Genomic DNA, 144,179 nt, shown 5'->3' on the forward strand with positions numbered 1-144,179 from the left:
ATGTCCACGTCCGATATCAATTCCAACTTGATTCTGGTCTGGAGCACCATAGCAGACCACGCCAAACCAGGAAGACTGTAGATTTATGCTGAATCTAATTTATAAATATCTATTGCTGTTTTTCTGAATACCTGAAAAACATCAGCAAGTATTGTTATGTCTAATTTGAGATATGCATCGTGATAATCCCCGAGAGTATTGCATCTTAATTCCTTCCATATTAATTTCGCATGTTCGTATTCTTCATTCGTAATTTAGTTTGTTTTTTCAGTTGACTGAAGAATTCTTTTTGAGGTGGGAGAGGATCATTGTCAAATTTAGATTCATAGGTTACATATTCGTAAGGTTAATGCCTTTACGTTTAATCAGTTCTACGTGTATGTGTATAGAAATATAAGTATCTATTTTTTTGCGTATCGTATCCAAGATGCTTAATTAAAAAGTGGAAGTCGTAATTGGATCCATTGTGAAAAAATATTGGTACGAATTTAGGCTTCTGGATCTTGAGGTTGCAGGTGTTACAGATTCCACTAATGTAGTTTCCGGTGAAATGATTATGGTGAAATATTTTCCGATTCTCATCCGTGAAATGTTGATCACACACCAGACACGTTTCAATGTTATTTTAATATTGAAGTTCATCGCTGGATAATGGAAGCATTGATTTCGATTGGCATAAGAAACTGCCAATTTTCTCAACCTCCTCCACCATCTTTTGTAAAAAAGAGTTCAATAGCATTCGGTCCGCGATATATATATGGTTTATCTATCCTATCCTGCCAAACAACAACATATCCAATACTATTTGGATCATGAAGCTGGTACGGTGTTGTGGAAGAAAATTCGGGATCCAGATCGCAATAAGACAATGTTTTGAGTAAAGCCTCAAAGTCTGCAATGATAATGGCCGATTTTAAATTCTTCGAATTAATTTGCTTTGGGCATTAACATGCGAGCCGGTCTGTTGACTCCACAGTAGACTTTATGTTCAGCAAGTTTTTGTTTGGCAATTTCTTGATTTTGGAAATGTTGGTAATTACGTTGGTCACGATCCTCGAATACGATTAAACACCTTGGACAAACTTCCATGTGTGCACGAAAATTGGTTGTTTGGCTTTTGACTAAGCGGGAGAGTGAACGAATTAGCGTGTAATGATGAACATTATAGTCAGCAATAAGAAGCAGATTGATTTCCACGGCTTTGTCATCAACAATATTAGTTATCCTAACGGGATGCACAAAATGCTTAACTGAAGTATACGAATATACATTTATAGCTAATCGTTTTCCTTCTCCATTTCGTACCCTGTTTTCAAACTTTGTTACGTCAGAAATAGCAACAGGGTATTTGATGCCTGTCATAGCATATTCAATCTCGTCTACATATTGTGTGTAATGACTAACCTGTTGCGGATTATTTGAACAATGAACCGGGTGAAGCGCCGCTAAAATGCACCACATAAAACACTTATTGTCAGTTTTATGAATATTCAGCATGGCTCTCTTATGCTGAATTTCTACTGGAAGTGGAACGTAGCTGGAAGCAGAAAAAGGTGTAAATTTGTTTACACAAGCGATTAATCTCTGAGGTCTTCCACATAAAAATCAACCCGAACCCTCAGCCTCGAAATCGTCGTGTTTTCTAATCAATTCACTAGTAAGATTAGAATAAAAAAACGTTAAAATTATCAATGTCTGCCAAATAAAGAACTTTGTTTTTCGTTTTGTGAAAAAAAATATTTCTTGTACCATTGGTTTTCTCATATTTACAGATTAGATCAACATATACTTTTATGGAGTTGTTTTCCAGTTTATTTTTCAAAATATTTATGATAGATGTTTTAATTTCACTCAAGAAACTAGAAATATCACAGCCTGGTTTCGAAGTGAAAATAAAATACAGGAGTTGGTTGTTGAATGCAGATCTAATCGGCTTTTGATCATTAGACATCTTAATTTGTTTGGAAGTAGAAGCTTCAGTTTCAGGATTATCAATTTTTCTTTTCAATGTTCCATGTCCGGTTGATGTCTTGCAAATTTTTAGGTGTTTACTTAAATGTGCAATGCTAATTATTTTTTCGCACATTTGATGAAATTGGTAGATAACATTTTTTTAAATATGCTTTTCTAGAGAAAACGCAAATCGAAAAAAATAAGTAAATAACAATAAGACGCACAATCGACTCAAAATTTAATGATATAATTACAATAATTGATAGAATGTAACTTAGAAGAACAATAGTTATATTTATAATAGAATTTTTCAGTTAAGGTATTTATATATAAATTTTCTCAGGAAAATACAAAAAGAAAACGCACAATTAAGTCAAAATTCAATCAATGTGAAAAAACCACTTAAATCACCTTCAATATAAAATAAATATTTGTACTAAGTATAAAAAAAATAATTAATAATTACGATAAAATTTTTAGCTACGTTATTTATATAGAATTTTTCCGAAGACAACAAATATCATCCAATCACATCAAAACTAAATCTGATCAAAATTACTATAAAAAAAACACTTGAAACACTTTTAAACTTGAAATAATAAATAGTATGTAGCTTTAAAATAAGTTAAAAAACTTAGCTTTTATCAAAAAATAAGGAGCACTGCAACAACACCTTCGTACTCTTCAACTACTCTCACAATACTGACTAATCTGTAATGCGAAAACTCTTTAAGTAGCCTAAGCGCAAAACCATGTTGAAAAACAGAAGACAAAACGTCAGATACAAGTTGTCATAATATTACGTAATAACCTGTTTGCATAAATATGATGCAACAAGTTACCTTCTGTGCCATTGTAATGTTGCGTAATGTTATGTAATAATGTGTTGCATAAGCATGATGCAGTAGTTTACCCTTATAAAAATACAATAAAGGGAGATTAATATAGGGGGCATCACAATATTATGTAATGTTACGTAATTTAACTCATAAAAAATTATGACACTCGTACCAAGTGTGAGGTGAAAAATCACAGATTTGCAATAGTATAAAATCAACAAAAACATCGTCAAAATACATTTTCCACTGTGGTTAAATTAATAAAAACAATAGACCTCGACACTCGTACCAAGTGTGAGGTAAAAAATCACAGATTTGCAATAGTATAAAATCGACAAAAACATCATCAAAATAGATTTACCATTGTGCTTAAGTTAATAAAAATAATAGGCCTCGTACCAAGTGTTATTTTGAAGGAATCTGATTATACTACTGCCCATTCCAAACTGTTGCCACAGTGTAAGCAGCTATTTTCTAAAATGTCATAAACACCACTGGTCATGTTGCCACTGACCAAAACTAATGGCCAGAGCCCAAACCAGGAAAAAAACAGCCCCAGACAATGACACTACAGTCACGTTCACTTGGGTGTCCAGTGACTTTTGGCTATATAGTGTATGTTCTATGCATGCCTTGCAATTTTTGGAACTTGTCAATACCGTATATGTTTATGTTATTCCAATTATCTTCTGTAATTTATAATAGGATAATTGGCAAACTTCAATATTCCTTTCAAAATGTGTAGCCATACACATCGGTAATTTTTAGCATTGGTATATAAATGCCAAATTACACTTCAAATCATTAGTTCTCATGGCTTAGAAACTTCAAAGGTTATTTAACACCTTTTTAATGGGCTTTTTCCATATCCTCTAATAGAACTTGCAAAATTCATGGTCCGAGTTCCGATACTGGCGTAAGTTTTCACAAGCTGTACACAAGGATTAAAGGACCTCCCTGATGGCATATTAGTAATGTTGTTGCCTTGTAATCAAGGGGTCCTGGATTCAATACCCAGTGGAGGCACATAGTGGTTTGGATTCAACTTTAAAACTGTAGGTCCAGTCCCAATTAGCCTATTTGGTGAGTATGATATTAATTTTGAAGTTTGGAGAAATTTGCTTCTTTGAGTGAACCAGAAAATAAGATAAATATTCATATACAGAGTGTCCGAAAAGTAATGCAACCCGGTCTATACGACCGTATAATGGAATAGCGAAACGGAATGAGAAGAAACGCTTTCTGCCAAGAGTGCCCTGTATATTGGGAAAATTTAGAGAGACAAACATATGTAAGAACATGCTTGTTTTAATAACAATTAAGCAAAGTGTTGCCAAAGGCGGATTTTTTCTTCTTTTGCAAATCGTGTGTATTGATGCACAGAACTCACTGAGGTAAATTATTGCAGCATTTCACAATACCAACGAACAATTTGGATGAACGTCTATTGAATTTGACAGAAAAAGAACTGTGACGAAGTTTCAAAAACATTGCACAAGCGAATAAATGGGCTGTTCCAAAAATCGATGTTTTCACAATATTACGAGGGACACTGGCAACTCTATTGCTGTCACGTGTCACTAACAGACGTGCTTCACCTCAGGCTATCACACTAAGGCACTTTTAACGACAAAGGAGAAAGTTGGTTATTCTCGAAACTTATGGCGACATTAACTAAAAATTCTGAATTATTAAGCATAAAAGAAATACTAACAGAATTCTCACAAATAAATGGCCAGGTGTAGAAAATTATTGAGGATTTGGAAATTTTTGAAGACACACCTTAGGGTGTGTAAGAAAAAATAATGGAAAACATTCGTGGGGGTACACTGGAATGTAAGATCACTGAAAGCAAGAAAGCAAAAGCTGGTGAAATTAATAGATGAATATAGACCTGAAATTTTATGTTTATCGGAAATCTCTGTGAACCCATTAAACATAAATTATTTTAAAGTAAATCATTATCACATAATTTATGAAAAGATTAAAGATGATAGTAAAGGAGTTGCAATTATGATTCATGAAAGCATTCCATTTGAACCTATATCTTTTGATTATACATTGTCTGTATACGACACATACAAAATTGAAGTCGTAGGAATTAAAATTGCTTTTATGAATCAAAAAGTTAGTATTATATCTATATATATATTCCTACAGGTGCAGAGTCACAGAAATTAACGACAAATACATTATCGGAAATGTTTAATGCATAGAAAAGCCTTATATTATAGCAGGGGATTTCAATTGCCCACACACAATATGGGGAGATCAGGATGAAGACAAGTTGGGGAAAGTGTTAGTAGAATGTATGGATTTGTACAACTTTAATGTAATTAATGATGGGTCTGCTATGTATATAGGAAGATTAGGTACTCGGCCAACAGCTATAGATTTAACGTTAATGTCAGATGATATATGTGGTCAATTTCAGTGGGAAACAGACAGTGATCAAAGAACCAGTGACCATTATCCATGTTTCTTTTATACTGATACTAGTTCAGTGAGATCTTTCACTATTCCTCTCAGAAAATGGAAAGTTAACGAAGCTGATTGGAATAAATATTCTAAATTATTTACAATCTTATTTAAAAATTCAGATTTAAATAATACTGATAAGAGTACATATGATTATTTTGTAGATTCTGTTAGTATTGTTATGGACAGATCATGTACAAGGGCAAGAGAGGAAGTTGTAAAAAAGTATCCAATAGTACACTGGTGGAATAAAGATTGCCAAAATTTTAAAATACAGAGAATTGAAGCTACTAAAGTTTATAAAACAATACCAAATCAGGGAACTTGGATTAATTATAAGAAAGCAATAGCGCAGGCCAAGAAAAGTTATATCAGTGCAAAAAGACAATCGTGGGCAAAGTATTGTGAAGACATAAATAACAAAGAGAGTGTCAGTACCATGTGGGCTAAATTTAAATCAATCCGCAAACCACATACCCCTCGATTAATACCACTCAAAGAAACCTGGAAAGTAGAATTTTTATGAAGGTAACATGTAATAATAAACACGAACCTGCAGATGCCCCTGATGAAATTTTCTCTTTCAATCCTAAAGATAGACATTCACAAGGATTATACACCAATATCATGATCGATGAAATAAGAGACATAATAATTAGAGCCAAGGACACAACTCCAGGAAAAGATGGAATAACATACTCAATGATTCAAAATTTATAGGAATGTGGTATAATATATCTTTGTAACATCTACAATTATATAATGAAATCAGGAAATGTTCCGCAATCGTGGTACACTCAAATGATTTTACCAATATTGAAACCTGGCAAAAGTCCACATAAAGGAGAATCTTATAGACCAATAGCTTTGTCTTCAGTAATTCAATTTTTGAAAAATTGAAATAATAGAGGGACAGGGATTATTTTCAAGGCTTCAAGTTGGATTTAGGAAGGGTATGGGGTGTACAGATGCCTTGGCAATGTTATCATCAAAAATTTATAATACAATGAAAAGGAAAAGTAGTCTTATTGCTGCTTTCTTAGATATTAAAGGGGCATATGATAATGTAAATATAAATAAATTATTAAACATTCTACAAAATCTCAAAATACCTTATATGCATCTAAAAATAATTTGGAATTTATTAAAAAATCATTGTTTATATTTTTACTTTCACAATAAAGTTGAGGGTCCTAGATGGATAACAAGGGGACTTCCACAGGGAAGCCATTTAAGTCCTTTACTTTTTAATATATATTTAATGGATGTTCAAAGAATATGTCCTGAGCCATTTGGATTTATACAATATGCAGATGATTTATGTATATATGAGAGTGTCAAGCAAGTAGATAAAGGAGTCACCAACATGGAAACGAAAATAATAGAGATAAAGAAATTTCTTGAGAATAGGTCTATGAGTATATCGTCAGAAAAATCAAAGTTGATTATATTTAGTAAAAAGGAGCTCCGAAAAATGTGAATCAATACACAAAAAAGCTACACATTCCCATAGAAGATTCAGTAAAATATTTAGGAACATGGAAATCTCATGTGAAAATGTTAGTGAAAAAGGCAGAAGTAATTTACAATGTTTTTCGTTCTATGGCTACAACAAAATGGGGAAGTTATCCTAGTACCATGATGAATTTTTATAAAAACTATTACAAACCAAGAATAGAATACAGGATTATAGTCTTTAGTACAGTTTCGGAACGTGTATTTCGACCTTTGGAAGTAATGCAGAGGAAAGTTCTACGAAAGTGTCTAGGACTGATGAAGAGTACTCCCAATGTTGCTGTATACATGGAAGCATGCGAATGGAACTTAAGTTATAGGAAAAGAGAAATGTCTATTAAATATCTGTTAAAAACAATGCCAGAAGATAATTATCCGTTTAACGACATTCTATTCGACTTGGCTGAATTATATGATACAGGAAAATTAATAACTGCGAAGATATAGGATGGGTGAAATTATATAATGAGTACTATGAGGATCATCAAAAATTATTGAAAGTAAGGAGTAAACCCATTTATACTCTAGATTTTCCCGTTTGTGAATATAGAGATATTTATTTTCCTGAACAATATACAAAATATGATTACATGGAAAGATGGAAAGATTATTACTTTATATATACAGACGGTTCAAAAAGTAGTCAAAATGTAGGATGTGCTGTTTATGATGTACAAAAGAAGGAATCAATTATGATACATTTACCGGAAGATTTTTCCATTTTTACAGCTGAAGCTTATGCAATTTACCAACCACTAATTTATACATATAAATTGCAAGAAAAAAATATATTAATATTAACGGATTCCAAAAGTGTATTATATTCAATTCAGTCCAATTATGATTTATTATTTAAATGCTCCCCATACATTATAAACTGTGTAAAAACTTTACAAAATTTAAGGAGCAGGGGAAAAATAATTAATTTAACCTGGGTTAAAGCACATTGTCAAAATTTAGGAAATGATATGGCAGATTTGTATGCAAGACAAGCTAGGGTAATTCAACCTGTTCTGGAGCTGAAAACCTGGTACACAGACCTTCTACCGAGGGTGAAGAAAAAGTTGAAGGAAAACTGGACGGAATGGTGCAAAGGTGAATTTCAATATGAGGGCAGCTTTTATCAGAGAATTGCTAATTTCAATAGAATGAGGCCTTGGTTTACAAAAGTTCAAGGTTCACGGAATGTGATAGTATTACTAAATCGTATTAGGTCAGGATATACAACTACTAAAAGTAATTTACAAAATATCCAGATTGTACAAAACCCAAACTGTACATGTGGCAACAAGGAAGATATACACCATATCATATTTGAGTGTAATAGATACACACAAGAAAGAGAGACATTCTATAAAACTCTTATAAACTGTGAAATTCCTTTTCCTCAGTGTTTGGAATCTTTGATTTATGAACCTAACCTTACAGTTGGATATATATTGTTATCTTTTTTTTAGGAAATGTGGCTTAACTATTTAGTAGAAAAGAAATGTTGATAGTATCTTTTAATAATAATGTACTAAAAAATGTAAGTTTATGTACAGTACATATATAGATATGGGAAAAACTGCTTAGAGGTAATCCCAAGTAAAATGTAAATAAAAAAATAAATTGCTAACATAAAACGTGCAAAACTGCTCAGGCTCACTGCCATTGTTAATGTTCTGAATCAACATTATTCTCAATAGTTTATCTGCTTGACTAACCTTGTATTAATTCCAAACTGATTCTGAAGGTATAAAAGGTGGTGTTTCATTTCAACCCAATTGCCGCGATCACCCACAGGTAGGAAGAAAAACTAATAACGATAACTAAAAATCAATAACAAGTCAATCAAATGAAACTATCTCCCCATTTTTGTATGAAGATATATAGAATTGGTAGTTCAACTATAAAATTTTGCCTCCCCAAAAATTCCCATAAAGTAGGCATGTCATGAATTCCCCCTGTGGGTACCCCTGCTCCAAAGTATGTGTTAACACACAAAATTAGAAATCAAACCATGTAAAATAATAATAATAATAAATGCTTATGTGCCATGATTTGTTCGCATTTAAATAATCGGAAATCAAGCTTATATAATCTCTATTGTAAACTGATAATGCAATTGTATATTATACAATGTACCTTCTGAACTGGTAGCTGGAAATCAGCAAATCACAGATGGGTTCAATTTTGTTCAGCTGTCGTTTACATTAAAACCCTTAGTACGCTGCGCGGTCTGACGAAAGTACGCCCAGTGTCGCCGAGGCTTTGAGCGCAAAATTTGAATTCGTATACATAATGGAGAAAAATCGTAATAACTCTGGCACTATGGGACCAATCTACTTCGGATAACTTTTGTTTTGCAGGTAATACATCGGTGCATGCAACCATGTAAAATTTGGATGCCCCAATCACGGAGGGGTTACGGGCGGGAGCTGCATCCCCCGAATTTCAATGAAAAAAACATACAAATTAGTAGTTTGCCCCCTCTTCTCCAACTATTTCGGGAAGAAAACCGGAACTTTTGCTTTTGTTCAAGGAATGGACCTTCCGCAACAGAATGAAACTTGATTCATGTTTGTGGGTGCAATACAATTTGAATAATGAGGCAAAACGTAAAACTCTTGTTTTTTTCCTCAAAACAGCGAATTTGCATATTATTCATAAAATTGTTATAACTCTGACACTATGAGACTAATCTACTTCGAATAACTTTTGTTTTACAGGTAGAACATCAGTGCATGTAACGAAGTAAAATTTGGATGCCCCAACCGCGGGAGGCTTACGGGCGTGGGCTGCATCCCCCGAATTTCAATGAAAAAAACATAAAAAATAAGTTTGCCCCCTCTTCTCCAACTACTTTGGGGACAAAACCGGAACTTTTGCTTCTTTCTTCAAAGAATGGACCTTCCGCAACAGAATGAAACTTGATTCATGTTTGTGGGTGCAATACAATTTGAATAATAAGGCAAAACGTAAAACTCTTGTTGTTTTTTCCTCAAAACAGCGAATTTGCATATTATTCATAAAATTGTTATAACTCTGACACTATGAGACTAATCTACTTCGGATAACTTTTGTTTTGCAGGTAGAACATCAGTGCATGTAACCAAGTGAAATTTGGATGCCCCAACCGCGGGGGGCTTACGGGCGGGGGCTACATCCCCCGAATTTCAATGAAAAAACATAAAAATGAGGAGTTTGGCCCCTCTTCTCCAGCTACTTTGGGAACCGAATAGGCCTACTGCACAGTAAAGGTTGAAATCTCCTGCCCGCCTGCTGGAATTCCGTATGTTTACAAGAACTGACCTCAATCATGGCAGCTTGATCCCACAAAATGCAACAGTTTTAAATGTAGGTGAAACACACCTATGTCACGAGGGGAAGGTTGTTGACCGAAATGGCCTTGAGTTTCAGGGGGTGATGGTAGAACGAAGAGAATAAACATGGTGATGGAAAACTTGATATCATGTTTATACGTTCTGCTCTAGTTACTATATTTATGCATATTTGTGGTTAAGTCTATTCTAGGTCATTATTGAACAACTTCAAACATTAAAAAAAAGGAAAATGTCTTTAGCCCACATTGCGTGAAGAGATGATGAATCGAGTAGGTGTCCATAATAAGGCAGGCATTGAATAGGAAGCATGTGGTTTAGGTATTTCAATATGCAGTCTACCACTTTAACAAGTATAATAATGATAATAATAATAGACCAATTATTGAATAGGCTGGAGCCCCATGCTCCCATTAGTTTGTGCCACTGTCTAGACAATGACAAATTTGATCCATGTTGGCATGAATTTTTTAACATGTTTTAAACAATTTAGATTAATGCATTGTTGGTGTATAATAATAATGCTTGCAAGTTAACTGTTTCCATAGATATACAAATTAACTATACAAAAGAAATAAAATGCCTGGCTCTTTAAACTTGTTACAAGCTATTTTAACCACGACAAATCTAGTAATTCCATCACATTCATTTAAAATAGCACTGTCCAAACACTTTATGTAGATTTTTAATTCTATGTCAATAACTAATTGTAGTCAACAAAAGAAAGGTAAGATACAGTACATATTTACATTATTTATAATATATAAATATTTGTAAATATATACCTACTGTGAGCTTATCCAAAGTTTAACAATTTTCGAGTTGCACTGGCTACAGATTATGATCAATGGAATAATTTTTTATTTAAAATTATGGATAAGTTAGTACGCAAATACATGAAATGACCAAAATCCATGCATAATATACTTTATCAGAACTATGAGCAATGTTCTTGAACAAATCATGAATTAATGTAAATAAGAATACCCTTTTCAAAACTTAAGTTTGTTATGAAAGTTGGGATTCACTTGATTACAAGCTCGCTCGTACACTTTTTTTCATGAAAGATATTGCTTTACACCTCATCTCTTATTTTTTTGTTTTAATGAAAATGTAAAGAGGGTATAAGTATAAGGTAAGATACTGTACAAAATATTGGTACTGTTTTACTGTGCAAAACATTAGTACTGATTTTATTCTGTAATGTTTATAATGCATTTTTAAAAAAAAAGTTTTTCTAATATTACTTTCAAAGGTCTAAATGGACTAGATGAAGATTTATCAATATAATTGCATGAAGCATTCATTTGAAACACTTTATTATAAGTTTACTTGTGCGTCTCTTGTATACATTATTTTAATAACTTTTCATTTTAGTTCCAGTCATTCTGTCACATTCATTTAAAATAGCACTGTCCAAACACTTTATGTAGCTTTTTAATTCTATGTCAATAACTAATTTTTGTACCGCAATGAATCTGAAATAAATTTGGGTTAGCTTATATAGTATTGGGATATCATCCCTGTTCGATGGAAGAATAAAATAAACCATTTGAATGTCTCCTTTGTTTTGGTGTATCGATGTTTGGGATTGGTATACCGATTAAATTTTTAGTTAGCTTACACGTATGTTTAGTTAGCTTATGTTTTGTTAACATCAAATCTGTGATGTAATTACAGTAAACATTATCTACATGTTTATACATAAAAACTCGATAGTAAGTACAAGGGAAAATAACACAATCGGTATTTATAATATTTAGATCTGCAAACAGTACTGCAAAGCAGTACTAGCCCAGTCAATAAAGGTTTCATGTCGGAATAATTCCGTAAAAGCTGAATTTTGCTCAGTTGTTAGAACACTACTAAAGTTCAAATCACCACCCTCGAGACCTTTTGTAAACAAAACCACGTGCATGCAGAAAACATTGCAAACTCATAGAAGTAAAATAATCCACACGAAAATCCAGCGTTGTTACAGGATTCATTAAGTAACGTAAAACAACAGCCAATTTGTAGTATGGGATACACTGCCGCAAATGACGTCTCACTTTAAACCCAATGCTCTTTCTTTTGTATTTATTGCTTCACCTTTATGGTTAACTCTTTGAACCACTATTCATTTCCCATAAATTTGGCTTCTTTCTTGCATGCGAATTGAACATGTTTTACTTGCATTTTTTTAGAGAAAATGATATAACATGTTATTCTAAGATTTGAAATAGATAGGAGTGTATTTGAAATTTCTTTGTAAATTTTATGTAAATTGTATCTTATGTAAATAAAATATATAATGGACATAAACAGCCATATGCAATGCTGTAAGTCCAATAAATATATTGATGATGATGATGATGAAAACAAGACAAAGAAAGTTCGTAAATTTATTGAGCTTGGAAACTTTGACAAGCATCCTAATAACGATTTTTGTTCCACCAAATATAGTGCACTTTGTAAAATAACTTTGTGACATGGAAAGGCAAGATAAGGGTGAACATTTTGTAGGAATATGCATTGTAACTTTCAATGAGCTTAGAGATTTGTGTACATAATGATATTTTATAACATTGGTTATTTTCTAAAAATAATCTTGTGAACAGCAAGGAAGTAGTGCCACTTTCAACATGGCGAGTTCTATGTGTGCGGGAAGGTCTCCATGTTCTCCGAGCTTGTTTTCAAAGCACCAGCAAGGACAGCCTTTGAAAAGGGGCGAGAAACAGATTTTACTCAATATTTATGTAACATTCTGTCAGTAGTATCCTGAGAAACCAGTAAAAGAAGTGGTTAACTTGGTATCCCAGTGCACTGGTGTGTCAGTGTTTGCAGTTTTAAGGGTTATGAAAGAGAGAAAAATGACCAGGAAAGTTGTGTCTCCCAAAAAAAAACACAAAGTTGTGTCTCGTGTTAATAAGTATGACGATTTCGAAATAAGTGCAATAAGGCGCAAAGTGCATTCCTTCTTTTTAAACCAAGAACTGCCTACTTTGAAAAAGGTATTAACTGAAGTTAATAATGATGAAGATCTTCCAAGTTTCAATGTGTCTACGTTAAACCGCCTCTTGCAGGATGTTGGGTTTGTTTTTGGAAAGAGAAACCGACAAGCAGCACTCGTTGATAGGGATGATATTGGTTTGGTGGCGAAAAACCTCCGATCAATTTGGGAACTACTGTCAGCAAGGGGTGACGTGATAGCACTATAACCTCAAAGAAGCAAGCTTTATTCTAAGGACTATCAACTGGACTTAAACAACCATCAGGAAAAGGCAAAATACTCATTATCACTCACATTGGAAGTGAAAATGACTGTTGAAGGTGCGGAACTTTTTTTGTGTCCAAGACGACTGGCAATTACCATGAAGACATGAACAGTGATGTTTTTAAAGAGTGGTTTTCGTTTGTCCTTCCTAAACTTAATGCGGACAGTGTTATTGTGCTTGACAATGCTCCCCATCATAGTGTGAAATGTGAAAAATTACCGACCACTGCTTGGAGGAAAGATGATATTTTAGAATGGCTATGTCTTACTTTCAGCTGATTCATTAAAGTTGGAACTTTTGGATCAAGTTTCCCACTTGAAGCCAAGCTACAGTTACATGATTGATGAAATGGTAAGGAGAGCAGGGCACACTGTGTTGCGCTTGCACCCTTACCACTGTAACCTCAATCCCATTGAACTGATATGGGCTCAAGGCAAAGGGTACGTTGCCAGGAACAACAAAACATTCAAGCTTGAAGAATTGAAGAGACTGACTGAGAGTGGCATTGCCCAAATTTCAGCTATCAACTGGGCAGATGCCATTCGACACGTTATTGAAAAAGGAGAGAGAAAACTGTGGGATGTGGACAATTTAACTGAGAACTTGAATTTTGAAAGATTTGTTATCCGAGTCAGCGACTGGGAAAGTGAATACAAAGACAGCAGTGATGAATTTAAAAAAAACAAAACAATTTCGCCCTGTCTCAACAGTTTGGGTATTGTCGTGACTTATGAAATTTAAAGTGAAGAGGAATTAGAATCAACGTTTCATTTTTCTTGGCTTGCCTTTGATTTGAGTTTGATTGAAAACGTGGAGATCTTTTCATTTTGCCACCAGAATACAGTACTCTGCACGTCAACAATATTGAGAAATGTTTTGGTGTAAGTGAAATGCTGAAATAAAGTATAGTTTAAATATGCTTACGATTGTCTTTGCTTTGTCACTGATAACAAAGGAAAATTTAGTGTACTATGTTTTTGTTAGTAAATATACACACGAGAGAAGTTATAAAACAGTGGCAAATAAGATTTGAAATTTTTTAATTCAACAACATTTCTGTTAGACATCCATTTTGGCTCTTATATAAAATGAATAGGTGCGGCGAACTATGAGTGTAACAGCAGATGATTGTGGTAGTCGGCGGTCATGAATCAGCTGACACGGAGTGTTACATCGAATCGGTCAGATGGTTTCTTTACAGAAGGTCTCAGGGTTGGTGATTTACACTTTAGTATGCTTCCCTCCCAGCCCCCCCCCCCCCCAAATATAATTTAGCAGACTCTCCGTTATTCGCCTATATCTCCATAACCAATCATCGTAGGCAGGTAATCTTTTTTCATCTTAATCCTAGTTAGATAGTCTAGAAAAATTATTCTGTTTAATTTTTCGATAATGTCAGTGGTTTTGCTGTAATTTGAAAAATAATTTTGAAATAGTGATTTTTTTCTAGTACTTTCCAAAGTTTTGAACACATTAAATGACAAGAAATTGTTTCGAATAAAAGTTATAGCCTAATTTAAAAGCTTTAAAATGATATATAAGTTTTTATGTCTTTTAATGAAAGATACCCCATAAAATGTCTCAAAATGGAGGATGGTACCCAAAAAGTGTCTTTATCACAGTCCGGTGCCCTTTTGAATGGTGAAAATTGACCTTGAACTCCTCTTCTTGTAGAGGGTCAGAATAATACGCAATGCTTGCAAAGCCCTCCTTGCAGTTTCTTTGAATATGCCAGCCAAGGAAATTCTATTAACCACTTATGTAGAAAAGGTGTTTTCGCTGCTTCGCTGTCTTGCTTAAAATCTTAACCTGGACCGGGTTTCATGGCGATGTTAATAGTTCTTATCTTTCAGTGTCAGACAAAACTTGATCAGAACTTAAGTGTACATAATTGCCAATGTCTTTTTTGGACAGCTAACTACCACTGATTTTCCTTGACAAATGGGATCAAGTTTGGGAAGCTTTTCATAATCACCACTCAGCTGAGTCACCTCCTGTTCATCTTCGAATGCCCGCTTTCCGGAACAAACTACAGTTTTTGCAACTGCTGTCTCTGAAGACATAGATTTCTTTTATCAAAGGTAACTTCATTTTTTTTTTTATGCTTGTCCATGGTGTAACGCGCACTATCAATAACTTGTAAAAAACGAGCAGAAATCGGACACACAAATTTGCACTAACACAACAACACTTGAAATAGTTTAAGAATAAATATGAACTTTCCTCCCTATGACAGGTGTCTGCTTCCCAGCAGGTCGTTGGCCAAAGTCAGTCTATTTCTGTCCTTTAGACCTTGCATTGCAGACTGACAAGGAATTCAACCCCTGAATGCTCCCTGGTTTTCCCTCAGATCTTCTGATAATGCATGTAAAGGCGACAGTTACAAATTGGTATAGTTTCAGTGTTGAAAATTATGAAAGTTTCATACCAAATTCGATATCTCAAAACCATTTTTAAATAATGAGGCAAAATGAAGTGAAATTTAGTGCTTTGTTTATAAATTGCCATAAATTGTAAAAAAAAATGTAATGGAAATTTCCGAGGGGGTTTGACCGACCGGTTCAAGCCCCCTCCCCCTTGCCAATGCCCATGTAGACATTATAACTAATATGAGTACACATCTTCGAGCATAAACCTGTAATAGGCTATCATTTCATTGCATATTACATTATATAATTTCATTGTATTAGTATATTGTAATGATTGACTGACATGACCAATATCACAGCATGAAAATACAAATGTGATTCATGGATGAAATAAATCTAAATCTAAACCCAAAAATAATATCAAACTTTTATTAATTGCTCTTTTCTGGAATATATCTGTAATATTTCAATTGTCTTTTCTAGGATGATAATTCAGGCAGGATTGGAGAACAAAATGAAGTAACTGCAGATGTGTCATCTCTTCAGCCTCATTCTGATGCTTGAAACGGGTATTTTCATGCATTTTACCAAACCATTATCAAGTTCCGTCACTCCTGTAAGTGAACAAGATACTCCTACGCGAACACCATAATGAAGAAGAAATCAGGATTCTCTACACAGGTATATAGAAAAAAGTCAACAGTGATGAAATAGAGGAAATATACTCAAAGGTAGCTGCATTTTTTCATACGTAATGTACAGTCACAGACACTTCTGGGTTGTAACGACCCTATTAAAAAAGCACTGAAGCAAGCCCTCGATGTCTGACCACCAAGCACCTTGTAAGTAGACAACCCAACCAACATTGCAATTCTGCGGCTTGTATACATCTCTCTAAATTGAGCAGTGATGCCAAAGAGAAATACGAGATGAAGATTGTTGTAAATAATGTCTCGTGTTCTCGACATGGAATAACACTCGGTCACATTATGTTTCTTTTTTTAATGTTGTTTGGGAATGAACCTGATGAACTGGGTTTATATTTTCACTCCTTGCATTACACTAAGCTCTATATTTTACAATTATATTAATGCTTTGAACAAAAATAATACCTAGAACAACATCCAACACACATTCACAACACTCTTGTCACACACAGGCACATGAAAACAAGCAAAGCTAAGTTTTAATTTTCCATGTGAATGTCCAAGTAACAGTAAACGGAGAAGCATGATGTGCGAAACATGGGATATTTCAGAGAAAGAGTGTGTCTATTTTTGACATACGTGGTTTCTATCAATAGACAATGAAACAATTATCAGTGAAATTAAGATGCATTTGCTTCTTCAGGTGTTGAGGAAGGAAACAGGTTGACTGGAGAAAAGAAAATGTAATGTTATTGATAGTGTGTTGGTTAGTGTGCAGGACTTTCGTCAGCTTGGTCTGGCTTTGATCCCCACCATGGACAAACTTTTTTTTTTCTAGCAGTGAACAATTACATTATACACCGTGTCCCAAAAGTCCGGTAACACTTTTATTAATTCATTATACAAAAACTACAAGTGATATAGCTTTCGTGTATATGTCATATGAAAGAATATCTCAAATGGTTTTTTTAATGTATGAGTGCACAATGCCTCGATATGGGAACCATGTGTAACACAACATATATCTACACGGTAATCAAATTCTTGCCATACTCTTTGGATCATATCTCTGACACTACATTTTCCTTTCTCCAGTCAGTCTGTCTCCTTCCTCAACACCTGAAGAAGCAAATGCATCTTAATTTCACTGATAATTGTTTCATTGTCTATTGATAGAAACCACGTATGTCAAAAATAGACGCACTCTTTCTCTGAAATATCCCATGTTTCGCACATCATGCTTCTCCGTTTACTGTTATTTGGACATTCACTTGGAAGTTAAAACTTAGTGTTGTCTGCTTGTTTTCACGTGCATGTGTTGACAAGAGTTGTGTGAATGTGTGTTGGATGTTGTTCTAGGTATTATTTTTGTTCAAAGCATAAATATAATTGTAAAATATAGAACTTAGTGTAATGCAAGGAGTGAAAATATAAACCCAGTCCATCAGGTTCATTCCCAAACAACATTAAATAAAGAACATAACGTGGACTGAGTATTATTCCATGTCGAGGACACGAGACATTATTTACGACAATCTTCATCTCATATTTCTCTTTGGCATCACTGCTGAGTTTACAGAGATGTATACCCATGACTGGTATACAAGCCGCAGAATTGCAATGTTGGTTGGGTTGTCTACTTACAAGGTGCTTGGTGGTCAGACATCGAGGGGTTTGCTTCAGTGCTTCTTCAATAGGGTTATTACAACCCAGAAGTGTCCGTGACTGTACCATCTAGCACTATAGATTCGGACCATTCTTAGGGACATGGTAAACATTTTACGGCCTGGAAATATATCACATATACCTAAACGGAAAGCTTTGTCAACAACTTTGCTTGATAAGGTAAATGAAAAATGTGTTAACATGAGCAAAAGTCTAGTGGATGAAGAATCTGTTCTACTTATAAATGGAGAAATACATCCAGCAACAGATAAACAGTTGTGATAATGTTGCAAAATTCTAAAGGGTGTGTCAGTCATTCCTCAATATCTGGAATCTTACAGAAGAAGCAGAAATAGGAGACTAGCTAGCCACAATTATCACACAGTTCATAGCAGAAGCAAAAGTTCTGTATAATACAACAGTTTATGCTGTTGTCTCAGACAATGCTTCAACTATGCCTAAGACGGGAAGAATAGTTCCTATTTGGCATAGTAATTGCAATAGCCACATAGGAAATTTATTGGCCAAGGATATCATAGGTGAGAGCATAACCAATAGGGTCCAGCTGATACTGAAAGAGTTCAAGTAGCCTGATCTGGAATATTCTCTAGTCCAGAATGGGGGATGTAGAATCAAGCTTCCATGTGACACAAGATGGTGTTCGTATTGCGACTCCTTCTCCTATGTATGTTTGGTGAATAACATCCATTTTATGAAGGTGTTAATTGTGAACAGTAAAAGATGTAAAAGGGTCAATGCAGAAGCAAAGCAACTGGTTGTTGATGATGATTTTATTGAGGAACTTAGAGACGACATTATACTTTTGAATCCCATGTGAGCTAATAAATGTTTCACAGAGAACAGAGTAATCCATTCAAGGTTCACCACATTTGTGGTGTACACTCCCGGTACCACAAAATTATCTTCACTGTGAAGACAGACTGGAGCACAGGAAGGACATGGCACTCACAATTTATTCACTAGCAGCATACTGCCTTCATCCTCTATATGCCGATGAGGCAAAGAGCTTACCATATGAAACCTTGCAAAGAGTTCAGACATTTTTGCTGGAAAGCATTGATACTGAAGGCATAAATGGACTCCATGAAATTCGACAAAAAAAGGGGGAGATATTCAAAACTTCCTTTGAGATCAAAGAGGATCCAATTGTGTTTTGGAACATGGCAAAGATACACCACAATAACTTGGCCTCTTTTGCACTGAAATTTGTAAAGATTCCAGCATCCTCAGCTCAAATTGAGAGAATTTTTTTTCAAATTGATCGTATGGGCATTCTTCAACCAGAAACAGTCTTGATTTCAAGCATTCAAAAAGCTACTACATGTGTATTACACATACAAAGATAATTGATTCAAACAAATCAGATGAGTATTATGTAATTTTTATGTGTGACCATAAGGAAAGAGACTATTATTTTCTATCTATGGTTGTGAGATTCAGTTTCGTATATCTGTGTTGCTGGCTTTGGATGGATTCGATAGATTTAAGGGGACAACTACCTTCATTAACAAAGGTTTCAGTGTCCAGTACAAAGATGCCTCAGTAGTATGCCAACCAGAACTAGACAAAAAGTGATGTTAAAACGAACTCTTGACCTCAATAATGCGATTTGTGTATTTTCTTTCAGTTGTGGTTCCCTCTTTTCATGAGAAATAACGAATTAACCTAATCATTAACTCAACAAATAAAAATGCATCTCTAAATTAATTTATGAAAACTGTTATTACACCCAAACCACTATTTTATCGTAAATGTAAATGAAATGTCATCTCACGTAGTGAAAACAATGTGAAAATTGTTCTAATGAGTGATATATGATTGTCAAACACATACATGAATACATATATTAAGTTCGTGAACTATAATTGGGACAATTTAATACTATTTTGAAATGATTAATGGCAATTAAATCAACAAAGTAAACTTTTGCGCAATCTTTCTGCTGATTCGCGTTATTGAAACAATATTTAACCAATGGGGACGTCATCTCATATTTGAAAATGCTGCATTGGTTGAACTTCCTGTGGACAAGACCGTGAGTCACGCCTCCTGCTCCTCCGGATTGAACTTCACTCTGATTGGAGGATCGTATATTTCACAACACTTCCTTGTTTCAGAGCTACCAACATAATTTCGTTAGACATTGGACTTAGAAAAAATCCATGCGACAGATTTTTCTAACATGACTGTACCATCCACTTTATTGATGGTATTATGTATGCATATGTCTATTTGGACATATTCAAGAACAATGTAAAGCAGAGTGCCCAAAAAATGGACATGCCGCCTATCTACAGGTTTCAACAAGGCAATGACAGTAAGCATAAGGCATGAGTCAACATGAATTGGCTAATATGGAATGTGTCCAAATTACTACAAACATAAGCTCAAAGTTCAGATTTAAATCCCATTGAGCATTTATGGGCAATTTTAAAGAGACGAGTCCATAAAGCAGCCATCAAGTCCAAACTGAAAACTGTTGTGCAAGCCGAGTGGAATAAAATATGAAACATCTCGGAAACTGGTTAATTCTATGAAGAACTGGTGTCAAGCAGTAATTCAAGCCAAAGGAAATGCATCAAAGTATTAAAACTGTCACATCAATTTGCTCTGAATATACTTTTTTCTTTTATATTATTAAGTGTACGAATAGAAACGTTGTACAAAAAATGGCATGTTTCTCTTTCAGTTTCATTTAATTTATTATTGTCATTGGTTATACAGAATTTGGGTAAAATTTTATGTTCCTAATGATATTAGTTATTGAATTGTAAAGAAACAATTTCAAAAGAGTGTATTTCCTTTCAGATATTAAAGCATTTTCTTTGAAAATCAGTGTGTACGAATAAGAGTGTTACATACTGTACGTCTAAGTACTGTGTGTCCCTATGCTTCAATATGCATTTCTTTGTGAGCAGCACTTTGTTTACTGTCATCTTTGATGTGGATTACTGCTGCTACTATGTCACATGCTGTAAAGTGAAAAGGGGCTTCATGCCCCTAAATGCTTTCATTATTCAGTTGAGGACTATTTAACATTAAAATGTCTATCAATGCTTCCAACAGCTCTTCATATGCTATCTAGTCCCAAGCTTAAAAAAATGTCCAAGCTTCACATGAAAATCCAGGAGGAATCTATGCGAGACAACTTGAAAGAAAAAAATGCCTGCCCACTGGGAAGTGTGCATGCTTGCATAAGCTACTTGTCATGTCATAATTTCTCCAGTAAATTAATAATTGGTGAAATTCTAACTGTGTTAATTAGTCATTCTTACTTCAGTATTCTGAAATACTTCCCAACAACTTGCCAAAATCAGTGAATATTCAGAACTAGATTGCAAAGTTATCAGAAAAAAATTGCATTTTTAAGGAAAAACACTTTTTTCAGCTTTTTCTCCAAACTGCTTGCAATCAATGAAAGTACATTAGCTTGAAGCAATTTTCTTTTTACACAGCTTTCATTTGTCTCTCTAATGTAAAGTGATACTCTTTTCTGAATTTAGAATACAACTTTTGACACATAAATCATACAAGCAGCATTTTCAAAAAATGTTGACCTTTTTTTTTTCAGGGTTGGTTTTTCTCTGTCATTTTCATAATTCTGTATGCTGCTTAAATGTATTAACAGACTCAAAATTTTCAGCGAAAAACATAGGCTCGACCAGGACTCCATTATGCCATTGCTCTACCACTGAGATACTGTACTCACCTGGCTTTTCCTGATTTTTCACTGTCGCTGCTTTACCTATGTGGAATCGTCACTTGGTGCTAACAACAGATTCTGTTGCACACTGGTAAAACTGAGAAAGGCAGAGACTGAAATAGATTACCTACAAATGGCAAAAAAGGAGATCTAACCTCCTTCAAAAATCTGGAATTTTATTAGAAAAGTTTTTTTTAGAACCCACTTTATGCTGAGATAGCCTAATCAAGACTGGACAAACAAATCTGAAATGGAGTCTCAACCAGTACATGTGCACCAGGAATCAAACACTGCAGATAGATTGAACCACTACATCTGCACCAGGGATCAAACACTGCAGATAGATAGATAGATTAAAATACACTATGCCATTGGGTAGGTCTAGATACACACACATCTCTAGGGCAAAACAAATTTGTAAGTTCTTGGCTGTTACATGCTGTCACACAACTGAACTGCTAGAAAAATAGATGAGGTGCAAATGGCAAAAATTTCAATTTTTTCCCACCAAAGCAGGCTTTTTATCAGAAAAAGAAATCTTTTTAGAAACTCTACTCAGAAATGTTACCAAAATCTGAGTTGAAATCAAGAAATCTGGTAATGTATGTATTACATGTAATATGTGTGTCTATGCACACACACACACTGTATTACACTGGTCAGAAAACAAAGTTGACGCAAATAATCATCTCATAGAATTCTACCTTCCAAAGCATATAAAAATGATCTAGCATAAACTAGAAATAAGAAGTATCTAAACAAAGAAAAAAACAACTTAACATTGTGAAAAATATTTCTTTTGGTTCCTTTCCGAGAGCAGCTTGCAACACTTGTAACAGTAATTATGTTGTAATAAATGTAATAAATAGTTTCACTGAAGAGAAAATTTTCAATAAGTCCTATACGTTAAAAAAGGGCAATGACTTAAATAAAAACATCTATGCCATTTGGGGTAAAACTACATAAGTATATATACCTGTACTCTGTAGTATCACAACCTAAACTTATCAGTGGTAGAACTCCTAGAAGGAGATAGAGCAGATGTGAACTGACAATGTGACAATCGTGGATACAATAATAATTACATATATCAATATTCTAGGGTCAAGGATTCTCAACAACAAAAAATATTATTTAGGTTCAAATACAATTTTATTGCACATAGTAATCATCCAAATACAGTATTAATAATTTTATAGATAAAAGTTTGTGATTCACCTGGTAAATGAACTCGCTCACTTAATTTGCAGTGCTATCAACAGCAAGATTACTGACAGTTTACCCTCACAACACAGCACCAGTAATTTTACCATGTTGGTAAGTCACAAATCAACCAATTCACTATTTCTGAAGTGCAGAATAAACTTGACACACACTGAAAAGAAAAAGAAAATGCGATGTACGCAAAAAGGACAAACTTTTTTCTTACTTCTAGCTCCATCATTTCACACAAGCTTAGAAAGATCTGCATTAGCCCTTAAACGACGGCCTGTCACCTATAGGGGACAAGATGCTTTTGCATGTAGCTTTTGGGACATACTGTGCTTCTTATTTTTGTTCTGCATGAGTCTTGAGGTGTGTGATAAACAACCAGTAAGATTTAATTTCATTTGGGTTATATTTGGGGGGCAGCCCTCCGGAAATCTCATTCCATTTATTTTTTAATTTATTATAGTTATTCATTCAGTTTGGGGATTTGTAATGACACTTTTACCAAGGAACGATCTCACTAAAATAATGCACATTTACATCCCTGCGTCGCAACGTGGGGACCAGCAGATTTTAATATTTCGTAAAAAAAAAACAATTTTTCTTCTTCTTCTCCCTCTTCTACCCGATAACGGAAAATTTTGTTTTTATGTCATAGGCTTATAGCCACATCTGTACTGAACAAAACAAGGTATAATTTGTAACCCCAGTGCTCTTAGTACCAGAGATATAAAATATTATATAAAAGCATGCGGAAATTTAAAATTTCTTCTGAAAATGCCTTGGTCGTTCGTGCGTTTACCGGGAAAACATGCTCGGTCATCTAAGGGCTAAAGACAAATGCATTTTTCTATGTAGTAATGTGGTGAAAAAATCTATTTTTTTAGCCTTCCCGTCCTTTTGTCAGTGTAAACAGTAATATCAGTGTTTACCTGACTTGTCATTTGTTTTTTCCCGGTAGTCCCTTTTTCTATCCTTACTGAAAATTATATAAGTTTGTTTACATTAGAAGGTCATAAGTTGGTTATATGCACAGATAATAGACTTGTTTGAAGCCGAAAAAATACTTTCTCATTTAAACAGCACAAGGAATTTCATTCTTCCGTGTTGTTTACAGTAAATCTATTCTCTACAGTAGACTATGTGAACTACTATAAGCTAATGCAATATTCATGTAGATTACACATAGACAATGCATGTAGACTTAAACTTATATACTGGATCCGCGCTTAGAAGGAACTGTACTGTAAACAAATGCACGTGTATGAATACAGTGTTGCCAACCAATAACTGCAGAATATAGCGAAAAACGAATTCTCACTAGAGACCTGCACAAGACCCGGAAAAAATCCGTCTCCGAGGAGGCGCGCCTACAATAATATGCAACACGCACGTCAAGCGCAGGCGTTCGAAATCGCGCAAGCGAGCTTCACGTCACAGTTGTGCACAGGCATCGATGCCTGCCAGGTTTTTATATTACCCGGGTTTTAAGAAGACCCGTGAGACTTGATGTAGTTCTTGCAGGTAGACGGCGAGCACTACTGTCAGTGTTGCCAACGACCATTATATTTCACTATGCATGGATATATTTGAATTTCTGCCAGCCGCAGGTGCCTTGAGGTTGTATAACCATTGGCGTAGCAAGAGGTGAGCAAAGTGGGCGACCACCCTGGGCTTCGCGCATATAGGGGCCTTGCGTCCTATGAGGTTGATACGAAAAAGGTAATAAATGGAAATGAGAAAGATAGAAAATGCAAATTTTTGTAGGCAATAAAATTAAAACATTTTTTTATCTGGCTTTATATTCTAGTTTAACGTTATAATTTGAATGAACACGTCAAATCAGAGGCGGGCGGGAGCTCTAAGCCTAAGGGGTCCCAAAAAGTCAAAACAATTCTCATTTCTCATGTGAAACATTAACGCAAAAATTGCTTGGACAATTTTATACAATTATTATTTTCTTGAATAGAAACCGCATTGTCTTGGCTTTTCTTCTGTCTCGTGACCTTGCATAGCCTACACGATTTTAATATGTTAATGGTAAAGCACCTCAAACTGCCACGGAGCAAAGTATGGGGCATTTAAATGCTTCCGGTGTTTTAAACTGAGGAAGGGTATGGATAATATTAGCAGTTCTTCCTTCGTTCCTACAACTTCACATGCAGCTATTGCCCTCTGTAATGAGCACGAAGATGATTTATCTTCAGAATATCCTGATAAAGTTATACGTTTCAGGAATGTGCTTAAATCTGAAATCAAGTGCTTTGGCAAAGTTTCTTCTCCTTGATAGCTCTACACTAGCTTTCAGTGTTCTCTGTATCCTGTACTGCCTTCTGTTTCTTTTCCTACTCATCAAGTAACAACCACGAAAAAAGAACTATCTTTCTCAAAATTGAAACTTAGGAAAAACTTCTGGAAGGTAGTGTCGAATGGCATGATTCAGCCCAAATTTAGCGGACTCGGTAATCTCACTCTTGAACGAGAAAGGGCAAGATCTAATGTAAAAGTGTCATTCGCTGCCCAGAAGCCAGCTTTCTGATAAGCAAGGTGGTTTGATTTAAATCAAAATTTAAATTGGGGAATTCTATTTTTAAAAAAATCACTTATTGAAATCACTTTAAATAACATTACAGAATAATGTACACAAGAAATTTGTAGATATCAGAATCACTTTTTGTGAAAGTATATTTATCTCGTATTCATTTAATGGTGTTTATTATGCTCTAAGATAGGAAATAAAGGAAACAAAATATATGTCCTGATGGGGTGAAGCTCATACGAAAATAAATGTAATATGTCATCTGAAAAAAAAACACACTTAAATTTCCCTTGATTTAAAATTCAATAATTTTTATAAGCAAAAATAGCACATTTTTTAAATAGAATAATATACAAAATAACTAAAAAAACTAATCACGTTAAACTGTAAATAAATATGGCAGCTGATATTTGGCTAACTAATATGTTATAATATGTGAAAATTCAGAGGTAGAGCATCGATTTGTATATTAATTCATGTAAGTGTAGCCACAACCAGCCATTCTAAGTAATTACATACATTTCCTGGAAGAATGTGACTGTACTTGAGGGACCCAAATTTGTTTCTTGCGGACGCGTACTTTGCTATTTTGTTACGCCACTGCGTCAAATATTTAATATTACAAGAACATTAAGAAGACGTAACAACAAATTGAGATTCACAATTATTATTATCATCTAAGCCCTAAAATTCAAAGTAAACTGGTACAATTAATGTGCAACGAAGTCAAAATTGCTAATTAAAAAAGTCAAATTAGCTGTATCAATTGATTACACCAAACATTTCACATTTATGGGGCAAATGACTATCGTTTTATGATTTGTTCATGTTGAAACCGATTGCGTCGAAGAGTAGGTAGATACTTCGGGCCCCTAGACAGGATTGTGGTTTAGCACAGCCCCTTCCCCCCCGCTCTATCAAGCACAGACATTTTATGTGCGTCCTTCGATATTTTCTACGTAAGCCATGGTTTGTGACATTTACATCCTACAAATTTTGAAATGAGGAAACAAAGACCGAATCATTAAATAATATATAGGTTATATTTAAAGGTTCTTAGTTTGTATTTCTGATTTTTTAAAATATAATTTAGCATATTTAAGGATATTTCAGATGTCTTACTGCCTAAAGAACATCTTTAAAAAAAACGTACTATTACTACTGCCTTGGTTAATGAAAATTCCAGCAGCGTGTTAATGTAGCTCTGCCAAGTGTAAATTTCTCTGTCGCGTACAATTAAATATAATTTTCGTCAGAAATTAATTATTATTATAGGCTATTATATAAATATAATAATTTGCTGATGTTTCCTTGATGACTGTATATCGATTCACATTGATATTTCAAACTTAAAGAACGGATGGAGCCTTGCATTCTAATCTCGCCCAGGGCCTCGCGATATGTTGCTATGCCACTGTACCTAAGATTTTTGTAACTTCTCAAATTAGTTTCATTATTATGTCAAACCAACTACCACATATTTTCCAAATTAGTTTCGAAGGTCTTCAAATAGGTTTTTGTGTCTTGTTCATTTTATGTCACTTTTCTGGTCTTGAAATCGTAAATCTCCTCTCGGTTTCATTTTTACGTTGTTCGTTTGTTGAAATGTGTACATAGCATTGCCTGCTATTTACACCCGTATGAAGATACAAGCTAACAATAATTATAGTTTGCATCGTATTACTATCAATGCGGTCTGTAGAACTAGATAACTAGCAACATCTTTTTTTGTACTGGGTACAGAGTCTGAAGAAAACCTTGCTAGAAGGTTGAAACGTTACGTTTAGTTTATGTTTTAAAATAAAATAAATTTCTGCGTTGGTCAGCATATTGAGTTTTTCATATCATGGAAACAAGGCTTACTGGTGTTACAACAACATGAGCGAACGACGATTTGTTGAAAGAGATGACAATATTCAAAACCCTTTTATAATGCAAATTCTGATTTCATGTTCCATTTCATGGACCATCGTGCCTTAGTGTTCGGGGGGGGGATCTTGAGCAACTAATTCGGATATTGAATTGGCAAAATTACACCAGAGAGAAAATTTGTTTGATTGATTGATTCATTTATTTGGTCAATTTATGCACAATAAGGCTAATCGGGACTGGACCTATAGTTTAAAGTGGGATCCGAACCACCATGTGCCTCCATCCACCGGGTATCGAACCCGGTACCCCTTGATTACAAGGCGACGACACTACCACTGCGCCATAGTATAATGTAGAACAACCACAACTAACACAAAGTCCAAAATATTTACGATACACTTTTTACGAAACTTGGTTCGTACTCCTTTACAGGTGTCAGCAGTGGCGGCAATTAGGGGAGGGGCCGAGAGAGTGCAGTTGACCCCCCCCCCGACTTTTTGAAACTTTTGCACCATGCTAACCTCATGTATCAAGGGAAATCAAACTGTCCTTGCCCGCCCGCCCCCAACTTTTGCACCTTGGCCCCTTAGTTTTGGAAACCAATCGCCGTCACTGGGTGTGAGTGATATAAATGTTTTCTAGCAAGGAATAAATGTCTGAAATTTCAAATTGATAAAAGTGATGAACATTTTAAGTGCTTATAGAACAGTTTAGAATCTAAAAGTTGGCAACGGTGACTGCGTGACTCATGTATCTGGAGACGGTGCAAAACCAGAATGAGCGTTCGCTGAAGATAAGCGAGCTTCGTCTTGCAAGGCCTTCCAGTTACCCGTGGGCTTTCGATGCTTGATGGGTCAAAACTCAGGTATATAGTTTTACTTGCCCGCCCAACCAGCCAGTCGGGCCTAGTAAGCGATTCTGACCGATATGCAGCCCTCTGATTCTCACAGTGTGTAGGGTTCTACATTATATTGTAGAAATGCTTTTTATGGATAATCACCATAATCTCAATGTGGACATGTCATACCCTATTGGTTGCTAGTATTCATAGAATAAAGAATACAAATTTTCCTCCTCACTTCCCTCACAATAAAAGCCATTTTTTGAATGGCCAGTTCTTTCCGAGTGTAATCTTTGTATATCCGTAGGTTTATTAAATATATATATGTAGTATAAACATATTCACATAACTAGAGTAGCTTTGCATACATTTTTAGAGTTTTCCAGCCTCCCCGATGGCGCAGTGGTAGCGTCATCGCCTTGTAATCAAGGGTTCCCGGGTTCGATACCCGGTTGAGGCACATAGTGGTTCGGATCCCACTTTAAACTGCAGGTCCAGTCCCGATTAGCCTTACTGTGTATAAAGTGGACTTAAAACACCAAATCAAATTAAAAAAAATCATTTTTAGAGTTTTCCAAATTTCACGCAAATTGCACAAAAAATTGCAAGAGAATTTGAAAAAAAAATCCAATATCGTGGATCCGCGATTTTATTTTTTTATGCTATCAAAAAATGAAGTAGACCCTGTCTTGCAATGGACGTAGAGAATAGATGTGCAGAATTTCGTCAATTTACTCAAAAATCGTAAGAGGTTTGACGAATCGAAAATTACCAACGAAATGGAACTTCAGCCACTTTATTTCTTCCATTTTTCAAAATTTTGAAAATCTATCATCATATTTACAAACAGCGACTTAGGGAACGTTCGAATAGGAACATCTGCAACAATACCACAAGGGTTAATACTGCTGTTAAAGAAAATAAATAAACAAACGAAAAATAGGTCACTTCCGTGTCTATTTTTGAATGAAGTCATATAAGTATGATACTACTGAAAGCCATTATTGTCACCAATGCGGGACCAAAAAGTTCAAAACAGCTAATTTTAGCAAAAGAATAGGCGGATTGGCAACACTTCTCGTTGAGTCAGCCATGCGCAACAAAATATAGTCCACTTTCTAACTTGCAAGAATAGAACATTCCTTCAACACAATTGTAATTATTGTACTCTAGAATTATCATTACCAATATTTAGTATGTAAATGAACTCCAGGTTGGCATAAATACACAAGAGGTGACAATTTTTACTCTGGGTTCAACATGCATGCGTAAAGGCTGAGCAGGCGGGAGGGAATTTCAATTTGTGCGAGATGGATGTTCGCGTTGGCTACGTTAAACACTGCAGTGGGAAACCGTTGAAAAGCGGTGAGAAACAAATTGTATTGAATGTGTTCGCAAAGTTTTGCGAGAAATATCCAACTATGGTTATCCAGGACGTGATGAAATTGATATCTGAGTTTACTGGTGTGTCTGTTAAGAGTGTAAAATCTGTGCGCAGCAAGGTTCTAAATAAAGGCATTTTAACAACACCAGGGAAAAAGCGTCAACGTCAAAAGCCTGTGTTATAAGTTCAGTGCGATGAGTTTGCGAGAAGTGCCATCCGTCGTAAGGATAATCACTTCTTGGAGAGGAACGAAGCGCCAACAATAAATAAAGTGTTGGTGAGTGTGAATAGTGATCTGGATCTGCCGAACCTTAAGAAAGCAAGTTTTCACACACTTCTGAAAGAAATCAGCTTCGAGTTTGTGCAACGCAACAGAAAAAAATATTATTGTTGACCGGGAAGACATATTGTTGTGGTGCCGGAACTACCTGAGGAAAATACGCGAATACAGGCGGGAGGGGCGAAAGTTGTATTTCCTTGATGAAACGTGGGTGAATGAAGGTCATACTGTTTCTAAGGTGTGGGTAGATTCTGCCGTAAAATCTAAAAAACAGGCGTTCCTCTCAGGATTAACCACAGGGCTAAGAAACCTGACCGGCAAAGGCAGACACCTTATTGTATTGCATATTGGAGAAAGAAAAGGAACGTTTCTGGGAATCAGATTACATGTGCGACATGGTTGTTGACTGCCTTGTTATCAATCCAGCTGATAGCAGTAGCGGCGGCACCAGCAGTGAAGGGGAGAAATCTATGCAAGGAATCGACTTTCTATCTGACTCTGCTTAGGCAAGTAAAACACTTATATATCTTCAAATTAAATTCTTAAGTACAGAAGTTCAGCTTATCTTGTGAATAGTTATAGTTTTCCTTTTTATTTAATTTCTCGTAGCTTGTAACATTGCTTTCGCGCCAACTTTCTCTCACACGTGGTGGAAGCAGCAGATGCTTTACGATCATCCAATCGCTGAAGCCTGGCGGAGTAATACCTTTGCCCTTGTGTTTACAGTGCAGTCCCTTCTAAGCGCAGAAAAAGTATAGTCTATGGCACATCAGTGGTCATCGCATCAGCACAAAGAGCCAGCCACCGTCATAATGCACAATTTGGCTCACTAGGGTTCATTCAAAATTTCTTAATCATCTGCTATATTCCATATGCTTAGCCCCTTCATAAGACTATCTCTACCCAAATCTTAAAAAAAAACACCAGAAGAGGAGTTGTTTTGTCACAACTGCTGAGGTTATACAGGTTGTAAAGGCAAGTTTTCCGTAACAACCATTTATCCTTTTAGAAGGTTTTCTAAAATTCCGATAAAAGTCAAACAAATGAGACAGATTTCACAAAGAACACATCAACATCATTCGTAAAATCTCATTTCTTCTAAATAAAGCTAGAAGCTATCCGCAAACCCTCATAAATGTATTATGAATGCTTGCATAAGGAAAAATTCCATCAAATCAATTTTTCGGATTGTATTTTCAAAGATAAGTTTTTCCTTTGTAGTGGATTTGTATCACCAATTCTTTCGTGAATTATCAAATTTATTCAAAATTTAGCACTTAAAGCATGCTTTTCTTTTGGTACAAAGGACATTATGGATGAATTCGCTAGTGAGTTTTCAAATGTGTTTTCAAGCTTCCACTGTGAGTAAATCTCTTTTTGCATTGAGGGCATTCATATGGGCGAATTCCTTTGTGAATTCTCAAATGGGTTTTCAAGTTTCCACTATGAGTAAATCTCTTTTTGCAATGAGGGCATTCATATGGACGAATTCCTTTGTGAATTCTCAAATGGGCTTTCAAGCTTCCATCTGTAGTAAATCTCTTTTTGCATAGAGGGCATTCATATGGGCGAATTTCTTCGTGAATTCTCAAATGGGTTTTCAAGTTTCCACTTTCAGTAAATCTCTTTTTGCACTGAGAGCATTCATATGGGCGAATTCCTTCGTGAATTCTCAAATGCGCTTTCAAGTTGAAATTATGAGTAAATCTCTTTTTGCATTGAGGGCATCCATATGGGCGAATTCCTTCGTGAATTCTCAAATGGGCTTTCAAGGTTCCACTTTGAGTAAATCTCTTTTTGCACTGAGAGCATTCATATGGGCGAATTCCTTCGTGAATTCTCAAATGGACTTTCAAGTGTCCACTTTCAGTAAATCTCTTTTTGCATTGAGGGCATTCATATGGGCGAATTCCTTCATGAATTCTCAAATGGGCTTTCAAGTGTCCACTTTCAGTAAATCTCTTTTTGCACTGAGGGCATTCATATGGGCGAATTCCTTCATGAATTCTCAAATGGACATTCAAGTGTCCAGTATGAGTAAATCTCTTCTTGCATTGAGGGCATTCATGTTGACGAATTCCTTTGTGGATTTTTTTTTTTAATTTTAAGTTTTGGATAACTGTTTTCTTGCATTGGTTTCGTTTCAACAAAATTAATTCATTGTGTGTTTTGATATGGCACATTAAATTTACTTTCTCTGTAAATGATATTCCACAATGAGTACAATTGAAAGGATAAATTCTATTCTTGATTTCAGGTTTGATATTAATATTTTCTTTTCGATTGAGGACATTCCTGTACTTACGTTTAATTAAAGCAACTGATTTATTGAATGATTTTCTATTACAACATATTGACATGGTTCCAATGATGTGATGATATTTAATACCTCCACCAACAATTTCACCAGCACACATGATTCCTGATGGTTTCCCACAATTTCTGATGAAAGCAGGTAATATTAAATTTTCTTCTTTGTTCCTGAAACAAAAAGTTTCAATATGCTGAATTACAAGAAATTATCATCTAACATAGGCTACACTCTTAAATTTATGCTTGCAGAAACATGTGAAACAGTATCTACCTACTGGCATATGAACCTACAACCACAGCCACATGTTGTTTACTACTCCATGGCAATTTTCTCTTTTACTGTACCATTCTACAGCAGCTGCACATACTCTGGGTCATTCCCCGACTTTTCTATCATTTATATTCAAACTGAGAAATTATTATAATTCACAAGATAGGGAGGAAATTTTACTGGGATTTTTCATATACGGGGGTTTAAAATAAAGGGACATTGCATGTCAAAGTATTTAAATGCAATGCTTTAACTTTATGATATCTTGTGAGTGAAAAAATCTAAAATTGTCATTTCGTAAAAATTCAAGTATTATCCATAATTAAGTTAAAAGGAAGAAGCTATTTTCCATACAATTAAATAATTTAAACTTTTAAATTTACTGCTGTTTTGTACTGTATCCCACCTGTGACACAAAAAAACAATACAAATTTGAATCTCGATTAATCAAATAACCCAGTACTTAAACGCTAATAGCCTAAATGTGAACCATCAAAAAACAAATTTCATGATTTTTAACCCTGGCAACAAGAAGAACTTTGATAGATAACTTGACGGTCTACTTAGATGAGAATGATATACAGTATGTTAACCAGGTAAAATTTGTAGGATTGATCATCGAAGATAAAACTAAATTGGGCATGTCATACTGAGTATATCTTGGATAAACTCACCAAAAACCTATACCTGTTGAAAATTCTTTCGCAGCATCATATCAAGGAAATCATCATGAATCCATATTATGGTCTTATCTATCCTCACTTAGAGTACTGTATTACCCTTGGGGAGGAGCAGCTCACGTACATACAAAAAGAGTATTTACACTACAGAAAAGGCCTGTTAGACTTATATGCAAAATACCATCCAGATCCACATGTAGAATTGCCTTTTGTGAAAACAAAATTTTGACTTTATATTGATTGTATGTTTATAAATCTATTATTTTCATACTAAATGATGAGATACAAAAATCTAGTAATCTCATAGAGCTTAGTGTTTATAAATACTATCACATAAATTTAAGGAATAATGTATCCAACTTAAAAAAAATCATGCGTACACTATATATTTTTATTATAGGCATACCTGTTTATCAGTTTTTAATATTGTAAAAGTTCAATTTATGTAAATTTGTGTATCACATATGTGCGTTATATAAACATCTGTGATGTTTTTATACTGTAATATCTCTTATACTATATCTTATCTATATTTACATGTATCTGATGATATCCATACCAATGCAAAAAGGGGTCAACGAATAAATAAAAATTATTATTATGACTTCTGTTTTCGATGACGAGCAAACAAGCTAAACCTTGCACACATGTGTGAGATTTTGGCAAGGTAAATTTGCAGCTTGTTCAATGCTCAAATAGCAAAACACATAGCATTCTGCTGGGTGCTAAAAACACATAAACATGCTTCCCGGGACAATTCATTATGAAAGTAAACAATGTAATTGTACAAAACAAAGTGTCCTATTTCCTTACATTATCAGTGGGACTTCTCCTTCCATACAAACATTTACAGCATATACAAGTATTGTGAAAGTGACAACACATAGTTACCATTACTCGTATTGCTGGAAAAAACGATATGAAAAAATAAGTTTGTGTAAGAGGAATAGAATGCATTGTACCTGCATCTGATTTAGCTAATCTGATATTAAAACAGAAACACACTATTGGTAAGAATTTCTGAAAGTTTCAATGTGAGGGAGATCCAGAAAGTGAATTCACATGGCATCCATACGTGGCCAGAGGCACATATATATGCATTTATATACATGATGTGAATCTGTGCACTTCTTTCTTTTCAACTGAAAATAACCTCATGAAATATCAAACTATTTATTTTCGTGTGGTAAGTGCTTGCTGTCTCCTTCATCATTTTGCACAAAAGGCGAAGTAAAATAAAGCAAATCATTCAACCTTACCATACATAAAATATTATTGTTTGGTTCAAGAATAATTAAGACTTCATAAGATGTTATATTCATTTAGTTTCTTCTACAAAAGTTACTTCATGTCTTCTACCATCCTACCAAATTTCATGAAAATATGAAATGGTCAGGTTGAAAAGTTTTTTTTTCTTTTTGGTGATAATTTGGCACAGAATGACCGTATGCATGTACATAAACCTCGTTTCAAAGAATATTGATTAATAAGAACAGCAAATTTCACTAATTTTATTTCATAGCCTTTCATAATATACTTTACCTTAAACTTCAATTTGGAAAAAAATTGCATGATAACCGCTTTGCCTTATAATGATAATGCAAATTTAGTAATCTGAGATGTTGACATACAAAAAATCAACATTATAAACAATACAATAGTTTTTTCTCGATTGTCAGTGGAGGAATCTTTATGAAAACATTTTTAATGGAATATACATATATTTATGAACTTTAGAAAAAAGTTTCAGAGTGGTATGCCACTTTGACTTCGAGACACAACTATTTCTGTTAAGCACTGTAGGCTCCCACCATGGCCTCAGCATTGACTGATCCATGCAAGATTAGGAAATTTAGCCCCCTGTTTCTCAGGAATTATGAGGGCTACAGAAGAAAAATTGTTCATGGGTTCATACCTTGGTAGTATTAACGAATACACCAAGTTTCATTAAAATCTGAATGGTGGGTGTCATTGCCTGGGGTTCTTGTTTTAAGTCTGCTTTATGCACAGAAAGGCTAATCGGAACTAGACCTACAGTTTAAAGTGGGATCTGAAACACTATGTGGCTCTACAGGGTATCAAACCTGGGACACCTTGATTACAAGGCGACGACGCTACCACTCACCCATGGAAGAGGTCCAATCATTACCTGGGGGGGATTTAAAATGGAATCAGTCTGATACAATTTTCATGAAATTTAACACTTAAATGTATGGTGTTTTATTTCATAGCACATACCTCCATATTATATTTACCTGTGTAGGTGAAAATCTGTAGTAGTTTACCCATTTGTTAAAACCAGCATATGATACTTTCCTACAGTTATAATATGAAGTACTGTGAAGAATATTGAATAACGATATATGCCTCAGAGAATATTAGATAATTCCAAACATTCATTTTAATAATATTCACCAGGGGTTTTCAAAGTTTTTGTTGTTGCAGTTCCCCTCAGATGGCAAAATCTGCATTCACCATGCACCTACCATCAGCAATAATAGATAAATGCATGTTATGTGACCATAAAAAAACAACACAAAATCTTAACACCATTAAGCCTTGTTTCCATGATTATGAAAAACTAAATGTGCTGACCAAGGCAGTAATTTATTTTATTAAAAACATAAACAAAACGTAACGTTTCAACCTTCTAGCAAGGTCTTCTTCAGACTCTGTATCAACTACAAAAGTAACAAGATACAAAAACAGGGCATTATATATACAAAACATTACTCCCTCCAGACTATTTAGAAAGTTATTTTGGAACTTTCTAGCAGGTGACTTTCACTTGCCAACTGTACTTTCACCTAAAAGTCAAAACACAATTACTTCCAATTAGAATGTGGTTGGACTTTTAATCTCACGCTCTTTTCCCTTCATTTTTCTTCCTTCTCCTCTCCTCTTTCTCTCTTGTCCTTTCCACTCTCTCTAACATCTTCTTCCATTCTTTGTATAACTTCAGTCCCCCATTCCAGTTCATTGTGTCTTCTTCACCTTTCTTCTCTATTTCCTTGGCTTCCTTCCATTTTCTCACTAGCATTCTCTTCTCCCTTCCTATCTGCTTGGCCTGATCCCACTCTATGTCATGTCCTGTTTCCCTCGTGTGTTTAAATATTGCATTTCTCTCTCTCTTAAGTCGTACATCATCCCTATGTTGTTTCAACCTGTCTTTCAGCCTTTTTTTCGTTTCTCCTATGTACACACTCTGACATTCTTTACATTTCACTTTGTAGATAATCCCTTCCTCTTCCTCTTCTCTGTTTTCCTTTTTCTTGTTTGCATTCCTCTCTATTTCTAAGATGCTTCTCCCTCCCTTCCTGTAAGTTTTAATTCCCGCTTTCCTAAGCACTTTGATTATCTTTTCTGTGGTCTTCCCCATACTCCTTATTCCAAACCTTCTCTCTTTTCTTTTTTTCCTATTCTTCCCGGCCCGTTTTCTTCCTTCTTCTGTTTATGTCCAGTCTATCCTGCTTCTCATAGACATTCTTTTCCAGCTGTTTCCATAGGCTATTTATATTGCCTTCTTTTTCACATTCTTTCATGCATATTTTCTTGATTCTGTCCTCCATATTCTTTATAAAATTTATTTTTGTCACCTCACTTACATCACTTCTTTTGTGGCAGAATACCCCTGCTGCACACTTCTTCTGATGCCAAGCGGTTTCAATTTCTTGTCCTCTCTTCCTTTTCATCAATATATTTAGATAACTTAACTTGTCTTCTTCTTCTATTTCAAGTTCCAATAATATCCCTCTTTCTTCATCTTGTATTTCTTTGGCAAAAATGTCAAGCTGCCTCTTCGTTCCCTTCCATATGCCAAAACAATCGACCACATATCTGCAAACCAGAATTATTTTGTAACCTCCTTTTTCTATCACTTTCTTTTCCCATTCATTCATAACCAATTCAGCCAATGCTGGGCTTAGACTGGAACCTATATTTAGTCCTTCACTCATTAACATTATTTTTTCTCCCATTATACTGTAACCGTTATTCCAAATGGTTTCCAGCGCCTTCACTACCCTTTCACTATCCCATTCTCCTGTAATTTCTTGTCCCATTCTCTTTTTAATAATGTCCAAAACGTGTCCCCTCTTGATGCTCGGGAACATACTTTTCACGTCTAAGCTAAACATTGTCGTCTTCATCTCATTTAACTTAAGTCCGTTCTGTTCATGTGTTAATGTATGCATACAAGTAATGAAAACATAATGATAAATACAGATTATGCAATTTTCTTTAATGTTCATAAGCTGAGAAATAAAAACAGAGTGAAAAAACCAGGATATCAGGCATATTGCAATGTTTAGCTGAGTCAGTGAGTTGTATGAGCTTGCTTGGTGGCACACATTATAACTAATCTGGGTATATATTTGGAAATGACAAGGATCATCTCAGTCTGGATATTTACTCTTGATTTTTATTTGGACTTGATCACAGTCATGGTTGAAAGTCCAGTTTCACGAAGATATAAAGCGGCAGAAGGAAGCATAATGTGTAAGGCCTCATTATTGTTTAACTATGGATACTTATTCTTTGCGGATGGATCCAAAATTAAGACATTGTCGCAGATAGAAACAAACATATACTTCACTATGTTGTCTGAGGAAAGTTCAGTAAGCTGCTCCTCTTCTGCTTTGGAAAACATTGATGGAGGGTCTACATTGAATGAATCTCTCATTCAGTTGTGCAGTGTCGGCTGTGGAAAGTACTTTTTGAAGTGGATGAAGTTGTGTGAAATGCTCCACTTCATTGTAGTCCTGTTCCTTCTACCACCATGCTCAGTGTAGGTAAACAATCACCAATATTTTTATCTTCAATCTTTTTCTTTGAAAGCAGCACTTCCTTTTGAAGGCATGCACAGGATTCTAGCAACCATTCTGACTGTGAGTAATGTACTGTTGCCAGAACTCTCCTCTACTTATATGTTCAGATTTTGTCAGGGTTGTACAAAAGAACATCTTGTTATTAAGTAAATCATGCATAGTTTCTTCTGAAGATCAAGATATTGATATATTGATATATATTTTTATTAGTAATATATAAATTTCAGGAGAAAAGAAATATTTGTCAAAGTTCTCGTGCTTCCCCTGCAACACTTCGGTGGATGAACTGATTCATGCCATTCACCAATTGAAGGCATAGTCCACACAGAATTTTTGGAGCATGGAACCACTGTAAACTGCGATTGGTACGTGAAGACTTTGGAAAAACTCCGTGCACGATTACTGCAAGTTATGCCTCGCAAAGATGCAATTCCTCAATATGACAATGCACACCCACACACAATCCGAACACAGGATGCATTGCAGCATCTATCTCAAATTCCATGAGATTTTACCCCACCAACAGTACAGCCCAGATCTCACACCTTGTGACTTTTTCCTTTTTCTGAGGCTGAAAGAGCACCTGAAGGGACACTGTTACACCTGTGATGCTGAGGTGCATGCAGATGTGCATCGCTGTTGCTGGGAGAAGATGCCTGATTTCTTCGCTGACAGGAGGCATTTGTGTGTGGACAATGATAGTGACTACGTAGAAAAGTAGTGACATCCTTGTAGAGGACATTCCAAACTTTAAGAAGACATATAGTTCAGGTAAGTAGCTTGCATATTATTGATTTCAAAATGGTCCCATACCACTGTGCGTGTGTGTAAACATGTGTAGGTATTCTGTTGATATTAGTTCCATCACAGCCCACCAGGCGGTAGGCATTTGTATACCCAAAGTGGCAAAGGTGAGCAAATTTTCTTTTGAGCAATGTAAGAAGTATCTACAACACAGATTTCCCAATTTAACACTTAGATTTCTACCTCTGGGAAACTGAATATTAATGTGTACTCCACAAAGCCATGGTCATTGGATGACATGAAATATACAATTGATGCTTCCTGAGCTTCCCTTCCTACAGAAACCATATTTGCTGTTTGTTGAACTGTTCTACAGCATTGCAGACAACTTACTGCTGCAAATGAATATCTGTAACTTTAAGATATGTCACTAGAAAAAAAGTTTATACTTGGTGTTATTAGTGTTCCCATTATTATATTTCAAAAGAGTGTAAACACTATTTTGGGACATTCTGTATGTAAGTTTCTACTGGCCTAACTTCCACCTGATCCAACTCACTCACTCACCCATGGTGGGAGATCATCCAAACAGTTAGATATGGGGTGGAGTGTGGTCATCATGTCAAATGCCAGTCTTTGTTGTATGTTTCCATGACCAGATATATACGTATTAGGAGATAGGCCATGGCTTGGAGAAGAGATTAGAGAGGTGGGAGTCTACGAAGGCAGATATTAGTTCAGTGGGTGAAATGTAGTTGGACACAATGGGTCTCCCAGTGTTGTTAGGTTTGTCAATTGTGTGGAGAATACAGAGGTCACAGACACTGGAGAGTAGAGAGGCGGGAGTCTACGAAGGCAGATATTAGTTAAGTGGGTGAAATGTAGTTGGACACAATGGGTCTCCCAGTGTTGCTAGGGTTGTCAATTGTGTGAAGACAGAAGGCACAGACACTGGTGTGTCAGGGATGAGAGTGAAGTTGGAAAGGCCTTCAGGGAGGCCTCTGAAAAAAAAAAAAAAAAAACACAGATTGAGGCCAACGCCTCAATTCATCCTCCTCATCCCACCCATAATACAACCTATGCCTGCATCAAGCCCTAATCAACCATGGCATTGTTGCAATGATCCCATTGAAAGTAAATTATGCCATACTATAATGATTTACACTTTTATTTTTTTCATGTCCCATGGTCCACCATTCGAGAAGTAAGGACTGGCATATGAAGCTACAAGTCTAGTCTACCGATTGCAGGCAGCAGTGCCCAAAAAGGATTCCCAGTGTTCACACAGCAGCACGTTCCATACATCATTGTCAGCGGACTATTGGGCAACATGGAAAGCGACTATAATGGCCAGCGTTGGACAAGTTGGTTTCTATGGAGAGAGGGTGTGACCACAGCAGAGATTTACAGATGATCGGTGGCAGTGTGTGGTGAACATGCGCCTTCATGGAAAACCGTTTACAATTGGGTGGAAGGCTGCAAAACAGGATGCCCGTCAACAGAAAAAGGGACAAGTTCTGGAAGGAAAGTGATTGTCACAACACCAACAAACATGACACAGGTTGAGCAAGTCATTCTTCAGAACAGGTGCATCATCTTTTCTGAAATGGAGGTGACCATGGGCCTGTCCAGAAACACCCTGCAGTCAATCATGCACAATCACCTCAATATGCTGAAAGTGTGCACCAGATGGGTTCCCAAATCCCTGACATTGGTGCAATGGCAGCAGCGTGTGAATGTGAGCAGACCCCCTTGTCCCTTTTTCTGTTGATGTGCGTCCTGTTTTCCAGCCATCCACCCAATTGTAAATGGTTTTCCGTGAAGGCGCATGTTCACCACACACTGTCACCGATCGTCTGTAAATCTCTGCTGTGGTCACACCCTCTGTCCATTGAAACCAACTTGTTCAAAGCTGACCATTATAGTCGCTTTCCATGTTGACCAATAGTCCGCTGACAATGATGTACAGAACGTGCTGCTGTGTGAACACTGGGAATCCTTTTTGGGCACTGCTTCCTGCAATTGGTAGACTAGACTTGTAGCTTCATATGCCAATCCTCACTTCTCGAATGGTGGACCATGGGACCTGAAAAAAATAAAGTTTAAATCATTATAGTATGCCCCTCAAAAAATTGTAGATTATTAAATAGTAGTTATCATATGTAATTAAAAATGATGAAGAGAAAGCTAAAATGCTTACATAGAATTCAGAGCTTGTTCCTGTACGAGTTTGTCTTTGATCAATGACTGGTGCAATTCATGAAGCACATAGTCCTATGAAATGAGACAGTCATATGATTCGAAGACGACGGTCGATATTTGGCGTCAGTTCTCCCTAACATTATTTTCATCTTGAATATCCTATATTATCAGGCTAGTCTTAGATATTGTTAGTCCTACTTCTTACTTGAATGTTTGCCCCCCTGCTTGCCTGTTCCCTTGTATATTTCCACCTAAGATTAAACATGCTGCCCTCCTGACTCCACTGTGGTTGTGCCACTGCATTCAAGCATACTTTGCAGTAAGCTGTAAATTTTAGTCTGTGAACTCTTTCATGACATCCCATTGGCTGACCCAACAGATGTCAGGAGAAATGTCACCAGAGCAGCTGTAGCATCCCAGGGTGACAGTAGTCTAAGTGAAGAACTGAAGTGAAGCATAAGACAGGCCATGAAAAACAATTAAGAGAAATTCAATGTCAACTAGATACCTCGTGGGCAACCAAAAGAGTCCATGTTGAAGTGAAGAGATAGTACAAAATTGCAGTTACCAATTTTGATTAAAACAACCACAAGTTGCTCTCTTCTACGTTTTATGTGCCATTTTGACTTAAATCTGTGAAAGAATTTTGCAACACGCTCTTTGACTAACATTGGAAAAATCTTATTGACAATAGTAAAGAAAATTATAATATAGATATTTTCGATTACCTGGAATTAGTATCTTCATCCTTTACTGGGTAGTTCAAATCCACATCTGTCAGATTTATTATGTTCCTTTCTTCTGTTTTAATAGTTGGGATTTCTTCATCATTATATTTCACATCTTCCTCCATCTTCACATATTCTCTTTTCGCAAATGAAATTTTGCTTTCTTCTCCTACATTAAATATATTTTCTTCCCAATTGAATGCATTTCCCTCTTCCTTGACTTCTGATTTGGAGACAACTGACTTCTCTGCCATATATATATTTCTCATTGAATCAGGTTTTGTATCTGGTGATATCACAGGACCAAAATTATCCAAATCATTCCCACAAATGTCATCAACTTCACGTATGGCATGTTCAAGCACCGAAGTTTTCTCACAGCTTGTATCTTCTGATTTGAAGTGAGCACTGGAATATGGGATTACTGGTAGAGATTTGCTATCTTTAATACATGTTTTTTGTGAAGTGCTAAAATTGGCTTCCCTTTCACACTCCAATGTTGTGCTTTCAGATGATATATTTTCACTGAAATCATCAGACAAGAGAAGATAGACAGTTAAAAGAGTGATTAAATCAATAAAACAAATACAACAAACATTTTCTCAAAATTTCTGAGAAGAGGTTGTAATGAAAGTTGTTACGTACCCAATAGGACCAAATAATGTAAATAAGCCAAGCGTCAGGTCAACCTTGCAGCAGGTTTTAGCATATGTAGATCCAAACGTGCGCGCAGAATATAGTTCCACTGAGACGGGTTCTATTCCGACACAACTGCATACTTGCAAGAAAACCGTTAATTAATTTCTAATATACAGACAAAATAATACATCCATTAGCAGGTATGGACTAAATTGGTTGCAATCACTGTGCAGACGAACTTAGAACCGAAGATTCGCCAACTCGAATCTGTATTGCGTTGAAGAGACACTGAAACTTTAGAGCGAGTCGAGCGAGACTGAATGCGTTGCAGAGCGCGTGGAATCGGTGATACCAGTGTTGCACATCCCACTATTTTAACCCTATGTTTATTGTAGAGCGGCGAGAATGGCTGAATCTCCTGTTCAGCATGCGGTTTTACCCGAATGTTATTTTGGGCTTCATCCGAAGAGAAATGCTCTTCAAAGTCAAGCAAGTTGTTTGAAATGCATAATCCTCCTTGCGGCAACAAGATCAAAGTAAAACAGGGCGTGAGGTGATTTGCCGTCAATGTGCACGAATTGTATCACGGGTGTTGAATGATTTGCGGTTTGAGTTTAGCAAGAGGAAACGATTGCTTGTTGTTTGACGACAAAAGAATCTCCGCGGTATTAAAAGATATCGCCGTGAGAAGAAACATGTTTATTATTTGGACAAGACATCCTTCAACTCGGTGGGGGAAGGGGGAATAAAACATGGAAGGATACCACCGTGCAAAACCACCGCCAGGGCTGAAGAAACCGACGATAAAAGGAGAGGGGAAGGGGGAGCCTTATTGTTTCACCCACTGGCGGCAATGAAATCTTTGTTGAAGGCGCATATTTACTGTTCCGTGCAAAGAAAGGGAACGGTGATTACCAGCAAGAAATGGACAGACCAAGATTTGAATCCTGGTTTAGTGAAGTGATTCATAAATTGAAACCAGAGTAATAGCGCCAGACAATGCACCTGATTGTATATATCACCAATAACAAATCATGCTTTTTTGGTGGTATAACTTGAAGTGCATGTGTCTTACAGTAACGGATGTATTGCGAACGAAACAACCAAGTTTTTCATAAATGTATTTCTTTCTAAACCAAAAACAATAATTTGTCATTAAATTCAAGAGGGGCCTATTGTTGTTTACTTTTATCTCCTTTTATTTTTCGTTTTGCGTGCTCGAAATATACACACATGCTCTCATGTTTAGATGTTATTTCGCTCTTATATTAAGTAATGACACATTTATTAAATAATATATGTGCAGAAAGTACTTTTAAAATGTTATGTTTCAGGAGACAAAGAGAAGCAAAAATACATTCCACTTGACATGCATGCGGGTTTTGATGTGTTGTGCGGTTGGCAATACTGTGGATTTTCTCAGTGTCTGCGATGCAAGCAGCTCAGCGGTTGAGGCAAGACTGGAACGGAAGATTCTGAGCTCAGTTCTCGCGCGGATTGATACATAAAACCTGCTGCAAGGATAGCCTGACGCGCGGCTTAGTTTGCCAAAGCGGAATAGAGATAGATGGCAGAACCAGGCATGCAAACTTGAAAATTAACACAATATACGTGAATAACTATATAAATAAGAACAAAGCAAATTGGAAAGATGAAAAACAATAGAATCTATTATAAGAACATAAAGAATAAATATAAAAGGAATAAATTAATGTATATATTCGATAAATCAAATCAGTGATCATATGTTACTTAATCAGAAAACTAAAACAGTAAAAGCACCGATACAAATTTGTCTCTTTGAACAGATCTTGAATCTGTCTGATTGATTTACCATCCACATAGTGGAAATTTTGTTTACACCAGTGGTGGCAAGTTCCAGTCGACGCCCCACAGAACTTTTGGTTTCGCATTTCAGCCGTGGCACTTACTTGGATGCATGTGTAAGTCATTTTGCACCAAGTATACACATTGTTGCACGTATTTAGTGTTGGCACGTTCCAATCACAACCGTAAGGGAGGAGATTAGTATAGTGTGGCTACTCTAGGACCTTGATAAAATTCAAGTATAATTCCTGGTTTTCAAGGCAAGTTTCCAAAAAATTCAAGCCCACAAGGACATGTTTTCTCTATTTCAACCTTGCATATTACCGCCTCTCAACACCCATACACATGTACCAGAGGCGCAGAAACAAACTTTTGCCGGGGGGTCAAGTACCAAACCAAATATACCAATAATAATAGTAATGACATTATTATGACCATTATTATTATTATTAGTATTAGTAGTAGTGGTGGTAGTGTCAAAGACGTTATCATCCTCGTAAATTACACAAAAAGGAGGTAGAAGTCGGTGTTGAAAGCATTTGTGTTGCAACAAATGATTTTAAACATTAACAAAAAACAAAAAAAAAACGTTCAATTTCACATTCATTAATAATGGAAAACAAGTACACAAACTGTATTTTTGAATGGCAGAACATGCATGATAAATGCATTCCAAATATTATTTTTTTCGTACATATAACATGTACTGTATAACTTTCATGTACAACATATGTTTTACACATATTCAAAATGGAGTGATGTAGAATAAGAAAAAAAAATGCCAACACTAAATTGTGTACGTATTCAAAGTTTCTTTAATATATATATACAGCATACGTCTATTACTTATATTCATTACATAATCAATTCATCCACCTCATAAAAAACCAACTGCAAAAATTATATAAATTGTCTCTCAAATGTGCATGTTGCTTTTCTCATGCATGTCTTATTTCTCTCTCTGGTAATTTACAATGCATTACAGAAAACAATCATATTGCGAGTGAAGCGAACAAAGAAATTTTTAATCCATTTTCTTGCAAACTGAAAACAATATTGATATAATAGGGTGCAAATAATTTCACGAGGTGCCATGGTATTCTCTCTTTACAACTTTTATCATTTAGCTTGTTGGGCAGCCAGGGTCGACTCCTGCCGCTCCCTAGCTATGGCTCTGAACTTGACGAGAAGAAGAAAAGCAGGCATTGCGAGCGAAGTGAGCTAGAAAATTTTATAAAATTTTAATTTTGTTTGCATAAAATTTGGAATCGAAGGTAACAATTGCCCCTCTGTGCCCTCTGCAGGTGCCCTTGGCCATCAATGTTTGACCCCTTGCCCTCCTTAGAATTGATTTCCATTCAAGGTTGGGGGGAATGCCCCTGTGGTTGCACCACTGATATGCATACACAAATATAGTAACAATATGAAGTGTCTGTGTGATTGCAATGTATCCAATTTAATTAATTTAATTAATTAATTTAATTATACAGTATATTTAAAACATTTAATTGGAGGTCCTTAATTTACATTTGCCATTTCACATACTCAGACTCGAAATACATCTACAAGTCACACAATTATTATGGTATATATTCTAACCTGCAAAACATTGTTAGTTGTGTAAGAGTTTCAAACTCAAATCTACCTAATCATCTTCAAGAAATCTTATCTTGCAATAATCTTCCATCTGTCAGATTGCTCTACAAAAGCCAGTAACAAAGTCAGGGTGGCTACAAACAAGCAGAAATGAAATTCCCTGACTTTTCCAGGTTTTCCAGAACAAAATTTACATTTTTCCCTGACAATTACAAACTTAACTAAATCGATTTGTTGCAAATGGAAATAATAAACTCATACTGATCCAGGTATGGATTTGTTAAGTACCAATATTATCTTCTATGAAATTCACTTAATTTCTCTATTCTCTATGATTTGAATTCAAACTGCAAAATAGTGAATTTGGAAAATTATTACAATTCACAACCTAGGGAAGGATTATGGAATTTTATCATACACAGTAAGCTGGATTATGGAATTTTATCATACACAGTAAGTTTAAAATAAAATACTTCATTATTTTTAAAGTTACCACTAAATGAGATTAGAGTGAAGAGTGATTGATTAAGAAATACATATTGTAATTTATCAGTCTCCTTATCCATTCTCGGTATTATATGTTGATATTTCCACTGAGGCTTGGTATTCTCTGCTTGCAAGAACCATGAGTGCAGACTCATTTTTTTATGCATCAAGCTACTTCTCTCATCTCTGTGAAGCAAACAACTTAACTCTTGCATATAAGTGAAACAATTGAATCAAACAAAATAAAGTGTCATATTTCCTTACCTTATCAATGCAATTTCTGCTTCAGTACAGTATATCCAAGTGAAGTACTGTCAAACTGACAACATGCAGTTATACCATTATTGCTGACAAAAAAGGTATGTAGGTATTAGAAATTTAATGCATGGAATTTATAGAATTGCATTGTATAGGTACCTGATTTAGCTAACCAAACATTAAAACAGGAAAACACTGTTAATAACAGCTTCTGAAAGTTCATATACGAGGGGATCCTAAAAAAAGCTCCAATGGTGCCTGTACGCAGCACTAGTGGCCGGAGAGCGACACACACATGTATGCAGGAATAGGTGGCATGTAGCTGTAATCTGGTACAGTCGCAATGCAGCCATTTTAGGACAGTTCTAGGTTAGAGATTGCAGCTCTCAAACAGTCTCCCACCGACTGCGATGTAGCCTAAGTGTAGTAATCAGATTTTTTCACAGAGCCACCTGCAATCATGTGAGGTGTGCAGACCGGATGTCGTAAGTGATAGTATGGTCAAACGATGGAGCAGATATTTCACACAAGGCCAAGCGAATGTGCACAAGCCCATACAGCTGAGTACACGCGGACTCTTTGTATCACTTCAGGTGAGAGATCTTGGACCACTCCCTGTACAACCCTGGCCTTGCATGTACCGACTTTCATCTCTTTGTTCAACTGAAGAGGTTTCTCGCAGGACAAGGATTTGACAGCTACACTGCGGTAGAGATAGTTCTAGTCTTTGCTGTCAAGACACATATGCCATGGGCATACAAAATTTAGTGCCATGCTACGACAAATGACGGAACAAAGGTGGTGATTATGCCGAAAATTAGGTAGGACTCACTGTTACTAATGCAATAAATTACTACTGATATTCTTGTTTCATTTATGCCTATTCGGTAGTGACCTTGATTTGTTATTTTTTTCCAAATTGTGTATTTTTTTATTTTTTACTATTTCGCGTTATTTTTCCCAAAATTCACATTTTCATTTTTGTGAATTTTCTGGCAAATACCTGACATTATACCTTCATGTTTTTAAACTACTGTTTCAAATTGTAATTCACATGGCCTATGGCTCTTCATGACACTTTGATATCTTGAAAGTTATTTTCGGAAAGTTATTTTCCATACCCCCTTTTTAATTTTAATGTAAGGGTTTTAGGTAATGGAATTCTCCCCGTATATAATGACCATAAGTGCTGATGTGCCCAAAATTTTTAAATCAATCAAACTCACATGACAGATACAGATAAATTATGGCACAAAAAATTGGCATTATCTTTTTTGACTTGTTAGTACGTTTCCCAAAATTCGCGTTTTTGTTTTAGAACATTTTTCGTTTTAGAACATTTTTCTGCCAAATATACCAAACTTAATACTTCCATTGTGCTTGTAAACTATTATTTTAAATTGTAAGTCACATGGTCTACATTTCGTGACAGTTTGATATATTAGATCATATTCTTGAAGTAAAAGTAAAGTGCTCCCCTATGCTTAGCAGCAAGCCATGAAGGCATCTAGGGGGTGTGGAGTTAGGGCCCGACACTTTCTTGACCATGGCTGAAGGTGGGGATGATGTGATCAGCACCAAGCTCCTGGCTACCTTTACCCCCAAAGTTTCCTCCAGGTATCCGCTTGATACGATGCTGGGTGAGTGCCGGAGCAGTTTGAACAGGTGGAAAAGATCCCGGTTCTCCCCTGCAGGGGATCGACCCCAGGTCTCTCACATGGTAGTCAGACACCCAAATGACTGAGTTCCATTATTTTCGCTCGATTAATGCCAATGGTGTGCACTTAGTTTGGTAACTCAAACCACATCTCGCGCGACAAATACTAAAGATGCGGCTCCCGTGTGACGGTAGATACGCACTTGATCTCCCGTTAGAACCCTGCCACTTTGCTCTGTGATGCAAATTGTTTTGATAGAAGTTGAAAAAATCGTGGGAAATACATGATTTAATGTGGTTGTCAGAATTATTCCATGTATAACAAGCAAGATAGTTTACTCTTGAATAAAATGTTTGAAAACTTGCACGTTCCATGTACACAAATATGGCACATTTTGTTTCTTTAAGCTTAGAAAAGACAAGAATGTTGGATTTCATGGAATTTTTCATTGTTTTAGGACATTTTTTTTAAAAAAATCGCTAAAACAGCAACAATTTGCATTTTAAAGCCAAATTCGTATTATTTTGATATTTAGAACAGGCAAAAAATGTGTCCAGACATTACTGCACATTCATAAACACAACTTCGCAGCAATTAACATTTTTCACGGTTTTCGCGTTAACAAAAAATCAAGTTCCGTACTAATTGGAAATTACTTTCTGGGCACCCCTCGTATAAATCAGTAGATGGAAAGTGAAAATTTAACAGGGCTGGCAGAGAAAAGTCAATTCTTGAAGAAAGTCATTTGCTTTTATGATTGAATGATTTGAGTAAATATGATATTAAAATATTTACATATTTGTTATTAGTATTTTATTTCATAATATTGGACATTAACTTCACTGAGTGAGAGATTAATTACCATCTCTCACGAGTTTAAACAGACAGGATAGAGAGTGGCGTTAATTTAATTGAAATACTAGTGTTGGAGTAAATTTGAGGTTGGGACCATGCACTTGCCAAATTTTTATAACGTTCACCAATGCAGATTTATGTTTCACTTTTCGTGATAGTATTCAATATATATCCCGTTTTGTTGGATTCTTCTTGATATCTAAGAATAGTGCAATACCATTGTAAAATTATGTTAACTTGTGCGAAAGCAGTAGTACGTCAGGATGATGAAAGAAAACCTTCGTAAGCACTTCTACATTAAAAAAGGCAAAGTGAGACAGAAGAGTAATAAAATTCCAGCAGCATATTTGCAGTCCAAAGCTCTTGTTTGTGCATGCGATTTTTGTTGGATGTTGCAATCAGAAGACATCCAACAAAAATCAATTCCATAAGAGTGGCATGCAATTTCTGTCATATGTTGTAGTGACATACTTTGTCGGGTGGCGATATTTGACAAAAATCGTATGTATCAATGTAACCTATTTGTTTCCATGTTCCTTCAGTTTGTTCAACAAAATGCCTTACTACGATGTCAAACAACTATCGGACGGCACCACCTGCTCCCACCCCCTCCACCTGTTGACAGTTCTGCCCCTTACTACTCCCATACGGATAAGAAAAAATGATAATTCAATGAATTTTCCACGTAATATTTAGAGGTTTAACACATTTTTCTGCCCCTCCAGAACTTTCTCTCTCTCTCTCTCTCTCTCTAGTGCCAGCACTGATTTTTGGCGACGTGGTTGAGTTGTGCATAAAAGGGGCCTAAAACTTCAGGCCAAAACTTAGCAACAAGATTTCTGATTTCCTGTTCCCGTGCAGAGTTCCATGACGATATCTTTAAAAGGATAAAGAAAAAAAAGTCAAGCAAGACAAAATTCCCTGACATTTTTTGACACCTCAAATTCCCTGACTTTTCCTGGTTTTCCAGGTCTGTTGCCACCCTGAAAGTAAACAGATCGAGAGAATTGTGTTTTATTTTTCACACATTATTTTCCTTCCTCAATAAAAATAACTCAACTGTGAAAATCTCGCGTCAGGGCATTTATCAACATGTATAAATTCAATAGGATTTGGATTAATAAAGATTGCAATTTTTCATGTCTACGGAGAAAAATTCAAGCAGAATTCATACAGAATTCCCAGTGAGTAGCCACCCTGTAGTATAATTCTCAAAGTTTAAAGGAAAAAAAGCTGGAAAAAGGATACAGGAATTCCTAAATTGTAGAAAAGCGGAAATAGAAGCAAATCCAGAAGGAAGCACACGAATGAAGTCCAGATCTAAACCCTGCATCGAGAAGGAAGTCCAGATCCAGATCCTTCATTAAGAAGGAAGTCTGGATCCAGAACATCCATTAAGGAAGAAGTCCAGAAGGAAGTCCACATAGAAGAATATACAAATCAAGAAAATAAATAATAAAGAGCATATTGAGATGAACATTGACTGTAAACAAGAATTGTAGAAGAACGTAGCTTATCATGTAAATATTCTGATTCCATGTATCCTTTGTTTAAATAATATATTCGTTTAACCATCTCCATTCAAAGGCATCCTGTCTGGTTTCATTGTCTACAAAGAACCCTACCCTGAAGATATTCTAGCTGAGGTTAAAGATTAAGATTTATGCACCTTGCACCAAATAGAGGTGGCATTAAAAAATTGGTGCTCCTAACGTATATATACACGAATGCACGTAGTAAAGTGTGTTATCATAAAAAAAGAGGTTAGTTAGTATGAAATTAAGAGCCAACATAGAATAATGAATCCCACGATAAATAATTGTTTCGTACCTTTGAATTGAAGATGGCGCCGAAGCCTGATGCACGTGCATTTAGTGCTCCGAAATTTCAACTGTTTTCCGGTTGCTTGGGTGCTGTTGTGCTTGTTTTACTTGTGATGTGGACTCGAAGTATTGCAAGAGAAGAAATGCTGGACAACTGCAAGTGTGTGGAGGACTGGTCGCTTAGTTACAGGCGATTTTCTTTCTCGGCCATCAGCTCGGATCGAAGTCTCGTGTGGACAACTTTGGGAAGCCGCAAGAACAACTCTTCCCGTTCCCGCCAGCCACGTGGCTCGACCCAGCACTGCCTCTTGGTTGCGGCGTTCTCCCTCCTGCTGGCAGGCGACATTCATGTCAACCCTGGTCCCCAGGCGGTTTCCCGTGAACAATGTGGTTTCCGTATATACTACCAAAATGTGCAAAGTCTAACCAAAAAGTTATCGTCTCTGGAAATGTTCTATAGTGAATTTCAAGAATACGACGTGATTGGTTTCAGTGAAGTGTGGTTTAATGAAACGATCGGCGATAGTGAAATACCCCTGAAGGACTTTCAGGTATTCCGCAACGATAGAGGTTCACGTGGAGGCGGAGTAATGTTACTGCTAAACAACAAGTGGCCCTGCATCAGACGTCTGGATCTGGAAACGTCATGCGAATTAATATGGACTCAGGTAAATATAGGCACACAAAAACTTTTAATCGGCTGTTTTTATAGACCCCCAAAATCTGGCACTGCAACCTTGTCAGCATTATTAGATTCTGTGCTGAATGCTATGAAGGAAACTGACATCATTCTTATGGGCGATTTCAACCTTCACATAAAATGGTCATCGTCGAACTCTGGCCTATGCACAGACAATGATGACAGGTGGTTTTTTGATCATTATATCAAAGCGATTGGACTTCATCAGTTTGTAGACTTCCCCACAAGACGCACAGAAACTCTCGACCTGTTGCTGTCTTCCTTCACAAAGGTCAAGGCCAAGCCTGGTGAGCAATTCATCACCTCCGACCACACCCCCGTCCATGCCGAAATCCGAGTCCCTGGAAAAGCCCCCAGGCCCTCCCCCTCCTCCAGACCAGTCTACAACTGGAAAAGAGTCAACTGGGAGCAGCTTTCTCTTGTCACCAGCCTTGTACCGTGGACAATGATGGACCCCCTCCCAGCGGAAGAAGCAGTGGATTTCCTCGTGGACTGTGTGCAAGCCATAATTAAAGATCACGTGCCCCTAAGGAAAACAAAAACATCCCGATTTCCATCGTGGTATAGTGAAGAGACGAAACTTACGCTAAAGAACAAAAAGAATGCGTGGATCCTGTGGAAACAAGTCCCAAACGTTCATACACGGAACACTTTTACTCAATTTAAGAAAGCATAGCAAAACCTTAATGCAAAGAGACTATAATAATTACATTCAAACTGTGACGGAAAGTGCTGCTAAAAACCCCAAAATGTTCTGGACGCTAATTAACTCACGCCGACAACATGACCGTATTCCTGTTCAAGTCTCCTGGAACGGTAAGTCTGCTACAAAGAAGGAGCGCACATCACTTTTTAACTCGTATTTTCACAGCAACTTTACAAATAATACTGCTACCGCACTGCCTGAAGTCAAGCCCATCACTCCTTACACACTCTCTCAAATCTCAACTAACTGCAATGAAGTCCACGAATTATTAAAATCTCTTTCATGTTCTAAAGCTAACGCTCCTAATGATATCCCTGGCATATTTCTACAACGATTAGCCCATATTCTATCCAAACCAATCAGCATAATCTTTAACAAATGTTTTTCCGAGGGTGTATTTCCTCTTGCATGGAAGCAAGCAAATATAGTTCCTATACTCAAACACGGAAACAAAACTCACGTTACTTCTTATCGTCCGATTTCCTTACTTCCTGCACTTGCACTACTAGCCGAAAAAATAATTTCCAATCGTATCCTTGCGCATGCTACTCCGTTCCTCTCTCCCACTCAACACGGTTTTCTTCCTCATGCTTCATGTGACACAAACCTTGCTTGTTTGCTCACCAACGCGGTTAACTGCCTGAGTGCCAAGCAAGACATGGATGTCGTTTACTTAGATTTTTCTAAAGCCTTTGACTCTGTCCCTCATACACAACTCATCCATAAACTTTCAAACAGATTCAACATTCACGGTCCTCTTCTTAAATTACTCTCATCTTACTTGCACAATAGAAAGCAAAAGGTTATCATATCTGGTTGCTCTTCGTCATGGCTCCCTGTAGTTTCCGGTGTGCCTCAAGGAAGTTCTCTAGGGCCCCTGTGTTTCACTCTTTTCATGGACGATATTCATGAATATATTTCTCCAGAATGCTCGATTTTATTGTATGCTGATGACTGTAAGTTATTTAGAAACATCGCTTCAGTTGAAGACACTTGTTCCATGCAAGACAATCTCACACACATTGAACGCTGGTGCCAAGACTGGAATCTAAAAATAAATCTCGAGAAATCTGTTTTTATGAGGTTTACCCTCAAATCCAATTTTACAGCACCATCCTATAGATTATGCAACAAAATCATCCCGTTCGTACAACAGCACAAAGATCTTGGAGTCATTTTCGACAGCAAACTCACTTTCAGCCACCACATAGATTACATAACTTCGAGAGCCATGAAAACCCTTGGGCTAATTTACAGATTTACAGATATCACACATGTTTCTGCCCTCAAAACCTACTTTACATCGTGCGTAGTACCTATTCTTGAATATGGTTCCTGTATTTGGTCTATGGCCTGTGATAGCAATATAAAGAGAACAAACAAAGTGGTAAATTTCTTTATCAGAATTGTCAAACATAGATGTCCAGCCCTTGAAAACTTTTCCAAACATGAAATTCTATCCACTCTTCAAATTCACGATCCGTCCCTTCGCCGTCAAGTTTCAGATCTAACATTTCTTTTCAAAATCATGAATGGACAACTTTTCACTAACGAACTCTTGCCACATCTTCGCATCCGGATCCCACGTACCAACAGCAAATGCAACAACTTCTTTTACACAAAAGCCTCAAGGCTATCCCTAGAACAAAGGTCATTTCTCTATAGGCTACAAACAAGGTACAATACACTAATTGATCCTCCAGGCTTCCATCTATCTAAGCAGGCTCTCAGAAATGTGTGCATCAAGCAGCTGAAGAGAAATTAATATTTGTTATACCCTTGTTATTGTTTTATTATTATTGTTTATTTTTTTATTATTTTTATTGTATTATTCTTGTTATATATGTGTGCGTGCTTCTCATTTGTTAATTTCTATTTTTCTCGCTGTTGATATCCTGATATAAAATGGATCCTCTCTGTATTCAGGATTTCTCAAATAAATAAATAAAAAAATAAATAAATAAGCATATCATCATTCAGGATGCACACAACACACATGTATACAAAGGCTTTTTGCTGAAAAAAATGGAAAATATAGAAATTTTTATTAAACTAACTAACTCTCTAGCCTTCTTAAACCTGAAGGTTCATGGCTGCAGCAACACAGGCCTTCCATCTTTCCCTATCTTGAGCAAGATCTATATACTCTTTTCCATCCCAACCGATTTCCCTTAGATCCATCTCAACGTTGTCCCTCCATCTTCATCTGGGCCTTCCTACAAGTCTCTTACCATCAAGTTTCCCAACAAGAATCCTGTAAATTCCTCTTTCCTCTCCCATTCGTGCCACATGACCTGCCCACCTAAGTCTTCTTGATTTAATTATTCTAATAATATCTGGACATGAATACAAATGATGTACTTCTAAATTATGTAACCTTCTCCACTCACCTGTCTCCTCATCCCTTTTAGGTCCAAAGATTTTCCTAAGGTACTTATTTTCAAATACTCTCAATTTATGTTCCTCTTTCAATGTAAGGGACCAAGTTTCACAACCATATAATATTACAGGCAAAATTACTGTTTTGTATATTTTAACTTTTAGTTTCTTAGATATTAAATGAGAAGACAAAAGTTTATGAAGAGAGAAGTAACATGCATTTCCTGAATTAAGCCTACCTTTTATTTCCTCTATAATATAATTTTCATTTGTTAATATTACTCCTAAGTATTTAAATTTGGAAACTGGTTCAAACGAGTTGTTATCAATAATTAGATTTTGATTATTACTTAACACTTGGTTTCGGCCTGTAAGCCGAACTTCCAACTTCAAACCTATCTCTTTAGCAGTTTTGAAAAATATTTTAGCATTATTCTTAATTGTATTCACATCATCCCCCAGTAAGTCTACATCATCTGCATATGCTAACAACTGAGTCACATCATTTAATTTTAGTCCTTCTTTAGTTTCTTTTACCTTCCTTACAGCATATTCTAAGGCAATGGAGATAATGCATCTACTCGCTTTAACCCATCATGTATTGTAAATTTGTCAGACATATTAATACCCACACGAATTTTACTTTCTGTTTCACTGGTGCATATTTTTATCATATTAACAAGCTTCTTAGGTATTCCAAACTCTACTAATATATTATATAATTTATCTCTTTTGACCGAATCATATGCTTTTTTGAAATCAATGAATAGCTGGTGGAAATTTTGATTATATTCCCACTTTTTTTCAAGTGTCTGTCTGATGTGAAAAATTTGATCTGTAGTTGATCTGTTACGTTTAAATCCACATTGATAATCACCTATAATTTCTTTAGCATATGGGGTTAGTCTTGTTAAAAGAATGTTAGACAATATTTTGTATGTTGTTGAGAGTAGAGAAATTCCACGGTAATTATTGCAGTTCATTTTATCACCTTTTCTAAACACAGGAACAATTATGGATTCTTTCCACTGCTGAGGGATTTCTGGTTTATTCCACATTAAACTACTTAATTTATGAATTTGACATATTAATGAATTTCCACCATATTTAATTAACTCAGCTGGTATTAAATCAATGCCAGTTGCTTTGTTATTCTTTAGGTTCTGGAACTAAACGTTCTGCTGTGTGTACTTCATTCACTTCTGATTTATCTCCTACATGGACATTTAAAAGGTCATTAAAGTAGTTCTTCCATCTATTTAGAGGGTGGCTACAAACAAGCAGAAATGAAATTCCCTGACTTTTCCAGGTTTTTCAGGACAAAATTTACATTTTTCCCTGACAATTACAAACTAAACTAAATCGATGTTTTTGCAAAAGGAAATAATAAACTCATACAGATCCACGTATGTTAAGTGCCAATATTATCTTCTATTAAATTGACTTTATTTCTCTATTCTCTATGATTTGAATTCAAACTGCAAAATAGTGAATTTGGAAAATTATTACAATTTACAAGCTAAGGAAGGATTATGGAGTTTTGTCATACGCAGTAAGTTTAAAATAAAATACTTGATTATTTTTAAAGTTACGACTAAATGAGATAAGAGTGAAGAGTGATTGATTAAGAAATACAATTTGAAATTTATCAGTCTCCTTATACATTGTTGGTATTATATGTTAATATTTCCACTGAGGTTTGGAACCCTCTGCATGCAAAAACTATGAGTGCGGACTCATTTTTCAATGCATAAAGCTACTTCTCTCTTATCTGTAAAGCAAACAACTTAACTCTTGCATATAAGTGAAACAATTGAATCAAACAAAATAAAGTGTCATATTTCCTTACATTATCGATGGGATTTCTGCTTCAGTACAGTATATCCAAGAGAAGTACTGTGAAACTGACAACATGCAGTTATACCATTAATGATGACGAAAAGGGTATGTAGGTGTTAGAAATTTAACCCAAGGAATTTATAGAATTGCATTGTGTAGATACCTGATTTAGCTAACCACGCATTAAAACAGGAACACTCTAATAATAAAAGCTTCTGAAAGTTCATATATGAGGGGCATCCTGAAAAAGCTCCAATGGTGCCTATACGCAGCACTAGTGGTCGGACAGGGACACACACATGCAGGCAGGAAGAAGTGGCATGTAGCTGTGATCTGGTACAGTTGCAAATGCAGCCGGTTTAGGACAGTTCTAGGTTAAAGATTGCAGCTTGCATAAAGTCTCCCACCGACTGCGATGTAGCCTACATTGGATGCTCAGAATTTGGCACAGAGCTACCAGCAATCGTGTGAGTTGTGCAGACCGGATGTCATGAGTGATAGTATGGTCAGACGATGGTGCAGACAATTCACGGAAGGCCAATCGAATGTGCACAACCCCATACAGCTGAGTACACATGGGCCCTTTGCATCACTTCAGGTGAGAGATCTTCGACCACTCCCTGTACAGCCCTGGCCTTGAATGTACTGACTTTCATCATCTCTTTGTTTAACTGAAGAGGTTTCTGGCAGGGCAAGGATTTGACAGCTACACTGCGGTAGAGATAGTTCCAGTCTTTGCTGTCAGACACGTATGCCATGGGCATAAAAAAATTAGTGCCATGCAAGACACATGCCAGAACAACGGTGGTGATTATGCCGAAAATTAGGTTAGGACTCCCTGTTACTAATGCAATAAATTACAACTGATATTCTTGTTTTATTTATGCCTAATCGGTAGGGACCTTGATATTTTGTTATTTTTTTTCAAATTGGTGTATTTTGTTATTTTTTATTATACGGTGTTATTTTTCCCAAAATTCACATTTTCATTTTAGCGCATTTTCTGGCAAATATCTGAAATTATACCTTCATGGTGTTTTTAAACTACTGTTTCAAATTGTAAGCCACATGGCTTACGTCTCTTCACGAGAGTTTGATATCTTGAAAGTTATTTTGGAAAGTTATTTTCCATACCCCTTTTTTAATTTTAAGGTAAGGATTTTAGATAATGGAATTTTCCCCGTATATACTGAAGGGTGCATAATGACCATAAGTGGCGACGCACCCAAAAAATTAAAATCAATCAATCTCACGTGACAGATACCGATATATTATGGCACCAAAAATTGGCATTATCTTTTTTTGAGTTGTTAGTGTTACGATTCCCAAAATTCGCGTTTTTGTTTTAGAACATTTTTCTGCCAAATATAACAAAATTTAATACTTCATTGTGCTTTTACACTATTATTTTAAATTGTAGGTCACATGGTCTACGTATTTTTGTGACAGTTTGATATGTTGGAACAGATTTTTGAGGAAGTAAAAGTAAAGTGCTCCCCTGCACTTTTCCATGAAGGTGTATAGGGGTGTGGAGTTAGGGCCCCACACTTTCTTGATCACGGTTGAAGGTGGGGGTGATGTGATCAGCACCACACTCCTGGCTACTTTTATCCCTCAAAGTTTCCTCAAGGTATCAGCTTCATATGATGCTGGGTGGGTGCCGGAGCAGTTTGAATAGGTGGAAAACAACCCGGTTCTCCCCCGCAGGGGATCGACCCCGGGTCTCTCGCATAGTAGTCAGATGCCCTAACGACTGAGCTCCATTATTACTCGCTCGACAAATGCCGATAGCACGCACTTAGCTTGGTAATTCAAAACATATCCCGTGCAACAAATACGAAGATGTGGCTCCCGTGTGACGGTAGATAAGCACTCGATCTCCTGTTAGAACCCTGCCACTTTGCTCTGTGATGCAAATGGTTTTGATAGAAGTTGAAAAAATCGTGGGAAATACATGATTTAATGTGGCTGTCAGAATTATTCCATGTACGTATAACTCTATAGTTTACTCTCGAGTAAAATGTTGGAAAACTTGCATGTTCTATGTACACAAACATGGGCTAGAAAAGACAAGAATGTTGGATTTCATGGAATTTGTCGTTGTTTTAGGACATTTCTTTTTTAAAAAAATCGCTAAAAACGCCAACAATTCGCATTTTATGTCAAATTCGCATTATTTCGATATTTCGAATGGGCGAAACATGTGTCCAGGCATCACTGCACTTTCCTAAACATAACTTTGCATTTTTCACGGTTTTGGCGTTTGCGAAAAATCAATGTGCCTACTAATTGGAAATTACTTTCTGGCCACCCCTCGTATAAATCAGTAGATGGAAAGTGAAAATTTAGCAGGGCTGGCAGAGAAAAGTCAATTCTTGAAGAAAGTGATTGAATGATTCGAGTAAATATGATATTAAAATATTTATGTATTTATTATTAGTATTTTATTTCATAATATTGGACATTAACTTCACTCAGTGAGATATTAAAGATCATCTCTCACGAGTTTAAACAGACAGGACAGAGAGTGGCGTTAATTTCATTGCAATACTAGTGTTGCAGTAAATTTGAGGTTGGGAGCACACTTGCCAATTTTTATAACGTTCACCAATGCAGATTTATGTTTCACTTTTTCGTGATAGTTATATATATTCCGTTTGGGTGGATTCTTCTTGATATCTAATAATATTGCAATGTCATTGTAAACGTATGTGAACTTGTGCGAAACCAGTAATACATCAGGATGATGAAAGAAAACCTTCGTAAGCACTGCTACATTAAATAAGGTGAAGTGAGCCAGAAGAGTAATAAAATTCCAGCAGCATATTTGCAGTCTAAAGCTCTTCTTGTTTATGCATGCGATTTTTGTTGGATGTTGCAGTCCATGCAATTTCTGTCGCATGTTGTAATGAGATACTTTGTCGGGTGGCGATATTCGACAAAAATCGTATTTGTTTCCATGTTCCTTCAGTTTGCCTAACAAAATAAATGCCTTAGTACGACGTCCGACAACTATCGGTCAGACGGCGCCACCCACTCCCATCCCGTCCATCTGTTGACAAGTCCCCTTACTACTCCCATACGGACAAGAAAAAAAAATGATAATTCAATGCATTTTCCTCATAATATTTAGAGGCTTAACCTTTACTCCACCGATGATACCATATGGTATCATCAGAGTAAGGTCGTACTCGGCCGATGATACCATTTGATATCATGGTGCTGATTGCGAAATGAATGTGCTTTTTGGATCTTCATACTCTTATGTTTGGGTGGAAACTCTGACACAGGTCTGGAGGAAGCCTGGGAAATCCATATTGATGACCAACCTCCCCCCTCTCCGCAACATATCCATGCCACATTTCCAAACAAAGTTTCACATTTTGGCTCATTATTCAACTTGTATGGCACCCAGGAACATGAAACATGTTTCAATCTCTTTGGAAACGTCAACTCTTTGAAGAGAATACTAAGGTTTGTGCCTTCTCCAACAAAATAGCGGGAGAATAGGGAGCAAACTGCAGATTTTTATGTTGTTTTTTTTCCATTGAAATTCGGTGGCAGAACCCTTCCTCGGTTCGGCGTTCTGAATTAAACACGGTTGCATGCTATGATGTTTTAGCTGCAAAACAAAAGTTATCCGAAGTAGATTGCTCCCATAGTGACTGAGTTATAACAATTTTCCTCCAAAAATGCAAATATCCTATTTTTCGTAAAAAAAAAAAAATTAAAGAAAATCACATTTTGACTTATTATTCAACTTGTATGGCACCCAAGAACATGAAAAATTTTCATTCTCTTGAGAAATATCCATTCTTTGAAAAGAATACTAAAATTCTCGCTTTCTCCCCATAATAGCGGGAGAAGAGGGGGGCAAACTCCAGATTTTTATGTTTTTTTCATTGACATTTTGGGGTTGTGCCCCAAGCGACCCTTCCTCGGTCCGGCGTTCTGAATTGTACACGGTTGCATGCTCTGATGTTTTAGCTGAAAAACAAAACTTATCCGAAGTAGATTGCTCCCATAGTGCCCGAGTTATAACAATTTTCCTCCAAAAATGCAAATTACCTATTTTTCGTAATAAAGTTTCATATTTTGGCTTATTATTCAACTTGTATGGCACCCAAGAACATGAAACATGTTTCATTCTCTTGAGAAATGTCCATTCTTTGAAAAGAATACTAAAGTTCACGCCTTCTCCCCAAAATAGCGGAAGAAGAGGGGGGCAAACTCCAGATTTTTGATTTTCCATTGAAATTCGGGGGACGTGCCCCCAAGCCCCCTTCCTCGGTCAGGTGTTCTAAATTGTACACGGTTGCATGCGTTGATATTTTAGCTGCAAAACAAAAGTTATCCGAAGTAGATTGCTCCCATAGTGCCCGAGTTATAACAATTTTCTTCAAAAGAGTGTTCGAAGTCAATGAAGAAGAAATTCCCTGACATTTCCCTGACTTTTTTTGACACCTCAAATTCCCTGACTTTTCCCGGTTTTCCAGGTCTGTCGCCACCCTGATTTAGAATATCGCTTGGGTCAGCTAGAAAATCACCGTCTTTATCTTTTATCAAGTTTACTTTAGGTTGCCACCCCTTTCTAAACTCATTTACACCTTTATATACAGCTAAATATCTGATATTTTTATTTTTGCTGTTTGTTTCAATTTCGTTAATTTTGCTTTTCAAGTAATCTCTTTTTTTACTTCTTGCGTGCGGTTAACTTCTCGTTTTATTCTATTATAATTGTTTAGATTTGTATCATCAGAGTTATTTAACCAGGTAAGTCTAGTCTGATTTCTTATTTCTATTAGATTATGACATTCATTATCAAACCATGGCTTACTTTTTCTCGGTTTATGGTATCCTATACTTTCTTTAGCTGCTGATTCTATTGCATTACGTATGTGCTCCCAATTCTTATTTACGTCTGTTTCATTTATATTTTCATCATCATTTAAATCCTGCAAAACATCAAATCTATTTGACAGTTTAATTTGGTAATCTTTCTTAATTCTTTCATCAGTAAACTTTCCTGTATCAAATTTTATAACTTTTAGATTTTGTTGCTTATGATTTATCACTGAGAGTCTTTGTCTTAATTTAGCAATTACTAAATAATGGTCACTGGCACCGTCAGCACCTCTATGTGTATGAACGTCAATTATACTAGTATGCCTTCTCTTATCAATGAGAATATGATCTATCTGATTATGAGTTTTACCATCTGGAGAAGACCAGGTATATATATGGATATCTTTATGTTTAAAAGTGGTACTTTTCACAATTAAATTATTTGAGGTTGCAAAAGTAATCAATCTTATACCATTATCATTACTTAATTCATGAAGACTTTCTTTACCAATCGTGGGTTTAAATGTCTCTTCTTTGCCAATCTGCGCATTACAGTCACCTAACAGAATTTTCGTATCATACTGAGAAAATTTATCAAAGACCTGTTCTAACTCTGTATAAAAATCATCTTTAGTATTATCATCTTTGTCTTCCGTTGTTGCATGTATGTTTATTAAAATAATTTTACACCACCTACCCTGTAAAACTGCATATGATATCCTATCATTAATAAAATCTACTGATTCAAGAGACGAGATAATTATATTATTTATGATAAAGCCTGTTCCAAAATTATGATTTTCAGTACCACCATAGAAAAAAGTATAACTTTTAGTTTTACAATTCCCTTCTCCTGGCCACCTAACTTCCTGGACAGCTACTACATCTAATTTATACTTAACTATCTCATTAACTGTACACTGAAATGCCTCAGGCCGGTAAAGACTCAGAATATTCCAGGTGCCTAATTTAATATCCCTATTCCTAATGTAGATCTTATCCTTAGTCCAGGGACCTCCCAAAGTAGTCCCCACCCAGAGATCCGAACGGGGGACTATTTTACCTCCGGAATATTTTAACTTGGGAACATCCATGGCCTTATATTGCTGTTTCTTGACATGTCTATTTACAGTGCAGAGTTGTCAGCTCTACGCCTAACCCCCAATATGAATGGAGGAACTACTACACAAGACAAACACAAACACATTAGACAGCACAATTACTACACAATTCTCTTGTTGTTAAGAACAGAAATAAAGTTAATTTATTTATTATTCGAACAGAATAATCAAATTAAAAAATGCAATGGATCGAAACATTGAGTGGACAATACAGGAACAAGGTTATATTCTACCATTTCATACAAAGAACAAATGGTTCCACAGTTTTCAAAATTCTATGGCCTCCCCCATGGCGCAGTGGTAGCGTCATTGCCTTGTAATCAAGGGGTCCCAGGTTCGATACCCGGTGGAGGCACAAGTGGATCGGATTCCACTTTAAACTGTAGGTCCAGTCCTGATTAGCCTTACTGTGCATAAAGTGGACTTAAAAAAGCAACTCAAACTCAAAAGTTTTCAAAATTCTAATAATTACAGTTGGATGTGAGAGGTAAGACAACACACTATATATTAAAAAATCTCCTTAACATTTAAAGCCTTTTCTTGAACGAGACGTGCAACGGTTAATATCAAAATGCATTTCAGATAGTAACTGCATAAAATGCAAAACAAATAATGGAAAATAGTTGTGCTGCTATTCACTTGTTTGGTGGATCGAGTCTCCCCATTTATATAATAATTATTATTATTTGGAATAAAATATATTTTTGTTAGCTTATAATATTGTATAATAACAATTATAACAGTGGTAATAATGCTTGTTATTTTTCTACTATTAATCTTTTATCATTTGGCCGACCCCTCCCCCTGCAAAAATTTCTGGCGACGCCCATGACCACTATGGATTTATCATAGTTCTTTACTGCTTCCATTGGAAAATGCTTTGTCAAAATTTTGAGAGGGTTCCATCAAATTCCCACTCCCTGTGTACGCCAGTGATCCCGAGAGCAAATTATTTTACCCTGGAAATAACTAAGTAGGCCTACAGCACTGGTAACAACATAGCCAGCTCTTTTACAGATGTGACGACAGATCAACAGTGGACACCTTGTTTTTTATTACTATTTTTATTTTCCAAGTTTCCATTTATGTACATCTGTTCAGTATTAATATTTTCAGATGAATATCTGCAAAGCAACATAACAGACATAGTAAAATAATTCATGCACACAAGTTATATTCAAGCTATGTTCACGTATGATTCCTTGGCCAGATACCACACATGCAATGCAATTTGTAATGCATTTAAATGTTGGAAGTATTTTTAAAGTAAGTTCCGTTTTTTGATATTACACAAACACATTGACACGTGTTGTAATAATTTTATTTTTACATGAAAGCCTGGGCCTACATCTACCTTTCAAAATAATTGTCACCTACATTAAGGCACTTATCGTATCAAATGACCAGCTTCTGAATGCCATCTTCATAGAAATCGGCCACCTGATGTGATAACCACTGCTGCACGGCTGTTTTCATGTTATTATCTGTGATAAAGCACTGACCGGCAAGGTGCTTCTTTAAGTGCACGAACAAGTGATAGTCACTGGGTGCTAGGTCAGGGCTATAGGGACGATGATCAATTTGTTCCCAACCAAATGACATGATGTGATCTTGGGTTTGATGCGCCATCACCATAATGGCCATGCGGTCTAAAGTGTCATGTCTTGGGCTCCGGTTATGGGATGCTCATAGGTTCAAGTCCCATGTGGGAGTGTAACAACTGTTCTCCTAAGATTTCAGCATGCATATGGGACCGGTGGCCACCCAGCACCATCATGAAATTGAGGAGTTAGAAATGAGCAGTCTTTAGGAGTTACGGGTTTGATTCCTGGGTGCTCTCAGCGAGTGTTCCTTCATCAATTTTATTATATCATCATTCATCCTTTTCGTGTGCTTTTAAAAAAGTTAAATTCAATTGTGTGATATACAATGTTGCTATGAGCTGTGGAAGAGCCACAATTAATGTTTAATAAAAGTGTTGCAATCTTGGTAATGGTCAGTCCAATGGCGATGAAAAGCATATCCAAATGATAAGCACGGAATAACAATCAAATTTCAATATATTATCTTTTCACATTGTACACTTCTCCAAATGTTACTTGACTGCCCTGAAAAATGTCTAAGTCCAGAAATCGTTAACTTGGCAACATAGCTCTGCAGAACCAGCAGAGAGTAGCCAACTCTACTGCAGATCCCTCTACTAGGCGAGAAACCCTGTGTGAAAGATTTACATTCTTGTTTATAACAAGAACTCGGAAACTATATTCACCCAACATATTAATAGAGAACAAAACGGAAAACTCAAGTATGAGGAATAATTTAAGAGAATACTTGCGATTCGGCATGTTACAATTTTTATCAGAGAAACTTTTGTGAGGTTGGAAACACTGCACTCGCTCGTGGTCCACCATTGGGAAATTGCTGTCAAATTTGAACACAAAAGGGCATAATTATGAATAGTTTATGCAAATAAAATATAACAACACCTTTGCAAATACTGTGCAATGAGCAAAAGTAAGAATTATCTAAATTTCCAGTGAAAATGTGTTCATCGGATAGAAAAGTGGTAGTGTGCGCAGTCATCAATACGTTTCAAGACACTTGCTACAAGCGAAGTTGTAGAGTATTGGTAAAGTAGTTGCATCTCAGATATCTTTTTTTCCAAGAAATTAATAGTCGTGGGTTCAAATCCTGAACCCTCCATATTTTTTTAAAACTTTTCTTGTGTAAGTATGGCATTCAGATACATTGAATATGGAGTTTAATAATTAAGTTGAATAATTTAGTTTCAGAACATTTGCAAAATGTAATTCGGTTTGGAATTTGACAAATGCTTCCAGCAGCTCAATGTATTTGTTCTTTTCATTTTTGCAGTAAGGTATACAATTCAGAGATGAGATTTATTTCAAAGCACAAACTTTCCACTCAATCTAGGCATGCTACACATGAAATGTCAGCAATATGTGAAAAGTCTTACGACCTCTCACACACGTCGGGCACAATACAGCTACACCACAGGTGCCACTAGTACTGAATATGTAATTTAAAACATGACAGTCCACTATTTAGGTCCTTTAGTTTAACAAAATCTTGTATTCGTATTTACTAATAGTTGTGAAACATGTGGGGAATTACTCATACATGTGCAAATTCTGCATTCGTGTGTTCAGAAGTTTGAAGTACTGAGAAATGTTGGAGAAAGAAGAATGACCAAGCACAAGCCTTTTCTATCTCACAAGTGGCAAAAGTGAAATTATGTCCATATATTGAGAGAGAGAGAGAGAGAGAGAGAGAGAGGGAGAGGGAGAAAGACACCTTACTATCCCAGCTGGGTTTTTATTTTACAATTTCATTTTGTGTGATTTGAGAAATACAGATACGAGATGTCAAATTAAAGTATTTATATATATTATTAACTTACGTTTTGCGAGTATCAAGCTAACTCCTGTGACGTTTCGGGACGCAACTGCTCCCTTCCTCAGGCTGGTCACATTTAGGTTATGTATAAATCATAACCACGTCAAACTCTCCATAGGTACAGGATATAGGATTGGTAAAAGTGTGTGGTTAAAAAAACAATAAAAATCTAAAACCCATTACAGGTGCACATCAGACTACCATGCTGTTTCCCCAATTAGAAACGGTCCGCGTGTGCTCCATCGGAGTACTGAGGTCTCACTCTCTCCTCTGTCATTCTTCCCCTTGAATTATCACCTTCTCAAATGCCACGTCCCGGAGAGGGTGACATCAGTCCGGCTTAGGCCAAGGTAAAACATGAGATTCCCAGGGCAACTAAGATTTATTGACAAGTTATTTGAGTGAGAAAAAAAACCCAAAGGAAATAACTTGTTTAACCTACTACAGAAGGTACAATGCACCATATATTCTAAATTTTTCATGCTACATTCAATTTATACACATGATTGTATTTAAAGCTGTCTGTTTGTTTATTTATCACACACACACACACACACACACATATATATATATATATATATATATATATATATATATATATATATATATATATATATATATATATATATACAGTTATATATATAAACTCAGGAATAGGATCAGAAAAGGTGCCAGAAGGGCGGATAGATACTAATGATGAAGGAGACAGTAAACACTTACCACACGAAGAGAAATTATTCTATATTTCGAGATCTGAGTCGCATTTTCAAGCTAGAAGGAAAAAGATCAGCGTTACATGGAGAAGAGGCACAGAATACTGACCATAGTGTCTCTACGATCAGTGTTGCCAGAAACAGTTGATAGATGACGAAAAGTAATTTGGCCAGTGTTTACTGTAAGGTGGGTGGGTAGTTTCGGGGAGGAGAGGAAAGGGTTACTGGTTGTCTAGGTTGAGTCCCTGGGGGTATAGTGGCGTGCATGCCTGCTATATAGGCCCTTTCCCATCGCCTGCAGAAAGATGTGTCAGAGCAGGTGGGAAAAAATGGATGAGGGCTTGGTGCAGGCGTAGGTTGTAGCCCTAACCAACCGTGGCTACCCCTCCACCCTCATCAACAAACAAATCACTAGAGCCAACTCCCACAACTGCACCAAACCACCCAAAACCAACCCTCGAACTCTGATCACCCAATACCACCCCCACATTACGAAAATCAGACATACCCTCTACTCCCTCCTCCCCATCCTGCACAGTGATCCTGATACCAGGGACATCTTTCGGGATAAATCTAGGGTTGTCTTCCATCGACCCTCCAACCTCCAAAACATCTTGGTCCGAAACACTCCCACCCCCTCCACACCACTCCCCCAGCACACAGGTGCAACAAACCCAGATGCAAGACCTGCCTCATACTCATCACCTTCCCCACCCTCCTGATCCCCACAGCAGCAGGTGAGTTCACCCTTCACCCTAAGGGCACCTGCCACTCCTTAACCTAATTTACACCCTCATCTGCCAAATCTGCGGCAACTTCTATGTAGGCGAAACCTCCACCCCCTTGAATCTAAGGATCGATAATCACCGTTCCTCCACCCAAAACTCCGATTTCACAGTTGCCATCCACACCAACAGCCATAACACCACCTTCAATAACTGCTTCCGTGTTGCCATCATCCATCTTTTACTCCCCCCCCCCCCCCCGCTCTGACACATCTTTCTGCAGGCAATGGGAAAGGACCTATATAGCAGGCATGCACACCACTATACACCTCGGACTCACCTAGCCAACCAGTAACCCTTTCCTCTCCTCCCTGAAACTACCCACCGACCTTACAGTAAACACTGGCCAAAGTACTTTTCGTCATCTATCAACTGTTTCTGGCAACACTGATCGTAGAGACGCTACGGTCAGTATTCTGTGCCTCTTCTCCATGTAACGCCGATCTTTTTCCTTCTAGCCTTGAAAATGCGACTCAGATCGCGAAATATAGAATAATTTCTCTTCGTGTGTTAAGTGTTTACTGTCTCCTTCATCATTAGTATGTATGTATATATATATATATATATATATATATATATATATATATATATTTCTTTTTAGGTATATTGTAGGTACTACAAGGCTTCTTCTTCTTTATGAATATGTGAGGCATTTATTCTTCTATTGGCTAAGAGGCTTCTTCTATTAATAAACTCATATGCCTTTCATATATATATATATATATATATATATATATATATATATATATATATATATATATATATATATACACACACACACACACTTATTCTTCTAGTGAATATATTTCTTATTTACAGACTTCTATATACAACTTCCTTCATCTATTCAACTTTCCTCATTGGATTGCTCTCTTTCTCCTCCTTTTTGGCATTTGTCAAGGATATAATAATTTAAATCAATGTTTTGCTGCACCACAGCCTAATACAAGCAGAGAAAAGGGGTTAATCAAGGGGCACCATCTGGCCCACACTCGACCTCGATCCGGGTCTGCAATATATGTGCCACAAAAGAAGTGCTTGGGGGTCGCCACTGAGTTGGCACCGCACCAGGAAAAACAACCAAAATGTCTAGTAGAAAAACTCGTTCCTACTAAGACGATAGAGATACAAAATCGTAATCGTTTTCTGACTTCATTAATCTCTGCATATAATCACATATGCTATACATGTTGATCATTTCTTTCTTTTGCCTTTATCCTTATCCATTATTAATCTAAGTTCATAAGTTTATGTAAACACAATTAGTTTCAGCATTCCTAAACACTTCCAGTCAATTCCCATGCACATTGTTGCTTTAATCTGCGATCCTAATATTTTTTTCTGCGTCCTGCCATCTATGACTCCTTATTTCAATCGTTTGCTGTATGTTCCACTCATGCGGGTACGTAACACAAACTGTAGCTTATATATATATATATATATATATATATATATATATATATATATATATATATATATATATATATATATATATAAGCAGGAAGTACCGAACACACCTAACAATAAGCTCTGAAATCAGATTATGGATATAGGTATTTGTTAAGGCAGTTAGCAACTCTGCTCTCAGTGGAACTCTCGCATTGTCGCGCTGATGGCAGGCTTCTGCGCAGCTGAAGGCTAGAGCTCAAGCTAAACCGAATGACCTGTACTGGCCACACAAAAGATTGTCACACTTGCCTTCCTTTTCTTTAGTTCTAATACTTTGTGAAAATCAACTTTCCTGTTTCCTTTACACTCCTTGTACGATGTGAATAGTTTTTCGAGCAAACTTTATTGTTTTTCTGCAATCAGTCTCCTCAGTTTTGAAACAGGAGATACATTGAAAACAGAACAGACTTCATCAATTTCCTTTAGTTTTTCTTGGGTTGGCAAAAAGGTATCATTTCCATTGTGGCATTTGAGTGAGTCACTTTCTCCAGATATGAAAATTTTACTCCCAACATGTCAGGCATATTGATTTAACTGTATAAGGCTAACTTGACACTTTTTTGGCCTTACCATATGATGCAAATTGATTTTAAGAATTCCCTTACTAAACTTTTTGTTTACATCGTACTTCTGAAGATCAAAACATTCTTTACCATATACAATTTTTTTTCAATGTAATTTGCATATTGTCTCTAAGCCATCCACCTATTAGTCTATGGGCCAGTCAAGATGTTGGTATAATTTGGGGGTACTAATTTTCCTTTATACCACAAGGCAACGATGTTACACTAAGCCATCGGGGAGGCTAACTTTGTATGGTTGTATGTATGATCTCCTGTGTATTGCTCATAGGAATGTAAGTGCTGAGTGCTCCAGTACCGCCTCGGTTTTTACCCTGGGTAAGAAGATTTTAGAGACATGTATGGTGATTTTTTATACATTGTAAGGGGCTTGGCCTCATATAATATGACGGGTGAAAATAGTCTAAGTGCTGACGCATACAAAATTTTAATTTCAATCTCTCAATAACATTCTCCCATGAACATTGGTAACAATTAAACAAAATTAATGGCTAGTTAATACTACCACGAAAACATATTATTATTATTAAGAATAATAATAATAACAATACTAATATCAATTATTATGATTATTATTAAATGTTATTTCATGCAGTGGTCAGAAGTAGCGAGCTACTTGTAGCGTCGCTACTGTAGCTAGCTGCAAAATTTGTAGCTGTAGCTGTAGCGACGCTACATTTTGAAAATTGTAGTTGTAGCGGTAGCGAAGCTACAAAATTCCTGTAGTTGTAGCAAAAATTTCGCTACAGCTACATTTTTTCCTGGCATTTTGAGGTGAATTTTGAATGTGGCAACAGTGTCAGAAAAAATCGACAATAACCCTTAATGTTGCAGGAGGTTCATAAAGACAGTCTATTACATGGAGATACAGATTATCTAGATTGTAGATTATAGATATCTGCGTAATTTATTTAATTAGTATCTGAAGAATTCAGATATCCAGATAACTAAGTGACATATATGAATATATTCCTGCTAACAGCTACGTTTTTTTTTTAGCTGCATCGCTATTTTGGGGAGAAACATGACTCGTTTGCTGCACCACTGGAAAAAAGTGCCTCGTTTGCGTCACCCCCGGAACAAATCCTGTGGATATTCATGGTGTAAGAGACACGAAAATGTCATTAATTGCTGTGTAAGACACAACTTGCAGTGCAAAAACGAGCGATGGAATTTCCACTGCACTGACAAGGGAATAGTGCCAGCAATAAATGGCTCAGTACGTTAACAGCATTGATCATCGTCAGTATATAAGATCTCACCAGCAAGAAATTATTGTTACAAGAATGATAGAGTTTCTGGAATTACAGTTATTTTCGAGATAGTATTTGTTTACAAATTTTAAAATTACAATACGTTTAGAACACTCAGGTTTACACGACAGTTTCCTCAATAATTTTATCATATTGCAAAAAATATGTACAAGTTATTGACTTTCCTGCAGAAACGACAATTTTCTTTAGTTAATATACATAGTTTTCAAATTTATGTATTTCTCCTACTTTTGCGTCACTTTTCTGTAACTTTTGCTAATCATGTCATCATCATCCCTCGCTGTTTCCTGCCTCAGGCTGGGTCGGCATAGAAGTCAAGCCTCTCCATTTTTTTCCTGGTCTTTCACAACTACTCTCTTTCCAAGGTGTTCCAATCTTGTCTCCTAACACTCTCCACTATCTGCTCTTTCCACCGACATCTTAGTCTCCCCCTTGCCTTATTCCCACTCCTTGTGCATTGTAAGCTCTTACTGGTAGTCTTTCTGTATCCATCCTCCTCATGTGTCCGAACCATCTCATCTGTGCCTGATCTATTCTGTCCTGAAGCTTCACTACACCCACTGTCTGTCAAATCTCCTCATTTCGCATTCTATCCCTTCTAGTCTTCCTCACAAGACTCCTAAAAAAATTAATCTCCACTGCCTGAATCTTTTCTTTGTCTCTCTATCATTGTCCAAGTCTCTGCTCCATACGTAATTATTGGCACATAGTATGTGTTACATATTACCTTCTTGCATTTCATAGGTACATCCCTATTCCATATTAATCTTCGAACGCTTTGATATAGTTCACCACCATTCATTTGTCCTCCTTTGTTTACCTCCTCATCTATTCTTCCACTTCACTCAATCATGACAATGAGGATAAATGGTTTATTTAATTATTCTCTTATCTATAGTTGCTTTTTGCCACTTTTGGCTAATTGTGAGAACGAGGAAGAATGATGATGAAATATTTATTCTCAAGAAAAATATGTTGATGTGAACATAAATATTTAATTCTATGAAATTTTATTTGTGTATAATTGTAATAATTATGTAATTTGGGTAACACCCTAATTGCAATATTCATATATCAAATTTGAATTGATATGCCACTTGCATAGGTATGGTATTCTCAAAAACTATAGTAAAAATAAGTAACTGAAGTAACATTGCTATCAAAATTATCAAATGACTGGAATCATTATAATGAATAACAGAATCTATTTACCAGTAGTAGGGGATATTTTTTAATACCCATATCGTTGTTTTTAAGTTTTTTTTAATGCAGAAGTAGCGCAAAAAGTAGCGAAGTAGCAAGTAGCGAACAGGAGTAGTGTAGCGAGCTACTTTTTGGTAAATGTAGCTGTAGCTGTAGCGAAGCTACATTTTGGAAGAGTAGCTGTAGTTGGCCGCGGTGGCTCAGTCGGTAACGCGTCTGACTACCATGCTAAAGGTCCCGGGTTCGATCCCCGGCCGGTTCAAATCCGGGAACTTTTCTAACGATGGAAGCGGCCCCGGCGCCCACCCAGCATCGAATAACATGGGTACCTGGGGAAAACCCTGGGGGGTAAAGGCGGTGAGGGGCATGATCCTGATCACATCACCCCCACTCACGACCGGATCAAGAAAGTGTGGGGCGTTACCCCCACACTCCCTATACGCCTTCATGGCATGGTGCTAAGCACAGGGGAGCACTTTACCTTTTTTTTACCTTTACCTTAGCTGTAGTTGTAGCGAAGCTACTTTTAAAATGAAGCGTTCTGATCACTGATTTCATATATATAACAATAATATACTATTCAATAGTCAATACCAGTTACAATACATGTAATTAAATAGGACTAAAGGGACATGCTGCTAGAAGAATTCGATGCACACACTGCATAATTCATTTCTTTTATATGAATTCTAAGGTGAGAACCAACAAGTGTAATATGTCAAATTAAAGATAAGCGTTTACGCTACAATTTCTGTTTGGAACATTTTCTTCTCAGATGTCTAGATTATTAATAAATTAACGATAAATATAAAATAGTAAAAAATACGATTTTTTTACTAATCCGTGATTAACTACTTAACAGTTGCTCCGATCGAAGAACTAAAGATAACATTAAATATAGAACATATATTAAGCTTTCATTTAAAAAAAGTTCGTTTAGATCGGGCTGTTGGTTTCAGAGATATAATCATTTTTTTTCAAAAGTCAACATCTGCCATCTTGGATTCACCGCCATTTCACTTTGAAATGGCAAGCATGTTTTTTTTGTATCCTTACACACCCATATAACTGTGGTATAAACGAAAATTAGCACCTCCAAATTATACCGAATTCCTGATTTTGGCCACTTGGCCCATAGACTATATAGTTTTGACCTAAGAAATGTTATATCATTTTCGCTGAGTTTGTTAAGAATATTTAAGTCTTTGGGAACCTTACCAAAAGTGTATTTATGACAGTCCTCTCCAGTTAAAAATCTTACAGAACACCCCAGTTCAAGTCACAGATAACAAACATTCACAAGTGGAGCGCCCAAGGAGGGGTTGGTGGGGGGTCATAACCCCCTAACTTTGGCCCAGTATTCCATTAACAATTACGTCCAAGGCAGGATAATGTGGCCAAAACAGTGCTGTATACTAAAAAAAGTATACGTAACCCCCTCCTCCCCTCCCTTTCGAAATTCCTGGGCATGACACTGCCTATCTTAAGCTGCATGCACTGCTATATTTAAAAAATTATGGGGGAAGCTCAGTTTTGGAGCTGACAATACCAACTGGATGTGGATACCAAATAAATCAAACCATTTGCAATTAGATTTCGCAGATTTTCAATTGTCATACTATGTAATTTCAATTTCCGGTAAGTCAAGTATTAAAAACCTTATGTTACTATATTTTCTGGGGCTTCTTTAACCCAACTTTAAAACAGAAAAATTAAAAGGCTTCATTATTCTAAGTATGGGATGTAGCTTAACCTTACTTTGCAACGTTACCTCATATTGACCAAAACGAGTTGAATATAAAAGTTGAGATTTTTACTACGAGTTAGGTTCATGCAGGGCTTCCGTTGTGCTAAATTTCAGAATTTTTGAAGAGGACCCATCTGAGATATTTAATCCTGAAAACTGTCAAAATTCAATGAACGGCTATGTTTGAGCCCTTGCTGTAATAAAGGTTTGCATTTCTAAGCACTGATACTTTATTTGCAGACACCCTCCAGGTAGGACTACACATGAAAAAAATTCAAGCCCAAGACTAAACCCCTTCATTAAAAAAATCGGGCTTAAAAATCCAAATTTTTAACTATTGTTACCCAAATTTCCACCATAATTTTCGTGCTTAGGATGCAATTTTTAGCAAAACATACTTGAATATCATAGAAAGTATACTTCATTAGCTACAAAATGAATTATGTGTTAGGTGTGTTTTGTAATATTAAGGTCTCTGTAAACTGCTACATGAACAAAAAAAGCCATGCGCCATGTTGGAAAAATGGCTGCACCAGGAGAGCTAAAGACAATAAATTTTTTGAACATTGGTTTTGATATCTAGAAACATGTACAAATGTATGTACTAAAGATGAAAATTTTCTAAAATGGTCATGCAACCACCATTGGATGGTTTGGTATGGAATGACCCAACAAGCTTGCACGATTTCCATATTGTTGCTACGATGAAGTCCACTTTGTTGTTACACGTTGCCTGCAGCCCTTTAAACTCTTTATTCAGCCAGCAGCTTTGACTCAGGAAGTGAGCTGAAAGTTTTGATTTGTTTGTGATTGTTGCACACAGGGAAGCTTTGTTGAGATGCTGTAATGGACTAATGCAAATTTTATTTTATCACTCCTGTGTTCCTACCATAAATTATTGCCTGAACTCGCACACATCCATAACAATCCTTATGTGCACTTATTCTTCCCTCTTTTCCTTTGTTTTGAAGTTGCTGTACATCACAAGTTTTTACATTTTTTTTTTTTTTGGACAGAAGAGAGTGCAAAACCAGAAGTCAGTAATTCAAATATTATAAGATCATTCACCCCACCTAGTGGTTGCATGACCACCGCTGGTGGTGGGGCTTGCATGCTCTAAATATCCTCTAGGCTATACTGGCGGTAGCACAGCTACCGGTAGGGTCACCCATGCCAGACAGACTAGAGGGGAGGAGCCAGACAAAGAAGCAACCAATCGGTCAACGGGTCTGACGACGGATGAAGATGCATAAACATCTCAATGGCGAAGGAGCCGGAAGAACCCAAAATCCTCTGCCTTGAGGAAAGGGTGTTGACCCAAAGGCTAAGGGAGTAAACCCTGAAAGAAAATCCTGGTCCCCCAGGTTGGGGGTTGGGTGTAGGGCCAACACCCCCACCCTGGAAAAATTTATCTCATTAAAAGTAATCAAAGAGCTATCCCCGGACGGAAACATCTGATGACGAACCTGGCGAAAGAGAAGGACAATGATATATGGAACTTGGAATATAAGGAGTTTAAATGGAAAAGAGGTAGAAATTGTCTCTGAAATGAAAAAGACAGGAGTGAAATATTTGGCAGCAACAGAAACTAAGAAGAAAGGAAAGGGATGTATAATATTAGAGGATGGATATATGCTAATATATAGTGGAGTACCAAGATTTGAGAGGGCAAGAGCAGGAGTAGGCTGTATCATTCACAAGGACAATATTAAAAACATAACCAACTGGACAGCTATTAACGAAAGAATTATGATAGTATCCATCAACAACGAAAACCATGAAAGAAATTTAATAATAGTGTATGGACCTAACGAAGATAAACAGTTGAGAAAAGAGATACTTTTTATGAAGAACTCCAGAGTACCATAGATGACATCACAATAGGAAATATCATCATTCTGGGAGATCTTAATGCAAGAGTAGGCAACAATCCAGAAGAGGCTGAGATGGTTATTGGCAAATACGGAGAAAACACTGTTAAGACAATGGACAAAGACTGATAAATCTTTGTATTGCAAATGACCTTATAATTACAAATACAAAATTCGACCATAAAAAGATACACCTATATACAAGAGCTGAACCCTCTAAGAACGAAAAATCAATAATTGATTACATAATCATAAACAGAGACCAAATTAAATATGTAAGAGATGCAAGAATTTGGAGAGGCCCGGAAATTGGCAGTGACAATCTTCTTAAAATGAAATTAGTAACACAAGTTAAAGAAAAGAATCTTAAGACAAAGAAAAAACATGTGTCAGAATCCCTCAAAAGTTATAAGTTGAAGGAGAAGAAATATCAGGATATCTATAAAGAGAAAGTCAAGGATAAAATAGAAAGGCTAGGGACAGGAAGGGATACAATAGATTTGGAAGAAAGTTGGATGAATTTCAAGAAAATAGTGCTAGATGCAGCAAAGGAAGTATGTGGCACATACAGAATAGGAATAAAGAAGAAGAGGACCCCATGGTGGACAGAGGAAGTAAGAGAACAAGTGAAACAAAAGAAACAAGCATGGCATAAATATTTAACAACAAAAGACAAAGACGACTACCAAAAATACAAATTTGAAAGACAACGTACTAAAGAAATGGTAATTCTTGCAAAGAAAGAAGCATGGGAAGAATTTGGTAAATTTATGGAAAATAATTATGAAGAAAACAAGAAACTGTTTTATAAAGTGTTAAAAAATATGAGGAAAGATAAAGAATGTCCACTGAAATTCATCAAAGATAAAAATGGGAAAATGTTAGAAGAAGAAACACAAGTTATGAATAGGTGGAAGGAATATTTTATGGAATTGTTAGGAGGTACAAATATGGAGGAACAAGCCGATGAAACAACTCTAGAAGTTATATTGGAAGAAGATGACACAATTAAGGAAGAAGAACTTAATAATGCCATAAAAAAGGTAAAAATCGGTAAAGCTGCAGGTCATGACAGGATTACACCAGAAATGGTTAAATATATGGGAAGCACAGGAAAGAAATTATTACTCCATACTATTAACCTTGCTTGGAAATACAAAAAGACACCAAAAGACTGGAGAATTGCAGTGATCACACCAATATTCAAAAAAGGAGACAACCGATTATGTTCAAATCACAGAGGAATTTCATTGTTGAGTGTCCCAGGTAAAATCCATGCAAGAATATTGGAATACAGGCTCAGGCAAGAAATTGAACACCAACTAGAAGAAAGCCAAAGTGGATTTAGACCAAATCGAAGCTGCCAGGATTTAATTTTTACACTAAGACAAATATCAGGAAAAGTGATAGAATATAATAAAGAAATTCACATGTGTTTCGTAGATTTGGAAAAAGCATTTGACAGGGTACCTTGGATTAAATTATGAGAAGTGCTGCAAAGAAGAAAAGTGGATGATAACCTGATCGCTAGCATACAGAGCTTTTACAATAACTGTTGTAACTACATCCATACAAGTAACATAAAATCTGATGAATTTTATACAATAACTGGAGTAAGACAAGGCTGCATTTTAAGTTCACTTCTGTTCATAATTTTAATTGATGAAATTACAAAAATTTGCAAAAGAAAGATCAAACCCTTTACTGTTGGGAATTGGCTCATGAGACCTGTACAAATATCAGAACTAGCTTTTGCAGACGATCTCGTTTTATTTGCTAAAACTGAAAAGGACTTACAATATAATTTAGATGTATGGAACAGAGAACTACAAAAGGTAAATATGAGAATTAACACCAGTAAAACAAAAACAATGATAATAAGTAGAGAACATAGAACTCATACCATTAAGATAGAAGGCGAGAGCTTAGAACAAGTAACAAAGTTCAAGTATTTAGGGTCTATAATAAGCAGCAGTGGGAAAATAGATGAAGAAGTAAATAATAGAATTGCTGCAGCAGGAAGATTATATCATGATCTAAATAGAAACTTCATAAATAAAAAGGAAATTACGAAGAAAACAAAGTTGACAGTTTACAAAACAACGTATGCACCTACACTAATTTACGGGTGTGAATCATGGCTACTAACAACTAATTATTCTAGAAAACTTCAAGCAACTGAAATGAGATACCTAAGAAGAATAGAAGGGGAAAAAAAACGAGATAGAGTAAGGAATCAGACAATTTGAATGAGTCTTAAGACCCAACCTTTACAACAACAAATAGAAGCGTCACAGTTGAGGTGGTTTGGTCATGTTCACAGAATGAGTGAAGAAAGGATACCTAAAAAGATATGGCAAGCTAAAGTAGATGGAAAGAGACCAAAGGGAAGACCAAGGCAGACCTTGGACGGCTGGATGGAAGAAGTTTTGAGGAGAAGAGGATTGGATACCAACAGGGCAAAAATGTTAGCCAGGGACCGAGAAGGATGGAGAGCTCTTTGCAAAACCTCTACACCTGACGGTAGAAGAGGATCGACTAAGTAAAAGTAAAGTATAAGATCTTTCATTGTCTTCATCAAATCATGCTCATCGTTGCATTTACTCTGTTTAAATGAGTTATTCAAAATGATACAAAGAAAATTATGAAAGTATAAAGATTCGATAAAAGCTAGAAAATGTAACAAAAACAAGTATACAAAGAAAATGTATTTCATTCATAATATGATAAATTTTTCTTTCATTATTTTACACTGCCACAATGCTTTGGTTCGGATCAATGGAACACACTTCCAACATTCCTGCAGGCTATGCAGAGAGGCAGAAATGATGTGGAATGCACCTGCAACCCGTGCAGTCTGACATTGGCTGCATTTCGCCATATGTCATCCGTGCATTTAGCATATTAGGAGTGGTAAATAATAATGGATATTTGTGGCCAAACTTGAGATACACATGTTAAACTTTCGGATATGGATCAAATGTGTCATATAAACAGAGTTTTACAATTTCATTGAATTTGCAATTATGCATTTCAAGATTGCACGTTTCCCTAAATTTTCAATCTTTGAAGTATGTAGTGAAAATCTGCATTTCATTTTTTCCACAGAGTTGCAAAAATAATCCACCTTCAAGTACAAAAAACATCAATATTATATCAAGAGTTGATTATGACCTGTATGATGTTAAGTTCACCGTTTTTGCAAAATGGAAGAAAAAACTACACTTTTTAGTGAATTTTTCCTTACAATAAATAAAATGCAATGAAGATTAATTTTCAGATGATGCTTTTTAAAAAATACACTGGTGTCCAAAACTTAAGCACAAAAGTGACTTTTCCATTATATGTGCCACGAAGACTATACATTACACAAATATGCCTACCCTGTCAGTTGGTCAGTAACATCGGCGAGTTCAAAGTCGAGAGTTGTAGTGTGAGAGTACAAGCAGTGGTTTCGTTGGTTTAGTGAGGTCTTGTGGACTAACTGTGCTTGCGCTTATCATGCACGTGGCTCAAATGCATCATCTATGTGAGTTTGATCATGGTGGGATTGTCGGAAGATTGGAAGAAGGGCAAGCTGTGACCAGTGAATTAGGAATTGATCACAGCATTGTTTCACGATTGTGGAGAAGGTACAGGACAACTGGAAATGCATCTAGACATACTGGGGGAGATTGCCCATGAAAGACAACAACAGGTGAATACCATTATGTGATGTTATGTGCAAAATGTAATCGTCAAAGTCACGCTGGTCAGTTGTCTAATAACTTGTTTGCCAGTACAAGGACACATGTATCTCATCAAACTGTAGCAAGACGGTTGAATGAGGAAGGGTGTATGTACGGAAACCTATTAAATGTGTACCTTTGAAACTGGCCCACAAACAGTCTTATTTGCAATGTGTTGAGAGCACTGTACTTGGACGGTTGAAGAATGGGTAGAGTTCTAATCACAGATGAAAGCTGGTATTGTCTGACATCTGATTCTGGACGTCAGGCATGAACCTGGGAAACAGTACATGAGTCATTCCAAGCCAAATCAACACAGATATGTGCAATTTCCAACCTGACCATCTCCGATTTTCATGAAATTTGGGGAGTTGAAACTATGCATGGAACTTAGTAACTATGAAAATTTTTAGTCTCATGCATCTTGTAATTGTTAAATTACACAATGTAACAATTTTTTTTTCTGTTCCTGGGTAATAATTGTTATTTCCTAATTCCTTGTGTTCCAAAAGTATAGAAAATGGCTATTATTCCTCATAAACTTTGTTTTTGTAGCCAGGACAATGATGTTTTGAGATTTACCCTTTTCCAGAACACGTTTTTTTCTCATTATGAATAGAGAAGATAAATAACGTGTCATATTGCATGCTGTAGCAATATACTGGTCTTCCCTATAACTGAAATGGATAGGTTTTGGCAATCTACCAGCAACAATAGTGCAAATCATGCAGTTTGAAGCGGTTCATTGTCATCTTAGCCACCTAATTAGATACACGTTTACAATAGCATCAAGAGGCTGCAAGTATATGGCAGACTAATTTTGTTATGGCCATTTTATCAAGAAAAGAGGAAATAAGTAATCTGTGAAAGCATCTGCTAAAATGTGTTAAGCATACAGAGCATATTTCGACATGTCTGTAGGGGAACAAGACAAAACCTGGGCACCTCATTTCACCTGCGAGTACTGCAAAAAAAAACTCTGGAAGGTAAGACGGAAAATTAAAATGTAAAATTTTAATAATTTCAATGATCTTGTATTAAATATTTAGGGTTTTCTTGAAGAGGCCTAGAATTTTTTGTTTATTTTTCTTTTGCAGGATGGTACAGAGAAGAAAAGAGAGCCATGAAGTTCGCTATCCCAAGAATTTGGCGGGAATCCACTGACCACTCAAGTAATTGCTACTTTTGCATGGTGGATCCTTCCAAACGTCGGGCTGGAAAGAATGCGCAAGCTATTATATGTCCGGATATACCTTCGTCCATCGCCTCTGTGCCACATTGCCCTGAGTTTTCCGTGCCCACTCCTCCGGAGAAAAAGCTGCCCTCTTCAGATGAGAGTAGTAAGTCAGAGAGCGAGGAAGACATTGATCTTGATACTTACAATTTTCGAGACGATTAGATCAAAAAGATCTTAACGACTTAATAAGAGATCTTGGTCTCACCAAGTCCAATGCAGAACTCTTGACGTCCAGGCTTAAGCAGTGGAATTTATTAGATGAAAGTGTGCAAATAACAGATCAGAGGAAGCGTCATCGAAGTTTTTCCAGCTTTTTCATAAGTCAAGATGGACTCTGCTTCATCCACAATGTCACCGATCTGTTTGAAGCAATTGGAATTGACTTCACTCCAAATGAGTGGCGCCTCTTTATTGACAGTTTGTCCAGAAGTCTTAAAGTCGTGCTTCTTCATAAAGGAAATACATACCCGTCTCTTCCACTAGCTCACTCAGTCCACCTCAAAGAAAATTACAACAGCATAAAGCGATTGCTAGATACCTTGAAATATGATGAGTATGGATGGGAAGTCATCGGAGACTTCAAAATCATAGGATTTCTAATGGGTCTCCAAGGCGGTTTTACCAAGTTTCCTTGTTATCTTTGCCTATGGGACAGCTGAGACACCAAAGCGCACTACAACACGAGGTACTGGCCACAGAGGACCGAGTTCTCTGTGGGAAAAAACGTCAAGGGGGAGCCACTGGTAGACCCCTACAAGGTGCTAATGCCTCCACTCCATATTAAATTGGGCCTGATCAAACAATTTGCCAAAGCTTTAGATAAGGAGTCAGCAGCCTTCAAGTACCTTCAAGACTTCTTTCCTAACCTGTCTGATCCAAAGATCAAAGCCGGTGTCTTCGTCAGCCCAAAGATAAAGAAGCTTTTGGCATGCAAAGAATTACCCAAGAAGCTCAGTGAGAATGAAAAAGCGACTTGGAACAGCTTTGTCTTAGTGGTTAAGGGCTTTTTGGGCAATCATAAATCCAAAAGCTATGTGGAAGTGGTTGAGACTCTGGTGAAGAACTACGACAAAATGGGCTGCAGGATGTCCCTGAAAATTCATGTCCTCGATGCTCACCTTAATACATTTAAGAATAACATGGGAGCGTACTAGGAGCAGCAAGGCGAGCGTTTCCATCAAGATATATTGGACTTCGAACGTCGCTACCAAGGCCAGTATAACAAGAACATGATGGGAGACTATATTTGGGGGTTGATTCGTGAAAGTAATGTAAAGTATAATCGTAAATCCCGGAAAACTACTCATTTTTAAATACTTTGCAATAATTTTGTTCACAACTAGAGTGCAAATATATGTCACTTTTGATGTATTATGTGTTTGTCTTTTTCTTTATGTAAACGAAAAACAAGAATTCGTATATTTTCTCATTGAAAGCAGGTAAATAAACACTGTCCTGGTCACAAAAACAAAGTTTGAGGGGAATAATAGGCATTTTCTATGGTTTCCAGTCAGAAGCCTTTAGAAAATAAAACTCACTACACAGGAACAAAAATCGTGTTACAGGGTGTTATTCAAGGTCAAAGTTCATATAAATTGCCCTTTTTGAGCCCGCTTAGCTATACCAAATGTGCTGTAACTCCGCCACTATTTTGCTTAGGAAGCTCAAATAAAGCTTATTGTACAGGGAATGGAACAAGCTTTCCAGTGATATATAACAAGCCCACCTTTCGATAAAAAAATAATTTTGTCACGTGACCTTGACCTTTGACCTTGAATATCTCAAAACATGTCATCACCAAAAATCGTGAAAAAACATATTTGGTCCCTCATGTCATACTATAAAACATATCAAAAAATAATTCTGGGACTGCAATTGGGTCAGAAGATACAAAATAATATGTGTAACTATGTGACTGATAAAAACCTCATTACATGAACTATGACGAGTCAAAAGTCCAACACCCTCTACAAAATGTAAAGGAGTTATCCTGGTCATGAAAGAAATAGGTTAGGCACTGGGAGATCCCTAGCTGTGTGTGTCAAGTGCAAGTTTGGCATATTGTTTACCGCCATATTGAATTCAACGCAAAAATTTGAAAGGAAAGAGGGTGATGTGATACATCAAATCAGGCTAGAATTTCACGAGAAATGAAGCACCGAAGGTTTTTCAACTCCCCAAATTTCATAAAAATCGGAGATGGTCAGGTTGGGGGCTGTGTTGATTTTGCATGGAATGACCCACATGCAAGAAAATGTTGTGGAAAGGGACAAAAATTGTATCAGGGGAATCATGGTCTGGGCTGCAACTACTGGAATGAGGATCATTGACAGGTGAAAGGTATTCATTGATGTCATCCTCCATAATGTTTGCCTGTTCCACTCAGCTGTAGGTCCGGATTTCATTTTTATGCACGATAATGCTCATCCTCATCGTACAGCATCTGTAGCCAACCTCCTTGAGGAAAAGGATATCCATCAAATGGAGTGGCCTACATCCATCTCAGACCCCAACTCAATAGAACAAGTGTGGGATGGTTTAGGGAAACATTGCGCAGGAGACCTCTACCAGCAACACTGCCGGAACTCTGAAGGGCCCTCCATGAGAAGTGAAACGCTTTGCTGCAGGAATCCCGTAATAATCTTGTTCTGAGTATGCAGCGATAATGTCAACTGTGTATATCTGTCATAGGAGGGCATACACCCATACTGATTCACCTGTGGTTCATTACAGAGTGTGATTGTGTATGTTGTTCTGGACATATGCCCATAGGCTGCTATTGGATGCTGATGAAGCAGTTTCAAAATCCACCATGTGCTCATTCGTGATTATGTAAAATAGTGTGTTCTGCAATATACTTCTTCTTTGTACCAAAATATCTTTGCTTCCGTGCTTACGTTTTGGACACCAGTGTAGATACTCGAGGCTTTCCATTGAGGTGAGGTATATTTTACTTTCTTCCTCCCACAGAGTACAATTTTACAAGCACGTAAAGAGAAGGCTCAACATTTTTGTCATGGATAGTAAGTGCGGCTTCCCTTTCAATGGCTTGCCTCTTGTATACAACACCTTGCTCCACATGATGACAAGGTTATAATAAGTTGCAACATAATGTGACACTATAAGAGTTAAAGTGGCTTTGAAAAAGGGTGCAAAGTAAAATTATGGTGTGTGCACCACCCAAAAAAAAACGCGCACGCACACACACAGAGGCAACAAATTTGAATTTCAATTTTTGGGTGGATCAGAGTTAACCTTTTGGATCCCAAACGTCTCGATCGAGATACCCAAATGTAACCCTCACAGTCCCAAGCATCTCGATCGAGACGCTGTGTCAAGGTCGTAGTTTTTACGTTATAACTTTTCTATTTTTGGCTAGAATTTCGATCTTTTTTTTTATATTGTTCCTAACACATGTATTTAACAGAAATGTTTCTTGCACCTTTTTTTTCTTCATGAAAATGGAGGTGAAAAGGCGGGAAAAGGGACTTCTCTTTTCAAGGAAAAATATAAATTTCAAACATTTCAACAATTTTTAAAAATAATTTTTGGGGGTTTTCTCCCTTCCCCCTTTATATACGTATACGGCAAATTTGCATAAATTTTACATTTTGTGCATTTTGAATTTTTTTTCGGGGGGAGGGGCGGGGGAAAACGCCATTTTTTAAGAAAAGTATTTTTGAGGGGATTTCCCCCTTTCCCCCTCCATATATACGCCGAATATGCATAAATTATATATCGTCTGAATCTGTGATTCATTCTGCGTACAATGGTATATCTTTCATATCTCTAGGGCATTTAGTTTCTGAGCTAAAGTCATTTCAAGGTACCGCTGCATTTTAAAGCTTAAATCAGTGGCGTGCCCACCATTCCTTTTGGGGGTACAACTCAAGTTACATTGATCCTACGACAATGATGCAAATATTTTTCTGTTTCTTACATGCCAGCGATAATTTCTATGTGCATTTTGAACTTTTCATATCTTTTTTTTCGGGGGGCGGGGGCGGCGAAACCCCATTTTTTTAAAAAAAAAAGTATTTTCAAGGGATTTCCCCCCTTTACCCCCTCCATATATACGCCGAATGTGCATAAATTATATATCGTCTGAATCTGTGATTCATTCTGCATACAACGGTATATAGTTCATATCTCCAGGGCAAATAGTCTCTGAGCTAAAGTCATTTCAAGGTACCGCTGCGTTTTGAAGCTTGAATCAGTGGTGTGCCGACCATTCCTTTTTGGGATGTACAACTCAAGTTACATTGGTCATATGATAATAATGCAAATATTTTTGTGTTCCTTACATGTCAGCGATCATTTTCATGTGCATGTCGACACTGTCATGTACTTTTTTCGAGGGGGCGGGAAGGGGGCGAAACCCCATTTTTTTTAAAAAAAAAAGTATTTTCAGGGGATTTCCCCCCTTTCCCCCTCCATATATACGCCGAACTTGCATAAATTTCATATAGTCTGAATCTCTGGTTCATTCCGCGTACAACGGTATATCACTCATCTCTCTAGGGCAATTAGTCTCCGATCTACACTCATTTAATTGAAACTCTGCATTTTGCTCAAAATCGGCTCGGGACCGAGAGGCTTACTTGTGAAAATGGCCTTGGGACTCAAAAGGTTAAAGGCTATTTTGCACCCGTCACATTATACGGGGTCCAGCCTCTTACCTTATCCAAAACACCTATAAGAACACAATTGTGCCATAACTAAATTAACTTAATGTCATTAGCTAAAACGTTAAAACATTCTAACGGTTAAAAGCTGAGGGTGTAAAGGGTCACTCAGCACACACAAGGATGAAATACAGGACAACACACAGAATTATACTGGCAATAGTGCGTCGCCAGAGCCTTGTTAGTCTGCAAAATGCAGTCCAGCTTATACTATGTGGAAGTGAGGCTGTCTTGTGGGCGCCTTAGCAGAAGGTCGCCCCTTACACCCCCAGAGGCAACAAAAAAGGGACATATGAGAGCAAATGTGAAGTAGATGATATCACAGTAGTGATTATTTATAGTCCTCATCCAAACTAATCCCATATGTTTGTAACTATATAATACACTCCCTTACGTGTTCTTAACTGTACAACAACAGAAGAAGAAGCATGTATGGCAATTGTCTTCCAAGCAAGTTATGGTTTCATCACAAATTTTGTACCAGAGGCTGGTCTGTAGTGTGTGTTGCACTCTATGCAGGGTATATATGGGCACCATTTACATATCATGAAAATTGAACCCTGCATGAATGGGGGGCTATGCTCTTTACAGATGAGTCATGATTCAGTTCGCAAACTGATTCCCTACGAACTATGGCTTGGAGAAAATATGGCAGCCAGTACAATCCCAGGAACATCATCAAATGGAACCAGCTTGGTTGCTGTTCATATTTATATTTAGTGAAAAACTAAATATGCTGACCAAGGCAGTAATATATTTTATTAAAAATATAAACTAAACGTAACATTTCAACCTTCTAGCAAGGTCTTCATCAGACTCTGTATCAAGTACAAAAGTAACAAAATACACAAAAAGAAATGAAGAAAATCAAGACAAGAAATGATATGGTGATAGAGCAGGCAGATAAAGGAGGAGCAATTGTGGTGATGGAAAGAGAATGGTACGAGAGGAAGTTTGAAGACCTAAAAGAAAACGGATATGAGGAGATTTGTGGAACAGGAGAAGAACAAACTATAAAAGAAAGGGTCATAAAAGACTGTAGGAGGAGAGGATTCAAGAAATGCATAAAGGAGACAGGAAGACTACCAAGTTTGAAAGGCTTTCCGAAGATACACAAGAGGAGATAAAGTTAAGACCAGTAATGAACTGCAGAAACAATATTTTGGAACCCTTGGAAAAGAAATTAAAGAAAGTTATTGAAGTGTTAGTAAGAAAGCAGAGCAGTTAAGAACAGTGAACAAGTAGTAGACCTCATAAAAGGACTTAAGTTAAATGAGATGAAGATGACAATGTATAGCTTAGAAGTGAAATGTAAAGAATGTCAGAGTGTGTACATAGGAGAAACAAAAAAAAGGCTGAAAGACAGGTTGAAACAACATAGGGATGATGTACGACTTAAGAGAGAGAGAAATGCAATATTTAAACACACGAGAGAAACAGGACATGACATAGAGTGGGATCAGGCCAAGCAGATAGGAAGGGAGAAGAGAATGCTAGTGAGAAAATGGAAGGAAGCCAAGGAAATAGAGAAGAAAGGTGAAGAAGACATAATGAACTGGAATGGGGGACTGAAGTTAAACAAAGAATGGAAGAAGGTGTTAGAAAGAGTGGAAAGGACAAGAGAGAAAGAGGAGAGGAGAAGGGAGAAAAAAGAAAGGAAAAAGAGCGCGAGATAAAAAGTCCAACCACATTCTATATGAAAGTAATTATGTTTAGCCTTTTAGGTGAAAGTACAGTTGGCAAGTGAAAGCTACCTGCTAGAAAGTTCCTATCAACTTTCTAATAGTCTGGAGGGAGTGTTGTTTGTGTATTTTGTTACTTTTGTACTTGATACAGAGTCTGATGAAAACCTTGCTAGAAGGTTGAAACGTTATGTTTAGTTTATGTTTTTAATAAAATAAATTACTGCCTTGGTCAGCATATTTAGTTTTTCATAATCATGGAAACAAGACTTAATGGTGTTATTATATTTAGTGCTCGTGCATCTTACTCACGTTGTATAAGTTAGTATACAATAAAATATATATACTTAAAGGTAGTTATGATATAGATCCACCAACTTATTTGAAACCCTGGCCAGAAACAAGTGGCGCTAGTGTCGAATGTTTGGGAGGGGAGCTCGGGAACTCTGAGCAAGGGAAGGGATGGGATGGCAGAAACACGTGTTTTCTCCTATGTGTTGCCAAATCTAGAAGTGGGCGTGTGCCGTGAAAGGTTTGCAAGTAAACAAATATGCAGGCCGAATGTTAAGTTTCGTTTGTAGATGTGGAAATTCAAATAACATAGCATGAGAGAGAGGAGGGAGGGGGACACTAAGTTAAAAACGCCAGCCGCCTCGCAGAAGGATATCAACAATTTAAACACATAAGATTAATATTCTAAATTATGTAAACTATATATATTTTTTTTTTTCAAAAAAAAAAAAAAAGCAACTTACTTTTGGGTTTTTGCCTCCGGTTGGCCTGGAGACAGATTATAAGGTGTCTATGCCGGAGAGGTCCGAATTCGAACTTTCGCTGTCACTGTAACTATTTACATCGCTACTTTCGGAACCCGATTCCAGGTTTAGAATCAACGTTTGAACATCATCTTCGAGAATTCCATCATTCCTCTGATATTCTTTTTCCAAACGGATGGCAAGTTGCCACATACATTCCCATTCCTGCACTGTGACACTGTCAATTGCACTTTCAGTAAGAGCACTTATTTCTCTCAAATTTGAACTTACATTTCGCTTTATGGTGCTCCATATGTACTCGATCGGGTTCAAGTTGCAGTGATATGGTGGCAGTCGAAGGACGTGGTGGCCGTGGGTTTTCAAAATGGTATCAGCTAGTTCTCTAACAGCATATAGTAGAGGAAACGAACAGGAAAAAAAGGCCTAACCTGCAAATAATTGCAACACAAATGTTTCTTGTGCCAGATTGTGCGGAATGGTATAGTGAATAATAAAAAATTAAAATTAATTAAATAAAAATTTTTAAAAAATCTCGAAAACGGTGCATTGTACACAAAAGTGAAGATAACCAAAATGAAAGAACAGAATTTGCTATATTATGGTTTTTGTTTGATAGAGCTACCACAAATCTTAATTGAATTACAAAGATTCAAATATTTACTTTCATTTTTTGAATTAGCGCAAATGTTGGTTTCCGACACAAAGAACAGCAAATATGTAAGAAACTATGTAATTTATATCCTAATGTCACTGAAAAAAATTCATAGCTTATGATTTCCTCAAGAGATTTGTTTTTGTTTCATGCCTTTAGTCAGGGGTTGATGACATATGGAGTTTTATGCAGAGTCATGTGCTTCCCTAACTTTACGTGTTCCATTTCATATGATATTGGTTGATTGATTGATTGATTTGCTTTATTTTATTTTGCTTTTTGTGCCACTTTTGGCTAATTTGCGAAAATGGGAATGAGTGATGATATGATGACATTGATAAATGGACACTCACAAACATACATGCCCAGGCCGGATTTCGAATCAGGGACCCTGGCGTCATAGAGCAATTATGAAATTGGTGAGAATGTCACACATTGTTTTGTGCAGTCTCGTTCATGTGGCGTTTGTTACTTACATGTTGCTTTTCTTGTTTAAAAATGTATGCACACAGTAGCGGTGATTAGGTGTCTTAACTGAGCAGCAGGTGGGGAGAGAGGCAAGGATAGTTTACTTTCTACTGGTTGTAATTTGAAAGAATCATATTGAAAATGGAATTCGGGCAGATGATTTTGGTTCAAATCCACTGGTAGACAATGCTTAGAATTAAGAAACCATAGTGCAGGGACAAAAAGTGTATTCGCAACTGTCAATACAATTCAACTAATATGATACGATAAAATACGGTTCTAAACCGGTTACTTTGCCTTGGAGTCCATTGCAGAATTTTTCTTAGATACCTGATGCTAACATGTTAAATTTATCATTTCCTCTACATACAGACGTGCACTTGTAGCACAGATGTTGCCCATATAATTATGCTTAACTTTTGGACATGGGTGTAAAATGAACATGCCTCAAATTCATATATTTTTACCCCAAATGGAACATGACTCTCAAAGGCACTTAATCGCATGGCAATGAAATTAGATGGGTTGCAGAAGTTTGCCCTGTTGCCACGATGGAGCAAAACCCTATGTGTTCGGAGGGTTTAGAGAATGAAAGGTCTCATTGTAGAGTTGGCCTTTGTAATCCATGTGATACAAACTGACAGTATTTGCTTGAAAGGTCAGGGATGACAACTGTATGCCCCAGAGAGAGAGGTCGGTCTGATGCTCAAACTAGGCCATACAGTCCCGTGGAAGCCACACAGTGCATGGCAACCAGTGAGTAATGTGCTGCTCTCACTTTGCATTTCCAACATGTGGCACCAGCTCAATTCAGTCCAGTCACCTATTTTCATGGCTTTGCATTTAGATGATTTACTCAATCATCTTGCTCACTAGATCTGATTTAGATTCTAGCAGCACTAAAAGTGGACATCCATATAATATGCACATAAGCACTGTATTCACATACAAAATAATCGTTAATAATATTTACACTACAGTGACAACCTGGCTAAATTTGCTCAGAATACTATTCATCAATCAAACATCTAATTACAATGATCAGAAGGCAAATCAAGAAGTGGAATAACATATAGATGTGGAAGAGATCAAAGATGTATATAACATAAATTGCTTGTGAAATTTCAAATACATTTAGCATTCATGAAAACTCACCTTATATTCAAATGAACAGCTTCATTTCGAATTGATTCAGGTAATTCAGAAAGCTCTGCCATTAGCTCCTTTTTCAAACTTTCAAATGTTTTCAATATTTCTTCATCTGTAAGTTTCTGGTAATCATCCATTTTCGTTCTGACAATTTACAGTTATATCTTCAATGTATACAAATACCTGTCAAGAACAAAGAAATAACTGCATAAAATAAAAGTGCACTTAACAATTATTTATACAATACTTCCTTATTTGTCTCATTTGAGTTAATCAGAAGGTTTGACTTTTAACACCCAGGTTTCCAAGTCTGTGTTCTTTGAACGTGCAGTGAAGAAAGAAATTAAAAAAAGAAAAAACGAAATTATTTACTCTTTCCTCAAAGGATTTGGACCTTGGGTGAATGCAAATTTGCACCATTGTAGTAAAATAACAATCGGTGTAGCTATGCCTTGCAGTTGAGTTCTTGCTGTCATCGGTAAAGGCATTCATTCTGTTGTGAGATAATTTACTTATCACTGCCTATGTGAGAACAGGACCCAACACAATATTATTTTTATTTGTATGAATAAGCATGCAACACTCATGAATGAGTATTAAAGTTTTGGACATTTTAATTTGAACTTCTTTGAATTTTATTTAGAGTGACGTGTACAATTTGGTGTCACTTCTCTCATCCCTGGGTGAGAACTGATGGTCGCAACTGGCGAAGAAGAAGAAGCAGTGTTGCCTAACTTGTGGCTCCAAATACTGGAGTTATGAGGGTGGTGGCACGTGGCAATGCATGTATGTGTGTGTGTGTATTATGCAATAATATGTACTAAAAATGCATGATAGGATATGAGAAGGAACTTAGTCTTGTTTGAAAAAAAAATTCTCCTCATGGTGCACTAAATAAGTGTCTAATATTTCTTATGATAAATTACAAGTGTAGGAACATAGTGATACTACATTTTTAAATTTTAATGATCATTTTGGCATAAAGTGGGGATCGCAAGAGCATGCAAAACATAATTTCATAAGAAAATTCTCTTTTTACTTCATCTAACTCTGCCTGTATCAAGATACAATCTCGACATCATACTGCCTCTGAATCCAATAAACATTTCATTCAAAATAAAACTCATCTTATCTCTCCATGTCAAATAATTCTCATTTCACAAATTAAAAATAAATAAAAAAAATCATGCAATTGAAAAGTTCATCCTTCAAAATTTTTAACCATGTAAAGTATTAGGTGTGTTGGAACAATTGTCGAGCATCAAATATGGCCATGTTAAATGCCACAACCTAATGTGTACAAATTATTTAACTTTACAAGCATCCGGCCTGCAGTCACGAGCCACTTCTAGCTCTATCAAGGGTCCCTAAATGGTACTTACAAAAATGCACCAAAACATAGAGAACTTGAAAGATGAAGTAGTAAATTCTCTTTTGTAACATTCAACCAATTCAGAAATTCTGCAATTGAGGGAGCACATACATATCTCAGATTAAACACCAAGGTAAATACTACCAGATTATCTACTATCTTTTGATATTAAATGCTGGTATATTCTTACACTATGACTTAGTATATTTGCACCTTCCATACTGGTAGTAGACAACAAGATTATGGTTGAGATATTAACATATTAATTTTGGAATATAATGGAACGTAGAAATATAACAACATTCATCAAATTTAAATAGCATAATAACAGAACATATTTTATAAAGATTCCACAACTATCTCCAAAAAATATGTGAAATTATACATGTTCGAATGCCTCCTTGCTTTTTGTTTACATCAATATTCTTTACAACATACGTTAGGACTGTTGTTGCTATGTGAATTGCATTTGGTCATGCAAAAACTCAGCTTCTCTATTTAAAAATTATTTTTATTTTAAAGAAGGCAAAATGGGGAAGTATGAACCATACTTATGAGATATCACCCTTTTGTCCCAATATTGAAAACAGTCATGGAATTTGACACTTGCGGAAACTGCAACGAAGTAAGCAAAAATATAGTACATGGGGAAAATTCTTCAACAGATCATATCCATAAGCGTACACAACATACAATGTGTGAACTGAGATGCAATTGCAACCCACGCAATAAATAAATGTTTATTATCAGCATTCAAAGAAGTGTTGACACTTGCGCTCATTCAGTGCACCAAGGGAACAATTATTTACTAATGCACATTAATATTCCAATATTTCACACTTTAGGTGTGATTAACCCCTTTTCCAGGGTTGACATTTTGCCCAACCCAGGAGTTTTTTTTTTTTCAGATAAAACCTGGGCAAAACAGGGTTTTATTGTTTTTCTCTCAGGTTATGATTATAAATATATATATATTTTAAAAATGAAATACATTTCTCCCTGATAGTAATATATTGGAACATTCAATTTGTATTGTTTTAGTTGACTGAATAAAAAAGTATTTAATATTTTCTGTTAACATAGTTAAGAATTGACAATCAAGGTCTCACACCTTGAAATGATTATAAACTAAAAACATACATAACCCGTGCCATACATAATAGACCATTGAGGGCCAGGCCTACCTACCAACTGCCGTCTGCACTCCCACCTGATCCTACTCTGAGGTGGGAGATCATCCAAACAGTTAAAACCCCCAGTCATCGTTGAAGGTTTTCATGATCGGGGTACGCTACTCATTCATAGCTCCCCCAATTTAATCATGATGGTGAGTGTTTATACACAAATACTATATTCTTAAAAAATTGACCAAATATTTGATTCTACTCTTGCTGGATGGCATAACAGTTAATATATCTATGATCAGTTCTCAGGGTTGCACATTGCAATACTATACCAATACTTGATAGCTTTGGTGGTTTAGTCAACCTCCGTGGCACAGTGGTTAGCATAGCACACTGCAATGCCAGGGGTCCCGAGTTCGAATCCAGGTTCGGACATGGATGTTTGTGTTTGTCCCAATGAGAATAGAGAAAATAGAGAGAAAATGGGGTATACTACTGCTTAGGGGTATTACGTTTATTACAAATGTAAAAAAAAAAGTAGACAGGCTGTCTAACTACCATGCAGAAGACCCGGGTTCGAATCTGGGGTGGGTGATCTAAGGTCGGAATTTTTCCAGTCTTGTTCCTACGTAAAGCAGCTGGGGAACTGACCCATCCTCAAATCAATGGGCCATGGGGGAATAAAGGCCGCTGGAGGTTGGTTGTGATTACCAACTCCAAAATGGCAGAGATCAAGAAAATGTAGGATCCTACCCCCATATCCCCTCAAGCCTTGATGCCACAATGCTATGTGAATGGGGAACTTTACCTTTACCTTCTATACAACATACGGCAGCTGCACACACACACTTTTAACAGTTGGGCTGAAAAGTTCGTAGGCTAACATAGTACAAAATATTTTTTTGACAAAATTCGATTTTATTATTCAATATAGTTGCCTTCGAGGGCGATACAACGATTATAGCGGTCATACAATTTTTCGATGCCATTTTTATAGTACGATTTCTCTCTAGCCTCAAAATAGGCCTCAGTTTCGGCGATTACCTCTTCATCAGTGCTAAATTTCTTTCCAGCGAGCATTCTTTTAAGGTCTGCAAACAGGAAAAAGTCACTGGGGGGCAGATCTGGAGAATATGGTGGATGGGGAAGCAATTCGTAGTCTAATTCATATAATTTTGCCATCGTTTTCATTGATTTGTGTCACGGTGCATTGTCTTGATGAAACAGCACTTTTTTCTTCTTCAAATGGGGCCGTTTTTTCGTGATTTCATCCTTTAAAAGCTCCAACAACGCTATGTAATAATCGCTGTTGATGGTCTGGCCCTTTTTGAGGTAATCGATGAATATAATACCATGCGCATCCCAGAATACTGATGCCATAACCTTGCCAGCCGACTGTTGCGTCTTTCCACGCTTTGGATTCGGTTCATCACGTGCAGTCCACTCGGCTGACTGTCGATTGGACTCTGGAGTGTAGTTATGGAGCCATGTTTCATCCATTGTAATATATCGACGGAAAAAATTGTGTTTATTACGGTTGAATATCGCTAAACATTGCTCCGAATCATCAAAACGTTGTTGCTTTTGATCGACTGTGAGCACGCGCGGCACCCATTTTGCACACAGCTTTCGCATGTTCAAATATTCATGCACAATATGTCCAACACGTTCCTTTGATATTTTTAAAGTCTCAGCTATCTCGATCAACTTCACTTTATGATCATTTAAAATTATTTTGTGGACTTTTTTGATGTTTTTATCGGTAACAGCCTCTTTGGGGCGTCCACTGCGTGCATCGTCTTCGATGCTCATTTCGCCTCATTTAAATTTAGCAAACCACTTCTCAACGGTTGATTTTCCTGGTGCAGAGTCGAATAATGTTTATCAAGTCAAGCCTTGGCTTCAACAGTATTTTTTTTCGCCAAAAAGCAATGCTTTATTAACACACGAAATTCTTTTTTATCCATTTTTTCACAATAACAAAAGCTGCTTCACTCACAATGCTATATCTCACGAACTAATTATCCTGCAGCTGTGAAATTTATACACGTATCTTTTGAAGGTTAGTACTAAGTAAAAATCACATGGATTTAATTCTAGTAACGCCATCTATGAGTCAGCCTACGAACTTTTCAGCCCACCCGATAAATATGCTTCAATACATTTTGTTCACAGTTGTGTTTTCCCATTATTTTTGTGGATCATTCAAGTTAAAATATCTCCTCCGTGTATTGCCCATGCCAAAATTTTAAGGCTGACATATTTTATTGTCTTGGCTGATTTCATCCAAATGGAATACCATATCCATTCTCCAAAATATCTGGTTGCTATGAAACTAACAGTTCCCATGAAAAAAACAACAACATTAGTGACTCAAAATTTGGATCCTAACACACATATGCACTAGCTATATTTAAAAATAAATATCTGTCAAGCCATATGCCCTAAAATATTTAAGTCTCTTTTCATAATGTCCAAAAATGTACATTACACAGATATTTCAAAGTGGCAACACAATTTGGAGCTACCTCAGAATATGAAAACTCAATTTTTCATCCACCATCATGAAATGCTTTCAGCAAATGCAAATGCAAAATAAAATCATTTCCTGGGTGTATCTATTTGTGACATGAATTTCAGCTTAAAAACTCTACATTAGCTACAGATATCCTGGTCTCAAAATATGAGACATTCCCCCACCCTTCCTAACCTGCCCCATATTACATAGTTTTTATTAAAAACTTCAAGCTCAAGTCCTAACATAGTTGAGACTTGGGTTTCTTAATCTATGAAAATATTATCTCAAATATTGGCATAACTTAAAACTCTTGAAAGGCACGTTAAATCAGTCTGTTGTGCACCATCTTTAAACATGGTGACAATTTTTTCTTTAATATAATATGACACCAATCTTTTAAGTTATCTTGTAACTCTAAAAATTGCAAAAGCTTTACATTTATGGCAAAATGTATGTTTGCGATTTTAGCACCACTCCTCTCCTGAACTATTAAATATACTTTTAAAAGTTTTACTGCAAAATTGTGAACCAATGAATTATATACAATGTACAGTGACTGATAGTTTAGTTACTTATACTCTGAAAATGTATTGTAGACAGTTTCGGGGAAAAAGAGAGCATGGCACAGAAGAGCGTGCGTTGAACATGAGGAAAATCAGTTTTTCATTCACCATCTTGAAACACACACTTTCATTTCACTCACATGTAATACTTTTGCAGTCTATCAAGTTTCTAGCAGCAGAAACATGTTATGATGGTCACTAAATAGATGACTTGTCTTTCTTTGCCCTTCAACCCCACCCATGCTCGTCCTAAATCGTGCATTATTTTTTCAATAATTTTATTGTGAATTTGCATTGCAGGTAATGTCACAATGCTCCTGAAAGTTTTATGCACAAAGCTGGAAATTGCAGTCTATAAAAAGGTTTGAAAATGTCAAAAATGGCCAAAATATGAAAGAACACATATGAATTGTATTTACTTGAGAACACCACACACCCTATTTTTACGAAAAAAAATCAAATTGTGGTAGAGTATGAGAGTGCTCAACTTCTTGGATATAGAGCTCCTAAGCACAAATAACATTTATCCTACCTGGGCCAGAAACCCATTACATTCAATCAATGCACTGAACTGGAGGGAGGGAGGGGTCACTGTGTCAGTGCAAGGCTTTGGAAAGAAAACAGAACATTTGCACTATACTAAAAATTGTAAAAATTGATTGTCATGGGTGAAACTATGTGCCTTGCCCAAATACGGAAGTGACTGATATCTAAAGTGCTAATCTCAGATGGGTCCTCTTCAAAAATTCTGAAATTTGGCATAAAGGAAGCCCTGCATGAACCTAACTCACAGTAAAAATCTCAACTTTTAGATTCAACTCATTTTGGTCAATATAAGGTAACGTATGTCAAATAATTTCTGACATTGCAAAGTAAGGTTAAACTATCTGATAACCCATTTTCGACAGCTCAAAGCTGAATGGTTAGTGCTGGTAAGTTAATGGTGTGTCGTTCTGTGTGGAACACGATTGGTTAGTCAATTTTTCATCAACGGAACTCTAAATGATTAGGGCTACTGGGATTTGTTAAATAAACAGGTTTTTCATCCTTGCTTATGGAAGAAGGTACTTTTTACAGAGGGTTTTTTTTTCAATAGGGAGGAACACCAGAACACTATGGGAACGTTGTGAAGCAATTTCTGTCCAAAGTTATTTTATCAGATGACAAGGGTCGCATATTCTGTTTATGAACTTCCTTATGAACATAAACATTAGCCTTGTCACTGTGAAGGACTTTTAATTCAATGGAAACGTCACACTCTAAATTGTTCGCGACAACCATTCATAATGTGCAGCTCTTCGTGGATGTATCCGATTAAAATCGTGTGCAATGGCATGTGAACTTCTCTCACTAGACATCACTTTGATCTCTATGCATTACCGATGCACTAAACAAATTTTAAGGCATTTTTCTAACACCTCGAAAAGGAGCACATTGGTACAAGAATTCAGTCATAACTTTTTACTGGTTAAAGATACGTCGAAAAAAACCTTCACCATTGCATTTCTCATGAAATTCTAGCCTGATTTGATATATTATATCACCTCCTTCCCATTTAAAATTCTGAAGTTGAATTCAAGATGGCCGTCGATCCTGGTGATGGCCCAGAAAATGAAGCTTATAATACTGAAGATAATTAATGTGGTACAAGTCATAGTGGTTTTTTTTCAGGATATATTCACTCTCATAATCTACCATCAATTCTTTTTTTCTTAAAAATAGGGAGTGTGGGGTGGGTACTCAAGTAAATACAAACACTTTCATATTTTGACAATTTTTGACATTTTCAACCTTTTTAGAGACTACAATTCCGAACTTTGTGCATAAAACTTTCAGGAGCATTGTGACATTACTTGCACTGTAAATTCACAATAAAATTATCGAAACATAATGCACGATTTAGGAGGAGCATGGGTGGGGTGGATGGGCAAAGAAAGTCAAGTCATCTACTTAGTGACCATGATAACATATTTTTTTCTGCAGTTAGAAAACTTGACACAATGCAATGGTATTACATGTGAGTGGAATTGAATAATGTGCTAAAAGATGTATTATGGCTCTCTGTATTATAATTGCAACAAACACAAACATTCACATCAAAACCAAGATTCGAACCCGGCAGCCCTGGCATTGCAGCATGCTGTGCTAACAACTCACCAACGGAGGTTTACTAAACCACGAAAGTTATCAAGTATTAGTACAGTATTGCAATGTGCAACCCTGGGAACTGATCATAGATATATTAACTATTACACCATCCAGCAAGAGTAGAATCAAACAGTTGGTCAAATTTTTCAGAATATAGCACTGTGGCTGTGAGGTCATGCTTTGGGTTCTGGCTATGGAACGTGTGCAGGTTTCAGTCTCCTTGGGGAAATGTAACAGCTTTTCTCCTGAGATTTCGGCCTGTGTATGAGACTGGTGACCACTCACCATCATGATTAAATTGGGGAGCTACGAATGAGTAGCATAACCCGGTTATAAAATCCTACAACAATGACTGGGAGTTCATCGTGCTGACCACACGTCACCCTGTAAGAGTAGGACCAGGTGGGAGTGCAGCCAGCAGTCGGTATGTAGGCCTGGGCCCTCAATGGTCTGTTGCGGAATGGGATATGTATGCTTTCAGTTTCATCATTTCAAGGTGTAACACCTTGATTGTCAATTCTTAACTGTGTTAACAGAAAATATTAAATAGTTTTGATTCAGTGAACTAAAACAATACAAATTGAATGTTCCAATATATTACTGTCAGGGAAAATTGAATTTCATTTTTAATTTATATATATATATAAATAAACATAACCTGAAAAAACCCAATGAAACAGGCAAAATGCCAACCCTGTTATTAACACACCCCACTCACTCATCACTTGTCAGTTTGGCTCCAGGCCTAGCAAAAACAAGTTTTACTTTTGGACCTGATCATATCCACCCAGTGAGACCTATAAATTTTATATCCCTGATCTTTTTAACCACCCGCAAGCTGTATTGTTTGACATTTTAGAATCGATCCTGCAGAAGATGAGAGAATTTTGACGCTGTGGGAGAGTGTAGGAAAGAATGAACGTAATTGATGATATTCAATGTTGGAAAATGGCTTACAGCTTATCCAGGGAAGAAAAGTGAGAATATGCAACATCCTAAAACAATGCAACGTAGGGGACCAAGGAGAGGGGGGGGGGGGTGAACAACCCAGACAGCCAAACAAGATACATTAATTGGTCATTGCACCTACTGTGACTGGCGTAAACACAGAAATGCAATGGCACATATCAATCATACATCATACATATATGACAGGAAAGGATGTCACACTGGAATCGATACCTGGTGGAGACACATAGTGGTTCAGATACAGTGGACATAAGAAATTAGAAAAACTAAATTCTTCGGTGTGTTGTATAACAGAAAAAAAAAGTAAATTAGTGCATACACAGACAATAAAATTATATGTTTTACCCTTAATATTATTTTGTTCCCAGTAAAGGGCTTGCTCCCATATTATGTGACGAACTTGAAAAAAAGTTTTGCTACATGCCAAGGCATAATTTCCGAACAAATTGTTAAAGTCTGCATGTTCAAAATGAGGAGGGGGCACATTATGCAGCATTTGTTTGTTCATCAATTTCATCAACATCTGTCACAAACCTCTTTTGCGATTATTGATATTGCATGACAGTCAGAACACAATAGAGACCTTTTAGAATGAACATTTGAATTTCAGTCCACGTTTGTTGGAAATTCTTTGTCTTGGTCAGTTTGTAAGTACTGTAAATACATTTTACAACATTGCAAGTATCATTATTCTTTTGTATTTTGCTTAGGTAAGACTGTCAATTGACGCAAGTGGCAGCCCTGTCACGTGCCCATGGAAGTTATGTCAGAGCGATCGTTTGAAGTGTTGGGTTGCATAAATACACATTAGATTTTAAGCACTTAAGAATGCAAAAACTAAGCACTTCTGAGGTAATGTTTATGAGGAAAAGTTACTTGTTTTTGTGATATATACCAGTATCCAAGTTTTGTTGAAGTGGTTTTGCAACACCACTTTCTACCAATACCGATACCACTTGTATTGGCCGATACCAATACATCACATCGGTATTAGCTCAGCTCTAATGCATGTATATGTCTGAGTACTTCCTCATAGGTGTGTAACAATTTAATTGTCCAATTTCAGCCAGTGTGCTCACTGCACCAGCAATTATACATGGAATCTCTGGTTTACAAGGTAACAATCTTGGCCACGATATTACCATGGGAGGATTTGTATTTTTTGTACAAGCATCCATGTTCTTACCATAAGTTGATCACATGTTGCAATTTAGCTGGGACAGTCCCTTTTTTTTTTACTCTATGTCCCAATTTTTTAAAATTTAAAGTGGGATACCTTTCTGTGACAATAACTTATTGGTTACAATACAGTTTCTCTACTATTACATGTCTGTAATGTTGCAGTGATGTTGAACGTTGATGTGCGGACTTTGGTCGTTCCACATTCTGGGTAAGAAGAAACTTAAATTTTTCTAATTTTAAAGGCCTGCCTGGTTGGGGTGAAATGCATAGCACCATATTATGCATGTGGTAAAAATTTACTATCCTTCGGACACCTCTAATTTTTTCGTTTCATCAAATTTGACATTCGTACTTACGTATCTGCTTCACGGAACATTCCTGAAGGTGTATCAACGTTGTTTTGATGAAAGTAAGATCAATTTTTCACATTACAAGTACTTCTTTCTCCTAGCCTTTCCGCTTGCCTCACACACAATATGGCATGTACACCTTCCTACATAATGACGCGTCAGGCTTGTCTTTCATCGATTTTCAATTGTTATGCAGTGTTTCAACCTTCAGAACCCAAGAAATGCCCATGAACAAGGTTCATCAGATCTATTTTTTTTACATTTTTATTTCGCATTCTTTTACGAAGAAAATTGTAATCTTTCGTGGTGCTATCCGTGAATCGTTTTGGGGGCTATCCGTCCTGGAATAAGTGGGAAACATCTAGAAATTGCTAAATAAGCAAAAATAAGGCATTGGTTTTCGGAATGGAAACTGTCGGTTTTCGCGAATTTTTTGTTTCACAACCAAATATATATAGGCTATATATCCCTGATACTACCACGACACCAAATTTTAACTGTTTCCTAACCTAACTAACCTAACCACGCACCATTGGTTCGTGGGGCTAGCGTCAATGGTTCGCAATTATTTCCAATTTCTAGATCCTGCTACTAACCCGACACCAAATTTTAACTATGTTTCCTAACTTAACCACATGACAATGGTTCGTGGGGCTAGCATCAATGGTTCGCAATTATTTCCAATTTCTAGATCCTCATACTAACACAACACCAAATTTTAACTATGTTTGCCTAACCTAACCACGTGCCAATGGTTCGTGGGGCTAGCGACACGCCATCCTTCTAACTCTCGTTTCATCCTTCTAACTCTCGTTGCAAATGCAGACAGTTCGAAACACTGGATACCCAATGAACATGAACAAAACACAATCACGACGAGTGATGCATGAAGAAGAAGAAGACGACGCGTGATGGTGTACAAAGGTGTACGCGCCAAATGCTATTCTCCGTCGGAGAATTAATTTTCAACGAACAACATGAATTTCAGCTATGAAACATTCCCACATCACACAAAACACCTTCCCGATGTTCGACAATGCTGCAGGAACTTATTACAGTAAGTAGTTTCTTCTGTAAAAATAAATAAATGTGTCTGAAGGATAGTAAACTAGTACCAAGGTGGTAATCTGATATTCCGCGGACACCTATAACTTCTTCGTTTTGTCAATTTTTGACATTTGTACTTACCAATCTCCTTCGCGGAACATTCTTTAACGTGTATTCACGTTTTTTTTTATCAAAGTAATTGCATTTTTTAAAAAAAAAATAAAAAAAGTGTTTCTGTAACTGAAGAACGCACGTTTCCGCAAGTGGTTTGTGGGGCTGTGTGCCTGGTTCGTCGGGCTATGCGAGAATGGTGTGTGGGGCTACACATTTTTTCGAACCCAATTTTTTAACTATTGTACCCTATACGTGACCCTACCTAACCTAACCTTACCGGAAATGGTTCGTGGGGCTATGCGTCAATGGTTGAATTTCCGCTATGAAACATTCCCACACCACACAAAACACCTTCCAGATGTTAGACAATGCTACAGGAACTTATTACTGTAAATAGTTTCTTCTGTAAAAATGAAGAAATCTGTCCGGGGAATATCCGATTAGGGTACTATTATCGTATGAGGGACACACCTACGAATCATATATTTCGGACTTCTTTACATTGCTGACGTGTTATTTTCGAATGTGGAACACTTCCTGGGAGCCTATTCTTGAAACTCGTTATGGTAGCTGGCTCTTGGATTGCCGAGTCAAGTCGGTCGCGCGGCGAACGACATGGAATGTAGTCGATTCTTGAAATCCGTTCGGTCCCTGGCTTGAGAGTCGGTTCGTTCGCTAGCACTCGGCAGCAGGTACCCTACCGTATCCACTCGTTCTGTTGAGTCGGTTACCATAATTGTCGACCATGGATGCATATTTAAGTTGCCGTTTGTGCTTGAGGCAAGGATAATAGCAAATGAAGTAGAATACAACCATTCCAGTCCATCTTAGGGTAAGTATGTTACGATTTGTATTATTATTATTATAAGCTTGCATTTTTTAAAAAAGCAGTAATAAGCATCCAATGACGTAAATAGGCTGTGGTTAGTCTATGCACAATGTTTTTTTTCCGATTTTTCATTAAAATATTGGTTTGCGCGTACACATGCTTGACTTTGAAGACTTATTTGTCAAGGTGTAAATAAAATAATATTTTTAAAAAATACAATACGTTTTTCTCGTAAAAATATAGAGCATTTTAACGCTCAAGGGTAAGGTGGATGGATGTTGATTGTCACACCATCCATATACGTATATCATAAGTTCGCAATTTATTTTGTCACAGTAGATCCAAAAGGTAGAAAAGCGAAAAAAAAAACATGGAAATACTGAAGCACTTTGAAGGTCATAATTGTTATACTATCTGTGCACATTGCATGTAATGGGTACGTAATAAATAAGGAAAATAGAACAGCTGATCTCAATTATACTTAACTAAATAATAAGCACTTCTCGTGTTGATCAGAATTAAAGATCAATAGAGAAATTCTAAGATAATGTAATGGATGTAAAATGCAAATGTGTACTGGGTACCATTAAGGTAGTAATGTAGGTGTTTTATCGTATTATAATTTGACTATTTCGCTGTAACCATAAATTTTATTTCATTGTTTTATTATACTGCATTGTTTATGATATTCTAAACAAACTGACATGTCCAATATCACTGCATATAGGCTATAGGTACCAGTTTCATAGATCGGAGACACATTAAAATCGGATATTTTGTGTTTTGCATGGTTCGTACTTATCAATTGTGTATTGCGGAACATAGCTAGTTCAAGGTGCCATTATGCTTTTTACACGAAAACAAATACTTTTTCTACTAAAATAACGCATTTTTCTAAGTGTGGTACTACTTTACTATACCGGAGACACCTATCAATGATTTATTTCGCAATTTTTTTACATTGCTAACGTACTATTCTGCATTGCGGAACATTTCTTTAGGTGAAATAATGAATTTCTAACGAAAATAATGTCTATTTCTTACATTAACGAGTACTTACTGTTCCTTATTTCCCACAAACCATCCACGGGCAGCCCCAAAAACCATTGACCTTAGCCCAAAAATTCACGATAGCCCCACGAACCATCACAGGGACGAGGTATGCATACTAGGTTAGGTTGGGTTCCTTTAGCACTCCTTTCGTTCAATTTAGCATATACGGACAATACGAGAGCGTATTGTGCTCTCGTGCAGAAAGCAAATGGCAGCAGCAGCAATAGCGCGTTGGAAATAGATTTTCGTAGAAAACCACATGCATTCGCATTAAAATGGATCAAAACTACATTCCCGAACATCAACAACGCTACAAAAAATGATTTGCGTAAGTACTTTCGCCTGTAAATTTGAAGAAATCAGCCTCCAGCATAGTAAAGTGTTACCCTAAGTGCTACCGAACGCACATAACGGTGCGATATTGCTTACTTTGCGAATGATATCGCATCTTTTGTTTTCAAATATCAGTGTTTCCAACCTTTCTAACCTTCTTCACTGAGAAATACCTACTACCGTGTTCGTCACGTGTGCAAATTGTACATTATGCACGGGTAGCTGACGGATAGCCCCACGAACCATTCCGATAAGGTTAGGTTAGGCAAGCATAGTTAAAAATAAAGGGATTTGAAACACTGACATGATTTCCCGGTCAAATAGATACCACGATGAAAGAAAATACTTCGACTAACGTTGGAAACCTTAGAGAAACTCATTTCCGTAATTAGTTTCTTCTGTAAAAATGAAGAAATGTGTCTCCGATGTATGAAACTGTTACTAAGGCTATATGCAAGTAAGTTATTCATGGATGAAATAATAAATGTTATCTTATCGTAATACAAACATTTTTATCATGTTAGTGAAATATTTTTGCTTTTTTGCAACAGGCAACTACCAGTTGGCAGTGGCAAAAGATTGCAGAATTAGTGTTTGTCAGGCCAACGTCAGCAATTGCATCAAGCAAGACTTGTTCTGCAAGCAGGGGCAGAATACAGTGAAGGTGAGTGTCTGTTTAGCACATTTATTTGTGATCTACACAAAATTTAAGAAATGATCTTTTTGCAAAAGAAATGTAGAAAAAATTATTTACCACACGTCGTTGGCATTGTATTTTTCATTGGTATTGGTATGTGGTAAGATTTACATGCCCCATAATTAGACGTGTTTCACAGGAATACTATTACACAGTTGTGGCTTATGTTGTCTATTTATTCAATTCAGTTATCCTTTATTGAAGGGCAAGGTTAAGAATGCAGCTGTTCTGCACCTTATCGTTGCTATAAGCAATGATCTAATACTTGCAATGGCAGAATCGAACGAAATTAATACATAGGCAAAGATATACACATTGGTAATGTAAGTACAAACATAATCTGCATTTGCATTTTTAAAAATGTGTAAGCAAACAAAACACTAGAAATTTGTGCACTCTTGCTGAAGTGAGCTTATGTATAGAAAGTGCTTCTATTCCGATTTTTTTTCTCTTAACAAACAGAAGGTAAATGTTGGTAATAATGAATATTCTGCCTGTTTCAGGGAAACCAGCATACCACATGGATGAGACTAATCCATATTGGGCTCCCTTTGTTGCTTATAAAAAATGTAGCAAGGAACCAGAGGTATCTGAGGCAAATGCCAACAGTGGTTCTAAAGTTGCACAGAAGATATTCAAATATCACCAAGAGAAAGGTAAGGAAAATACACCACACTTCTTTCATTTACACATTGACATGTTGTATAAACTTAATTAACTCACACCAACTTTTGTAACAGATACTCGCATGACCTAACCATGTAAGGGAATATGTGATTTTTCTGGGAAAATTAAGTCTTACAATGAAATCAACATTAAATATTTATTTAATCAAAGTTAGTAGTCGTAATAATATTCTCTTTGAAATACAGTTTTAGAGACTACTCAGCCTCCTGCTTTTTACTATTATCTTTCATTATGCATCAAAACATAGTCTACGATCCCCATCACATGCTCTGAAACATGAATGTATCCCTCTGTATCTGACACATGCACCTTTTAACAAAACCTTCCTTGTTGTCATTACTAAAACCCATACCAGCCTCCCTGATGCCATATTGGTAATGTCGTCACCTTGTAATTAAACCATCCCAGGCTTGATACCTGGTGGAGGCACATAAGTGTTTCAGATTCCATTTAAACTGTTGTAGATCCAGTCCCAATTAACCTATCTGTGCATAAAAGTGGGACTTTTAAAAACTGAGCAGAAATAAACGAGAGATAAATTAACGTCAATGCCTGAACTTATTTCAAGCAGTTAAAAACATACGTAGTTGACTGGAAGATACCGAGAGCTCCTTTCTTCTATCGCCATGGCTATAAGACTGAACTAACGTTAATACAGGTACATAACAACTTAGTGAATATACACTGATGAGAGTTTGTATCTTCATAACTGATGATTCTGGCAATACTTGCTGCTATTAAAATATGCTTCTAAAGACACGTTTCTTGCTGAGTTACTACAATCAGAGATGAAATGCATGACAATCATTTAGAAAGTATTTAGAAAATGGCTCTTCTCTGAAGAGTTTTGAATATTTAACTTTTCTTTTAGGTCCTCAAGCTATGTGCAAACTTAAGATGTTATAAATACGGAGAAACTAGTACTCACTTTTATCCGCGAAGCTGTTTTTTCTTTTCCGACTAATTTCAGTGGCCACTGCCACCATCCTCGTTGGAAGTTGCTTTTCCATTGCTTGCTTTCACTACAGCAAGTTCCAACGAGGATGGTGGCCACTGAAATTAATCGAAAAAGATAAAACAGCTTCGCGGATAAAAATGAGTACTAGTTTCTCCGTATTTATATACTACCGTGTCTCTCTTTTCCCAATTATGAATTAAGATGTTATGTTCCCATAAACTCCCCTTGTCTTAACAATATCATCCAATTTTTTTTGCATGAAACTGCATTTTAATAACTAATATGCCAATAATAGTTACATATATTATAATGTCAAGTTTCATGTATTTAGAAGACTTCTTGTTCTGTTAGATAATGACACACAAAGTCTTTTCACTTGTTATAGAGCTCACACTACAGTGGACCACAATAAGGATCCATGCAACTTGACGGAAGTGTTTTTAGACACAGTGTTTCTATATATACAATTACTAGTTTCTAAAATCTATTATAAATGTATGTTCACACCACCAGAAGCATGTATGAATCTTGTGGGGAAATGGAATAATAAATGTGACAATATAAGTTGTAATTTTTGTTGGTTTCACCATATTTAAATGTAATTTACTAGATTTAGAATTTCCTTTCCTCTGTGACATATTGAACAAAATAAAATTTTGCTAATGGAACCAGAATGCTTTTTGAATGGACATTATTGCTACAAAACCAGATCAATTTTGACAAATAATGGGTAAAAACGATAATATTCTATGGATCATGATAGGGATCTGCGTGATCAATGATGAGTATTTTTTCCATGCAACCACCAGTGTTGGAACACTTAGTAAGACATATTTTTATATTGCCACGTTGGAATTTCACCTGCTGCTTTCATCGAGCTGTGTATATATATTTTTTAAATAAATTTGTGTAAACAAATATGAAAAATCCAAAGTTAAGTGGGAAAGTTAAAATTTTTTCGCACTTATGTGTGCAATATCTATTTTTATCATCACTGGTTCAGCATCAGTAGCATCAAATATGGGCATATTATCACATTGGTCCATCCGACCAAATATATTTTATTCATAATTGGGAAAAGAGAGACGCGGTAGTAGATAAATATAGAGAAACTAGTACTCACTTTATCAGCAAAACTTTTTCCTTTGTTCTCTTAATTTCAGTGGCCACTGCCACCGTCCTCGTTGGAAGCATGTCAAGCAACAGTACAAGTTCCAACCGAGGACGGTGGTAGTGGCCACTGAAATTAATATAACAAAGAAGAAGAAAAAAATGTTTCATGGATAAAGTGTGTACTAATTTTTCTGTATTTATCATACATTTTATTTTATTACTTTGCATTTTCTCTTTGTGATAAGTGTACTATTTATGCTCTTCTTTTATTTAGGTAAAGAACACACTGCATGGCAGACACCCATGAGAATGGAATACAGTGTATATTGACAATGTGATTTAAGATCACAGGAACTTGCAAAGGAGTTCAAGTGTCAAAGGCAAAGTTTACTGAAGACTTTAATGAGAGTGAAGAAAGGATGCAGACTGCAGGATCCGGCATATTGATACGTGTGAAAGGTGACAGCATCCTGAATAGTAGACAAGTGGTCAAATATCATATATGTATGATTTTAAATTGCATACCATGGGCAGAAAGGACATTGTTACATGAAACAATGCCTTTTCCATTCAGGTCAAATTGTGGTGAGAGAGGTTCTGTAAATATAGATTGCTTCAAATTATTTATTAACAGGCAACCATGCTTGATTATAAGAGCCATGACCTGGTCTAATTGTAAACAAAATACAGTCATGTATTTGATCTGTATATACCCTCAAGGTGTGTGTAATAACTTTCATTACAGAACACAGTGACGAAATCTACCAGTTGACCTTGCAGATAAGAGTTCCAACATTTTCAGTGTTGGGCTGTGCCGAGCTTCGAATACAATTATCAAGAGGTAAAAAATAAGTAATAGGTACCGAGATGCAATGCGCTTGGAAACTGGCGAATCTCGGAAAACATGTCAAGTGGGTGATAGAATATGTTTGCTCACAGAAAATATAGTAGTCTAATCTCAACAATACATGTGCATACTTGGCAGTGCTATACCAGGTGATATAACACAGACAAAATTGTTGAAGTGTGTTATGCTCGAACAATTTTTTGTTTGTCAGTGAATGTACCTATGAATGCTTAAAGGCAGCTGTACAATTTTGTGGATACGAATAAAGTGCTTTTATACAAAAGCAGGATGTATTAATTTATATATGTTCACAAAAATAATATGTCAGAATTTTTGCAGTAAATTACAGACTGTAGAGATGTTGGATTAGTAAAAATATGTAATTTCACCAATAAATGCCTATATTGGCAGATACCGAGAGCTTTGATTGAATTGTTGTTTTAAGTCCACTTCATGCACAGAAAGGCTAATCTGGACTGGACCTACGGTTTAAAGTGGGATCGAAACCAGTGTGTATCTCCACCGGGTATCAAATCCAGGACACCTTGATTACAATGTGACGACGCTATCACTACACCATCGAGAAGGCCCCAATACCGAGAGCTACTTTGGCCTCTGCAGTTTTCATGGTTTAAAGAAGTAACGTGGTTGGTGTACAGTGAACATGCCTCTCACATATGAATTTTATTGTTGTTTTTTTGTCTTTTTGAATATCTTTTTACATTAATCATATTGAAAGTAGTTTATAAATATGTAGTGCCTAATGTATATCACTTATATAAGTTAAAATTTTTATTATTATATTAAAAAAAATATATGCTTGTATTGCAATGTTACTGATTACCTATTATGAGAGGCAAGTTATCAAGAAAAGCACAACAATTAGCCGTGAGAATCAAACACACTACCCAGGTTTTCTCTTTTCTTATTTGATTCAGCAGGCCATGCTCGGAACTGCTGTTCATTCATGACTAATATCATATTCCAAAGTTTATTTTGCCAGAAATAGTAGCCATAATAAATGAATGGGAGTCCAATGAAATAACTAGTGAATGTCAAAACAGTGACAACATGAATTTAGTGTGCACAGAAATAAAATATGTTTTCAGAAAATGGTTACGTGGTTGATGTATGTGTGAGCTTGGTGCTTACAAAAGACCTAGACATGACCTATCATCAAAATGTCATGTGTGTGTGTGTGTGTGTAGACAGACTAATGCCAGAACATATAACTGCTATCATCTGGCCATGGACATTGCGAATTACTGCTAGAAAAGACCGGAAAATAATATAATTACCTGAGCCTAAAAAACTTACAATTATATCCCAGGGTGAGTGTCTTATACCAATGGAGTTTTAATAGTGACCATAATCTACAATCCTTACCTGGTTCATAGTGAGCTTTATTCAGGTTGAGAGTATAACTGCTGTAATAAAAGTTGAGGTTAGCAGGTTTTTAATATATTGACCAAGCTGCTGCCTACAATGAAAGAGTATGTTTAGCTTTTGCATGTCAGTTTTGATTTGGTGAACCCTGCAATAACTGAACCAGTCACACAAATAATGTTGTACCCAACAGTTTATGGCTTCTGAAACCCTTAAGGCTCATCTGGACCTTTGACGTGAATTTTCGTGTAGTTTGTTTTCACCGTTATCTGGATATTAATAAACTTACGTAATCGCGAAACTTTTGAGAATATCTAGATAATGGCAAAAGCAAACTCTCAAAAATTCACGTCAATGCTCTAGAAAGAATTCTAAGCGTATGTAATTTTTCATATTTTGGAATATCAAAGAGGTGTTTGGAATTGAGAGGAAAATTTGAAAAAAATTGCCCTTTAGGCTTCCAAAGGTCCTGTCGAGCCTTAAAACTGAAGGCTGGCTGTTTGTACCAGGCAAACTGATAGAGTATCGAGGGGAAGGGAAATAATAACAGCATTAACTTCTAGCCAAGTTAGGATGAAATTTCATTTTGGATAAACTATGGTTCACCAGGTATTTCAAAGCTCATTTAAGATAAAACTGTTAGCACCCTTAGTTGTAAGGTACATTTTCCCCTTTTTAAGTGCACAACAATAACCAGATATCTTTCAGAAAACGTATCCACAAACGCCACACATCTCATGCCAGCATCACAAAGACATTAAGCAGATATTTCATCCGCTCCCATAGGATGTCAGTCAGAGGGTTGCAGAAAGATTTGAAGTATTCTTTCTTGCGAATTGTATGTTTGAAATAAAAATTTAAAACGCTTTCAAGCACAAATAAAAATATTTCTTATAATTGAAAGGAGCAGTCCAGATAATTTGTACTTGACTGATTTAAGTTCCAACACATGAATGAAGGTAGCTTGGATGTAGATAAACAAACATTGTCAATATAAATTAATAAGAAATGTACCCACTGTAACCCCATCAAGAATTAATGTTGATCTTCTTTAAAAGATTTTGATGTCTTATGTAATATAAAATTGGTTCTTGCATGAATAAAACACAAATAAGATATTTGAACCACAATTATGGCCCACATGAGTAGGAACCTGCCATCTCTGAATACTTTTGCTGCAAAAATCTTTTGTATGCACACTAAAATAACAGAAGAACATGTCAGAACTTTCTATAAGCTCCAAAGCTAAGACTCCTAATGTAGTTGTTGAATACCCTGTTTGGTGCTACATTCAGTGGTTCGAAGCACTCGGGCTGTTCACCTTCATAAGTAACACGCTAACATCATAAATGTACTTTACTTCACAGTAACATTTACATGAGCTAAACAGAAAATGTTCACAGCAAAATATTTCACTTTTCCTGGGGGTGTACAGAGGGTCAAGGGTACCAAATTAATAGTTGAATAACTGCAAACATAATTTCTACTTCAGTAAACACTTTTATTATATATAATAAAGTAAATAAAAAAAAAATACATGTTTTAATTATACATGTCTCTTACACTTTCATTATTAGTTTTGTGGAGAGACAGATATGAATTGTATTTTGTTTCAGTGAATGTGATTTGCATGTAAAAAGTTTTATACAGCAATAGCACTGTTGAAAAATTGACTGAATGGTTGAAGCAAAAAAAAACAATTTTAAGGCCAGGCATTGTAAACCTAAAAATCAAACCAATTTATTTTTAAAATAACAGATCACTAACATTATCATCAGCTGAAGTGAACATCTGGTAACAGTTTACTATCCTTCGGACACCTATAACTTCTTAGTTTCGTCAATTTTTGACATTCGTATTACCTATCTGCTTCGCGGAACATTCCGTGAATGGTTTTTGGAGCTATCCATCCTGGAATCGGTGCAAAATTAAAACTAAAAAATTATTTTCGTTTGAAATTTTTGACTCAAATTTCCCACAGATTCCGGGCTCCGCCCCTGGGGTAATTGACCAACCGTTAACGCGGCCCCGACTTTCTCTATAGACTCCCTGTTAAAGGTATGTTAGAAATTGGCGGGAGTCACATGCCCCCAAATGAGCCCCAAACTTTTAAATTTGAAGAAATCCTTTCCCAGGATACGGAAAACTTACCTGAATTTCACACAAAACACCTTCCTGATGTTAGACAATACTACAGGAACTTATTACGGTAAGTAGTTTCTTCTGTAGAAATGAAGAAATCTGTCCGAAGGATAGTAAACTAGTACTCTTCTTTTTTAGTGCCCCTTTATCAATTTCATCTCATCACCACTTATTCTCATCTTTGTAATTGGCCAAAAGAAGCAGAAAAGGGAAGTAATACTAACCAAACCAATCAATCACATATATAACAAAAACAAGCACTATACTTCTTAAATTGGTAGTGTCACAGCACTGTTGCTGACAATTAATGGATCATCTACATGTGTTTGGTTGGAACTGCAGATCTTTTCCTTTGCCTGGGGCCAAAGTTCCTTTTGTTTTATTGCGATTTCATCATGCTACGAATGCAATTTCTACATGGTTCGATTTCGATGTATGTCTGTTAACACATACTGTGGGGTTTTAGCGATTACTTAAGATTTTGTTCAATATATGCTTTCGTGGTTAGGTTAGGCAGATTAGGTTTGGTTCTCTTAGCATTAAAACAAAGTTCCTAAATGCATTCTACTAAGGTTCGGATTTACTTCTACATTCATTCCCATGCTTCTACGGCTTGTCGACGGAGAATATCTTGTCCATGGGAAGTGGGTATGCTTGCGTAAGGTAATTTTTAAGTTGTTTTTTTTCAACATACATACATTTTTTTAGAGTTCAAACAGTGCTCATTACTTTAAGGAAGGTTCAAATTTCGTGACAATGATTTCCAAAATTCTACGCTAATTAGTCTTTGTACTAGTAGAAATCATAAAATAATCTGAACCGTTATTCATTCCACATTTCAACATCCCCCAGAACCCTACAGATGAACATTTTATCCTCTATTCACAAAATTAAGTTAACATTTATTTTCGTTTGCACCTAAAAGTAATTGGGGTGGTCTATTTTTAATATAATGATCCTGTTATCTTTCATCAACCAAGATAATTTCACACACCAAATCTCATTCACAGTCAAGTTTCTCAAACTGCACGGGCATTTTTTGTTTCATACTCCTTTCCCACAGCAAGTAGAATTCACAATTCCATCTGGTATTGCACCTATTCAAGGGTAAACTTTTTTAGGAATAACCCACATATGGAAAATAGTGGTTCCTCGTGCTCGACGAGGAAACATTGGAGTATAGCAGCACACGTGGACCGGGGCTATTCACAGTTTTAAAGTTTTAACATTCCAAGGAGCAGTTTCTAATTGGGAAAACTGCATGGTAGTTTGACGTGCACCTGTAATGGGTTTTCGATTTTTATTGTTTTTTAACCACACACCTTTTACCAATCCTATATCCTGTACCTATGGAGAGTTCAACGTGGTTATGATTTATACATAACCTAAACGTGAGCAGCCTGAGGAAGGGAACAGTTGCCTCCCGAAACGTCGCAGGAGTTACCTCGATACTTGCAAAACTTAAGTTAATAATATATCTATATTAAACTTGTGAGTAATTCGCACAACTTTCATCATGAAAATAGTGGTAAGACCTGTGTGTGTGTGTTCATATAATTTTGTCACTGTACAAAGTTTCGGAGGAAAATAAGAACTTGGTAGGGGTAGCTTTAAAAAAAAAAAAGTGACACAGATGGTGAAACTGTACCATTTGTAATAATGGTCTTCATGTTTGATGTCCCTGTTTTGTACTAAAACCACTTCAAATTTTCTGCTTGACCACCAAATATAACTGCACATTCATTTTCCAACTGTTATCACAAATACGGGTAGCTTGAGTGAAGCCTGGCATATTAAGGCACTTTTGATCACTACGTGTTGGCCAGGAAATATTGACAATACACCAGGTGTCTTACTCGAATTACATAAATTTTGAAGTTGTACATCGAACCCTTCTTTTGTAGATTTCGGAATGCTTTCATCGGTGATTTCAGCTTCACTTGCCATGTCCGGCCTTCTTTTTTTCTGCACGGAAGCAGCAAAGTCCATGCTACTTATTGGAATATGAGGTGGTCACATTCTTCTTGAATGCATGATAAATTATCCATTTAGTGTACACCCAGTTCAAGCATGAAGACAATAGCAGCAAGATGAGACAGACCTCTCCAATATCAGCCATAGACAAACAAGGGCCACATGTTACTTCCCCATCCTCTTTCAATTTGGGTTCTGGGAATGTTTAACCTGAAAGTAGAAGAAAAGAATTAGAATGAAAAATGCATACATAACTATCTGAAGTAATATCACAACTAGCCAACATGGTAATGGTTCAGATTGTGTAATGAAATTTGCAAGTTGTACAAGAGGATAAAGAATACATTTAGAATACTGGAAGTAAGTTTGGATAAATTAATTTGTGCATTTTAAATATGAAGAATGTATTAATCCATGAGGAATTATGTTGTGAAAAGTAGCTTGTGAAGGCTACACTGCCTGTAAGTCACTGATGAATGAAAAATGTTCTACATTTGTGTAGCATAATTCATCAAATCCTCACATACTTCATTATCAAATTTAGACTAAAGATGCAGAAAAGTGGCTTAAAATAGAGAAAAAGGCAAAATATAGACACACAAGCACCAATTGTATTTTTTTCGTGTTGACTTTCTGCTTGGGATATTTTGTTATCGAGAATACCTTTTGGTATGTCATAAATATGAGCCCTGGCCTGGAGCATAATAGCGGTTCTAAACGAGTTACGGCATGCTTTGACAACACAACATCCAGTCCTGATTAACTTCTGTGTATCAAATAATTTTAATACTAAACTTTCTCACTACTATGTACAGTTTGTTTAGGTTGTGCGTCTTTAACACTGGTCCAAATGTTTGCAACAATTTACATTACACTAGATTAGATTGAAGACATCCTTGCTTATGATTATGAACGGTGAACAAGGCTTTAATAAAGTCATCACCGTGATTTGAATTCAACAAATAAAATAATTATTTTATATAAATAGAATGAACACTTGCCTTAATGCAGCAACATAACTTCCATTTTTCTTCATAGCTTTTTCTGTCAACTGCTTACGGAAAGAGTTTCATGTTGAAAGTGCCGGTATTTCTAGATGGCACGGCACTGTCATTAATTGCATGTAACGTTACGTATATTTTACACATAACACATCCGTGTTAAAAAGATACATTCAATGGGTATTTCAATACAGACAAAATAAAATTGGCTGCGATCGACTGTGGACTGTACGATTACCGAGAATCGAAATCGCAAAAGTCGCAACGCCATTGGCTAATGGTAGGGTAGCCTCTCTTGCCAGCCAACATTTCAGCCGTATGCAACTCGAGACCCCGAATCCGTGAGCTGCTCAACTCGTTTCGTTTCAAGAATTCGACTTTCGGCTGGCAACCGAGTTGGTTACCGAACGAGACGACTCACTCGTGAGCTAGGTGTTGAGTGTCAAGAATAAGCTCCCAGGTCAACATTTCCTACCATGTTGAGCGATCCTGGAGGCGCCCAATTTTATGTTGAGTGAAGCCGCGGTCGCTCCTTCTCAACAACCAGGTAGCAAGCGCCTCCAGGGTTCTTGCTACTCAACAATGTTGGGTTGCTGAGTGGTCCTGGAGGCGCCCAATGATTTCCACCTAAGCCGCGCGTCAGGCTAAGTTTGCAGCAAGTTTTATGTATCAATCCGCGCGAGAACTGAGCACAGAATCTTCCATGCCAGTCTTGCCTCAACCGCCGAGCTGCTTACATCGTAGACACTGAGAAAATCCACAGTATTGCCAACCGCACAACACATCAAAACCCGCATGCATGTCAAGCTGAATGTATTTTTGTTTCTTTTTGTCTCCTGAAACATAACATTTTAGAAGTACTTTCGGCGCATAAATTATTTTAAAAATGTGTCATTACTTAATATAAATGCGAAATATCTTCGAAACATGAGAGCATGTGCATGGACGTCCGCAGGATTTTTTCCAGGGAGGGGCAAGGAAGGTATTTTTTTCCAGGGGGCAAACAAGTCACATTTCCCCCCAAAAGAGTGTAGTTCCCTAAAAAAACATTGCTTAAATTTGAATGTATGGTGTTAATGCAATAATTAACACATATTCTTGTGGCTAAAATGAAATTATATGTGTGAAATATATAATTTTTGGTTGACTTTCATTTTCCAGCGGGGGCACGGCCCCCTTGCCCCCTCTTCCGGACGCCCATGAGCATGTGTGTATATTTCGAACACGCAAAAATAAAAATAAACAACGACAGGCCCTCTTGAATTTAATGACAAATTATTGTTTTTGGTTTATAAAAAAATACATTTATGAAAAACTTTGTTACTGTAAGACACACGCACTTCAAGTTATACCAGCAAAAAAAAAAAAGAAGCATGATTTGTTATTGGGGATATATACAATCAGGTGCATTGCTGCTATTACTCTGGTTTCAATTTATGAATCACTTCACTAAACCAGGATTCAAATCTTCGTCTGTCCATTTCTTGCTAATCATCCATCCCTTTCTTTGCACGGAACAGTAAATATGCGCCTTCAACAAAGACTTACTTCATTGCTGCCAGTGGGTGAAACAATAAGCTTTCCCCTTCCCCTTTCTCGTCAGTTTCTTCAGCTCTGGAGGTGGTTTTACACGGTGGTATATAAAAAAAATCAATGTAACGCCCACGCCCCTCCCCGAGTTAAAGCACGTCTGGCCCAAATATTATACATGTTTCTTCTCACGGGGATATCTTTTAATACCGGGGACATTCTTTTGTCGTCAAACAACAAACAATCGTTTCCTCTTCCTAAACTCAAACCGCAAATCATTCAACACCCGGGATACAGTTCGTGCGCACATTGACGGCAAATCACCTCACGCTCTGTTTTACTTTGATCTTGTTTCCTTAAGGAGGATTATGCATTTTAAACAACTTGCTTGATTTAAAGAGCTTTTCTCTTCGGATGAAGCCCACAATAACACTCGCTGAACAGGAGACCTCGATTCAGCCATTCTCGCCGCTCTATAGCACGATTATTAATCACAATAAACATAGGGTTAAAATAGTGCAGTGTTGCCAATCTCCGAATGCAGAATTTCCCTTTTACCAGGGTAAAATTTCCCTTTTTCGACCTAAATTTCCCTCGATTTTCAAAACACATCTGAATATGTATCTTTGTATTACTATAACTGTTAATGAGGCGGTTTAGTGGGTTTAAACCACCCATTGAATAAAATACTAGAAACTGATCATAGTTTCATAATATAATTATCCTAAAATAAACATTTGAATTTTAAAATAAAACACTAATGTACTGAAAAAATCCCCAAACAAAAAAATAATTCGTCTGTTGCGCAATGATTGTCGGACTTTGAAATCCACCCATTGTCAAAGCTTAACTAGGGACCTGCCTTTAATATTTTTCTTTTGACGCCTGTTTTGCCTGAGGAACCAACTTTTTTATTATTATTTTTATTATTATTAAATATTGATGAAAATCATAAAAGTGTGAAGTAATGGGCAGCCACTCCATACGATTTTTTTTCACATGTTTCCCAGATATCTTTTCATCCGCAGATAAATCCCCACGACGTTTTCTAACCTTTTTTGGGAGTTGCATGTAGCTTCCTATCAGTCACCTCTTCCATTCTCCTTACAACGACACAGGACACACAAAGTCACACACACTAAGACACGTTCTGAAATGATGGACGGAACAAGAAAAAAATGAAAATCCCGTCCCATAATTCTTTCCAGGTGCAGCGCGGCTCGTGCCTTGAGGCCTTTCTATGAAACGCGACAAATATAAGACTGACCGGTCAAGGTCATCTCTAACAGAGAGAAAGAAAGCTTACTGAAAAGTGTCACTGTTGCTAACTATTCATTTGGAAAAAGTACACGCTGGAAAAAAATATTTTCGAACTTTTTAAAAGAATGAAACGAAAATGTGAGTTTAAATTTCCCTGTTTTTTAGCTATTTTTCATAAAATTTCCCTTTTCCCTTTTCACCCTCAAATTTCCCTGTGCCGAGGGAAATTTCCCTGTTTTTGGCATCACTGAAATAGTGGGATGTGCAACACTGGTATCACGGATTCCACGCGCTCTGCAACGTATTCAGTCTTGCTCGACTCACACTTGGGCTTCAGCTATTCATCAGCGCAATACAAACTCCAGTTGGCGAATCTGCGGAACCAAGTTCGTCTGCACAGTGATTGCAACCAATCAAGTCCACACCTGCTAATGGATGTATTATTTTGTCTGTATTTTACAAATTAAATAACTGTTTTCTTGCAAGTATGCAGTTGTGTCGGAATAGAACCCGTCTCAGTGGAACTATATTCTGCGCGCACGTTTGGATCTACATATGCGAAAACCTGCTGCAAAGTTAACCTGACGCTTGGCTTAGTTACTACTCATATTAAAAATGTAACACGCTATTTCATCATTTACAATTTTTCTACATTCAGTATTATTGATAAAATGTTAAAGTATAACTGAGTTTTACATCCTCTAATCAGTAAATGTTGTCTGTACAAAGTGGAAGTTAGAATATGGCTGCCAAGCGCAGCGTCACAGCGAGTTCAAGCGTGCATCAGTCGCGCCTCTCTGCTCTTCCCTCAGACTCCACGTCTGCCGCGAATTCGGACAACGGAGGTTGGCTGAATCCCCGGATGGAACGGTGCTCTAGGTGACATCTGCTGCCGATTCGGACCCGGCCTTAGTTTCAATAATTCGCTTTTCGGCTGGCGACCGACTTGGCTACCGAACGAGAAGACTCACTCGTGAGCTAGGTGTTGACTTTCAATAATAAGCTCCCGGATCAGGAAAAAAAATGGCCGAGTCTGCTGCCACGCACACCTATTTTGAGGTTCCAACAGAAAAAGAACGTGGCAGCAGACACTACCAAAAAAAATTCCCGTCCAGGATCCCGAGCAATCGGGAAATACCGAATGGCTATTTTAAGAAGTCGTTAATTATCCATGATTTTTGCATTGTAAATATCTGGCACTTATCTGAAATTGTTAGTTTTTGTACCAGAAATGCAAAAACAAAATCAGTTCCGAAAATTTCCCGACTTTGTCGCTGTTAAATGCGTTAATTAGCAATAGTTCGACCTGGCCATACTGTGTGTTTACAACATGGATTCCGATACAGGTAACTGGCTATGCTAAGTAACGACGCAAGAAGAATATATATTTTCTTTCAGAACAGGAACACAAAGTCAGAAACGAACAGTGCCAACTTGAAATATGAATTGAGTACTATTAACGCTAGAAAGGTATGGTTCTCGGCATGTACACCTCAGATTTACGTGTAGGCTATAACGAAGGACAAATCATGACATTGTAATGCCCATTTGTTGTTATATTCTTTTTAGGGTACATTTTATTTGTTCATTGGTATATTGAAGAATAGTCTCAATAATTTCGTCACAAAGAAACAGTTCAAAACATTCCAGAGAAGAGGTAGCTTGACGGGAGTCGTTTGCTGCTGTGGGTCCTGGCCTTGTATGAATAAAATTTGGTACTAATTTACTATACCTGAGACACCTGGCAATGATTTATTTCAAACTTTTTTACATTGCTAATGTACTATTCTGCATTCGGGAACATTTATTTAGGTGAAATAATGAATTTCTAACGAAAATAATGCATGTTTTTTACATTTACGAGTACATACTGTTCCTTATTTCCACACAATATTGCGATAGCTTACCTGTTCATCGCGAGTTGTGCCAGTGTTTTGTCGATTTGGAGTGTGCATGCAGTGTTGTATCCTTGTTCACCGAAAAATACCTAAATTTAAAATAAAATTAAAAACACTTCACGATATTTTTTCACGAAAAAGTTCAATTTTCGACATAAAGAGTAATTATTAAACCATTGACGTTACCCCCAAAAACCATTGATGTTAGCCCCAAAAACCATTGACGTTAGCCCAAAAATTCACGAAGAGTATCATTTTTCTTTTTCCGAGGCTGCTCTGGTGTAGTAGAAATTTCAATTTTTTGTACTACTACTACTTCATAAGAATCTAAGTCATTTTCATCTGGTGCATACTTGGGGTCAGCATCACTATCGTAACAGCTTTCATCTGAATCCGAATTTACTTCAACTTCTAAATTCTCTTCGGTAAATATGCGATTTCGCCTGGACGGATTTCTTCAAATTTACAGGAGAAAGTACTTACTGAAATGAGTTTCTTTAGCATTGTGGAAGTTCTTGGAGGTATTTTCTTTCACGGAAAGTAAAGACTTGTAGTTTAATGCTCCCGAACAAGAATTAATCACTTTTTACGTAAGAAATTGGCATTGCCTGTCACATTATGCCGTTGTTTCCATTGTGTGCGTGCAGATGAATTCTTTTTTCGATGAATTTAGGGGTGAAATGAGTGCATATGGAACCTAACCTAACCTTCTGTGAATGGTTTGTGGGGCTATCCATGGATGGATTGTGGGGCTAACGTCATTGGTTTGTAGGGCTACCCGTGGATTGTTTTTGGGGCTAACGTGCATGGTTTGTGGAGGTAAACATGAAAAAAAAAAATCGAAATAGTACGTAATTTTCCGTCATGAATGTTTGAAACACTGCTTGCGCATTGAAAATCTACAGAACACAAGCTGGCGCGTCATGACGTGCGATGATCCATTACGAGTGCACGCCATATTGTCTATTACAGAAGCGGAACAAGTAAGACAAATAGTCAATCTTAATATGAAAAGTTGACAGTATTTTATGGAAAAAGGCATAACTTCACCTTAAAGAATGTTCCGCAAGGCAAAATGGGTAAGTACCAGTGGTAAAATTAAGGAAATAAATGAGTGAAAGGTGTCCGGGCGTTATCGCATATTTACCTTATCTTCAACTTCGGAACTTTCTTCTGCCTCGTTGAGAGCAGCCAATTTTGCATCTCCACTCTCCAAAACGTTTGACATTGTTTTAGTCTTCCAATTACTTGACATAACACAGAAAACAATGCAAACTGTGCTCAAACATTCAACAAAAGCACCCATCAAAGGTAGCGATACGTCAGAATTGCGTGTATAAAAAAAAGCCATAAAGTGATTTTACAATACCAGACCCTTCTCCAATTTCATTCATATTTCGCATACTCACTAATTTAGGGCTCCTAATCACGAATCTGAAGTTAAAATTTGGCGCTCACATGTTAAAAAAAAAAAAAAAAAAAAAGAAAGTGCACGATTGCTCATTCTTTATCGGAAGCTTTTGCATTTTGAATACTTTAAAAACGAAAAATATATAAAGAAAAGGTAAAGTGTTCCCCTGTGCTTAGCACCATGCCATGAAGGCGTATATACGAAAAATATATTCTATATTTGAACTATGTTTGCCTAACCTAACCTAACCTTACCGTGAATGGTTTTTGTTTAGGGCAACATTAAAAAATGTCAGTTTGAATACTTTAAGAATGAAATATATATTCTAAATTTTAACTATGTTTGCCTAACCTCATCATGAATGGTTTGTGGGGCTATGCGGGAATGGTTTTTCTTGTGGGGCACCCTTAAAAAATGTCAGTTTCGTAGCAATTGAGTGACAAATTTTAACTACACAATCGTCATTAAGTGTCCTAAATTATTGACTGTGCGAAATATGAATGAATACCACAGTATTATTAATATGTACCCAACTGAAAGTGACTAACAAATAGCTTTTTTCAAAGCAAAACTTTCGAAATGACTTCATTTCCTACCTCCCTCCAACAACTCGCAGATTACTGAACAACTGAATGCTCCCTACACCATTGCCAAACTAACCTGTAATTAAATTAGTCCACATTCCACATCATCTTCCCCTTCTGAGTTGTCACTCTCACTTCCCTCATTTTCCTCGGGCTGGTCGCAGTTTTTCAGGGGTTTATATAAAGTTCCGGTGAGTCTGAAAAAGTCAACTGTACGGTCCAAACCTAATTGACTGCACCTCTTCAGAAACATGTATTTGGCCAAGTATCCTGAGAAGAAAACTTTCTTCATGCCATAAGAATTTATATTAACTTTTGCATGCTTCCAGGTCGATTCTATAGGATTAGTGTGAGCCCCAGTCTGCACATCCACGAAGCTCACACTGTGGTTTACCTTGAGATGTTCAAAACCTTTGTCATTCAGGTTATCATACGCCTTCCAACAGTCTGATATTATTGTTGTACCCGGTAGAATCTACTCCATAATTATATTCACTAAGGTGTCAGCGTCCCTCCTCTCGACTGATACTAGAAAGCACCGTCCACTTCCTCTCTCAATTCCGCCGAAAACCCACTGCCCTTCAACACGATGATCCCGATGGTACTTTCTACGGCCAAACTTCGACTCCAATTTTCTCACGATTTTCGTAGAATGCCTGCTCTACAACTTCCCGACAAAGTGGAGACCAGTCAATACCTGGTTTAGATGAAATTTCATCCTGATCTGGGTTGTCATCAATACTTATGTTTGAAAACTAATGTATTAAATACTGTGCAAATAACATGCATAATATTGTGCTATGCATTTCACCCCAACCAAGCACAATACACCATCACAATTTGGGTCTCTCTTCACCTCTAAGTAGGTTCGCGAGTATCGCTACTCAGTTGTTACACGTAATTTCCTCGCAAACGCATCCTCTGCCTACCAGCAGCCTTGCTTCTAATCGAGGGAAGAGATGACTCACAGTGTTATGTTTGAATACCTGCTCAACAGACATTGGGTAGGAACTACAATCGCGTTATTGACTTGCACCATGCATTGCCAGTGTATACACCGATACAATACGAACTTGGTTCATACGGCATATATACTCTTGATTTTCTACTGGGACTTCAAGGGAACCAGATTGCTTGTGATACGTATCCAGAGACCAGGACATTTATTTTACGTGTAAAAGGACCATGACATGTAATTATGTCTAATTGAGAAATCTACGTTCCGTATCTTATCAATGAGGACTGGATGTAACAACCTTGTTACCAAACTTCAGGAGTGTGCATTATTGCAAGCAACAAGTGATTTTGACTGTGCCCAATTATGTCGAGGTTTCACGATAACATCATGTGCCCGTGATAGGAAGTGAAAAGCCCAGGTGGGCCCAGCCCAGTTTTCCCCATGCGTTTTTTTTTCTCAGAAAAACCCACCTTAAAAAAACCACTCATTTTTTTTTCCAGAAAATAATGTAAATTATTGCTTTAAATAATTGTGAGGTTCTAGAATTGTCAACAGTTTGAGAAAACTTGTCAAATAAATGTTTAGCCAAGCTTGTAATACTCAAAACAATTAACGTGGTACAAGTTCACATTGTTTTTTTTTTTCAGAATATTTTTCTCAAATCATGCTAGAAATAGACTTTTAACACAAATAATACAAACATATATCCAAGAAACAATAATCAAAAGGGTCTGAAATATTTAGATAAAACATTGAACAAACAAAGCTTATAATTTTAAAATGTGGTAGCACTTTAGGTATCATTCACTTCTGTATTTGGGCAAGCCACATAGTTTCACCCGTGTCAATCAATTTTTACAAAATTTAGTATAGTGCAAATGTTCTGTTTTCTTTCCAAAGCCTTGCACTGACACAGTGACCCCTCCCTCCCTCCAGTTCAGTGCATTGATTGAATGTAATGGGTTTCTTGCCCAGGTAGGATAAATGTTATTTGTGCTTAGGAGCTCTATACCCAAGAAGTTGAGCACTCTCATACTCTACCACAATTTGATTTTTTTTCCTAAAAATAGGGTGTGTGGGGTTCTCAAGTAAATACAATGCATGCGTATACTTTCATATTTTGACCTTTTTTGACATTTTCAAACCTTTTTATATACTGCAATTTCCAGCTTTGTGCATAAAACTTTCAGGAGCATTGTGACATTACCTGCAATGCAAATTCACAATAAAATTATCGAAACATAATGCACGATTTAGGACGAGCATGGGTGGGGTTGAAGGGCAAAGAAAGACAAGTCATCTATTTAGTGACCATGATAACATATTTCTGCTGCTAGAAACTTGATAGACTGCAAATGTATTATTACATGTGAGTGAAATTAAAGGATGTGTTTCAAGATGGTGAATGAAAAACTAATTTTCCTCATGTTGCATGCACGCTCTGTACCATGCTCTCTTTTTCCCCGAAACTGTCTACAATACAATTTCAGGGTATAAGGAACTAAACTATCAGTCATTGTAGATAATTCATCGGTCCGCAATTTGCAGTAAATAATTTTAAAATTATATTTCATAGTTTATGAGAGGAGTGGTGCTAAAATCACAAACATACATTTTGCCATAAATGTAAAGCTCTTGAGTTGCAAGTTTTATAGTTACGAGATAACATGGTCAAGTGGAAGAAAAGACTCCACAGCCTTAACTTCGCCATGTAAAAGAAGATGAAAGAAATAAATAAATAACTTAAAAGATTGGTGGCATATTGTATTTAAGAAATATTTGTCACCATGTTTATAGATGGTGGACAACAGACTGATTTAACCTGCCTTTCAAGAGTTTTAAGTTATGCCAATATTTGAGATTAAATTTTCATAGATTAAGAAACCCAAGTCTCGGCTACGTTAGGACATTACTTGAGCTTGAAGTTTTTAATAAAAACAATGTAATATAGGGTGGTTAGGAAGTGTGCGGGAATGTCACCAATTTTGAGACCAGGATATCTGTAGCATATTTAGAGTTTTCAAGCTGAAATTCATGTCACAAATAGATACACCCAGGAAATGATTTTATTTTGCATTTGTTGAAATAACTTCATGATGGTGGATGAGAAATTAAGTTTTCGTATTCTGAGGTAGCTCCAAATTGTGACGCCACTTTCAAATTTCTGTGTAAAGCACATTTTTGGACATTATGAAAAGAGGCTTTATTTATTTTTAAATATAGTGCATATGTATGTTAGGATCCAAATTGGGAGTCACTAATGTTTTTTTTTTTCATGGGAACTGTTAGTTTCATAGCAACCAGATATTTTGGAGAATGGATATGGTATTCCATTTGGATTAAATCAGCCAAGACAATAAAGTATGTCAACCTTAAAAATTTGGCATGGTTAATACATGGAGGAGATATTTTAACTTGAAACATCCACAAAAATAATGGGAAAACACAACTGTGAACAAACTGTATTGAAGCATATTTAAAAGTGTGTGTGCAGCTTCCGTATGTTGTATAGAAGGTAAAGCTAAAGTTCACCATGCACATATCATTGTGCCATGAAGGCTTCAGGGAATATGGGGGTAGGTCCCGACATATTCTTGATCTCTGCTATTTTGGAGGTGGTAATCACAACCAACTCCAGTGGCCTTTACCCCCCACGACCCATTGATTTGAGGATGGGTCAGTTTCAGAGCTGCTTTATGCAGGGACAAGACTGGAATATAGTATTTTAGATAACTTAATCATCTTTAGCTTTGCCGTCATGCTTTTGGGCTCCAGCTATGGGACGTATGAAGGTTTGAGTCTCCTTGGGGAAATGTAACTTTTCTCCTGAGATTTTGACCTGTGTATGAACACTCACAGTAATGATTAAATTGGGGGAGCTATGAATGAGTAGCGTACCCCGATCATGAAAACCTTCAACGATGACTGGGGGTTTTAATCGTTCTGACCACACGTCACCCCATAACTGTTTGGATGATCTCCCACCTCAGAGTAGGATCAGGTGGGAGTGCAGCCGGCAGTTGGTAGGTAGGCCTGACCCTCAATGGTCTATTATGTATGGCACGGGTTATGTATGTTTTTAGTTTATAATCATTTCAAGGTGTGAGACCTTGATTGTCAATTCTTAACTATGTTAACAGAAAATATTAAATTGTTTTTTATTCAGTGAACTAAAACAATACAAATTGAATGTTCCAATATATTACTATCAAAGAGAAATGTATTTCATTTTTAAAATATATATGTATTTATAATCATAACCTGACAGAAAAACAATATAACCCAATTTTGCCCAGGTTTTACCTGAAAAAACATTTTTTTGAATAAAATATTTATTGGATTCAGAGGAAGTATGATGTCGAGATTGTATCTTGATACAGGCAGAATTCGATGAAGTAAAAAGAGAATTTTCTTATGAAATTATGTTTTGCATGATCTTGCGATCCCCACTTTAAGCCAAAATGATCATTAAAATTTAAAAATGTAGTATCACTATGTTCCTACACTATCATAAGAAAACAATACATTTATCAGGAGGGAAAAGGAGTGTTGGCAGCTAACTGTTCGTAAGTTGCCTATTGTAGTTAATTTATTGAATTTGTGTACGGTACCACAAATATTCATTCCGTGCAAAACAATTGCGTTTTCGGGGATTTAAAAAAAATTCAAAAAAAGATATGAGAAAACCAAAGTTTCATGGAGAAAATGTGTTTTATAAATTTCGACCACCTCTATTTGACACTTATTTAGTTCACCATGAGGAGATTTTTTTTTTCAAACAAGACTAAGTTGCTTCTCATATCCTATCATGCATTTTTAGTACATATTATTACATAATTCACACACACACACACACACACACACACATACATGCATTGCCACGTGCCACCGCTCTCATATCTCCAATATTTGGAGCCACAAATTAGACAACACTGCTTCTTCTTCTGGATAGGCATTTGCACCATCAGTTCTCACCCAGGGATGAGAGAAGTGACACCAAATTGTACACGTCACTCTAAATAAAATTCAAAGATGTTCAAATTAAAATGTCCAAAACTTTAATACTGATTCATGTGTGTTGCATACTTATTCATACAAATAAAAATGATATTGTGTTGGGCCCTGTTCTCGCATATTCAGTGATAAGTAAATTATCTCGCAACAGAATGCCTTTACCGATGACAGCAAGAATTCAACTGCAAGGTATAGCTACACAGATTTGTATTCGCCCAATGTCCAAATCCTTTGAGAAAAGAGTAAATAATTTCGTTTTTTTTTTTAAATTTATTTCTTCACTGCACGTTCAAAGAACACAGACTTGGAAACCTGGGTGTTAAAGGTCAAACCTTCTGATTAACTCAAATGAGACAAATAAGTAAGTATTGTATAAATAATTGTTAAGTGCACTTTTATTTTATGCAGTTATTTCTTTGTTCTTGACAGGTATTTGTATACACTGAAGATATAACTGTAAATTGTCAGAACGAAAATGGATGATTACCAGAAACTTACAGATGAAGAAATATTGAAAACATTTGAAAGTTTGAAAAAGGAGCTAATGGTAGAGCTTTCTAAATTGCCTGAATCAATTCGAAATGAAGCTGTTCATTTGAATATAAGGTGAGTTGCATGAATGCTAAATGTATTTCAAATTTCACAAGCAATTTATGTTATATACATCTTTGATCTCTTCCATGTCTATATGTTATTCCACTTCTTGATTTGCCTTCTGATCATTGTAATTAGATGTTTGGTGAATAGTATTCTGAGCAAATTTAGCCAGGTTGTCACTGTAGGGTAAATATTATTAACGATTATTTTGTATGTGAATACAGTGTTTATGTGCATGTTATATGGATGTCCACTTTTAGTGGTGCTAGAAACTAAATCAGATCTAGTGAGCAAGATGATTGAGTAAACCATCTAAATGCACAGCCATGAAAATAGGTGACTGGACTGAATTGAACTGGTGCCACATGTTGGAAATGCAAAGCGAGAGCAGCACATTACTCACTGGTTGCCATGCACTGTGTGGCTTTCACGGGACTGTATGGCCTAGTTTGATCATCAGACTGACTTGTCTCTGGGACATACAGTTGTCATCCCTGACCTTTCAAGCAAATACTGTCAGTTTGTATCACATGGATTACAAAGGCCAACTCTACAATGAGACCTTTCATTCTCTAAACCTTCCGAACACATAGGGTTGTGCTCTGTTGTGGCAGAAGGGCAAACTTCTGCAACCTATCTAATTTCATGGCCATGCGATTAAGTGCCTTTCAGAGTCATGTTCCATTTGGGGTAAAAATATAAGAATTTGAGGCATGTTCATATTACACCCATGTCCAAAAGTCAAGCAAATTAAAATATTAGAAAACAGATCATTACTGAAAGATGCACACTTGGGATATCTCCTGGCTGCGACGGCTTGAACCTTCTGATAACTGAAGTGGCATTACTGTTAAACTGAAACAAAAGAGCTCTGATGTACATCAAAGTACAAGGCATAAATCATGACAACTATTTTTTCTCGCAAGAATGCAGGACCGACACAATAATTCCAATAGAAGGGACACTGTATGGACATTATAGGTCATGTGTACCAAAGGTTGTCAGGGAAGTGCCATATAAAATTAAAAAAAAATGTGTTTTACTCACAAGGCTACACAGGCAGTACCAAAACAAAAGGCATGTACACAAATTGCCCTATGAATCCTCAAACTATTTAAACTAGTTCCCCAGAGTGTTCACAACATGCTGCCAATGATGTGAGAGGCATCGAATACCAATACCATTCTCGTGTGAGTCAGGACAATGTACTGCAATGTAGCCTTGTGTCTAATACACACATGTAGAACAATACTTTTTTTATGATTTTTTTTGGTGCTTCCTTACCAACCTCTGGCAGTTATGACATGCATTGTCCATACAGTGTCCTCTTCTATTTGTGTATTTCAAATTTTTGTTCCGGTCCTGTATTCTTGCCAGAGAATGTTGCTATTACTTATTACTATGCATAAGCCACGGTGATCTCGTTGGTAGGGCGTGAGACCCGAGTTAGATTCGTGGGGTGTGGGATCTAAGGTCAGAATTTTTCAGGCCTTGACCCTTCATAAAATTGGCTCTGGGGCTCTCCCAGCCTTAAATCAATGGGAAACTGTGTAAAAGATAGCCAGAGCATGGTGCTAATCACATCACCTCCAAAATGGCCTAGATTGAGAATGTGTGGAGCCCTACGTCGTCATCCACTAGATGTGCCTTCATGGCATGGTGCTGTGTACACGGGGAGCTTTACCTTTGCCATGACTTATAACCAAACCCTCATGCAAAAAACATAAAGGTAGGAACTATATGCTAAAGACACATTAAAGAAATAAATATAGTCAGCGTGAGGGTTCCATAACAACAGGCCAATTAATAAAGAGTGTGGTAACCCTAATGGGTCCCCACATGCTTTGCAGCAATGTTGCATGCTCTCTACGAGGTGGTTCAAGACTATTGAAGGCAGCTGGTCCCATTCCTCACAATGAACTGTATGGAGGTGTGGAAGTGCCCTTGGTGACAGCTGATCGGCTGAACTTGTTTCTCTAATGCATACCATGCATGCAAAATAGGATTCATATCTGTTGACCTTGGTAGCCTGTCAAGAAAATCATCCACCAGGTTGGCTCAGTGCAGACATGCATTATCGTTCATGAATGTGAAGTCTGGACTGGCTGCAACTCTGACTAGTCTCTTATTAGTAGAGGAAATATATGGATTCACCTGGAAATAATTACAACACAAATGTCTTTTGTGCCCTATACACCTTCATGGCGTGGTGCTATTCACAGGGGAGCACTTTACTTTTTTTTATGTCTTTTGTGCCAGATTGTGCGGAATAGTATAGTGAATAATATATTAAAAATCTGTCATACAAATGTTTGGGGAAAATCCGCCATCTTGAAAAATGGCAACAAAAATTCAACTTAAAAATTAAAAAAGAAATTAATATCTCAAAAATGGTGCATTGTACACAAAAAGTTAAGATAACCAAAATGAAAGAACAGAAAATTTGCTAAATTATGGTTTTTGTTTGATAGAGCTACCATAAATCTTAATTGAATTACAAAGATTCAAATATTTTCTTAATTTTTTTCAATTAGCAAAAATGTTGGTTTCTGACACAAAGAACAGCAAATATGTAAGAAACTATGTAATTTATGTCCTAATGTCACTCAACCAAATTCATACCTTATGATTTCCTCTAGAGATTTGTTTTTTTTTTCGTGCCTTTCGAGTCGGAGGTTGAGGAGATATGGAGTTTTATGCAGAGTCATGTGTTTCCCTAACTTTACGTGTTCCATTTCATATGATATTTGGTTGATTGATTTGCTTCATTTTATTTCGCTTTTTGTGCCACTTTTGGCTAATTTGTGAAAATGGGAATGAGTGATGATATGATGAAAATGATGAATGGACACTCACAAACATACATGCCCAGGCCAGAATTCGAATCAGGGACCCCTGGTGTCGTAGTGCGAATATGATATTGGTGAGAACATCATACATTGTTTTCTGCAGTGTTTCGTTCACATAGCGTTTGTTACTTACATGTTGCTTTTGTTGTTTAAAAATGTATGCACACAGTAGCGGCGATTAGGTGTCTTAACTGAGCAGTGGGTTGGGGGGGGGGGGGGGGGAGACGCAAGAATAACTTACTGTCTACTGGTTGTAATTAGAAAGAATCTTATTGAAAATGGAATTCGGGCAGATGATTTTGGGTCAAATACACTGGTAGACAATGCTTAGAATTAAGAAACCATAGTGCGGGGACAAAAAGTGTGTAGGGGGAGGGTGGAACTGCTTCCCATGCCCCCCATCCCTAATTGTCGCCACTGTCAATACATTCAACTAATATGATATGGTAAAATACGGTTCTAAACCGGTTACTTTGCCTTGGAGTCCATTGCAGAATTTTTCTTAGATACCTGGTGCTAACATGTTAAATTTATCATTTCCTCTACATACAGACGTGCACTTGTAGCACAGGTGTTGCCCCTGATGCAGCAAAAGGAGAACATACGAGTAAGTGATTGAAGATGCAAACTCCACTTCCCAATATGCTCGGCTTTAATGGAATCCCGAAGAATATCGAGCATCGTAATGTACTGAAGGCACAGAGCAACATTATCCTGTTATCTTTCATTGTTGAAACAAATGTAGATAATAAATTTTCAGCACCTCAAAGAGCTTGAACTTTCATTAAGGTCTACTTCTGAATTGAAGAGGCTAATGATTATTGAACGTATCTCAGAAATATGTTCATTTGCAATTCACTTTGCTTCTTCAAGTATCGTGAAGAGTGCTGCATAAACTATGAAATAAGCCTTTGTGCTGTTGGCTATGGCTTTTTCGGATTGATTTGATTTGTTTTAGTTTATATTACTTCGCTATTCTGTCACTTTTGGCTAATTGCAAAGATGAGGACTGATGATAATATGGTGATATGGATGAAGGGACAATATGGATGACACACGAGCCTCACAGAGGATTATGCTGAGTGTGAGTCCAGATGCCAGAACCTCGCTAGTCTTTGAAATGCAGTTCAAGGTGTACTGCTTGGAAGTGTGGCACTTTTCTGGTGGTCATAGGTTACCATAGTTTTAACAGTATTACCTCCGTAAATGATCTCAAGGATTTGTAGAAGACCTGAATCTTCCATTAGATAAACAACACATCTAAGGAAACTCATCTTGATATGAAGACCACCCAGCCTTAGAATGAGCTACTTCAGAGGACTATTTGAGTTCTCATTGGCTACGATACAGAGTGCTTTCAGAAATATTGGTTGATCAAATGTGATGATGTTTATGTGATTTACCTCTTTGATTGTCCACAAATACAGTGCAATGTGGATTGAATGCATATCTGCAAGTAAGGAAATCGCTGGTTTCCCTGGATGATTTCCTTTTTTGTTTATTTGCCGCAGGACCTACTACAGACGGACTTACGTTGTGCCATCCATGCGTGTTGGTGATTATCCATTCATCCATCCTTATCTTCGTGATGATGACCCCTTGTGCCTCTGGATATTGATTTTTCGGATTGATTTGATTTGTTTTAATTTATATTAGGTCCTTTTCCTGCCACTTTTTGCTAATCACAAAGACAATTGATTGATTGAGTTGGTGTTGTAAGTCCACTTTATCCACAGTAACGCTAATCGGGACTGGACCTACAGTTTAATGTGGGATCCAAACCACTGTGCAATGTGCCTCCACCATGTATGGAACCTGGAACCCTTTGCTCCATTCGCGAAGATAAGGATGAATGAATGGACAATCACAAACATACGAGGTGTTGCTAGAAGAAAACTGGACTGTTACTACAAAATCTTTTATTGGTTATATTGTACAATACAAACATTATCCCCTTCCAAGTACTCCCCTGAACTATCGATACACCGCTCCATATGAATCTTCCATTTATGGAGGCATTGCTGGAAATCATTTTCTGAAACCATGTTCATGACCTCCGTCGCTTTTGTTTCCACACATTCTGCAGTCGTAAATCTTGTTCCTTTCAGTGCTGATTTCACCTTTGGGAATAAAAAATGTCACACAGAGTGATATCCGGCGAATAGGGTAGCTGTTCTAACATTGGAATCCCATGCTTGACCAAAAAAGCCTTGACTGACAGTGCCGTGTGGTAGGAGCATTGTGCTGATGAAGAAGACATGACTTACTTTTTCAGAAATCAGGTCGTTGTCTTCTTACTCACTCACGAAGGGTCGTCAACACCATAATTTACGTAATGTAATAATGTTGGTTGTTTTGCAATAGCTTGAATACTCAAGTGAATCAATTCACTGACATTTGCAATGTTTTAACACCATTAAGCCTTGTTTCCATGATATGAAAAACTAAATATGCTGACCAAGGCAGTAATTTATTTTATTTTAAAACATAAACTAAACATAATGTTTCAACCTTCTAGCAAGGTCTTCTTCAGACTCGGCACCAAGTACAAATGTTTGATTCCGTTTTTGACGTGCAAGGCCATCCAGGATTTGAGTTGTCCACGATCACTTCCCATCCCTCTTTAAACCTTTGAAACCACTCAAACACTTGCGTGCGTGATAAACACTCATCTCCGTATACTTCCTTCAAAAAAACATAAGTTTCTGTGACGGATTTTCCGAGTTTCATAAGAAACTTCAAATTGATATGCTGTTCCACTTTCACATTTAACATTTTTCCGATGGAGCATAGATGTACGGTTCACTTCGTCCACAAGCTACAGCGGAACTGAGCACCGCTCACCCTGGGAAATCACACAGTCGATAGGCAGGATGTCACGTTATAAACTCATGCACCGCCTGACCTTGACACACTTGTCCTTTTTGTTTTGTCGACAGAAACAACAATCCGGTTTTTTTCTAGCCACGTCTCGTACATATATGGACAACACAACACTAGTCCTTCTGTGGCAGGTCCTGCTGCAAATAAACAAAATAGGTGATCATCCAAGGAAACCAGTGGTTTCCTTACTTCCAGATATGCCTTTAATCCACATTGCACTGTATTTGTGGGCAATCAAACAGGTAAATCACACAAAGATCATTACATTTGATCAACCAAAGCCGATCGTATTGGGAAGTGGGGTTTAATTTTCAATCACTTACTCCTATGTTCTCCTTTTGCTGTATCAGGGGCAACACCTATGCTACAAGTGCACGTCTGTATGTAGAGGAAATGATAAATTTAACATGTTAGCACCAGGTATCTAAGAAAAATTCTTCAATGGACTCCAAGGCAAAGTAACCGGTTTAGAACCATATTTTATCATATCATATTAGTTGAATGTATTGACATTGGTGACGATTAGGGACAGGGGGCATGGGGAGCAGTTCCCCCTCCCACCTACAGACACTTTTTGTCCCCGCACTATGGTATCTTAATTCTAAGCATTGTCTATCAGTGGATTTGACCCAAAATCATCTGCCTGAATTCCATTTTCAATACAATTCTTTCTAATTACAACCAGTAGACAGTAAACTATCCTTGCCTCTCCCCCCACCTGCTGCTCAGTTAAGACACCTAATCGCCGCTACTGTGTACATACATTTTTAAACAACAAAAGCAACATGTAAGTAACAAACGCCATGTGAATGAAACACTGCAGAAAACAATGTATGATGTTCTCACCAATATCATAATTGCACTACGACGCCAGGGGTCCCTGATTCGAATTCCGGCCTGCGCATGTATGTTTGTGAGTGTCCATTTTTCAATTTCATCATATCATCATCACTCATTTCCATTTTCGCAAATTAGCCAAAAGCGAAACAAAATAAAGCTCTGTTAAACAAAAACCATAATTTAGCAAATTTTCTGTTCTTTCATTTTAGTTATCTTCATTTTTTGTGTACAATGCAATGTTTTCGAAAAGAAAAATTTAATTTTTTTTAATATTATTCACTATACCATTCCACACAATCTGGCACAAGAAACATTTGTGTTGCAATTATTTCCAGGTTAGGCCTATTTTTCCTGTTCGTTTCCTCTACTATATGCTGTTAGAGAACTTCACCTCAGTACATTTGGGCATTAATGAAATCATCAGTGAAAGTATGCATTTCAATCCCCCCCCTCTCCCTCAAACAACATGTTAGCCCACACCAGCATGCAACCACAGCAACCAAAAGATCGGTTTCCGGGTCACTTCAGCCATGATTAGCACGGCCCAAGAGATTAAAGAATTCGATTTTGATATGACATAGTTCACCGGATACAGAAGGGGGGGAAGGTACGGAGCGAGGACATCAACCGAAGGACTTCCGGCCATGTCAGTGCGTTGCATAACTCGCCAGCGTGCACATCTAAGTTGGGAGCTTTTAACGTGTTTGTGTGTCAAGCCTTGTGCACCCATGGCTTTTTAGATCAGTGTTTTAACTTGGTGGGAATATGGCAGTTTTATGTGTGTGGGGTCAGATGGCCAAGTGTTCCTTTTTATTCTTTTTTACCAAGCGTTACCAAAATTCCTAAGTCCTTGTCATATCTGATGCTGCTAAGGTGTAGTCACACTGGCCTAATATGGTAACTTGATGAAGGGATCAGTAGAATCCTCTAACGTTGTTCTCGTTAAAATCAATACTCACTATTCTATGTACCTGTAAGTATATATATATTTTATTGTATACTAACTTATACAACGTAAGTCGCATTGGCACTAAATATAAATATGAACAGCAACCAAGCTGGTCCCATTTGATGATGTTCTTGGAATTGTGCTGGCTGTCATATTTTCTCCAAGCCATAGTTCGTAGGGAATCAGTTTGCAAACTGAATCATGACTCATCTGTAAAGGGCATACCCCCCCTTTCATGCAGGGTTCAATTTTCATGATATGTAAATGGTTCCCATATATACCCTGCAGAGAGTGCGACACACACTACAGACCAGCCTCTGGTACAAAATTTGTGATGAAACCATAACTTGCTTCGAAGACAATTGCCATACATGCTTCTTCTTCTGTTGTTGTACAGTTAAGAACAGGTAAGGGAGTGTATTACATGGTTACAAACATATTGGGTTAGTTTGGATGAGGACTATAAATAATCACTACTGTGATATCATCTACTTCACATTTACTCTCATATGTCCCTTTTTTGTTGCCTCTGGGGGTGTAAGGGGCGACCTTCTGCTAAGGTGCCCAAAAGTCAACCTCACTTCCACATAGTATACACTGGACTGCATTTTGCAGACTAACGAGTCTCTGGCGACTGGCACTATTGCTAGTATAATTCTGTGTGTTGTCCTGTATTTTGTCCTTGTGTGTGCTGAGTGCCCATTTACAGCCTCAGCTTTTAACCGGTTAGAATGTTTTAACATTTTAGCTAACGACATTAAGTTATTTTAGTTATGGCACAATTGTGTTCTTATAGGTGTTTTGGATAAGGTAAGAGGCTGAACCCCATATAATGTTGACGGGTGCAAAATAGCCTTTAACTGCTGATGCACCCAAAAATTGAAATTCAAATTTGTTGCCTCTGACATTCAGGTAGTGGTGTGTGTGTGTGTGTGTGTGTGCACACATTTTTTTTGGTGGGGGGATGCACACACCATAATTTTACTTCGCGCCCGTTTTCAAAACATATTGTCAACTGAAAACACTTTAACTCTTATAGTGTCACATTATGTTGCAACTTATTATAACTTTGTCATCATGTGGAGCAAGGTGTTGAAGTAAGACTCCTGTTAGTATACTGTAACGTTACAATACAAAAGGCAAGCCATTGAAAGAGAAGCCACACTTACTGTCCATGACAAAAATATTGAGCCCTCTCTTTACGTGCTTGTAAAATTGTACTCTGTGGGAGGAAGAAAGTAAAATATACCTCACCTAAATGGAAAGCCTCAAGTATCTACATTGGTGTCCAAAACTTAATCACAGAACATGCATACCCATTTTACTCATGGATAGGAGTTTGAAGCAAAGATATTTTGGTACAAAGAAGAAGTATGTTGCAGAACACACTATTTACATAATCATGAATGCAGCAATACACAATCACCACAGGTGAATCAATATGGGCGTATGCCCTCCTATGACAGAACACAGTTCACATTATTGCTGCATACTCAGAACAAGATTATTACGGGGTTCCTGCAGCAAAGCATTTCGCTTCTCATGGAGGGCCCTTCAGAGTTCCGGCAGTGTTGCTGGTAGAGGTCTCCTCTGCGCAATGTTTCCCTAAACCATCCCACACATGTTCTATTGAGTTGGGGTCTGAGATGGATGTAGACCACTCCAATTGATGGATATCCTTTTCCTCAAGGAGGTTGGCTACAGATGCTGAACAATGGGGATGAGCAGTATCGTGCATAAAAATGAAATCCGGACCTACATCTCTGTGGAACAGGCGAACATTATGGAGGATGACATCAACGAATGCCTTTCACCTGTCACCGATCCTCATTCCAGTAGTTGCAACTCACTATGTTCATTTACCACTATGCCAGCCCAGACCATGATTCCCCTGATACAATTTTTGTCCCTTTCCACAACATTTTCTTGCATGTACTGTTTCCCAGGTTCACGCCTGATGTACTGACGTCCAGAATCAGATGTCAGACTGAACTAGCTTTCATCTGTGATTAGAACTCTACCCATTCTTCAGCCGTCCAAGTACAGTGCTCTCAACACATTGCAAATAAGACTGTTTGTGGGCCAGTTTCAAAGGTACACATTTAATAGGTTTCCGTACATACAGCCCTTCCTCATTCAACCATCTTGCTACAGTTTGACGAGATACATGTGTCCTTGTACTGGCGAACAAGTTATTAGACAACTGACCAGCGTGATTTTGACGATTACATTTTGCACATAACATTACATAATAGTCCTCACCTGTTGTTGTCTTTCATGGGCAATCTCCCCCAGTATGTCTAGATGCATTTCCAGTTGTCCTGTACCTTCTCCACAATCGTGAAACAATACTGTGATAAATTCCTAATTCACTGGTCACAGCTTGCCCTTCTTCCAATCTTCCGACAATCCCACCATGATCAAACTCACTTAGATGATGCATTTGAGCCATGTGCATGATAAGCGCAAGCACAGAAGCACAGTTAGTCCACAAGACCTCACTAAACCAACGAAACCACTGCTTGTACTCTCACACTATGACTCTCGACTTTGCACTCGCTGATGTTACTGACCAACTGACAGGATGGGTTCTTCCCTGACAGGGTAGGTGGATAAGCCCTTAGACTACCCAATGGATCACATATTTGCGTAATGTATAGTCTTCGTGGCACGTATGATGGAAAAGTCACTTTTGTGCTTAAGTTTTGGACACCAGTGTATTTTTTAATAAGTATCATATGAAAATTAATCTTCATTGCATTTTCTTATTGTAAGGAAAAATTCACTAAAAAGTGTAGTTTTTTCTTCCATTTTGCAAGAATGGGGAACTTAACATCATACAGGTCATAATCAACTCTTTATATAATATTGATGATCTTTGTACTTGAAGGTGGATTATTTTTGCAACTCTGTGGAAAAAATCAAATGCACATTTCCACTACATACTTCAAAACTTGAAATGCATAATTGCAAATTCAATGAAATTGTAAAACTCTGTTTATATGACACATCTGATCCAAATCCAAAAGTTTAACGTGTGTATCTCAAGTGTGGCCACAGATATACATTATTATTTACCACTCCTAATATGCTAAATGCACGGATGACATATGGCGAAATGGAGACAATCTCAGACTGCACAGGCTGCAGGTGCATTCCACATCATTTCTGCCTCTCTGCATAGCCTGCAGGAATATTGGAAGTGTTTTCCGTTGATCTGAACCAAAGCATTGTGGCAGTGTAAAATAATGAAAGAGAAATTTATCATATTATGAATGAAATACATTTTCTTTGTATACTCTAGTTTTTGTTACATTTTCTAACTTTTATCGAATCTTTATACTTTCATAATTTTCTCTGTATCATTTTGTATAACTCATTTAAACAGAGTAAATGCAATGATGAGCATGATTTGATGAAGACGATGAAAGATCTTACAATATTTGAATTACTGACTTCTGGTTTCGCACTCTCTTCTGTCCAAAAAGAAATGTAAAAACCTGTGATGTACAGCAACTTCAAAACAAAGGAAAACAGGGAAGAATAAGTGCACATAAGAATTGTTATGGATGTGTGCGAGTTCAGGCAATAATTTATGGTAGGAACACAGGAGTGATAAAAGAAAATTTGCATTAGTCCATTACAGCATCTCAAGAATGCTTCCCTATGTGCAACAATTCACTTAGTAATCAAAACTTTCGGCTCACTTCCTGAGTCAAAGCTGCTGGCTGAACGAGGAGTTTAAAGGGCTGCAGGCAACGTTTAACAACAAAGCGGACTTCATCCTAGCAACAATATGGAAATCGTGCAAGCTTGTTGGGTCATTCCATACCAAACTATCCAATGGTGGTTGCATGACCATTTTAAAAAATCTCATTGCAAATGGTTTGTTTTATTTGGTATCCACATCCAGTTGGTATTGTCAGCTCCAGTACTGAGCTTCCCCCATATTTTTTTAAATGTAACAGTGCATGCAGCTAGCTTAAGATAGGCAGTATCATGCCCAGGAATTTCGAAAGGGAGGGAGTAGGGGGTTACGTATACTTCTTTAGTGTACAGCACTGTTTTGGCTACATTATCCTCCTTTGACGTAATTGTTTATGGAATACTGGGCCAAATTTAGGAGTTATGACCCCCACCATCCCCTCCTTGGGCACTCCACTTGTGAATTTGTGTTATCTATGACTGGAAATGGGGTGTTCTGTAAGATTTTTAACTGGAGAGGACTGTCATAAATACACTTTTGGTAAGGTTCCCAAAGACTTAATTGTTCTTAACGAACTCAGCAAAAATGATATAACATTTCTTACGTCAAAACTATATAGTCTATGGGCCAAGTTGCCAAAATCAGGAATTCGGTATAGTTTGGGGGTACTAATTTTCCTTTATGCCACAGTTATATGGGTGTGTAAGGATACAAAAAAAACATGCTTGCCATCTCAAAGTGGTACCTAATAGAAATGGCAGCCAATCCAAGATGGCAGATGTTGACTTTTGAAAAAATGATTATATATCTGAAACCAACGGCCTGATCTTAACAAACTTTTTCTTAAATGAAAGTTTAATATATGTTCTATATTTAATGTTATCTTTAGTTCTTTGATAGGAGCAACCGTTAAGTAGTTAATCACAGATTAGTAAAAAAAAATGTATTTTTTACTATTAATTTTATATTTATCATTGATTTATTTATAATCTTGGCATCTGAGAAGAAAATGTTCCAAACAAACATTGTAGCGTAAACGTTATCTTTAATTTGACATATTACACTTGTTGGTTTTCACCTTAGAATTCATATAAAACAATTGAATTATGTAGTGTGTGCATCGAATTCTTCTAGCAGCATGTCCCCTTAGTCCTATTTAATTACACTTATTGTAACTGGTATTGACTATTGAATAGTATATTATTGTTATGTACATGAATTAACATTTAATAATAATCATAATAATTTATATTAGTATTTTTGTTATTATTCTTAATAATAATAATAATATATGTTTTTGTTGTAGTATTAACTAGCCATTAATTTTGTTTAATTGTTACCAATGTTCATGGGAGAATGTTATTGATTGAATGAAAATAAAATTTTGTATGCATCAGCACTTCAGCTATTTTCACCTGTCATATTATATGAGGCCAAGCCCCTTACAATGTATAAAACATCACCATACATCTAAAATCTCCTTACCCAGGGTAAAAACCGAGGCGGTACTGGAGCACTCGGCACTTACATTCCTATGAGCAATACACAGGAGGTCATACATACAACCATACAAAGATAGCCTCCTCGATGGCTTAGTGTAACGTCGTCACCTTGTGGTATAAAGGAAAATTAGTACCCCCAAATTATACCATCTTCTTGGCTAGCCCATAGACTAATAGGTGGATGGCTTAGGGACAATAAGCAAATTACATTGAAAAAAAAGTTATGTATGGTAAAGGTTTTGATCTTCAGAAGTATGATGTAAACATAAAGTTTAGTAAGGGATTTTTTTAAAATTAATTTGCATCATATGGTAAGGTCAAAAAAGTGTCAAGTTAGCCTTATACAGTTAAATCAATATGCCTGACATGTTGGAGTAAAATTTTCATATCTGGAGAAAGTGACTCACGTAAATGCCACAATGGAAGTGATGCCTTTGTGCCAACCCAAGAAAAAGTAAAGAAAATGGATGAAGTCTGTTCTGTTTTCAATGTATTTCAAAACTGGGGACACTGATTGCAGAAAAACAATAAAGTTTGCTCGAAAAACTATCACATCATACAAGGAGTGCAAAGGAAACTGGAAAGTTGATTTTCACAAAGTATTAGTACTAAAGAAAAGGAAGGCAAGTGCGACAATCCTTTGTGTGGCCAGTACAGGTCATTCGGTTTAGCTTGAGCTCTAGCCTTCAGCTGCTCAGAAGCCTGCCATCAGCGCGACAATGCGAGAGTTCCACTGAGAGCAGAGTTGCTAACTGCCTTAACAATTACCTATATCCATAATCTGATTTCAGAGATTATTGTTAGGTGTGTTCGGTAGTTACTGCATTTATATATATATATATATATATATATATATATATATATATATAAAAAGCGACAGTTTGTGTTACGTACCCCCATGAGTGGAACATAGGGCAAATGATTTAAATAAGGAGTCATAGATGGCAGCATGCGGAAGAAATATTATGATTGTAGATTGAGGCAACAATGAGCATGGGAATTGAATTAAAGTGTTCAGGAATGCTGAAAGTAATTGTGTTTAGATAAACTTATGAACTTAAATTAATGATGGAGAAGGATAAAGGTGAAAGAAAGAAATGATCGCCATGTATAGCATATGTGATTATATGCAGAGATTAATGAAGTCAGAAAACGATTACGATTTTGTAACTCTATCGTCTTAGTAGGAACGAGTTTTTCTACTAGACATTTTGGTTGTTTTTCCCGGTGTGGTGCCAACTCAGTGGTGGCCCCCAAGCACTTCCTTTGTTGCGCATATATTGCAGACCCGGATCAAAGTCGAGTGCGGGCCAGGTGGCGCCCCTTGATAACCCCTTTTCTCTGCTTGTATTAGGCTGTGGTGCAGCAAAACATTGATTTAAATTATTAAATCCTTGACAAATGCCAAAAAGGAGAGGAAAGAGAGCAGTCCAATGAGGAAAGTTGAATAGATGAATGAAGTTGTTTATAGAAGTCTGTAAATAAGAAATATATTCACTAGAAGAATAAGTATATACAGGGTGATTGGTAATTCGACCTATTCCTGGAAAGGGGTAATACTAGAGCACATTTGCAACAAATTTGACAGGTCGGAAATCAATGGGTTTTGAGTTATTGCAGTTTGTAGATTTTCGTGACATATTCAGACTTGCGACCGAAAAACTACAAAGTGTGAAAAAACTACTACACCCTGGAGACTTAATCGACACGTTGCTAACAGCTGACGAATGAGTGACTACTGGGGGAAAAAAATCATGCTCAAAATTCCCATACACACAGAAAGAAACAGTAATTGGAGCACACATCATGAAGAAATTTGGAAATTATCGTTTAAATCGAAGAGGATTACTCAAAAAATTTGTAACACACTTAGCGTAAAAATTACGGAGAAAACTTCCTCGTTTCATAAGCTCTCCAAAAAGATACAAATGTTGTCAACTGGCACAAGGGTTGGGGGAAAAATCTGAATAAAAAGCAGAGAAGGTGCGTTGTAGACCTCTTTGTAAAGTGAAAAGAAGTTGTCGGTTGTGAGAAATAAAGGAACGAAAATTAGTGAAATAATAATGTTATTTACCATTCTCATGATTCCAGGTTGTCAGAATTAACTGTTACAAAAACTACAAATCCTGTTAAAATTGCCTCCCCCGGTTACGTATGCAAGCATGCAGCCTGCGGCGTACTTGAGACACAGTCACTCGCATTGATACACTGTCTCTTATGTATTGGGCGGCTGCAAAAATTCTCTCTCTCAACTCTTCTTGGGAATAAACTGGTGTACTGTAGACTAACTCTTTCATGTGACCCCAAATGCAAAAGTCGCATGGCGTCACTGTCGCACACCCCGGAACTAGTGGACTGGCCAGCCATCATGTTGGTAAATCATACCCCATCTTGTGGCGAGCGGCACATCTTCCAGCAGCATCGTAAATTCTTCCATTAGGAAGTTTTCGTAGGTAATACCGTTTAATTTTTGTGGCAGAAAGAATGGGCCGATCACATGACTGTGGATGATTCCCATCCACACATTTAGTGAGAAGTTTCACTGGTGAGCATTTTCTTTAGGTTTTATTGGGTTATGACCCTTAGGGGCCCAAAAATGCGCATTATGAAAATTCGTAATACCATCGCGGTCGAATTTGGATTCGTCCGTCCACAGAATTCTTGTCAGGTGATGGGGGTCTTCAGTGTCTGTAGGGGGTTTCAGTGGCTGTATGTAGTAAAAATCGACAAAAATCCATCCGTCTGACAGGATCTCCCTCTTCAATAGCATGCGACTTTTACATTTGAGGTCACATGAAAGAGTTAGTCTTCAGTACACCAGTGGATTCCCAAGAAGACTTTGAGAGAGAGATTTGAGACATAAGAGACAGTGTCTCAATGTGAGTGGCTGTGTCTGAAGTACGCCGTAGGCTGCGTGCTTGCATACATAACCGGGGGATGCAATTTTAACAGGATTTGTAGTTTTTGTAACAGTTAATTGTGACAACCTTTAATCATGAGAATGATAACATTATTATTTCACTCATTTTCGTTCCTTTATTTCTCACAACCGATAACTTCTTTTCACTTTACAAAGAGATCTACAACACGCCTTCTCCGCTTTTTATTCAGATTTTTCCCCCAACTCGTGTGCCAGTTGACAACATTTGTATCTTTTTGGAGAGCTTATGAAATGGGGACGTTTTTTCCGTAATTTTTACGCTAAGTTTGTTACCATTTTTTTGAATAATCCTCTTCGATTTAAACGATAATTTCCAAATTTCTTCATGACGTGTGCTCCAATGACTGTTTCTTTCTGTGTGTATGGGAATTTTGGGCATGATTTTTTTTTTTCCCAGTAGTCACTCATTCGTCAGCTGATAGCAACATGTCAATTTAGTGCCCAGGGTGTAGTAGTTTTTTCACAATTAGCAGTTTTTTGGTCGCAAGTTGGAATATGTCATGGAAATCTACAAACTGCAATAACTCAAAACCCATTGATTTCCGACCCCTGGTTCATAACTAACCAATAGAAGAGGAAGCCTATTAGCAAATAGAAGAAGAAGCCTTCTAGTGTATGCAATATACCTAATATATATATATATATATATATATATATAATGGATAAAAGCAAGGAGGGCCAAAAGGGCTAAGTAAAAATCAAAGAAGGTAAAAGGAAACACTCACCGGACAGTAGAAAAATTCAAAATTTTCTCTAACTTCGTTGCATCATCAGTGTGAGGAGAAAGAAACGGAACCGGAAGTTGGGGCCCTGCAGAGTTGCCAGGTCCCCATCGAAGAACAGGGTGGCGACAGACCTGGAAAACCTGGAAAACCGGGAAAAGTCAGGGAATTTGAGGTGTCAAAAATAGTCAGGGAAATGTCAGGGAATTTCATCTTCATTGACTTTTTTTAAATTTAATTTAAAGATATCGTTATGGAACTCTGCACGGGAACAGAAAATTGTTATAACTCGGGCACTATGGGAGCAATCTACTTCGGATAAGTTTTGTTTTGCAGCTAAAACATCAGCGCATGCAACCGTGTACAATTCAGAACGCCGGACTGAGGAAGGGGGTTTGGGAGGCGCGACTCCCGAATTAATAGAAAAAACAAAAATCTGAAGTTTGCCCCCTCTTCTCCCACTATTTTGGGGAGAAGGCGCGAAATTTAGTATTATTTTCAAAGAATGGACATTTCTCAAGTGAATGAAACATGTTTCATGTTCTTTGGTGCCATACAAGTTGAATAATAAGCCAAAATGTGATTAATTTTTTTCACGAAAAATAAAAATATGTAATTTGCATTTTTGGAGGAAAATTATTATAACTCTGGCACTATGGGAGCAATCTACTTCGGATAAGTTTTGTTTTGCAGCTAAAACATCATAGCATGCAACCGTGTACAATTCAGAACGCCGGATCGAGGAAGGGGGTTTGGGGGGCGCGACCCTCGAATTTCAATAGAAAAACACAAAAATCTGAAGTTTGCCCCCTCTTCTCCCACTATTTTGGGAAGAAGGCGCGAACTTTAGTATTCTTTTCAAAGAATGGACATTTCTCAAGAGAATGAAACATGTTTCATGTTCTTGGGTGCCATACAAGTTGAAAAATAAGTCAAAATGTGATTTTTTATTTTTACGAAAAATATGTAACTTGCATTTTTGGAGGAAAATTGTTATAACTCGGGCACTATGGGAGCAATCTACTTCAGATAAGTTTTGTTTTTCAGATAAAACATCATAGCATGCAACCGTGTACAATTCAGAACGCCGGACCGAGGATGGGGGTTTGGGGGGCGCGACCCCCGAATTTCAATAGAAAAAAATATATCTTTAGTTTGCCCCCTCTTCTCCCATTATTTTGGGTAGAAGGCGCGAAATTTAGTATTCTATTCAAAGAATGGACATTTCTCAAGAGAATGAAACATGTTTCATGTTCTTGGGTGCCATACAAGTAGAATAATAAGTCAAAATGTGATTTTTTATTTTTACGAAAAATATGT

At 36.7% G+C, this 144,179-nt stretch overlaps 2 protein-coding genes across 2 annotated transcripts; one reads left to right on the plus strand and one right to left on the minus strand.

Annotated features, from left to right (window-relative positions):
• Positions 1-20,953: 20,953 nt before the first annotated feature.
• Positions 20,954-100,120, minus strand: LOC146004173 (uncharacterized). Its single transcript, XM_083142840.1, has 5 exons — positions 100,041-100,120; positions 89,815-89,991; positions 41,660-42,184; positions 31,508-32,376; positions 20,954-21,039 (listed from the first exon to the last, which is right to left on the minus strand). The coding sequence occupies exons 2-5, from the start codon at positions 89,943-89,945 to the stop codon at positions 20,954-20,956; spliced, it is 1,611 nt and encodes a 536-aa protein (XP_082998966.1). The 5' UTR covers positions 89,946-89,991; positions 100,041-100,120.
• Positions 97,345-107,624, plus strand: LOC146004174 (uncharacterized). Its single transcript, XM_083142841.1, has 5 exons — positions 97,345-97,402; positions 99,569-99,619; positions 103,962-104,074; positions 104,611-104,763; positions 107,140-107,624. The coding sequence occupies exons 1-5, from the start codon at positions 97,345-97,347 to the stop codon at positions 107,170-107,172; spliced, it is 408 nt and encodes a 135-aa protein (XP_082998967.1). The 3' UTR covers positions 107,173-107,624.
• The last annotated feature ends 36,555 nt before the right edge of the window (positions 107,625-144,179 follow it).

The sequence above is a fragment of the Lepisma saccharinum genome, chromosome 21 (assembly GCF_977018435.1).
Source record: "Lepisma saccharinum chromosome 21, izLepSacc3.1, whole genome shotgun sequence".
In the NCBI taxonomy this organism is placed as follows: Eukaryota; Metazoa; Arthropoda; class Insecta; order Zygentoma; family Lepismatidae; genus Lepisma; species Lepisma saccharinum.

Excerpts from the sequence above, each read along its gene's own strand:
- LOC146004173 (XM_083142840.1), bottom strand. The coding sequence starts at position 89,945 with ATGGATGATTACCAGAAACTTACAGATGAAGAAATATTGAAAACATTT. Across the intron at positions 32,377-41,659 it reads GATGAAGATACTAATTCCAG|GAACAAAGAAGAAAATTTAA; the intron begins GTAATCGAAAAT and ends TTTTTGTTTCAG. Across the intron at positions 21,040-31,507 it reads CAAAAAGAGATTTACTGAAA|CATGTGACATAGTAGCAGCA; the intron begins GTGGAAACTTGA and ends TTCACTTTACAG.
- LOC146004174 (XM_083142841.1), top strand. The coding sequence starts at position 97,345 with ATGATAACATATTTTTTTCTGCAGTTAGAAAACTTGACACAATGCAAT. Across the intron at positions 97,403-99,568 it reads ACAATGCAATGGTATTACAT|CCAGTGTGCTCACTGCACCA; the intron begins GTGAGTGGAATT and ends GTCCAATTTCAG. Across the intron at positions 99,620-103,961 it reads TGGAATCTCTGGTTTACAAG|GCAACTACCAGTTGGCAGTG; the intron begins GTAACAATCTTG and ends TTTTTGCAACAG.